This window comes from Protomyctophum bolini (genome assembly GCF_963924005.1).
Source record: "Protomyctophum bolini genome assembly, chromosome: 16".
NCBI classification, from domain to species: Eukaryota; Metazoa; Chordata; class Actinopteri; order Myctophiformes; family Myctophidae; genus Protomyctophum; species Protomyctophum bolini.
In genome coordinates, this window is record NC_137877.1 from 80,973 (window position 1) to 225,151 (window position 144,179).

Sequence of the window (144,179 nt, forward strand, 5' to 3'; positions counted from 1 at the left end):
ATATCGTACGGCATACTATGGCACGCCGTTTTTCATCATTTTTGAGGATTTGAAAAAAATGAAAAATGAAAAAAACGGTGGGTTATAGCCCATGTTTTTTGAAATTTTGAAAAAAAAAGTTAGCCTCGTTTCTCATCATTTTGGACCGTGGGCTATAGCCCATATCGTACGGCATACTATGGCACGCCGTTTTTCATCATTTTTGAGGATTTGAAAAAAATGAAAAATGAAAAAAACGGTGGGTTATAGCCCATGTTTTTTGAAATTTTGAAAAAAAAAGTTAGCCTCGTTTCTCATCATTTTGGACCGTGGGCTATAGCCCATATCGTACGGCATACTATGGCACGCCGTTTTTCATCATTTTTGAGGATTTGAAAAAAATGAAAAATGAAAAAAACGGTGGGTTATAGCCCATGTTTTTTGAAATTTTGAAAAAAAAAGTTAGCCTCGTTTCTCATCATTTTGGACCGTGGGCTATAGCCCATATCGTACGGCATACTATGGCACGCCGTTTTTCATCATTTTTGAGGATTTGAAAAAAATGAAAAATGAAAAAAACGGTGGGTTATAGCCCATGTTTTTTGAAATTTTGAAAAAAAAAGTTAGCCTCGTTTCTCATCATTTTGGACCGTGGGCTATAGCCCATATCGTACGGCATACTATGGCACGCCGTTTTTCATCATTTTTGAGGATTTGAAAAAAATTAAAAATGAAAAAAACGGTGGGTTATAGCCCATGTTTTTTGAAATTTTGGAAAAAAAAGTTAGCCTCGTTTCTCATCATTTTGGACCGTGGGCTATAGCCCATATCGTACGGCATACTATGGCACGCCGTTTTTCATCATTTTTGAGGATTTGAAAAAAATTAAAAATTAAAAAAACGGTGGGTTATAGCCCATGTTTTTTGAAATTTTGGAAAAAAAAGTTAGCCTCGTTTCTCATCATTTTGGACCGTGGGCTATAGCCCATATCGTACGGCATACTATGGCACGCCGTTTTTCATCATTTTTGAGGATTTGAAAAAAATGAAAAATGAAAAAAACGGTGGGTTATAGCCCATGTTTTTTTTAATTTTGAAAAAAAAAGTTAGCCTCGTTTCTCATCATTTTGGACCGTGGGCTATAGCCCATATCGTACGGCATACTATGGCACGCCGTTTTTCATCATTTTTGAGGATTTGAAAAAAATTAAAAATGAAAAAAACGGTGGGTTATAGCCCATGTTTTTTGAAATTTTGGAAAAAAAAGTTAGCCTCGTTTCTCATCATTTTGGACCGTGGGCTATAGCCCATATCGTACGGCATACTATGGCACGCCGTTTTTCATCATTTTTGAGGATTTGAAAAAAATGAAAAATGAAAAAAACGGTGGGTTATAGCCCATGTTTTTTGAAATTTTGAAAAAAAAAGTTAGCCTCGTTTCTCATCATTTTGGACCGTGGGCTATAGCCCATATCGTACGGCATACTATGGCACGCCGTTTTTCATCATTTTTGAGGATTTGAAAAAAATTAAAAATGAAAAAAACGGTGGGTTATAGCCCATGTCTTTTGAAATTTTGAAAAAAAAAGTTAGCCTCGTTTCTCATCATTTTGGACCGTGGGCTATAGCCCATATCGTACGGCATACTATGGCACGCCGTTTTTCATCATTTTTGAGGATTTGAAAAAAATGAAAAATGAAAAAAACGGTGGGTTATAGCCCATGTTTTTTGAAATTTTGGAAAAAAAAGTTAGCCTCGTTTCTCATCATTTTGGACCGTGGGCTATAGCCCATATCGTACGGCATACTATGGCACGCCGTTTTTCATCATTTTTGAGGATTTGAAAAAAATGAAAAATGAAAAAAACGGTGGGTTATAGCCCATGTTTTTTGAAATTTTGAAAAAAAAAGTTAGCCTCGTTTCTCATCATTTTGGACCGTGGGCTATAGCCCATATCGTACGGCATACTATGGCACGCCGTTTTTCATCATTTTTGAGGATTTGAAAAAAATTAAAAATTAAAAAAACGGTGGGTTATAGCCCATGTTTTTTGAAATTTTGAAAAAAAAAGTTAGCCTCGTTTCTCATCATTTTGGACCGTGGGCTATAGCCCATATCGTACGGCATACTATGGCACGCCGTTTTTCATCATTTTTGAGGATTTGAAAAAAATGAAAAATGAAAAAAACGGTGGGTTATAGCCCATGTTTTTTGAAATTTTGAAAAAAAAAGTTAGCCTCGTTTCTCATCATTTTGGACCGTGGTCTATAGCCCATATCGTACGGCATACTATGGCACGCCGTTTTTCATCATTTTTGAGGATTTGAAAAAAATGAAAAATGAAAAAAACGGTGGGTTATAGCCCATGTTTTTTGAAATTTTGGAAAAAAAAGTTAGCCTCGTTTCTCATCATTTTGGACCGTGGGCTATAGCCCATATCGTACGGCATACTATGGCACGCCGTTTTTCATCATTTTTGAGGATTTGAAAAAAATGAAAAATGAAAAAAACGGTGGGTTATAGCCCATGTTTTTTAAATTTTGAAAAAAAAAGTTAGCCTCGTTTCTCATCATTTTGGACCGTGGGCTATAGCCCATATCGTACGGCATAATATGGCACGCCGTTTTTCATCATTTTTGAGGATTTGAAAAAAATTAAAAATTAAAAAAACGGTGGGTTATAGCCCATGTTTTTTGAAATTTTGAAAAAAAAAGTTAGCCTCGTTTCTCATCATTTTGGACCGTGGGCTATAGCCCATATCGTACGGCATACTATGGCACGCCGTTTTTCATCATTTTTGAGGATTTGAAAAAAATGAAAAATGAAAAAAACGGTGGGTTATAGCCCATGTTTTTTGAAATTTTGGAAAAAAAAGTTAGCCTCGTTTCTCATCATTTTGGACCGTGGGCTATAGCCCATATCGTACGGCATACTATGGCACGCCGTTTTTCATCATTTTTGAGGATTTGAAAAAAATGAAAAATGAAAAAAAACGGTGGGTTATAGCCCATGTTTTTTGAAATTTTGAAAAAAAAAGTTAGCCTCGTTTCTCATCATTTTGGACCGTGGGCTATAGCCCATATCGTACGGCATACTATGGCACGCCGTTTTTCATCATTTTTGAGGATTTGAAAAAAATTAAAAATGAAAAAAACGGTGGGTTATAGCCCATGTTTTTTGAAATTTTGGAAAAAAAAGTTAGCCTCGTTTCTCATCATTTTGGACCGTGGGCTATAGCCCATATCGTACGGCATACTATGGCACGCCGTTTTTCATCATTTTTGAGGATTTGAAAAAAATTAAAAATTAAAAAAACGGTGGGTTATAGCCCATGTTTTTTGAAATTTTGAAAAAAAAAGTTAGCCTCGTTTCTCATCATTTTGGACCGTGGGCTATAGCCCATATCGTACGGCATACTATGGCACGCCGTTTTTCATCATTTTTGAGGATTTGAAAAAAATGAAAAATGAAAAAAACGGTGGGTTATAGCCCATGTTTTTTTAAATTTTGAAAAAAAAAGTTAGCCTCGTTTCTCATCATTTTGGACCGTGGGCTATAGCCCATATCGTACGGCATACTATGGCACGCCGTTTTTCATCATTTTTGAGGATTTGAAAAAAATGAAAAATGAAAAAAACGGTGGGTTATAGCCCATGTTTTTTGAAATTTTGAAAAAAAAAGTTAGCCTCGTTTCTCATCATTTTGGACCGTGGGCTATAGCCCATATCGTACGGCATACTATGGCACGCCGTTTTTCATCATTTTTGAGGATTTGAAAAAAATTAAAAATGAAAAAAACGGTGGGTTATAGCCCATGTTTTTTGAAATTTTGGAAAAAAAAGTTAGCCTCGTTTCTCATCATTTTGGACCGTGGGCTATAGCCCATATCGTACGGCATACTATGGCACGCCGTTTTTCATCATTTTTGAGGATTTGAAAAAAATGAAAAATGAAAAAAACGGTGGGTTATAGCCCATGTTTTTTTTTATTTTGAAAAAAAAAGGTTAGCCTCGTTTCTCATCATTTTGGACCGTGGGCTATAGCCCATATCGTACGGCATACTATGGCACGCCGTTTTTCATCATTTTTGAGGATTTGAAAAAAATTAAAAATGAAAAAAACGGTGGGTTATAGCCCATGTTTTTTGAAATTTTGGAAAAAATAAGTTAGCCTCGTTTCTCATCATTTTGGACCGTGGGCTATAGCCCATATCGTACGGCATACTATGGCACGCCGTTTTTCATCATTTTTGAGGATTTGAAAAAAATTAAAAATTAAAAAAACGGTGGGTTATAGCCCATGTTTTTTGAAATTTTGGAAAAAAAAGTTAGCCTCGTTTCTCATCATTTTGGACCGTGGGCTATAGCCCATATCGTACGGCATACTATGGCACGCCGTTTTTCATCATTTTTGAGGATTTGAAAAAAATGAAAAATGAAAAAAACGGTGGGTTATAGCCCATGTTTTTTGAAATTTTGAAAAAAAAAGTTAGCCTCGTTTCTCATCATTTTGGACCGTGGGCTATAGCCCATATCGTACGGCATACTATGGCACGCCGTTTTTCATCATTTTTGAGGATTTGAAAAAAATTAAAAATGAAAAAAACGGTGGGTTATAGCCCATGTTTTTTGAAATTTTGGAAAAAAAAGTTAGCCTCGTTTCTCATCATTTTGGACCGTGGGCTATAGCCCATATCGTACGGCATACTATGGCACGCCGTTTTTCATCATTTTTGAGGATTTGAAAAAAATGAAAAATGAAAAAAACGGTGGGTTATAGCCCATGTTTTTTTTTATTTTGAAAAAAAAAGTTAGCCTCGTTTCTCATCATTTTGGACCGTGGGCTATAGCCCATATCGTACGGCATACTATGGCACGCCGTTTTTCATCATTTTTGAGGATTTGAAAGAAATTAAAAATGAAAAAAACGGTGGGTTATAGCCCATGTTTTTTGAAATTTTGGAAAAAAACAGTTAGCCTCGTTTCTCATCATTTTGGACCGTGGGCTATAGCCCATATCGTACGGCATACTATGGCACGCCGTTTTTCATCATTTTTGAGGATTTGAAAAAAATGAAAAATGAAAAAAACGGTGGGTTATAGCCCATGTTTTTTGAAATTTTGAAAAAAAAAGTTAGCCTCGTTTCTCATCATTTTGGACCATGGGCTATAGCCCATATCGTACGGCATACTATGGCACGCCGTTTTTCATCATTTTTGAGGATTTGAAAAAAATTAAAAATGAAAAAAACGGTGGGTTATAGCCCATGTCTTTTGAAATTTTGAAAAAAAAAGTTAGCCTCGTTTCTCATCATTTTGGACCGTGGGCTATAGCCCATATCGTACGGCATACTATGGCACGCCGTTTTTCATCATTTTTGAGGATTTGAAAAAAATGAAAAATGAAAAAAACGGTGGGTTATAGCCCATGTTTTTTGAAATTTTGAAAAAAAAAGTTAGCCTCGTTTCTCATCATTTTGGACCGTGGGCTATAGCCCATATCGTACGGCATACTATGGCACGCCGTTTTTCATCATTTTTGAGGATTTGAAAAAAATGAAAAATGAACAAAACGGTGGGTTATAGCCCATGTTTTTTTAAATTTTGAAAAAAAAAGTTAGCCTCGTTTCTCATCATTTTGGACCGTGGGCTATAGCCCATATCGTACGGCATACTATGGCACGCCGTTTTTCATCATTTTTGAGGATTTGAAAAAAATGAAAAATGAAAAAAACGGTGGGTTATAGCCCATGTTTTTTGAAATTTTGAAAAAAAAAGTTAGCCTCGTTTCTCATCATTTTGGACCGTGGGCTATAGCCCATATCGTACGGCATACTATGGCACGCCGTTTTTCATCATTTTTGAGGATTTGAAAAAAATGAAAAATGAAAAAAACGGTGGGTTATAGCCCATGTTTTTTGAAATTTTGGAAAAAAAAGTTAGCCTCGTTTCTCATCATTTTGGACCGTGGGCTATAGCCCATATCGTACGGCATACTATGGCACGCCGTTTTTCATCATTTTTGAGGATTTGAAAAAAATTAAAAATTAAAAAAACGGTGGGTTATAGCCCATGTTTTTTGAAATTTTGGAAAAAAAAGTTAGCCTCGTTTCTCATCATTTTGGACCGTGGGCTATAGCCCATATCGTACGGCATACTATGGCACGCCGTTTTTCATCATTTTTGAGGATTTGAAAAAAATGAAAAATGAAAAAAACGGTGGGTTATAGCCCATGTTTTTTTTAATTTTGAAAAAAAAAGTTAGCCTCGTTTCTCATCATTTTGGACCGTGGGCTATAGCCCATATCGTACGGCATACTATGGCACGCCGTTTTTCATCATTTTTGAGGATTTGAAAAAAATTAAAAATGAAAAAAACGGTGGGTTATAGCCCATGTTTTTTGAAATTTTGGAAAAAAAAGTTAGCCTCGTTTCTCATCATTTTGGACCGTGGGCTATAGCCCATATCGTACGGCATACTATGGCACGCCGTTTTTCATCATTTTTGAGGATTTGAAAAAAATGAAAAATGAAAAAAACGGTGGGTTATAGCCCATGTTTTTTGAAATTTTGAAAAAAAAAGTTAGCCTCGTTTCTCATCATTTTGGACCGTGGGCTATAGCCCATATCGTACGGCATACTATGGCACGCCGTTTTTCATCATTTTTGAGGATTTGAAAAAAAATAAAAATGAAAAAAACGGTGGGTTATAGCCCATGTTTTTTGAAATTTTGAAAAAAAAAGTTAGCCTCGTTTCTCATCATTTTGGACCGTGGGCTATAGCCCATATCGTACGGCATACTATGGCACGCCGTTTTTCATCATTTTTGAGGATTTGAAAAAAATTAAAAATGAAAAAAACGGTGGGTTATAGCCCATGTTTTTTGAAATTTTGGAAAAAAAAGTTAGCCTCGTTTCTCATCATTTTGGACCGTGGGCTATAGCCCATATCGTACGGCATACTATGGCACGCCGTTTTTCATCATTTTTGAGGATTTGAAAAAAATGAAAAATGAAAAAAACGGTGGGTTATAGCCCATGTTTTTTGAAATTTTGAAAAAAAAAGTTAGCCTCGTTTCTCATCATTTTGGACCGTGGGCTATAGCCCATATCGTACGGCATACTATGGCACGCCGTTTTTCATCATTTTTGAGGATTTGAAAAAAATTAAAAATTAAAAAAACGGTGGGTTATAGCCCATGTTTTTTGAAATTTTGAAAAAAAAAGTTAGCCTCGTTTCTCATCATTTTGGACCGTGGGCTATAGCCCATATCGTACGGCATACTATGGCACGCCGTTTTTCATCATTTTTGAGGATTTGAAAAAAATGAAAAATGAAAAAAACGGTGGGTTATAGCCCATGTTTTTTGAAATTTTGAAAAAAAAAGTTAGCCTCGTTTCTCATCATTTTGGACCGTGGTCTATAGCCCATATCGTACGGCATACTATGGCACGCCGTTTTTCATCATTTTTGAGGATTTGAAAAAAATGAAAAATGAAAAAAACGGTGGGTTATAGCCCATGTTTTTTGAAATTTTGGAAAAAAAAGTTAGCCTCGTTTCTCATCATTTTGGACCGTGGGCTATAGCCCATATCGTACGGCATACTATGGCACGCCGTTTTTCATCATTTTTGAGGATTTGAAAAAAATGAAAAATGAAAAAAACGGTGGGTTATAGCCCATGTTTTTTGAAATTTTGAAAAAAAAAGTTAGCCTCGTTTCTCATCATTTTGGACCGTGGGCTATAGCCCATATCGTACGGCATAATATGGCACGCCGTTTTTCATCATTTTTGAGGATTTGAAAAAAATGAAAAATGAAAAAAACGGTGGGTTATAGCCCATGTTTTTTGAAATTTTGAAAAAAAAAGTTAGCCTCGTTTCTCATCATTTTGGACCGTGGGCTATAGCCCATATCGTACGGCATACTATGGCACGCCGTTTTTCATCATTTTTGAGGATTTGAAAAAAATGAAAAATGAAAAAAACGGTGGGTTATAGCCCATGTTTTTTGAAATTTTGAAAAAAAAAGTTAGCCTCGTTTCTCATCATTTTGGACCGTGGGCTATAGCCCATATCGTACGGCATACTATGGCACGCCGTTTTTCATCATTTTTGAGGATTTGAAAAAAATGAAAAATGAAAAAAACGGTGGGTTATAGCCCATGTTTTTTGAAATTTTGAAAAAAAAAGTTAGCCTCGTTTCTCATCATTTTGGACCGTGGGCTATAGCCCATATCGTACGGCATACTATGGCACGCCGTTTTTCATCATTTTTGAGGATTTGAAAAAAATTAAAAATGAAAAAAACGGTGGGTTATAGCCCATGTTTTTTGAAATTTTGGAAAAAAAAGTTAGCCTCGTTTCTCATCATTTTGGACCGTGGGCTATAGCCCATATCGTACGGCATACTATGGCACGCCGTTTTTCATCATTTTTGAGGATTTGAAAAAAATTAAAAATTAAAAAAACGGTGGGTTATAGCCCATGTTTTTTGAAATTTTGAAAAAAAAAGTTAGCCTCGTTTCTCATCATTTTGGACCGTGGGCTATAGCCCATATCGTACGGCATACTATGGCACGCCGTTTTTCATCATTTTTGAGGATTTGAAAAAAATGAAAAATGAAAAAAACGGTGGGTTATAGCCCATGTTTTTTGAAATTTTGAAAAAAAAAGTTAGCCTCGTTTCTCATCATTTTGGACCGTGGGCTATAGCCCATATCGTACGGCATACTATGGCACGCCGTTTTTCATCATTTTTGAGGATTTGAAAAAAATGAAAAATGAAAAAAACGGTGGGTTATAGCCCATGTTTTTTGAAATTTTGAAAAAAAAAGTTAGCCTCGTTTCTCATCATTTTGGACCGTGGGCTATAGCCCATATCGTACGGCATACTATGGCACGCCGTTTTTCATCATTTTTGAGGATTTGAAAAAAATGAAAAATGAAAAAAACGGTGGGTTATAGCCCATGTTTTTTGAAATTTTGGAAAAAAAAGTTAGCCTCGTTTCTCATCATTTTGGACCGTGGGCTATAGCCCATATCGTACAGCATACTATGGCACGCCGTTTTTCATCATTTTTGAGGATTTGAAAAAAATGAAAAATGAAAAAAACGGTGGGTTATAGCCCATGTGGGCTATAGCCCATATCGTACGGCATACTATGGCACGCCGTTTTTCATCATTTTTGAGGATTTGAAAAAAATTAAAAATGAAAAAAACGGTGGGTTATAGCCCATGTTTTTTGAAATTTTGGAAAAAAAAGTTAGCCTCGTTTCTCATCATTTTGGACCGTGGGCTATAGCCCATATCGTACGGCATACTATGGCACGCCGTTTTTCATCATTTTTGAGGATTTGAAAAAAATTAAAAATTAAAAAAACGGTGGGTTATAGCCCATGTTTTTTGAAATTTTGAAAAAAAAAGTTAGCCTCGTTTCTCATCATTTTGGACCGTGGGCTATAGCCCATATCGTACGGCATACTATGGCACGCCGTTTTTCATCATTTTTGAGGATTTGAAAAAAATGAAAAATGAAAAAAACGGTGGGTTATAGCCCATGTTTTTTGAAATTTTGAAAAAAAAAGTTAGCCTCGTTTCTCATCATTTTGGACCGTGGGCTATAGCCCATATCGTACGGCATACTATGGCACGCCGTTTTTCATCATTTTTGAGGATTTGAAAAAAATGAAAAATGAAAAAAACGGTGGGTTATAGCCCATGTTTTTTGAAATTTTGAAAAAAAAAGTTAGCCTCGTTTCTCATCATTTTGGACCGTGGGCTATAGCCCATATCGTACGGCATACTATGGCACGCCGTTTTTCATCATTTTTGAGGATTTGAAAAAAATGAAAAATGAAAAAAACGGTGGGTTATAGCCCATGTTTTTTGAAATTTTGGAAAAAAAAGTTAGCCTCGTTTCTCATCATTTTGGACCGTGGGCTATAGCCCATATCGTACGGCATACTATGGCACGCCGTTTTTCATCATTTTTGAGGATTTGAAAAAAATGAAAAATGAAAAAAACGGTGGGTTATAGCCCATGTTTTTTTTTATTTTGAAAAAAAAAGGTTAGCCTCGTTTCTCATCATTTTGGACCGTGGGCTATAGCCCATATCGTACGGCATACTATGGCACGCCGTTTTTCATCATTTTTGAGGATTTGAAAAAAATTAAAAATGAAAAAAACGGTGGGTTATAGCCCATGTTTTTTGAAATTTTGGAAAAAAAAGTTAGCCTCGTTTCTCATCATTTTGGACCGTGGGCTATAGCCCATATCGTACGGCATACTATGGCACGCCGTTTTTCATCATTTTTGAGGATTTGAAAAAAATTAAAAATGAAAAAAACGGTGGGTTATAGCCCATGTTTTTTGAAATTTTGGAAAAAAAAGTTAGCCTCGTTTCTCATCATTTTGGACCGTGGGCTATAGCCCATATCGTACGGCATACTATGGCACGCCGTTTTTCATCATTTTTGAGGATTTGAAAAAAATGAAAAATGAAAAAAACGGTGGGTTATAGCCCATGTTTTTTGAAATTTTGAAAAAAAAAGTTAGCCTCGTTTCTCATCATTTTGGACCGTGGGCTATAGCCCATATCGTACGGCATACTATGGCACGCCGTTTTTCATCATTTTTGAGGATTTGAAAAAAATGAAAAATGAAAAAAACGGTGGGTTATAGCCCATGTTTTTTTTAATTTTGAAAAAAAAAGTTAGCCTCGTTTCTCATCATTTTGGACCGTGGGCTATAGCCCATATCGTACGGCATACTATGGCACGCCGTTTTTCATCATTTTTGAGGATTTGAAAGAAATTAAAAATGAAAAAAACGGTGGGTTATAGCCCATGTTTTTTGAAATTTTGGAAAAAAACAGTTAGCCTCGTTTCTCATCATTTTGGACCGTGGGCTATAGCCCATATCGTACGGCATACTATGGCACGCCGTTTTTCATCATTTTTGAGGATTTGAAAAAAATGAAAAATGAAAAAAACGGTGGGTTATAGCCCATGTTTTTTGAAATTTTGAAAAAAAAAGTTAGCCTCGTTTCTCATAATTTTGGACCGTGGGCTATAGCCCATATCGTACGGCATACTATGGCACGCCGTTTTTCATCATTTTTGAGGATTTGAAAAAAATTAAAAATGAAAAAAACGGTGGGTTATAGCCCATGTCTTTTGAAATTTTGAAAAAAAAAGTTAGCCTCGTTTCTCATCATTTTGGACCGTGGGCTATAGCCCATATCGTACGGCATACTATGGCACGCCGTTTTTCATCATTTTTGAGGATTTGAAAAAAATGAAAAATGAAAAAAACGGTGGGTTATAGCCCATGTTTTTTGAAATTTTGAAAAAAAAAGTTAGCCTCGTTTCTCATCATTTTGGACCGTGGGCTATAGCCCATATCGTACGGCATACTATGGCACGCCGTTTTTCATCATTTTTGAGGATTTGAAAAAAATGAAAAATGAAAAAAACGGTGGGTTATAGCCCATGTTTTTTTAAATTTTGAAAAAAAAAGTTAGCCTCGTTTCTCATCATTTTGGACCGTGGGCTATAGCCCATATCGTACGGCATACTATGGCACGCCGTTTTTCATCATTTTTGAGGATTTGAAAAAAATGAAAAATGAAAAAAACGGTGGGTTATAGCCCATGTTTTTTGAAATTTTGAAAAAAAAAGTTAGCCTCGTTTCTCATCATTTTGGACCGTGGGCTATAGCCCATATCGTACGGCATACTATGGCACGCCGTTTTTCATCATTTTTGAGGATTTGAAAAAAATGAAAAATGAAAAAAACGGTGGGTTATAGCCCATGTTTTTTGAAATTTTGGAAAAAAAAGTTAGCCTCGTTTCTCATCATTTTGGACCGTGGGCTATAGCCCATATCGTACGGCATACTATGGCACGCCGTTTTTCATCATTTTTGAGGATTTGAAAAAAATTAAAAATTAAAAAAACGGTGGGTTATAGCCCATGTTTTTTGAAATTTTGGAAAAAAAAGTTAGCCTCGTTTCTCATCATTTTGGACCGTGGGCTATAGCCCATATCGTACGGCATACTATGGCACGCCGTTTTTCATCATTTTTGAGGATTTGAAAAAAATGAAAAATGAAAAAAACGGTGGGTTATAGCCCATGTTTTTTTTAATTTTGAAAAAAAAAGTTAGCCTCGTTTCTCATCATTTTGGACCGTGGGCTATAGCCCATATCGTACGGCATACTATGGCACGCCGTTTTTCATCATTTTTGAGGATTTGAAAAAAATTAAAAATGAAAAAAACGGTGGGTTATAGCCCATGTTTTTTGAAATTTTGGAAAAAAAAGTTAGCCTCGTTTCTCATCATTTTGGACCGTGGGCTATAGCCCATATCGTACGGCATACTATGGCACGCCGTTTTTCATCATTTTTGAGGATTTGAAAAAAATGAAAAATGAAAAAAACGGTGGGTTATAGCCCATGTTTTTTGAAATTTTGAAAAAAAAAGTTATCCTCGTTTCTCATCATTTTGGACCGTGGGCTATAGCCCATATCGTACAGCATACTATGGCACGCCGTTTTTCATCATTTTTGAGGATTTGAAAAAAAATAAAAATGAAAAAAACGGTGGGTTATAGCCCATGTCTTTTGAAATTTTGAAAAAAAAAGTTAGCCTCGTTTCTCATCATTTTGGACCGTGGGCTATAGCCCATATCGTACGGCATACTATGGCACGCCGTTTTTCATCATTTTTGAGGATTTGAAAAAAATTAAAAATGAAAAAAACGGTGGGTTATAGCCCATGTTTTTTGAAATTTTGGAAAAAAAAGTTAGCCTCGTTTCTCATCATTTTGGACCGTGGGCTATAGCCCATATCGTACGGCATACTATGGCACGCCGTTTTTCATCATTTTTGAGGATTTGAAAAAAATGAAAAATGAAAAAAACGGTGGGTTATAGCCCATGTTTTTTGAAATTTTGAAAAAAAAAGTTAGCCTCGTTTCTCATCATTTTGGACCGTGGGCTATAGCCCATATCGTACGGCATACTATGGCACGCCGTTTTTCATCATTTTTGAGGATTTGAAAAAAATTAAAATTAAAAAAACGGTGGGTTATAGCCCATGTTTTTTGAAATTTTGGAAAAAAAAGTTAGCCTCGTTTCTCATCATTTTGGACCGTGGGCTATAGCCCATATCGTACGGCATACTATGGCACGCCGTTTTTCATCATTTTTGAGGATTTGAAAAAAATGAAAAATGAAAAAAACGGTGGGTTATAGCCCATGTTTTTTGAAATTTTGAAAAAAAAAGTTAGCCTCGTTTCTCATCATTTTGGACCGTGGTCTATAGCCCATATCGTACGGCATACTATGGCACGCCGTTTTTCATCATTTTTGAGGATTTGAAAAAAATGAAAAATGAAAAAAACGGTGGGTTATAGCCCATGTTTTTTGAAATTTTGGAAAAAAAAGTTAGCCTCGTTTCTCATCATTTTGGACCGTGGGCTATAGCCCATATCGTACGGCATACTATGGCACGCCGTTTTTCATCATTTTTGAGGATTTGAAAAAAATGAAAAATGAAAAAAACGGTGGGTTATAGCCCATGTTTTTTGAAATTTTGAAAAAAAAAGTTAGCCTCGTTTCTCATCATTTTGGACCGTGGGCTATAGCCCATATCGTACGGCATAATATGGCACGCCGTTTTTCATCATTTTTGAGGATTTGAAAAAAATTAAAAAAACGGTGGGTTATAGCCCATGTTTTTTGAAATTTTGAAAAAAAAAGTTAGCCTCGTTTCTCATCATTTTGGACCGTGGGCTATAGCCCATATCGTACGGCATACTATGGCACGCCGTTTTTCATCATTTTTGAGGATTTGAAAAAAATGAAAAAAACGGTGGGTTATAGCCCATGTTTTTTGAAATTTTGAAAAAAAAAGTTAGCCTCGTTTCTCATCATTTTGGACCGTGGGCTATAGCCCATATCGTACGGCATACTATGGCACGCCGTTTTTCATCATTTTTGAGGATTTGAAAAAAATGAAAAATGAAAAAAACGGTGGGTTATAGCCCATGTTTTTTGAAATTTTGAAAAAAAAAGTTAGCCTCGTTTCTCATCATTTTGGACCGTCGGCTATAGCCCATATCGTACGGCATACTATGGCACGCCGTTTTTCATCATTTTTGAGGATTTGAAAAAAATTAAAAATGAAAAAAACGGTGGGTTATAGCCCATGTTTTTTGAAATTTTGGAAAAAAAAGTTAGCCTCGTTTCTCATCATTTTGGACCGTGGGCTATAGCCCATATCGTACGGCATACTATGGCACGCCGTTTTTCATCATTTTTGAGGATTTGAAAAAAATTAAAAATTAAAAAAACGGTGGGTTATAGCCCATGTTTTTTGAAATTTTGAAAAAAAAAGTTAGCCTCGTTTCTCATCATTTTGGACCGTGGGCTATAGCCCATATCGTACGGCATACTATGGCACGCCGTTTTTCATCATTTTTGAGGATTTGAAAAAAATGAAAAATGAAAAAAACGGTGGGTTATAGCCCATGTTTTTTGAAATTTTGAAAAAAAAAGTTAGCCTCGTTTCTCATCATTTTGGACCGTGGGCTATAGCCCATATCGTACGGCATACTATGGCACGCCGTTTTTCATCATTTTTGAGGATTTGAAAAAAATGAAAAATGAAAAAAACGGTGGGTTATAGCCCATGTTTTTTGAAATTTTGAAAAAAAAAGTTAGCCTCGTTTCTCATCATTTTGGACCGTGGGCTATAGCCCATATCGTACGGCATACTATGGCACGCCGTTTTTCATCATTTTTGAGGATTTGAAAAAAATTAAAAATGAAAAAAACGGTGGGTTATAGCCCATGTTTTTTGAAATTTTGGAAAAAAAAGTTAGCCTCGTTTCTCATCATTTTGGACCGTGGGCTATAGCCCATATCGTACGGCATACTATGGCACGCCGTTTTTCATCATTTTTGAGGATTTGAAAAAAATGAAAAATGAAAAAAACGGTGGGTTATAGCCCATGTTTTTTTTTATTTTGAAAAAAAAAGGTTAGCCTCGTTTCTCATCATTTTGGACCGTGGGCTATAGCCCATATCGTACGGCATACTATGGCACGCCGTTTTTCATCATTTTTGAGGATTTGAAAAAAATTAAAAATGAAAAAAACGGTGGGTTATAGCCCATGTTTTTTGAAATTTTGGAAAAAAAAGTTAGCCTCGTTTCTCATCATTTTGGACCGTGGGCTATAGCCCATATCGTACGGCATACTATGGCACGCCGTTTTTCATCATTTTTGAGGATTTGAAAAAAATGAAAAATGAAAAAAACGGTGGGTTATAGCCCATGTTTTTTGAAATTTTGAAAAAAAAAGTTAGCCTCGTTTCTCATCATTTTGGACCGTGGGCTATAGCCCATATCGTACGGCATACTATGGCACGCCGTTTTTCATCATTTTTGAGGATTTGAAAAAAATGAAAAATGAAAAAAACGGTGGGTTATAGCCCATGTTTTTTGAAATTTTGAAAAAAAAAGTTAGCCTCGTTTCTCATCATTTTGGACCGTGGTCTATAGCCCATATCGTACGGCATACTATGGCACGCCGTTTTTCATCATTTTTGAGGATTTGAAAAAAATGAAAAATGAAAAAAACGGTGGGTTATAGCCCATGTTTTTTGAAATTTTGGAAAAAAAAGTTAGCCTCGTTTCTCATCATTTTGGACCGTGGGCTATAGCCCATATCGTACGGCATACTATGGCACGCCGTTTTTCATCATTTTTGAGGATTTGAAAAAAATGAAAAATGAAAAAAACGGTGGGTTATAGCCCATGTTTTTTGAAATTTTGAAAAAAAAAGTTAGCCTCGTTTCTCATCATTTTGGACCGTGGGCTATAGCCCATATCGTACGGCATAATATGGCACGCCGTTTTTCATCATTTTTGAGGATTTGAAAAAAATTAAAAATTAAAAAAACGGTGGGTTATAGCCCATGTTTTTTGAAATTTTGAAAAAAAAAGTTAGCCTCGTTTCTCATCATTTTGGACCGTGGGCTATAGCCCATATCGTACGGCATACTATGGCACGCCGTTTTTCATCATTTTTGAAAAAAATGAAAAATGAAAAAAACGGTGGGTTATAGCCCATGTTTTTTGAAATTTTGAAAAAAAAAGTTAGCCTCGTTTCTCATCATTTTGGACCGTGGGCTATAGCCCATATCGTACGGCATACTATGGCACGCCGTTTTTCATCATTTTTGAGGATTTGAAAAAAATGAAAAATGAAAAAAACGGTGGGTTATAGCCCATGTTTTTTGAAATTTTGAAAAAAAAAGTTAGCCTCGTTTCTCATCATTTTGGACCGTGGGCTATAGCCCATATCGTACGGCATACTATGGCACGCCGTTTTTCATCATTTTTGAGGATTTGAAAAAAATTAAAAATTAAAAAAACGGTGGGTTATAGCCCATGTTTTTTGAAATTTTGAAAAAAAAAGTTAGCCTCGTTTCTCATCATTTTGGACCGTGGGCTATAGCCCATATCGTACGGCATACTATGGCACGCCGTTTTTCATCATTTTTGAGGATTTGAAAAAAATGAAAAATGAAAAAAACGGTGGGTTATAGCCCATGTTTTTTGAAATTTTGAAAAAAAAAGTTAGCCTCGTTTCTCATCATTTTGGACCGTGGTCTATAGCCCATATCGTACGGCATACTATGGCACGCCGTTTTTCATCATTTTTGAGGATTTGAAAAAAATGAAAAATTAAAAAAACGGTGGGTTATAGCCCATGTTTTTTGAAATTTTGGAAAAAAAAGTTAGCCTCGTTTCTCATCATTTTGGACCGTGGGCTATAGCCCATATCGTACGGCATACTATGGCACGCCGTTTTTCATCATTTTTGAGGATTTGAAAAAAATGAAAAATGAAAAAAACGGTGGGTTATAGCCCATGTTTTTTGAAATTTTGAAAAAAAAAGTTAGCCTCGTTTCTCATCATTTTGGACCGTGGGCTATAGCCCATATCGTACGGCATAATATGGCACGCCGTTTTTCATCATTTTTGAGGATTTGAAAAAAATTAAAAATTAAAAAAACGGTGGGTTATAGCCCATGTTTTTTGAAATTTTGAAAAAAAAAGTTAGCCTCGTTTCTCATCATTTTGGACCGTGGGCTATAGCCCATATCGTACGGCATACTATGGCACGCCGTTTTTCATCATTTTTGAGGATTTGAAAAAAATGAAAAATGAAAAAAACGGTGGGTTATAGCCCATGTTTTTTGAAATTTTGGAAAAAAAAGTTAGCCTCGTTTCTCATCATTTTGGACCGTGGGCTATAGCCCATATCGTACGGCATACTATGGCACGCCGTTTTTCATCATTTTTGAGGATTTGAAAAAAATGAAAAATGAAAAAAACGGTGGGTTATAGCCCATGTTTTTTGAAATTTTGAAAAAAAAAGTTAGCCTCGTTTCTCATCATTTTGGACCGTGGGCTATAGCCCATATCGTACGGCATACTATGGCACGCCGTTTTTCATCATTTTTGAGGATTTGAAAAAAATTAAAAATGAAAAGAACGGTGGGTTATAGCCCATGTTTTTTGAAATTTTGGAAAAAAAAGTTAGCCTCGTTTCTCATCATTTTGGACCGTGGGCTATAGCCCATATCGTACGGCATACTATGGCACGCCGTTTTTCATCATTTTTGAGGATTTGAAAAAAATTAAAAATTAAAAAAACGGTGGGTTATAGCCCATGTTTTTTGAAATTTTGAAAAAAAAGGTTAGCCTCGTTTCTCATCATTTTGGACCGTGGGCTATAGCCCATATCGTACGGCATACTATGGCACGCTGTTTTTCATCATTTTTGAGGATTTGAAAAAAATGAAAAATGAAAAAAACGGTGGGTTATAGCCCATGTTTTTTGAAATTTTGAAAAAAAAAGTTAGCCTCGTTTCTCATCATTTTGGACCGTGGGCTATAGCCCATATCGTACGGCATACTATGGCACGCCGTTTTTCATCATTTTTGAGGATTTGAAAAAAATGAAAAATGAAAAAAACGGTGGGTTATAGCCCATGTTTTTTGAAATTTTGAAAAAAAAAGTTAGCCTCGTTTCTCATCATTTTGGACCGTGGGCTATAGCCCATATCGTACGGCATACTATGGCACGCCGTTTTTCATCATTTTTGAGGATTTGAAAAAAATTAAAAATGAAAAAAACGGTGGGTTATAGCCCATGTTTTTTGAAATTTTGGAAAAAAAAGTTAGCCTCGTTTCTCATCATTTTGGACCGTGGGCTATAGCCCATATCGTACGGCATACTATGGCACGCCGTTTTTCATCATTTTTGAGGATTTGAAAAAAATGAAAAATGAAAAAAACGGTGGGTTATAGCCCATGTTTTTTTTTATTTTGAAAAAAAAAGGTTAGCCTCGTTTCTCATCATTTTGGACCGTGGGCTATAGCCCATATCGTACGGCATACTATGGCACGCCGTTTTTCATCATTTTTGAGGATTTGAAAAAAATTAAAAATGAAAAAAACCGTGGGTTATAGCCCATGTTTTTTGAAATTTTGGAAAAAAAAGTTAGCCTCGTTTCTCATCATTTTGGACCGTGGGCTATAGCCCATATCGTACGGCATACTATGGCATGCCGTTTTTCATCATTTTTGAGGATTTGAAAAAAATTAAAAATGAAAAAAACGGTGGGTTATAGCCCATGTTTTTTGAAATTTTGGAAAAAAAAGTTAGCCTCGTTTCTCATCATTTTGGACCGTGGGCTATAGCCCATATCGTACGGCATACTATGGCACGCCGTTTTTCATCATTTTTGAGGATTTGAAAAAAATGAAAAATGAAAAAAACGGTGGGTTATAGCCCATGTTTTTTGAAATTTTGAAAAAAAAAGTTAGCCTCGTTTCTCATCATTTTGGACCGTGGGCTATAGCCCATATCGTACGGCATACTATGGCACGCCGTTTTTCATCATTTTTGAGGATTTGAAAAAAATTAAAAATGAAAAAAACGGTGGGTTATAGCCCATGTTTTTTGAAATTTTGGAAAAAAAAGTTAGCCTCGTTTCTCATCATTTTGGACCGTGGGCTATAGCCCATATCGTACGGCATACTATGGCACGCCGTTTTTCATCATTTTTGAGGATTTGAAAAAAATGAAAAATGAAAAAAACGGTGGGTTATAGCCCATGTTTTTTTTAATTTTGAAAAAAAAAGTTAGCCTCGTTTCTCATCATTTTGGACCGTGGGCTATAGCCCATATCGTACGGCATACTATGGCACGCCGTTTTTCATCATTTTTGAGGATTTGAAAGAAATTAAAAATGAAAAAAACGGTGGGTTATAGCCCATGTTTTCTGAAATTTTGGAAAAAAACAGTTAGCCTCGTTTCTCATCATTTTGGACCGTGGGCTATAGCCCATATCGTACGGCATACTATGGCACGCCGTTTTTCATCATTTTTGAGGATTTGAAAAAAATTAAAAATGAAAAAAACGGTGGGTTATAGCCCATGTTTTTTGAAATTTTGAAAAAAAAAGTTAGCCTCGTTTCTCATCATTTTGGACCGTGGGCTATAGCCCATATCGTACGGCATACTATGGCACGCCGTTTTTCATCATTTTTGAGGATTTGAAAAAAATTAAAAATGAAAAAAACGGTGGGTTATAGCCCATGTCTTTTGAAATTTTAAAAAAAAAAGTTAGCCTCGTTTCTCATCATTTTGGACCGTGGGCTATAGCCCATATCGTACGGCATACTATGGCACGCCGTTTTTCATCATTTTTGAGGATTTGAAAAAAATTAAAAATGAAAAAAACGGTGGGTTATAGCCCATGTTTTTTGAAATTTTGAAAAAAAAAGTTAGCCTCGTTTCTCATCATTTTGGACCGTGGGCTATAGCCCATATCGTACGGCATACTATGGCACGCCGTTTTTCATCATTTTTGAGGATTTGAAAAAAATGAAAAATGAAAAAAACGGTGGGTTATAGCCCATGTTTTTTTAAATTTTGAAAAAAAAAGTTAGCCTCGTTTCTCATCATTTTGGACCGTGGGCTATAGCCCATATCGTACGGCATACTATGGCACGCCGTTTTTCATCATTTTTGAGGATTTGAAAAAAATTAAAAATGAAAAAAACGGTGGGTTATAGCCCATGTTTTTTGAAATTTTGAAAAAAAAAGTTAGCCTCGTTTCTCATCATTTTGGACCGTGGGCTATAGCCCATATCGTACGGCATACTATGGCACGCCGTTTTTCATCATTTTTGAGGATTTGAAAAAAATGAAAAATGAAAAAAACGGTGGGTTATAGCCCATGTTTTTTGAAATTTTGGAAAAAAAAGTTAGCCTCGTTTCTCATCATTTTGGACCGTGGGCTATAGCCCATATCGTACGGCATACTATGGCACGCCGTTTTTCATCATTTTTGAGGATTTGAAAAAAATTAAAAATTAAAAAAACGGTGGGTTATAGCCCATGTTTTTTGAAATTTTGGAAAAAAAAGTTAGCCTCGTTTCTCATCATTTTGGACCGTGGGCTATAGCCCATATCGTACGGCATACTATGGCACGCCGTTTTTCATCATTTTTGAGGATTTGAAAAAAATGAAAAATGAAAAAAACGGTGGGTTATAGCCCATGTTTTTTTTAATTTTGAAAAAAAAAGTTAGCCTCGTTTCTCATCATTTTGGACCGTGGGCTATAGCCCATATCGTACGGCATACTATGGCACGCCGTTTTTCATCATTTTTGAGGATTTGAAAAAAATTAAAAATGAAAAAAACGGTGGGTTATAGCCCATGTTTTTTGAAATGTTGGAAAAAAAAGTTAGCCTCGTTTCTCATCATTTTGGACCGTGGGCTATAGCCCATATCGTACGGCATACTATGGCACGCCGTTTTTCATCATTTTTGAGGATTTGAAAAAAAATAAAAATGAAAAAAACGGTGGGTTATAGCCCATGTCTTTTGAAATTTTGAAAAAAAAAGTTAGCCTCGTTTCTCATCATTTTGGACCGTGGGCTATAGCCCATATCGTACGGCATACTATGGCACGCCGTTTTTCATCATTTTTGAGGATTTGAAAAAAATGAAAAAATAAAAAAACGGTGGGTTATAGCCCATGTTTTTTGAAATTTTGGAAAAAAAAGTTAGCCTCGTTTCTCATCATTTTGGACCGTGGGCTATAGCCCATATCGTACGGCATACTATGGCACGCCGTTTTTCATCATTTTTGAGGATTTGAAAAAAATGAAAAATGAAAAAAACGGTGGGTTATAGCCCATGTTTTTTTAAATTTTGAAAAAAAAAGTTAGCCTCGTTTCTCATCATTTTGGACCGTGGGCTATAGCCCATATTGTACGGCATACTATGGCACGCCGTTTTTCATCATTTTTGAGGATTTGAAAAAAATTAAAAATTAAAAAAACGGTGGGTTATAGCCCATGTTTTTTGAAATTTTGAAAAAAAAAGTTAGCCTCGTTTCTCATCATTTTGGACCGTGGGCTATAGCCCATATCGTACGGCATACTATGGCACGCCGTTTTTCATCATTTTTGAGGATTTGAAAAAAATGAAAAATGAAAAAAACGGTGGGTTATAGCCCATGTTTTTTGAAATTTTGAAAAAAAAAGTTAGCCTCGTTTCTCATCATTTTGGACCGTGGTCTATAGCCCATATAGGGTTAGGGTTAGGGTTAGGGTTAGGTCAAAAATACTTTTTGTCAAATTATTTTGTCAAATTATTTTGTAATTTGACAAAATAATTTGACAAAATAATTTGACAAAAAGTATTTGACAAAAAGTATTTTGTAAAATATTTTGTATTTGTCAAATTATTTTGTCAAATTATTTTGTCAAATTATTTTGTCAAATTATTTTGTCAAATTATTTTGGGGGGCAAATTATTTTGCAGGCAAATTAGGGTTTTGGCAAATTAGGGTTTTGGCAAATTAGGGTTTTGGCAAATTATTTTGCAGGCAAATAATTTTGCAGGCAAATAATTTTGCAGGCAAATTAGGGTTTTGGCAAATTATTTTGCAGGCAAATTATTTTGCAGGCAAATTGTTTTGCAGGCAAATTGTTTTGCAGGCAAATTGTTTTGCAGGCAAATTATTTAGCAGGCAAATTATTTAGCAGGAAAATTATTTTGCAGGAAAATTATTTTGCAGGAAAATTAGGGTTTTGGCAAATTAGGGTTTTGGCAAATTAGGGTTTTGGCAAATTATTTAGCAGGCAAATCATTTTGCAGGCAAATTATTTAGCAGGCAAATTATTTTGCAGGCAAATTATTTAGCAGGCAAATTATTTTGCAGGCAAATTATTTTGCAGGCAAATTATTTTGCAGGCAAATTAGGGTTTTGGCAAATTATTTTGCAGGCAAATTATTTTGCAGGCAAATTATTTTGCAGGCAAATTGTTTTGCAGGCAAATTATTTAGCAGGCAAATTATTTTGCAGGCAAATTATTTTGCAGGAAAATTATTTTGCAGGAAAATTATTTTGCAGGAAAATTATTTTGCAGGCAAATTAGGGTTTTGGCAAATTAGGGTTTTGGCAAATTAGGGTTTTGGCAAATTATTTAGCAGGCAAATCATTTTGCAGGCAAATTATTTAGCAGGCAAATTATTTTGCAGGCAAATTATTTAGCAGGCAAATTATTTTGCAGGCAAATTATTTTGCAGGCAAATTATTTTGCAGGCAAATTATTTTGCAGGCAAATTAGGGTTTTGGCAAATTAGGGTTTTGGCAAATTATTTAGCAGGCAAATTATTTAGCAGGCAAATTATTTTGCAGGCAAATTAGGGTTTTGGCAAATTATTTAGCAGGCAAATTATTTAGCAGGCAAATTATTTTGCAGGCAAATTATTTTGCAGGCAAATTATTTTGTCAATTTTTTTGTCAAATTTGACAAAATACTTTTTACAAAATACTTTTTACAAAATACTTTTTACAAAATACTTTTTACAAAATACTTTTTGTCAAATACTTTTTGTCAAATACTTTTTGTCAAATTATTTTGTCAAATTATTTTGTCAAATTATTTTGTCAAATTATTTTGTCAAATTATTTTGTCAAATTATTTTGTCAAATTATTTTGCAGGCAAATTATTTTGCAGGCAAATTAGGGTTTTGGCAAATTAGGGTTTTGGCAAATTAGGGTTTTGGCAAATTAGGGTTTTGGCAAATTATTTAGCAGGCAAATCATTTTGCAGGCAAATTATTTAGCAGGCAAATTATTTTGCAGGCAAATTATTTTGCAGGCAAATTATTTTGCAGGCAAATTATTTTGCAGGCAAATTAGGGTTTTGTCAAATTAGGGTTTTGTCAAATTATTTTGTCAAATTATTTTGTAAAAAGTATTTTGTAAAAAGTATTTTGTAAAAAGTATTTTGTAAAAAGTATTTTGTAAAAAGTATTTTGTAAAAAGTATTTTGTAAAAAGTGGGAACAAAGTGGGAACAAATTATTTTGCAGGCAAATTATTTAGCAGGCAAATTATTTTGCAGGCAAATTATTTTGCAGGCAAATTAGGGTTTTGGCAAATTATTTTGCAGGCAAATTATTTTGCAGGCAAATTAGGGTTTTGGCAAATTATTTTGCAGGCAAATTATTTAGCAGGCAAATTATTTAGCAGGCAAATTATTTTGCAGGCAAATTATTTTGCAGGCAAATTAGGGTTTTGGCAAATTAGGGTTTTGGCAAATTAGGGTTTTGGCAAATTATTTTGCAGGCAAATTATTTTGCAGGCAAATTATTAGGGTTTTGTCAAATTGTTTTGTCAAATTATTTTGTCAAATTTTACAAAATACTTTTTACAAAATACTTTTTACAAAATACTTTTTACAAAATACTTTTTACAAAATACTTTTTACAAAATACTTTACAAAATACTTTTCGCAAAATACTTTTTGTCAAATTATTTTGTCAAATTATTTTGTCAAATTATTTTGTAAAAAGTATTTTGTAAAAAGTATTTTGTAAAAAGTATTTTGTAAAAAGTATTTTGTAAAAAGTATTTTGTAAAAAGTATTTTGTAAAAAGTATTTTGTAAAAAGTGGGAACAAAGTGGGAACAAATTATTTTGCAGGCAAATTATTTTGCAGGCAAATTATTTTGCAGGCAAATTATTTTGCAGGCAAATTATTTTGCAGGCAAATTATTTTGTCAAATTATTTTGTCAAATTTTACAAAATACTTTTTACAAAATACTTTTTACAAAATACTTTTTACAAAATACTTTTTACAAAATACTTTTTACAAAATACTTTTTACAAAATACTTTTTACAAAATACTTTTTACAAAATACTTTTTACAAAATACTTTTTACAAAATACTTTTTACAAAATACTTTTTGTCAAATTATTTTGTCAAATTATTTTGTCAAATTATTTTGTAAAAAGTATTTTGTAAAAAGTATTTTGTTAAAAGTATTTTGTAAAAAGTATTTTGTAAAAAGTGGGAACAAAGTGGGAACAAATTATTTAGCAGGCAAATCATTTTGCAGGCAAATTATTTAGCAGGCAAATTATTTTGCAGGCAAATTATTTAGCAGGCAAATTATTTTGCAGGCAAATTATTTTGCAGGCAAATTATTTAGCAGGCAAATTATTTTGCAGGCAAATTATTTTGCAGGCAAATTATTTTGCAGGCAAATTATTTTGCAGGCAAATTAGGGTTTTGGCAAATTAGGGTTTTGTCAAATTATTTTGTCAAATTATTTTGTAAAAAGTATTTTGTAAAAAGTATTTTGTAAAAAGTATTTTGTAAAAAGTATTTTGTAAAAAGTATTTTGTAAAAAGTATTTTGTAAAAAGTATTTTGTAAAAAGTGGGAACAAAGTGGGAACAAATTATTTTGCAGGCAAATTATTTAGCAGGCAAATTATTTAGCAGGCAAATTATTTTGCAGGCAAATTAGGGTTTTGGCAAATTATTTTGCAGGCAAATTATTTTGCAGGCAAATTAGGGTTTTGGCAAATTATTTTGCAGGCAAATTATTTAGCAGGCAAATTATTTAGCAGGCAAATTATTTTGCAGGCAAATTATTTTGCAGGCAAATTAGGGTTTTGGCAAATTAGGGTTTTGGCAAATTATTTTGCAGGCAAATTATTTTGCAGGCAAATTATTAGGGTTTTGTCAAATTGTTTTGTCAAATTATTTTGTCAAATTTTACAAAATACTTTTTACAAAATACTTTTTACAAAATACTTTTTACAAAATACTTTTTACAAAATACTTTTTACAAAATACTTTTTACAAAATACTTTTTACAAAATACTTTTTGTCAAATTATTTTGTCAAATTATTTTGTCAAATTATTTTGTAAAAAGTATTTTGTAAAAAGTATTTTGTAAAAAGTATTTTGTAAAAAGTATTTTGTAAAAAGTATTTTGTAAAAAGTATTTTGTAAAAAGTATTTTGTAAAAAGTATTTTGTAAAAAGTATTTTGTAAAAAGTGGGAACAAAGTGGGAACAAATTATTTTGCAGGCAAATTATTTAGCAGGCAAATTATTTAGCAGGCAAATTATTTTGCAGGCAAATTAGGGTTTTGGCAAATTATTTTGCAGGCAAATTATTTTGCAGGCAAATTAGGGTTTTGGCAAATTATTTTGCAGGCAAATTATTTAGCAGGCAAATTATTTAGCAGGCAAATTATTTAGCAGGCAAATTATTTTGCAGGCAAATTATTTTGCAGGCAAATTATTTAGCAGGCAAATTATTTTGCAGGCAAATTATTTTGCAGGCAAATTATTTAGCAGGCAAATTATTTTGCAGGCAAATTATTTTGCAGGCAAATTATTTTGCAGGCAAATTATTTTGCAGGCAAATTAGGGTTTTGGCAAATTAGGGTTTTGTCAAATTATTTTGTCAAATTATTTTGTAAAAAGTATTTTGTAAAAAGTATTTTGTAAAAAGTATTTTGTAAAAAGTATTTTGTAAAAAGTATTTTGTAAAAAGTATTTTGTAAAAAGTATTTTGTAAAAAGTATTTTGTAAAAAGTATTTTGTAAAAAGTGGGAACAAAGTGGGAACAAATTATTTTGCAGGCAAATTATTTAGCAGGCAAATTATTTAGCAGGCAAATTATTTTGCAGGCAAATTAGGGTTTTGGCAAATTATTTTGCAGGCAAATTATTTTGCAGGCAAATTAGGGTTTTGGCAAATTATTTTGCAGGCAAATTATTTAGCAGGCAAATTATTTAGCAGGCAAATTATTTTGCAGGCAAATTATTTTGCAGGCAAATTAGGGTTTTGGCAAATTAGGGTTTTGGCAAATTATTTTGCAGGCAAATTATTTTGCAGGCAAATTATTAGGGTTTTGTCAAATTGTTTTGTCAAATTATTTTGTCAAATTTTACAAAATACTTTTTACAAAATACTTTTTACAAAATACTTTTTACAAAATACTTTTTACAAAATACTTTTTACAAAATACTTTTTACAAAATACTTTTTGTCAAATTATTTTGTCAAATTATTTTGTCAAATTATTTTGTAAAAAGTATTTTGTAAAAAGTATTTTGTAAAAAGTATTTTGTAAAAAGTATTTTGTAAAAAGTGGGAACAAAGTGGGAACAAATTATTTTGCAGGCAAATTATTTTGCAGGCAAATTATTTTGCAGGCAAATTATTTTGCAGGCAAATTATTTTGCAGGCAAATTATTTTGTCAAATTATTTTGTCAAATTTTACAAAATACTTTTTACAAAATACTTTTTACAAAATACTTTTTACAAAATACTTTTTACAAAATACTTTTTACAAAATACTTTTTACAAAATACTTTTTACAAAATACTTTTTACAAAATACTTTTTACAAAATACTTTTTACAAAATACTTTTTACAAAATACTTTTTACAAAATACTTTTTGTCAAATTATTTTGTCAAATTATTTTGTAAAAAGTATTTTGTAAAAAGTATTTTGTTAAAAGTATTTTGTTAAAAGTATTTTGTAAAAAGTGGGAACAAAGTGGGAACAAATTATTTAGCAGGCAAATCATTTTGCAGGCAAATTATTTAGCAGGCAAATTATTTTGCAGGCAAATTATTTAGCAGGCAAATTATTTTGCAGGCAAATTATTTTGCAGGCAAATTAGGGTTTTGGCAAATTAGGGTTTTGGCAAATTATTTAGCAGGCAAATTATTTAGCAGGCAAATTATTTTGTCAATTTTTTTGTCAAATTTGACAAAATACTTTTTACAAAATACTTTTTACAAAATACTTTTTACAAAATACTTTTTACAAAATACTTTTTACAAAATACTTTTTACAAAATACTTTTTACAAAATACTTTTTACAAAATACTTTTTGTCAAATACTTTTTGTCAAATTATTTTGTCAAATTATTTTGTCAAATTATTTTGTCAAATTATTTTGGGGGGCAAATTATTTTGCAGGCAAATTATTTTGCAGGCAAATTATTTTGCAGGCAAATTAGGGTTTTGGCAAATTAGGGTTTTGGCAAATTAGGGTTTTGGCAAATTATTTAGCAGGCAAATCATTTTGCAGGCAAATTATTTAGCAGGCAAATTATTTTGCAGGCAAATTATTTAGCAGGCAAATTATTTTGCAGGCAAATTATTTAGCAGGCAAATTATTTTGCAGGCAAATTATTGTGCAGGCAAATTAGGGTTTTGGCAAATTAGGGTTTTGGCAAATTAGGGTTTTGGCAAATTATTTTGCAGGCAAATTATTTTGCAGGCAAATTATTAGGGTTTTGTCAAATTGTTTTGTCAAATTATTTTGTCAAATTTTACAAAATACTTTTTACAAAATACTTTTTACAAAATACTTTTTACAAAATACTTTTTACAAAATACTTTTTACAAAATACTTTTTACAAAATACTTTTTACAAAATACTTTTTACAAAATACTTTTTACAAAATACTTTTTACAAAATACTTTTTACAAAATACTTTTTGTCAAATTATTTTGTCAAATTATTTTGTAAAAAGTATTTTGTTAAAAGTATTTTGTTAAAAGTATTTTGTAAAAAGTATTTTGTAAAAAGTGGGAACAAAGTGGGAACAAATTATTTAGCAGGCAAATCATTTTGCAGGCAAATTATTTAGCAGGCAAATTATTTTGCAGGCAAATTATTTAGCAGGCAAATTATTTTGCAGGCAAATTATTTTGCAGGCAAATTATTTTGCAGGCAAATTATTTTGCAGGCAAATTAGGGTTTTGGCAAATTAGGGTTTTGGCAAATTAGGGTTTTGGCAAATTAGGGTTTTGGCAAATTATTTAGCAGGCAAATTATTTTGCAGGCAAATTATTTTGCAGGCAAATTAGGGTTTTGGCAAATTAGGGTTTTGGCAAATTATTTAGCAGGCAAATTATTTAGCAGGCAAATTATTTTGTCAATTTTTTTGTCAAATTTGACAAAATACTTTTTACAAAATACTTTTTACAAAATACTTTTTACAAAATACTTTTTACAAAATACTTTTTACAAAATACTTTTTACAAAATACTTTTTACAAAATATTTTACAAAATACTTTTTACAAAATACTTTTTGTCAAATACTTTTTGTCAAATTATTTTGTCAAATTATTTTGTCAAATTATTTTGTCAAATTATTTTGTCAAATTATTTTGTCAAATTATTTTGTCAAATTATTTTGTCAAATTATTTTGTCAAATTATTTTGTCAAATTATTTTGTCAAATTATTTTGTCAAATTATTTTGTCAAATTATTTTGGGGGGCAAATTATTTTGCAGGCAAATTATTTTGCAGGCAAATTATTTTGCAGGCAAATTAGGGTTTTGGCAAATTAGGGTTTTGGCAAATTAGGGTTTTGGCAAATTATTTAGCAGGCAAATCATTTTGCAGGCAAATTATTTAGCAGGCAAATTATTTTGCAGGCAAATTATTTAGCAGGCAAATTATTTTGCAGGCAAATTATTTAGCAGGCAAATTATTTTGCAGGCAAATTATTGTGCAGGCAAATTAGGGTTTTGGCAAATTAGGGTTTTGGCAAATTAGGGTTTTGGCAAATTATTTTGCAGGCAAATTATTTTGCAGGCAAATTATTAGGGTTTTGTCAAATTGTTTTGTCAAATTATTTTGTCAAATTTTACAAAATACTTTTTACAAAATACTTTTTACAAAATACTTTTTACAAAATACTTTTTACAAAATACTTTTTACAAAATACTTTTTACAAAATACTTTTTACAAAATACTTTACAAAATACTTTTCGCAAAATACTTTTCGTCAAATTATTTTGTCAAATTATTTTGTCAAATTATTTTGTAAAAAGTATTTTGTAAAAAGTATTTTGTAAAAAGTATTTTGTAAAAAGTATTTTGTAAAAAGTATTTTGTAAAAAGTATTTTGTAAAAAGTATTTTGTAAAAAGTATTTTGTAAAAAGTATTTTGTAAAAAGTATTTTGTAAAAAGTATTTTGTAAAAAGTGGGAACAAAGTGGGAACAAATTATTTTGCAGGCAAATTATTTTGCAGGCAAATTATTTAGCAGGCAAATTATTTAGCAGGCAAATTATTTTGCAGACAAATTATTTTGCAGGCAAATTATTTTGCAGGCAAATTATTTAGCAGGCAAATTATTTTGCAGGCAAATTATTTTGCAGACAAATTATTTAGCAGGCAAATTATTTTGCAGGCAAATTATTTTGCAGGCAAATTATTTTGCAGGCAAATTAGGGTTTTGGCAAATTAGGGTTTTGGCAAATTATTTTGCAGGCAAATTGTTTTGCAGGCAAATTATTTTGCAGGCAAATTATTATGCAGGCAAATTATTTTGAAGGCAAATTATTTAGCAGGCAAATTATTTAGCAGGCAAATTATTTTGCAGACAAATTATTTTGCAGGCAAATTATTTTGCAGGCAAATTATTTTGCAGGCAAATTAGGGTTTTGGCAAATTAGGGTTTTGGCAAATTATTTTGCAGGCAAATTGTTTTGCAGGCAAAATATTTTGCAGGCAAATTATTTTGCAGGCAAATTATTTTGCAGACAAATTATTTTGCAGGCAAATTATTTTGCAGGCAAATTATTTTGCAGGCAAATTGTTTTGCAGGCAAATTGTTTTGCAGGCAAATTATTTTGCAGGCAAATTATTTTGCAGGAAAATTATTTTGCAGGAAAATTATTTTGCAGGCAAATTAGGGTTTTGTCAAATTAGGGTTTTGTCAAATTAGGGTTTTGTCAAATTAGGGTTTTGTCAAATTAGGGTTTTGTCAAATTAGGGTTTTGTCAAATTAGGGTTTTGTCAAATTAGGGTTTTGTCAAATTAGGGTTTTGTCAAATTAGGGTTTTGTCAAATTAGGGTTTTGTCAAATTAGGGTTAGGGTTAGGGTTAGGGTTAGGGTTAGGGTTAGGGGTTAGGGTTAGGGTTAGGGGTTAGGGTTAGGGTTAGGGTTAGGGTTAGGGTTAGGGTTAGGGTTAGGGTTATTATTTTGTCAAATTATTTTGTCAAATTATTTTGTCAAATTATTTTGTCAAATTATTTTGTCAAATTATTTTGTCAAATTATTTTGTCAAATTATTTTGTCAAATTATTTTGTCAAATTATTTTGTCAAATTATTTTGTCAAATTATTTTGTCAAATTATTTTGTCAAATTATTTTGTCAAATTATTTTGTCAAATTATTTTGGGGGTAAATTATTTTGGGGGTAAATTATTTTGGGGGGCAAATTATTTTGGGGGGCAAATTATTTTGGGGGGCAAATTATTTTGTCAAATTATTTTGTCAAATTATTTTGTCAAATTATTTTGTCAAATTATTTTGTCAAATTATTTTGTCAAATTATTTTGTCAAATTATTTTGTCAAATTATTTTGTCAAATTATTTTGTCAAATTATTTTGTCAAATTATTTTGTCAAATTATTTTGTCAAATTATTTTGTCAAATTATTTTGTCAAATTATTTTGTCAAATTATTTTGTCAAATTATTTTGTCAAATTATTTTGTCAAATTATTTTGTCAAATTATTTTGTCAAATTATTTTGTCAAATTATTTTGTCAAATTATTTTGTCAAATTATTTTGTCAAATTATTTTGTCAAATTATTTTGTCAAATTATTTTGTCAAATTATTTTGTCAAATTATTTTGTCAAATTATTTTGTCAAATTATTTTGTCAAATTATTTTGTCAAATTATTTTGTCAAATTATTTTGTCAAATTATTTTGTCAAATTATTTTGTCAAATTATTTTGTCAAATTATTTTGTCAAATTATTTTGTCAAATTATTTTGTCAAATTATTTTGTCAAATTATTTTGTCAAATTATTTTGTCAAATTATTTTGTCAAATTATTTTGTCAAATTATTTTGTCAAATTATTTTGTCAAATTATTTTGTCAAATTATTTTGTCAAATTATTTTGTCAAATTATTTTGTCAAATTATTTTGTCAAATTATTTTGTCAAATTATTTTGTCAAATTATTTTGTCAAATTATTTTGTCAAATTATTTTGTCAAATTATTTTGTCAAATTATTTTGTCAAATTATTTTGTCAAATTATTTTGTCAAATTATTTTGTCAAATTATTTTGTCAAATTATTTTGTCAAATTATTTTGTCAAATTATTTTGTCAAATTATTTTGTCAAATTATTTTGTCAAATTATTTTGTCAAATTATTTTGTCAAATTATTTTGTCAAATTATTTTGTCAAATTATTTTGTCAAATTATTTTGTCAAATTATTTTGTCAAATTATTTTGTCAAATTATTTTGTCAAATTATTTTGTCAAATTATTTTGTCAAATTATTTTGTCAAATTATTTTGTCAAATTATTTTGTCAAATTATTTTGTCAAATTATTTTGTCAAATTATTTTGTCAAATTATTTTGTCAAATTATTTTGTCAAATTATTTTGTCAAATTATTTTGTCAAATTATTTTGTCAAATTATTTTGTCAAATTATTTTGTCAAATTATTTTGTCAAATTATTTTGTCAAATTATTTTGTCAAATTATTTTGTCAAATTATTTTGTCAAATTATTTTGTCAAATTATTTTGTCAAATTATTTTGTCAAATTATTTTGTCAAATTATTTTGTCAAATTATTTTGTCAAATTATTTTGTCAAATTATTTTGGGGGGCAAATTATTTTGGGGGGCAAATTATTTTGGGGGGCAAATTATTTTGGGGGGCAAATTATTTTGGGGGGCAAATTTTTTTTGTCAAATTATTTTGTCAAATTATTTTGTCAAATTATTTTGTCAAATTATTTTGTCAAATTATTTTGTCAAATTATTTTGTCAAATTATTTTGTCAAATTATTTTGTCAAATTATTTTGTCAAATTATTTTGTCAAATTATTTTGTCAAATTATTTTGTCAAATTATTTTGTCAAATTATTTTGTCAAATTATTTTGTCAAATTATTTTGTCAAATTATTTTGTCAAATTATTTTGTCAAATTATTTTGTCAAATTATTTTGTCAAATTATTTTGTCAAATTATTTTGTCAAATTATTTTGTCAAATTATTTTGTCAAATTATTTTGTCAAATTATTTTGTCAAATTATTTTGTCAAATTATTTTGTCAAATTATTTTGTCAAATTATTTTGTCAAATTATTTTGTCAAATTATTTTGTCAAATTATTTTGTCAAATTATTTTGTCAAATTATTTTGTCAAATTATTTTGTCAAATTATTTTGTCAAATTATTTTGTCAAATTATTTTGTCAAATTATTTTGTCAAATTATTTTGTCAAATTATTTTGTCAAATTATTTTGTCAAATTATTTTGTCAAATTATTTTGTCAAATTATTTTGTCAAATTATTTTGTCAAATTATTTTGTCAAATTATTTTGTCAAATTATTTTGTCAAATTATTTTGTCAAATTATTTTGTCAAATTATTTTGTCAAATTATTTTGTCAAATTATTTTGTCAAATTATTTTGTCAAATTATTTTGTCAAATTATTTTGTCAAATTATTTTGTCAAATTATTTTGTCAAATTATTTTGTCAAATTATTTTGTCAAATTATTTTGTCAAATTATTTATATTATAATATAATACTTTTTACAAAATACTTTTTACAAAATACTTTTTACAAAATACTTTTTACAAAATACTTTGTCAAATTATTTTGTCAAATTATTTTGTCAAATTATTTTGTCAAATTATTTTGCAGGCAAATTATTTTGCAGGCAAATTATTTTGCAGGCAAATTAGGGTTTTGGCAAATTAGGGTTTTGGCAAATTAGGGTTTTGGCAAATTATTTTGCAGGCAAATTATTTTGCAGGCAAATTATTTTGCAGGCAAATTATTTTGCAGGCAAATTATTTTGCAGGCAAATTATTTTGCAGGCAAATTATTTTGCAGGCAAATTTTTTTGTCAAATTTTTTGTCAAATTTGACAAAATACTTTTTACAAAATACTTTTTACAAAATACTTTTTACAAAATACTTTTTACAAAATACTTTTTACAAAATACTTTTTACAAAATACTTTTTGTCAAATACTTTTTGTCAAATACTTTTTGTCAAATACTTTTTGTCAAATTATTTTGTCAAATTATTTTGTCAAATTATTTTGTCAAATTATTTTGTCAAATTATTTTGTCAAATTATTTTGTCAAATTATTTTGTCAAATTATTTTGTCAAATTATTTTGTCAAATTATTTTGTCAAATTATTTTGTCAAATTATTTTGTCAAATTATTTTGTCAAATTATTTTGTCAAATTATTTTGTCAAATTATTTTGTCAAATTATTTTGTCAAATTATTTTGTCAACTTTTGACACTTTTGGTTGTTGAGAAACAGCTCCTAAAACATTATTTGACACTTTTGGTTGTTGAGAAACAGCTCCTAAAACATTATTTGACACTTTTGGTTGTTGAGAAACAGCTCATAAAACATTATTTGACACTTTTGGTTCAATTTCCCCGCCCATACGCATCAAGTCTACCGAAGTATCAGGTGAGAATGTGACCTAAATCTCCTAGAGAGAGAGAGAAGCTCACCGTCTAAGCAATACACCTGCAGCACCATGTTAGCCTTCTTCCTATTGGCCGTCCACTCCAGCAGGGACAGCGGGTAGGTCCGTGCGGTCTCGAGGGCGGGGCCTGCACTCAACTGGGACTTCTGATTGGCCTGGATGAGTCTGTGTTGCAGCAGCGCCTGGCAACCAACGGGGGCATGGTCAGACACAAACCTGTAGAGACACAGGTCAAGGGTCAAGGGAAGCATTAGATTTATTCAGTAGTTAAGTAAGGTCAAGTAGATCATTATGATGCCTTTGAATGTCCTCACTCATTGCATGCCATATTTGTTACTTACCGCATACAGTGTTACAAGACACACACACACTACAACAGACACACACACACACACACACACACACACACACACACACACACACACACACACACACACAATACAATAGAACACAACAAGTATAATATAATAACAAAACAAAGACACAACCTCAAGACCTAAGCCGAAAAAATAGCCCCCATAAGCCGAGTAAGGAAGCTGCCATTTCCATTCACGAAAATATATTAAAAAAAATATCCTTATAAGATGCTAAGCAACAAGCTATATTATGCTTAGATGATTAAAATAAATGTGCGCGACTGTAAAGACGAAACGGAAGTGGGGAGGAGGCTCCACTTCCGCTTTATCGCTTACTCATGAATAGCTCTTCCGTTGCTCCAGACTGTATGACGGAAGCATTTGGAAATTTGCGAGAGGCAACCGCCTGGTAACGTGAGACGAGTGTCATTAGTAGGAAGTAGAGATGGGACTCGATTAAAAAAAAAAATCTAATTAATCAGAGGCTTTGTAGTTAATTAATCTAGATTAATCGCATTTTAATCGCATATCAAAATTCAACCTGAGAACAGCGAGAAACCTTTTTTAATGTTTTTTGATATCCCAGTGAATCAATGAATTAGTGACTACAGGATACCACTCATTTTCAACATTTTACTGTCATTAATATACCTGTTGTGGAAATAATAATAAAAAGTCACCCCATTCTGTGTTGCCTAGAACTGGAGGTCTGAAAAAAAAATAGTAACAGTAACAAGTACATCTCAGTGACATCACAAAGCTGTACTTACTTCATATTGTTACTGTTTTTTGTCAGACCTCCAGTTCTAGGCAACACAAAATGGGGTGACTTTTTATTATTTCCAGTTTTCAGTACTATAGTAAAGCGCCCAGTGAGAAACGTTCCGCGGTGAAAAAAAAGGTGCGATTAATTTATCTGTAGTTAATCGCAATAATTTTTTCTGTAGTTAATTAATCTAAATTAATCGCAATTAGTCCCAGCCCTAATAGGAAGAGTTATTCAGTCTGTGTGCCCGCGGCGCGCATGCATGCGCGCCGTAACACTCACTTCAGCAGTTGTTTCTCCAGCTTGGGCGACGGTGCGAAGGCGCAGGCGCAGGCCAGCAGCAGCAGCCAGCCCCGGTCGGCGTTGTGGGGGTTGAAGTTCCGCCACACCTGATTGGCCACCTGGGACATGATCTCGTCCCTCAAGCCCGGCGAGGAGAGGCCGCGCTGGATGATGTAGTTCCCGAACAGGTTCTCGGGAGCGCCGTTCAGGTGGGGGTCGCCCATGAACCTCAACACCTACAGGGAAAGGAAAAGAAAGGTACTATGTTTACCCAGGGTAACTGGACTAAGGAAAGGAAAGGTACTATGTTTACCCAGGGTAACTGGACTAAGGAAAGGAAAGATACTATGTTTACCCAGGGTAACTGGACTAAGGAAAGGAAAGGTACTATGTTTACCCAGGGTAACTGGACTAAGGAAAGGAAAGGTACTATGTTTACCCAGGGTAACCGGACTAAGGAAAGGAAAGGTACTATGTTTACCCAGGGTAACTGGACTAAGGAAAGGAAAGGTACTATGTTTACCCAGGGTAACTGGACTAAGGAAAGGAAAGGTACTATGTTTACCCAGGGTAACTGGACTAAAGAAAGGAAAGGTACTATGTTTACCCAGGGTAACTGGACTAAGGAAAGGAAAGGTACTATGTTTACCCAGGGTAACTGGACTAAGGAAAGGAAAGGTACTATGTTTACCCAGGGTAACCAGACTAAGGAAAGGAAATGTACTATGTTTACCCAGGGTAACTGGACTAAGGAAAGGAAATGTACTATGTTTACCCAGGGTAACTGGACTAAGGAAAGGAAAGGTACTATCGTAGATAATGTTGTGGGGGAGTTTTGCCAGTCCTTGTTATTTCACCGTGCTTGGGTGAGATGAGGCTCGTTTAATTACTGTACTGTCTTTGGCGCCTGATTTTCAACAGCGGAAGCCATAAAGGTCTTATCTTGGTGTAAGACTGGCCAATATAGAGGGTATGCGTGTGACATCATCATCCTACATACATCCAAACAGAAAAGTCCTGTGTGGTTGCATTAAGTGGAAACCGAGCTACACTTCCTAACCATCTGTCCATTGTACCAAGACATCAGAGACACATACTTCCCACAGATTACAACCACACACGGAGATTTTGAAAACATGACCAATGACAAAATACTCCCATATCTGCTGGGCTGAAGTACAACAATGTGCAAACACAGCAGCAAGATTTGTGAGTTGCTGTGATAGGAGAAGGATATCAAATGGAACACAACCACCCTAAAGACTAATCATTGTGTATATTCCTGCACTATACCTGCATTGAGTGATCTTGGTACACAGAAGTTGATCTATTGATGATTCTGACCTTCAAAGTACATAATTTTTGTTTTGATTGTATTGCTGTATTGTTGTATTGTTCTTTCTGCTTTGGCAATGTAAACGTATGTTTTCTCATGCCAATAAAGCCCTTTGAATTGAATTGCATTAAACAAGGTTAAACTCACTTTGCAACTCACCCTGCCACTCGATTTGACACTCAAACTATGCATGATGAACTGAGTGGGGTGGGGGTAGGGAACTGTGACGGACATTGTGTATTTTGTTTGTTTAACTGTATGTAATGTGTTTTATTTTCGTTTTATTTTTCGTTTTGTCATTATTTATTTATTTTTGTTCTGTATTTATTGTCAAAACATTTTGTGATGAGATTTTGTTTGTATTTGTGCTGCCATGGGGATGTGGGGGGGGGTAAAAAATATATGTCAATTGTTTTGAATATACTTATTTGTACTGTAAAGAAATTGAATAAACATATGTTTAAAAAAATATATATGCATGATGTGCATACCCTCTATATAGCTTCATGATGAATGCCAGGCTTATTTCAAACGTTTGCACAGCTCATCCACAGCTGATGTTAGACTCTAACCTCAATGAATCTAAACAGAGTCAACAAATCAGGCTTTGTATCTGTAACTCTTTTAGAAGATGACAAACATAACGGGGTCAAGGGACAGGTTCACAGACGAAACAAAGGCCTTTTGGAACACTAGTTCACAAGAGGAGGAAGTGAGAGCACAGATGAGGTCCCACCATGATGAAAAGTCCCAGGGCTTCTTCTCGGAGGTCCTCGTCTATCCGGGTCAGTGGCGCCTCAATAGGAACCATCAGCATTCCAAACTTTGGTTCCTACATGGATAGGGAGAGGTACAAGAGGAGGTACATCTTATTAACCGTACACCCAAATAGAGCGTCAGCAAAATCAAGGTCATCTAACTGTGTCCAAGGTGTCCACTGGATGCCATTTGACCTGGCCCTTCTTTCCCACACTCACCACCAAATGCAAGAGAAAACCAACATAGAAGGCACTAGAAGGATATGTTAGTGTACTATAATATGGTGTAACGGACCCTGAAGTAGGCCTGTGCGTAGCGGTAGAAGGGTGTTCTATAATAAGGTGTAACGGACCCTGAAGTAGGCCTGTGCGTAGCGGTAGAAGGATATGTTAGTGCACTATAATAAGGTGTAACGGACCCTGAAGTAGGCCTGTGCGTAGCGGTAGAAGGGTGTTCTATAATAAGGTGTAACGGACCCTGAAGTAGGCCTGTGCGTAGCGGTAGAAGGGTGTTCTATAATAAGGTGTAACGGACCCTGAAGTAGGCCTGTGCATAGCGGTAGAAGGATATGTTAGTGTACTATAATAAGGTGTAACGGACCCTGAAGTAGGCCTGTGCGTAGCGGTAGAAGGGTGTTCTATAATAAGGTGTAACGGACCCTGAAGTAGGCCTGTGCGTAGCGGTAGAAGGGTGTTCTATAATAAGGTGTAACGGACCCTGAAGTAGGCCTGTGCGTAGCGGTAGAAGGATATGTTAGTGTACTATAATAAGGTGTAACGGACCCTGAAGTAGGCCTGTGCGTAGCGGTAGAAGGGTGTACTATAATAAGGTGTAACGGACCCTGAAGTAGGCCTGTGCGTAGCGGTAGAAGGGTGTTCTATAATAAGGTGTAACGGACCCTGAAGTAGGCCTGTGCGTAGCGGTAGAAGGGTGTTCTATAATAAGGTGTAACGGACCCTGAAGTAGGCCTGTGCGTAGCGGTAGAAGGGTGTTCTATAATAAGGTGTAACGGACCCTGAAAGTAGGCCTGTGCGTAGCGGTAGAAGGGGTAGTTGTTGATGTCCAGAGGCAGAGTGTGCTGAGCCTCCTCCCTGATGTGAGGAGCCTGGAGCATGGCCAGGCAGTCAGAATGCAACACCTTACCACCTGGAGAGAGAGAGGGAGGGGGGAGAGAGAGAGGGAGAGAGAGAGTGGGGGGGAGAGAGAGAGAGGGAGAGAGAGAGAGAGAGAGGGAGGGAGGGAGAGGGAGAGAGAGAGAGAGAGAGAGAGAGAGAGAGAGGGAGAGAGAGAGAGAGAGAGTGGGGGGGAGAGAGAGAGACATTACTTCCGAATTATTTTAATCTGAAGGTTTTATTCTGAATGAAAAGCCCTCATGATGTAACCGCGGCCACTGACTTAGTGCGGTCTGCAGTAAGGCTCCCAGCTCGGCAGGAATCACCAGGTGTGTGACATTCACCACCTCTCTCTTCATCAGCTCCTGGAAGAGAGAGAGAGAGAACATCAATGTGTGTGTGTGTGTGTGTGTGTGTGTGTGTGTGTGTGTGTGTGTGTGTGTGTGTGTGTGTGTGTGTGTGTGTGTGTGTGTGCGTGCCTGAAAGTGTGTGAGTCCCTGTTTTTGTAAGAAAAAGGGAGGTTATTTTCCATTTCCAGCAAAATCCTGAGAACACTGTGTCCATCATGACCTGCTTTGGCACACTGTCAGTCAGTATAGAACAATAAAAACATCATTACTGTACATAGAATACACAAATGCATTACAGAACAATTTCAAATGCATCCCCAGTAGCAGTGATGATGGGCTGTAGGGATTAGGTGGTACGGTAGAGCTATTTAAAGATGGAGTGCCGTGATTCCATACAGGGCAGGCTATAGGGTTAGGTACGGCAGTGACGACATGTATCTTGTCTTTTGGTTTAGTTTAGCTTCCATGTGTTGGTCTGTGTATGTATGCACAGATGACACAAGTATTAGGGTTTAGCTTCCATCTGTTGGTCTGTGTATGTATGTACAGTATTTACAGTATGCACAGATGACACAAAGGTTTGATCCTTACCCTGTCTCTTCGCCTGCGGTCATCCCAACGCACCTGTAAACAGCAAACAACAATTTAAAATAACTGTAACATCACTGTAGAAGAACTATCGTGAACCCCAAAAAATGGCCCTTGGATAAGCACAAGTAAGGAAAGCTAGGCTGTATGTTGCTTTGAAAACCGGCATTGAATCATCGTGTTTACTGTTGTTTCTTATGGTCAAAAGGGAGAATTGGTGGAAGAGGGTTGAGGTACTGTATATGCAACATTTTAAAATCTCCTTCAAAAGGGATCTTTTCCCTTTTTTGCTTATATATGATGAATTCCTGTTCTGTTCTTTAACTACATAGAAGTGTCTATTTGTATGTCTGTATATGTTTTGATGAATTGAACAATGTTGACCCTGTTGTAAACAAGTGTAATGCTTAATTGGGTCGTCCACTCACAGTTAACAGTCTCTGTATTGAGTTTGTGCTTGAAATGTACTGTAATTCTACAAACTGTTAATACATATTTCAATCAATCAATAAAAACCTCGTTGGTGTTGTGGACATTTTAAAGTCTATTTGGGCATTGTGAGCACCCAAGACAGTTTTTAAGTTGTTTCATTCAGTATTCATTTGATATTAAATTCCTCTATAAACCCATTGTAACTTCAAACTCCATTTTAACCATGTTAGATTCATTGAAAACAGGCCTTCTAATGAGTGTTTTTTTCAATTACTTTTTTCATGTATTTTTAATAAAGCTTTTCTTTAATAGGAAAGGGATAAAGTCTGATAAAAGGAATATCAAATATCTAATTGAAACAAGAAATGTATAAACGGTGTGGCCGTGCTCTCAAAAGCCTGAGTAGGCCTAATATGATCAAATGACCCCGAGCATGTTTGAAAGTGAAATATCCAGTTAATAAAAGGATCAAAATAGCGTACTGTACTGTACTGTACTGTACTGTACCTTGCAGTATCTTTTGCGGTTGACATACATGTTGACCGTTGAACGGAACTGGATCAGACTCTGTCTCATAATGGCATAGCGCCTCCTGGAGGAGGAACACAACATGACATGGATAATATTATATAATGGCATAGCGCCTCCTGGAGGAGGTCAAACACAACATGACATGGATAATATTATTAGCTGTAGCCTAAATTAAGCTATAAAATGCAAACCTTATGACAAAATAAATATTGATAAGTTGCTGGTTTGACAGGAGAGTATTTCCTGTGCATGAAAGATGTACATATTTTCATTAATTATAAAAAAAAAAAAATCACACCCGTGTGAACTGAGTGGTGCCATGGACGTGGTGTTGGGTGCCTGCACATATGCACACATGGCATCAACGCATGGTGTTGTGTGCAGGCACACTACACTTTGTCTTTCTTTTTGCGAACGCAGTGAGCACTAACTATGAGACCTAGCAGAACATGTCTGTCTGTCTGTGTGTCTGTCTGTCTGTCACGCTGTAACACCACCAAAAATATGAATTATGATCGAAAATCTTTGTTACAATGAAACTGAATGGATGTGTTTTTTTTAATGGCAACTGTTCCATTTTGGCAGAGTCAGACGATCCGCGATGTCAACACCAGTCACTCCTCCCAGTCTCCCCCAGTCATGAAGCCTTCTACCCGGGCATAATTTCCTCTTTACGTCCCCTGTCTGTCTGGGACCACCAGAGCTCCAATAGCTATAGCAATTTACACAATCTAAATAAATAAGCATATAGAAACTATTTCACATTAACAATGTTGGTAAAACTAAGATATTTGAGGGGAAATATATAATTTATATCCACAAATAAAATATTATCATTGATTAACTCCATTCCTCTAGTCTCCATCCCTTTAGTTTCCATGAACATTGTAATTGAATGAATGTCATATCTGCAGTATGCACTGTTAGTCATGCACTTTTCAGGGAGAGTAGGGCAGACCATGATACGATCATGGTCATGATGTACATTGTTTTGTTACTAAAAATAAAATGAGACATTTTTCATATTAAAACTAAATATATGTCTGTATTGCATGTTCAAACCTAAAATGTATTTGACTAAGACTAAGACTATATAGTGCTTCTTTGTTTTAGTTTTCCGCCAGCTGGTAAAAAACACTGTTCATGTCAATGAAAGTTACATTCCGAGGTGTTTAATATTAAAACAAACGTCTTGTAACAAACACTAGCAGCGTGCTTGTTTGGGCGTGTCAGTGACTGTGTGTGGTGGTGGTGTGCAAGAGGTGGCACGCACGACCTGATGACTTAAATACATGCACGTGCGTTATTATGGATCCCACCGCAGCTCAGCCTCAACAGAGCTGAATCCGTTTTTATTCTACGGTCTCTGTCGCCCTCAAGTGGACAAAATCAGTAACAGGCCTAGAACCACAGTATGTTTCCTCTGCTGCCTTAAATGAATTACCTTTTGTAGGGTTGAGTTGAGTAAAGTTATATTTGAAAATAGGGTTAAAAAAATATCTATAACATAAATATATAACAGACCACACAATGTACTTTGAAATAACTTAAAATGGATAATAATTAACCCATGAGTTATAGTTACAATATTTAATTACTGAAGGTTAGTTCATATTGAACCCATTGCAATTTAGGCTGCTTGTTTCTTGTGTTTGTTGACACCAACAGAGAAAGAAGCATGTTGTTATTATTTTCTTATGAACACCAGACTCTGCACAACAAGCTATGAAAAAAAGAGAATACAGAAGAAACATTTAATTCTTTAAAACTATGGATGGAGCTGAAAATATTCACCATTTCAGCAACGCCAAGGAGCGCTTTCACCAAACAATAGCTGTGGAAATAGTGTATTTGGACTTGTTTACAGGTGGAGAGGAACTTTAATATTTCACCACTACACCCATAGGTGTCCCTGACAGACTTATCACACATCACCACCAACCAGTTCATTCATTGAGCTGACTACAAGTTAAAAAAAACATTACACTAATCTACTGATGTGGTAGACAATTAGTGGACAATAAAACACTGGATAAAACATCAGCACTCGACTGCAGTAATAAACACAGATCAAATAATTTAAGGGCACTATGATCGCTTCACAGGATTCCCACACATTTTTACCAATGAATTTACAGAACCCAATTTCCAGGAATATAACAATTCAGTGCAATGATGAGTCTCTTACTCCTATGTGCAACAATGCCCAAAGACAGGCAGTGTAGCAACAATAAAGCATAGACTATAGAACGGTATGATCGGATCATTCTATTCCAAATGTTGCCTAATGTTTTTCTACACCACCTCTCCTAGGACATAGGATAAGGGCCGATTCATACTCCTATTTTAGAGCCGAATAAAAGTCGGTTCGGCTCTGTAGAGCCTACAATTTGACGTCATTTGAGGTTCGGGGGGGGTGGGGCGGGTACCGTCCTAAAGTCGGCTCTTCGGTGCTACTGAAAATTTCTGACGAGCCGAAATCATTTCGGCACTACAGCGCCGAAACAGCGGTAAAAATAGGAGTATGAATCGGCCCTTACTCTGCAGCACGCTGTGAGCTTGTAGATCGGTTCATTTTTGTCAGTGTCAAGCTGTGCTTCATTTGATGCTGATTGCCTTCATTTTACACTCTCAAGACTTGAAGATCTAATAAGGGTCCATTTGGTTACCAACTGATATCATTTAGCTGTATGGGGACCACCTGGAACCGGACCACTGGTGGCGAATCACTGCCTTACAATATTAAATATGAAGCAAATATAGATTGAAGTGCTTCGACACAAGACTGAATGGAAACCAAAATAAAATAACAAAGTGCTCGTCACTGAACGGTACTGTAGCCCAATTTATCTTGTGCTTAAAGCAAACTAAAATAACAAAGTGCTCGTCACTGAACGGTACTGTAGCCCAATTTATCTTGTGCTTAAAGCAAACTAAAATAACAAAGTGCTCGTCACTGAACGGTACTGTAGCCCAATTTATCTTGTGCTTAAAAATGCTCATTATTTATATAAATAATGTTCTATCATTTAGTTCAACAATAAAATGTTGAAATGTATTATAGTTGTATCAAATAATGTTATATTCTTTAATTCAAACAATAAAATATGTATTTAATTTAAATACATAAAACATTTATTATTTAAAATAACAAATGTTCATAGCTGAAATTAAATTGTATGTCCCGTGAGCTGTGCAACCCGGACCACGCATCACAGCCAATATTTAACCCATTTTGGGCGGGAACCCATTTTGGTGTTTTAAGCATTGTCATGCTTTAGCTGTTGAAAAATAGCAGATCTAAAGCTCATAGCGCAGCACCGAGTGCCACACTACAAGCTTGTAGGTCTGATATTTTTGAAAAATCGTGAAAATGTGGCACAAATCTTTGAATATATATTCTTTCAGAGGGAACATTTTTAACTCATATTTGCTTCCCCCATTTTTCCCCTCACTGTATACGTTTCTTTTCCATTTTTGCTTCCTTTATGATTAATTCCTGTTCTGTTCTTTAACTATATAGAAGTGTCTATTTGTACGTCTCTAAATGTTTTGATGAATTGAACATGGTGGACCCTGTTGTAAACAAGTGTAATGCAAACTGTTAATAAATATTTCAATCAATCAATCAATTCTGGATTTGATAAGCGAGAAACACCAACACACACTCACAAAGTCACCCAAGTGAAAAACCATTAAATATACTTCATATAAAAAATAAAAAAAGTGACCAAAGTGTTCCTGTGCCTCAATGTCAGAAATGTGAGAGTTCACCGGAGGTGGGAGGAGCATTAAATGCCAACCTGGCTGAAAACACAATCTCCTCCCCTCAGTGGTGTTGGTGATGGCTCACAGACGCAGACGGCGGCTGCAGGTCTTTGCTCTCTGTGTCCGAAGCAGAGTCGATGTCCTGCGTCTGCTGTTTCATCCACATGGCAGCTCCTCGTGTCTGAGATATAGAAACAGAAAGTTAGCTCCTCTAATGCAAGTAACTGACAATATATACACAAACTCTGATGAGGCAGCATCGCATTGTTTGAAAAAAATCACTCCTGTGTGAAGTGAGGGGCTTTTTACCAACCCTTATCATCTCACATCATGACGATATCATAACATAACATATATATGTCGATTTGCTCAGTGACAGACAAAACAGACACTGTTCATTGTTAAGTTAAACGCCCGGGGGTATTTATTACATTAACCCATTCAAGGACGGGAACCCCTTTTGGGATTATGTTATGCTTTAGCTATTGAAAAATAGCAGATTTACAAGCTCATAGTGCGGCACTAAGTGCCGCGCTACGAGCTTGTAGAAAAATTGTGAAAATGTGGCGTGAATCTTTGAATATATATTCTTTCCCTGTGGACGTTTTTAACTTCAATCTTTGCTTCTGGGGGGTCTCTGGAACAGATAGGGGTCCCGCGGCCAAATACAGATAATTCTGGAGGTCCTTGACATGAAGAAAGTTGAGCACCACTGACATACTATAGATCGACAACAACAGGAGGTATGATTAATTCTAACGCGACTAGCGGTGGGCCGTCTAACACATAATCTTTGCTTAGAATTGGACGGAATTATTTAGATTTAGATTCACGCCAGCCTGTGGAGCGATGCGATGGGTTTTGATATCAATACATCACCGTCCTTTTATTGATCTCAGTCCTGGGCGACGAGTGTTACTAATTGATAGGACGGAGAACTCCGTCCTTGCCGCTCGGGTGTTAATGGCATTAAATGTTTGTGTTAGTGACAAAACAAACATTAAACTCTGTCCATTGTCAATGGACAAGACAAACATTAAACTCTGTCCATTGTCAATGGCGTTTTGAATGTTTGTCTAGACAAGACAAACTTAATTAAATTAAACATAGGAGGGGCCAGCGCCCCTCAAAAATAGAATCTTTTGTATTAGCTTTAATATGTCATGTTACTTAAGGACTGGGATCTGAGATGATGATCATTACTGTGTCTACAGTACCTGCCCCTGAGATGTCTATCAGTGAAAGATTCAATATAAAGAGGCTTTTTACAAAAGTTGTGGGGCATCTTATAAACTGGGTGGGGGCGCGAGACGAGCAGTGACGCTGACGCACAATGAATTTGGCTTAAAATAAAACGGCGATATAGCTGCAGAAGATAGAGGAGCGCATATTGGATTGGTCTTTTATTTAACAATTAAACAGCGCCTGAACCAGGCATTACCTCTCCATCAAATAAAAATATATATAATCCAAACTCCTCTGTCAATTGTAAACGAACGGTAACATGAATGAACTCTTCAAGACACTTGTCAGAAATAAAATCAACCACGGTTGATTTGATTGATCATAAAGTTAACGTGACTGTGAGTGTGTGTATGGGAAAAATATATAAACTTCACAGATTATAGATCACTTGGAATTATAACAATCTGTTGAGTATTGCCTGAATAATGCCACTGGTGAAATCCCATTTTTTATCGACATGCGATGCCGATGGAGAAATCCCACATAGTTAAATTACAGATGAAGAATTATAATCCAAGGTTTGTCAATCATATTATGGTTTATGGTTGAAAGTAAACCATAATAAGTAAACATTAAGAAGAGATCTGCAGTCATTGTGCTGCATGAGAGCAGCTCCGCTTGCTAATTGAGTTGACATTTGCGCAACTTCACTGCATGGCATTACAGTAATTAGTTATTTGCCAGCACCTGCTCCAATAAAGGCCTAAATCGAACTTTATTTATATAGCACATTTAAAACAATAAAAGCTGACCAAATTGCTGTAGGCCTACAGGCTGAAACAAGTGGAGCACAAAAAAAAGCATAATTAAAAGAAAAAACACAGGCAAATAGTATAGGCTACATAATTACAATAATATGATCAGGTGCAATTAAATGCCAAAGAGAAAAGGTGTTTTGGTCTGGGTATGTAGGAGCTGCTCTGCTGCATGGGAGTTCACAGTGATGGAACAGGTCAGTCTTCAGACAAGAAAAAAAAAAGATATCGCTGGCAACGGCAAAATCAATTCTCTGCATCGCCAAAATAAAAATATAGGCCTAGTTTCATTTGTGCCATTATACTCTCAGCCAATATGCACAACGCAGCGCATGATATTGCAGATCTTCGAATTTCCGGTGCGCGCACAAGTATAATGTACACCGCCAGGCTCCACAAGGTTCTCAGCGCAATGGCGCATCGATAAAAGTTGGGATTTTATAGTGGCATTATTCAGGCAATACTCAACAGATTGTTATAATTCCAAGTGATCTATAATCTGTGAGTTTATATTTTCATTTGGGTGTAAGTAATGTTTTTATATGACTTATCAAACATGGTAGCCTATATTTAATGTCCACTGAGCTGTGGTGCGCTTGCCTACACTCTCAATTAGGGATTTTCCCAGCGGTCATTTTCACTCTCGTGTAGCCTACAACCTTTATTCAAATAGGGTATTTTAAAATGCAACCACACTTTCGATTTATTTTTCCTGGCTCCTGGGACTGCAGCTGCACTTGTTCAGTTGACTTCCTTGTTAACACGGGGAAAGAGGAGGCGTTGCGAGGTGCTGCGAGGCGCAAGCATGGGGCCGTCTCGGACCAAAAGCGGACGCTTTTTTAATGACTATTCGATTCAAAATGTTAAAATCGATTCCCGTGCGTATCAATTGAACGTCGATTAATCAATTTTTTTGGGTCAGCCCTAGTCCACACTACTACTGTACACTATCCCAGGTTAGGGTCGGACTCACCTCAGCGGTGGACTGCAGGCTGCAGGGCGAACATGATCTGGTTGACTCCGTGGTGAACGGGCTTTCCGTAGGTGGCTCCCTTCGGTACGGGGCGTTCACGACCATCACGCCGCACACGGATACGATAGATGACGTAGCCTGTTGAAACAAAAAAAGATATGATAATGACGTAAACATACGCTAATGACGTAGCCTGTTGGAATAGAACACAGTGCTGCTGTTTTTGCTTGTAAAATGTGTTATATTGATTTCGGCAACACAAAATCTTTCTCAAATGTCATAAATACATATACCTAACATCTTACATATACCTAACATCTAAAACAAGTACTGGTGCCTTAGTTTACTCATACGTTAATCTAGATCAGTGGTAACCAACCTTTTCAAGCCCAAGAGCCCATTTTATTCCCAATTGTAAGCCAAGATCTACCACTAAAACGTGTTAGAAAAAACACTTGTTTTTTTGCTATTTCTGACAGACTCAATGCATGTGCACACATCCACACAAAGACTAAAGCTTAAATTAGAATAAATACTTATAGTAAGTTTGTTATATTATCAATGTCAAATAATATTAAGACAAATTAGAAATAATTAGTATTAGAAATATTTTGTTTCTCATTTCAATGAATATTCACATTGGCAGATGTTCAAATGACATAGGCATAACATGACCATATATATTTGCACAGATATGGTGACATACTCTCAGGGTCAGCCCACCTTTAATGAGACTGCTGTGTTATCTGCAAGCGTTTTGAAATCTGGTTCATATTTAGTGATTGCCAGTCTGAGGGTGTCATTAAGATGTGAGTCAGTCATACGAGTTCTAAACTTGGATTTTATTATTTTCATTTGTGAAAAGGCCATTTCACATAAGTATCGGACAGCAGTTCAATGACAGTAGGCTCAGTAAATAGGATTTGATACAAAAGCAGCTACTTGACTCATGCGTTGTACTTCAACAAGTTTTCATATTTCATATTTATCATATCTTTTGCTCTATGTGTGCGTGTGTACAGATTTCAAACTGTAGCATTGATTATTGTCACGGACAGAAGTCATTCTTTATTTCTTTCCCTTTGCATATGCCCTGGAGTGCACTCGCCTATTAGTTTGCATTGCAGACTGGTATATGCAGTATATTTGTCTCATTTTTATATTTGTGTTTGAGGAGAACGAGACTATGCATTCCTTTAAGCAACACAACTTCTGCAGCTGCATCCATATGTTTAGAATTTGCATCAATGATCAAATCCCAATAATAAAAAATATAACAACGAACAACGAAAACTGAAGGAGCAGCGGCGCTATCGGCTAGTAGTCCCAACTCGAAGTGTCTGCAGCCTGTCACGAGGCCCCGTGAGCACGTTGTTCCGTATTTTAATGTCGGGTCGGAGAATAAATACAGTATGAATGACGGCGGGATTTATTTGACCACTCTGTCCTGCTTTCTTCACGAGAAGAGAAGAGCGCTCACAGCTGCTAATATGGTAGCAGCCGTGTGGCTGTCAGTTCTCTTTACGGCATGACGTAATGGGAACCTGGGTCTGGGAAGCTCAGAGCTGCAGCCATTGGCTCATGATACGAGCACACGACCAATGGGACAGATCATTCAGTGTTGCTAAGATACCACCCCCCCACCACACACACGCACACACACACACACCCTTGGACGATGGGGTCTATTCTCAAACTCAGAGCCACAGCGCTCTGCTCAAAATTAATTTGTATGTGACGAGCGGCACTGACATTATTCCAATGGGTCTGAGCACTTCGCGATCGACTCGAAAGGTTCCCGCGAGCTACTGGTAGATCGCGAACCCCAGGTTGGTTACCCCTGATCTAGATCATGAAATGTAGCACATTTGTAAAAAAAGAAAAACGCTTCAACTAACGTAAATGGCACCCAGCACACTGAAACATACACACAGTGCTGTGCCCTGAGATGGAGGGATCAGCTGACCACTGCATGTCTTGTAGTTGAAGCGGATGTCAGATGTTTATAGGGTGAGCAGGAAAGGTGACAGCACTGAGCCCTGGGGAGTGCCTGTGATGTACACCAGCACCTCCGAACAGACAACCCTGCAGTCTCACATACTGCAGTCTGCCCCAGAGGTTCTTGGATCTTAGATCCATGCCACCAAACCATGCCCCCCCCCCCCCCCCCCCCCCCCTTCAACACAAGCTTCTGCAAGCAGTTGTGACCGGATAGTTTTGAAGACACTGGAGAAGTTTAAAAACAGCATGATTCTAACTGTATTGCCCAGGGTGTCAAAGTGTGTGAATGCCTTGTTTAGCATGTAGAATAGATGACATCATCAAACCTGGTATGCAGACTGAAGGGGGCCAATGTACTGATTGCACGGAGATGATCACAGTTCCTCCCCGTCTTCAGGGAGAGGATATCGTTTGGATCAGCCCCTCATAACACGTAGAAAATGCATGTTTTGGCCAGAAAGGAATCTTTTTCCTACCGGAAATAAAAAATACTTTGTTACTCCACTGCGCCCCTGCAGATATAAAAAAATCCCTTTCTGGCCAAAATAAATGCATTTTATACAAGTGGTGGGGAGCTCAGAGTGGAAAGTAGGCTTTCTAGTAATAACACAAGCCGCCTGTAGCCCAGCCTACAGACCCTACAGACCCAGTAAACACTCACCCTGCTAGGCCTTGTAGCCCAGCCTACAGACCCAGTAAACACTCACCCTGCTAGGCCTGCGGTCCTTGTCGGGCCTGGTGGGTCGGGGGGCTCTGTAGAGGTTGGACAGCTGGCGGTACTGCAGCAGGAAACGCATCACGTCCGACTGCTTCTTGCGCCACAACTCCTGCATGTATTTGTACGCCGACTACGCTCCCATCTTGGTGTATCTGCAGGAGGAGAGACAGCAGGACAGTAAGACAATGTACTTGTACAATAATACTTTCCGTCAAGAAATTATGTGCAGGAGTTTGGAAGCGCACGTCAAAGTCACCCTGCGCACCACCTGTTTCGAATTTGCACATAATGCAGGAGGCAGCAGTGCGCCCCGTTAATAAAAACGAGTGCTTCCAAACTGCAACACTTAGAAAAAGAATCACCTGCACAGAATGTCTTGACAGAAAGTAGCTCATATTAACAATAACAACATGTCTACAGTGGATTTTTATGACACACAAGCTCGGCAGATTGAAAGAGGATAATTCAAGCTTGGCCTACAGCTGCAATGTTGGTGAGTTTAATGTCGTTTAAGACAAGCAGATCGCAAACGCAAATTGGATGAATGGGGAGTCAATGGAGGGTATTGCAACTCTAGATTCATCCCATTATAAAAAAATCTAGAGTTGCAAATTGCTGCTAGTCTATCAACTAGGCTTGATAGATAGCCTGGTATAATCTGGGCTTTAAATGAGCTGTACTGTACTTTGAATGTTTGAACGTGTATGAAAGGTGGTATATAAATAAAATTGCCTTGCCTACTTGCTCAGACTGATATAGACTGTAAAAGGGTAACACACACACACACACACACACACACACACAGTCTGTATAATCATTCATAGGCTACTACTCATTGTTGACAGAACATACTGTATTAATTTCACACTCAGAGATGATAGATAATTAATTCACTGTTCATTCAGTCACTGACTGAACATGTGACTCATTCAGAGATAAAGTGGGGTATTTTGACGTAAACCCACCTTTTCAGACTCCATCATGGCCCATAGCACTTACCCCACCCCCTTAGATAGCATTTGATACAGACTTATAGCATGTTATGAAGACAGCACTATAATTGCACTGTACGTAGTCATAGCACGTCATAGTACATATGTATAGCATAGTATAGTATAGTATATATGTATAGTTTATATGTATAGTTTCATTATATATATATTCCACTGTTACTTTCTTAGCTTACGCATGTTTCATGATAAATGCTTTTTATGTGATGTATTCCCATGCTTTTTTGTTCTTGCTTAATGTAAATCGCTCTGGATTAAGAGCGTCTGCTAAATGCCTAAATTGTAAACTGACTGACCTGAATGGAATGTTCTCTCTCTCTGTGTGAATATCTCTCTCTGTGTGTGTGTGTGTGTGTGTGTGTGTGTGTGTGTGTGTGAATGAGGTGTAAACTGACCTTAAGACTGTTAACACTTCCAGTCGTTCCATTCTCAGAACAGCGTTGGTTGGTAAAAATAACATGAAAAGTCCCTTTAGTTTCGCTGCTGGCTGTAGAGACACGTAACGTAATTTAACTTTGGCAATGGAACCAAATGGACCCGCTCGTTCAGACAAGACGACTCGGTTCAATATATGTAACATATTTCCTGCTACGGTATCATTTATTATTAACAATAACAAATTGTCTTTGTCAATGTCTTTGCTAAAGTTTTTCGGCAGCGTCTAGTGAACAGATCTAATGAACAGATTTAAGACTTCCGGTGGACGATCTCTTCAAAATAAGAGTACCCTCTAGAGTATGAAAAAAAGTTTCATTTGCACATTAAAACTACAAATTAAGCATTTAAATGATGCTATATGATGCTAGAAGACACACATTATGTTTCTGTGTAAAAATAAGTAATTCAATAATAATAATAGTAATAATAAAGTTATCTAAATGCATAAATGCTCATCACTGGAGTGCATGGACTTTATAAAGTGGACACTGGACAAAAGACGGCTCCGCGAGGCAACTATCTGGACATACCCACGCGTTCGGGGAGATGTCCTCTACCACACCCCAGTCTCCGCTAAGCGGGAGAGGTGTAAAATTCACAGCTGGAGCCCTTCTACTGGGGTCAATGCAAAAAAAAATACCGTTTCCGGACCCAGAATGGACACTGGACATAAGACGGCTCCGCGAGGCAACTATCTGGACATACCCACGCGTCCGGGGAGATGTCCTCTACCACCCCACAGTCTCCACTAAGCGGGAGAGGTGTAAAATTCAGAGCAGCAGACCTTCTATTGGGGTCAACACTCAAAAAATTACCGTTTCCGGACCCAGACTGGACACTGGACAAAAGACGGCTCCGCGAGGCAACTATCTGGACATACCCACGCGTCCGGGGAGATGTCCTCTACCACACTCCACTCTCCGCTAAGCGGGAGAGGTGTAAAATTCACAGCAGCAGAGCTTCTACTGGGGTCAATGCAAAGAAATGTACCGTTTCCGGACCCAGAATGGACACTGGACAAAAGACGGCTCCGCGAGGCAACTATCTGGACATACCCACGCGTCCGGGGAGATGTCCTCTACCACCCCACAGTCTCCGCTAAGCGGGAGAGGTGTAAAATTCAGAGCAGCAGACCTTCTATTGGGGTCAACACTCAAAAAATTACCGTTTCCGGACCCAGACTGGACACTGGACAAAAGACGGCTCCGCGAGGCAACTATCTGGACATACCCACGCGTCCGGGGAGATGTCCTCTACCACACCCCACTCTCCGCTAAGCGGGAGAGGTGTAAAATTCACAGCAGCAGAGCTTCTACTGGGGTCAATGCAAAGAAATGTACCGTTTCCGGACCCAGAATGGACACTGGACAAAAGACGGCTCCGCGAGGCAACTATCTGGACATACCCACGCGTTCGGGGGGATGTCCTCTACCACCCCACAGTCTCCGCTAAGCGGGAGAGGTGTAAAATTCACAGCTGGAGCCCTTCTACTGGGGTCAATGCAAAGAAATGTACCGTTTCCGGACCCAGAATGGACACTGGACAAAAGACGGCTCCGCGAGGCAACTATCTGGACATACCCACGCGTCCGGGGAGATGTCCTCTACCACACCCCACTCTCCGCTAAGCGGGAGAGGTGTAAAATTCACAGCAGCAGAGCTTCTACTGGGGTCAATGCAAAGAAATGTACCGTTTCCGGACCCAGAATGGACACTGGACAAAAGACGGCTCCGCGAGGCAACTATCTGGACATACCCACGCGTTCGGGGGGATGTCCTCTACCACCCCACAGTCTCCGCTAAGCGGGAGAGGTGTAAAATTCACAGCTGGAGCCCTTCTACTGGGGTCAATGCAAAGAAATGTACCGTTTCCGGACCCAGAATGGACACTGGACAAAAGACGGCTCCGCGAGGCAACTATCTGGACATACCCATGCGTTCGGGGAGATGTCCTCTACCACCCCACAGTCTCCGCTAAGCGGGAGAGGTGTAAAATTCACAGCTGGAGCCCTTCTACTGGGGTCAATGCAAAAAAGATGACCGTTTCCGGACCCAGAATGGACACTGGACAAAAGACGGCTCCGCGAGGCAACTATCTGGACATACCCACGTGTTCGGGGAGATGTCCTGTACCACACCCCAGTCTCCGCTAAGCGGGAGAGGTGTAAAATTCACAGCTGGAGCCCTTCTACTGGGGTCACTGCAAAAGAATGTACCGTTTCCGGACCCAGAATGGACACTGGACAAAAGACGGCTCCGCGAGGCAACTATCTGGACATACCCACGCGTCCGGGGAGATGTCCTCTACCACCCCACAGTCTCCGCTAAGCGGGAGAGGTGTAAAATTCACAGCAGCAGAGCTTCTACTGGTGTCAATGCAAAAAAATGTACCGTTTCCGGACCCAGACTGGACACTGGACAAAAGACGGCTCCGCGAGGCAACTATCTGGACATACCCACGCGTCCGGGGAGATGTCCTCTACCACACCCCACCCTCCGCTAAGCGGGAGAGGTGTAAAATTCACAGCAGCAGAGCTTCTACTGGGGTCAATGCAAAACACAATTTTACACCTCTCCCGCTTAGCGAAGAGTGGGGTGTGGTAGAGGACATCTCCCCGGACGCGTGGGTATGTCCAGATAGTTGCCTCGCGGAGCCGTCTTTTGTCTAGGACTTGGGACTAACTTTAATAACTTGAATGAATCCTTTTACAACAACACTGTCTGTGTCTTTATCCTCCCATTCTTTTTTAAGGTCCATCAAAGCTTTGATCTCACTGTTATCCTTCCATCCTTGTTTCCGCTGTTCATATTTGACCTGCCTGTACAAAGAAGTGTCTTTGCCAACTCCGCTACGATTTCCAGCTATTAAAGACCTTGGGTCTGCATTGTTTACTGCCTCAATGTAAGCATTATGTGCAAATCGGTTCATCATTGATCTACCCAAGTTTGCACGCTCTGTGCTTCTAATGTATCTACCTCTCAATTTGTCCTTTGTGTGATATATGTTGCCAGTGTAAGCTATATGAAATATGCCGTCTTCGAATGAATGGAGATGTATTTTAAAGGTCATCTCACATGAAGTATGCCGACAGGCGCCATTGATTGTCAGACATGGCTTGCTTGATTTTCTAACGACAGCGGTAGAAAAGTGGTGATTAACAAAACGGATTATACAGTATGGATTCCTTGACTTTGCTGGCAAACAGCTCTTGCCATTCATACATCTTAAAATGTTTATTTCCTTTGACTCTTAAGGAGTTTACAGTGTCCCATTCTGAAGACTTCAAAGTAAAGGTAGTAGGTTCAATGGCACTGTGTTTGAAGGGTCCTAATGTAGCACTAGATAGTCCCAAGACACTCTGAACAGTACCATCATCTAGACTCAGAGTCTGTACAGACTGATTATGTACAGTGCTATACGAGTGATCTATTTCTACAGCATCTAGACTCAGAGTCTGTACAGACTGATTATCTACAGTGCTCTCATGAAATGCGTGGTGCACAACAACTGGCTTTATAGGCTGAACATGAACACTGCTGGTTTGATTTAAATGTGATTCATCTACACTAGTGCTGTCTTCCTCAACTCCAACAACTGGCTTTATAGGCTGCACATGAACACGAACACTGCTGGTTTGATTTAAATGTGATTCATCTACACTAGTGCTGTCTTCCTCAACTCCAACAACTGGCTTTATAGGCTGCACATGAACACGAACACTGCTGGTTTGATTTAAATGTGATTAATCTACACTAGTGCTGTCTTCCTCAACTCCAACAACTGGCTTTATAGGCTGCACATGAACACGAACACTGCTGGTTTGATTTAAATGTGATTCATCTACACTAGTGCTGTCTTCCTCAACTCCAACAACTGGCTTTATAGGCTGCACATGAACACGAACACTGCTGGTTTGATTTAAATGTGACCCCAATAGAAGGTCTGCTGCTCTGAATTTTACACCTCTCCCGCTTAGCGGAGACTGTGGGGTGGTAGAGGACATCTCCCCGGACGCGTGGGTATGTCCAGATAGTTGCCTCGCGGAGGCCTCTTTGTCCAGTGTCCATTCTGGGTCCGGAAACGGTACATTTCTTTGCATTGACCCCAGTAGAAGGGCTCCAGCTGTGAATTTTACACCTCTCCCGCTTAGCGAAGACTGGGGTGTGGTACAGGACATCTCCCTGAACACTTGGGTATGTCCAGATAGTTGCCTCGCGGAGCCGTCTTTTGTCCAGTGTCCATTCTGGGTCCGGAAACGGTACATTTCTTTGCATTGACCCCAGTAGAAGGGCTCCAGCTGTGAATTTTACACCTCTCCCGCTTAGCGGAGACTGTGGGGTGGTAGAGGACATCTCCCCGGACGCGTGGGTATGTCCAGATAGTTGCCTCGCGGAGCCGTCTTTTGTCCAGTGTCCATTCTGGGTCCGGAAACGGTACATTCTTTTGCAGTGACCAAAGTAGAAGGGCTCCAGCTGTGAATTTTACACCTCTCCCGCTTAGCGGAGACTGGGGTGTGGTACAGGACATCTCCCCGAACACGTGGGTATGTCCAGATAGTTGCCTCGCGGAGCCGTCTTTTGTCCAGTGTCCATTCTGGGTCCGGAAACGGTCATCTTTTTTGCATTGACCCCAGTAGAAGGGCTCCAGCTGTGAATTTTACACCTCTCCCGCTTAGCGGAGACTGTGGGGTGGTAGAGGACATCTCCCCGAACGCGTGGGTATGTCCAGATAGTTGCCTCGCGGAGCCGTCTTTTGTCCAGTGTCCATTCTGGGTCCGGAAACGGTACATTTCTTTGCATTGACCCCAGTAGAAGGGCTCCAGCTGTGAATTTTACACCTCTCCCGCTTAGCGAAGACTGGGGTGTGGTACAGGACATCTCCCTGAACACTTGGGTATGTCCAGATAGTTGCCTCGCGGAGCCGTCTTTTGTCCAGTGTCCATTCTGGGTCCGGAAACGGTACATTTCTTTGCATTGACCCCAGTAGAAGGGCTCCAGCTGTGAATTTTACACCTCTCCCGCTTAGCGGAGACTGTGGGGTGGTAGAGGACATCCCCCCGAACGCGTGGGTATGTCCAGATAGTTGCCTCGCGGAGCCGTCTTTTGTCCAGTGTCCATTCTGGGTCCGGAAACGGTACATTTCTTTGCATTGACCCCAGTAGAAGCTCTGCTGCTGTGAATTTTACACCTCTCCCGCTTAGCGGAGAGTGGGGTGTGGTAGAGGACATCTCCCCGGACGCGTGGGTATGTCCAGATAGTTGCCTCGCGGAGCCGTCTTTTGTCCAGTGTCCATTCTGGGTCCGGAAACGGTACATTTCTTTGCATTGACCCCAGTAGAAGGGCTCCAGCTGTGAATTTTACACCTCTCCCGCTTAGCGGAGACTGTGGGGTGGTAGAGGACATCCCCCCGAACGCGTGGGTATGTCCAGATAGTTGCCTCGCGGAGCCGTCTTTTGTCCAGTGTCCATTCTGGGTCCGGAAACGGTACATTTCTTTGCATTGACCCCAGTAGAAGCTCTGCTGCTGTGAATTTTACACCTCTCCCGCTTAGCGGAGAGTGGGGTGTGGTAGAGGACATCTCCCCGGACGCGTGGGTATGTCCAGATAGTTGCCTCGCGGAGCCGTCTTTTGTCCAGTGTCCATTCTGGGTCCGGAAACGGTACATTTCTTTGCATTGACCCCAGTAGAAGGGCTCCAGCTGTGAATTTTACACCTCTCCCGCTTAGCGGAGACTGTGGGGTGGTAGAGGACATCCCCCCGAACGCGTGGGTATGTCCAGATAGTTGCCTCGCGGAGCCGTCTTTTGTCCAGTGTCCATTCTGGGTCCGGAAACGGTACATTTCTTTGCATTGACCCCAGTAGAAGCTCTGCTGCTGTGAATTTTACACCTCTCCCGCTTAGCGGAGAGTGGGGTGTGGTAGAGGACATCTCCCCGGACGCGTGGGTATGTCCAGATAGTTGCCTCGCGGAGCCGTCTTTTGTCCAGTGTCCAGTCTGGGTCCGGAAACGGTAATTTTTTGAGTGTTGACCCCAATAGAAGGTCTGCTGCTCTGAATTTTACACCTCTCCCGCTTAGCGGAGACTGTGGGGTGGTAGAGGACATCTCCCCGGACGCGTGGGTATGTCCAGATAGTTGCCTCGCGGAGGCCTCTTTGTCCAGTGTCCATTCTGGGTCCGGAAACGGTACATTTTTTTGCATTGACCCCAGTAGAAGCTCTGCTGCTGTGAATTTTACACCTCTCCCGCTTAGCGGAGACTGTGGGGTGGTAGAGGACATCTCCCCGGACGCGTGGGTATGTCCAGATAGTTGCCTCGCGGAGCCGTCTTTTGTCCAGTGTCCACTTTATAAAGTCCATGCACTCCAGTGAATAGCATTTATCCATTTAGATAACTTTTTTATGTTATTTAATTACTTATTTTTACACAGAAACATAATGTGTGTCTTTACAATAACTGTAATGTAATAATAATACTAATAATGTAATGTAAAAATTATTTAATTAACGAATTAAATAACCTTATTTTATTCTGAAAGCAACCGGATGTCTTAAATCTGCTAGCTCTCAGACCGGAAGTTCTAAATCTGCTCATAAGACGGAGCCAAGTTTTTCCACCACAAGCCGTCAGCATCCGGTGTGCAGCGTTTAAAAGAGGCCCGGACGGAAACACTTGAAACAGATCAGTTCCTACTCCAATGTCTGCTTCTGTCTGTCTGAGGAGGTTTACGGTACAACAGCGTTACTGCTTTTAATAACTTATAAAACATTTAAAATACCGATTATCGATGATGTTTAGGAACTTATAAAACTATAAACATTATAACGTTCATTTTCTCTCATTATAAAAGCTGTAGATTCATCGTTAAAGTTAATTATTGCTTTAAAACAAGCGTTGAGGTTAAATACACCATGTATTGTGTAATGTGTCGTTATCACCACAGAGTGGCAGCAAAGCCTATATTGTTGCCTATATATTGTAAACTGAGCTGTAAAATGAGGAGAAATGATTTGGCGTTTTAGTTGTTCATATTATTATTACTACTACTGCAAATAATAATAATAATAACAAAAAATAGTAATAGATAATAATAATATCCTTGTTGTGTGAATCTGTCTCAAACTAACAGCAGAAATATGTTCAGGATGATATGGAAATGTTTGACAACAAAACAGCAGTTTCTCAGTTATATAAGGATCCTCACAGCTTCATATCCTGCTACCCTAATAGACAGGGGGTACATGAGCACATGGCCGTTCATTCGTGCTCTATTTCCGACCAAACCACACTTCCACCACACATCTCTCTATGCAAAATAAAACCTGCACACTCCCACAAAACATATAGACTACATTGCATTCGCCAAAAATGTCTTATTTACTGTTTAAATATTACTTTTCTGACCTAATAGACAGGGGGTACATGAGCACATGGCCGTTCATTTCAAAATTCAAAAATGAAAAATGAAAAAAACTGTGGGTTATAGCCCATGTTTTTTGAAATTTTGAAAAAAAAAGTTAGCCTCATTTCTCATCATTTTGGACCGTGGGCTATAGCCCATATCGTACGGCATACTATGGCACGCCGTTTTTCATCATTTTTGAGGATTTGAAAAAAATGAAAAATGAAAAAAACGGTGGGTTATAGCCCATGTTTTTTTAAATTTTGAAAAAAAAAGTTAGCCTCGTTTCTCATCATTTTGGACCGTGGGCTATAGCCCATATCGTACGGCATACTATGGCACGCCGTTTTTCATCATTTTTGAGGATTTGAAAAAAATTAAAAATGAAAAAAACGGTGGGTTATAGCCCATGTTTTTTGAAATTTTGAAAAAAAAGTTAGCCTCGTTTCTCATCATTTTGGACCGTGGGCTATAGCCCATATCGTACGGCATACTATGGCACGCCGTTTTTCATCATTTTTGAGAATTTGAAAAAAATTAAAAATTAAAAAAACGATGGGTTATAGCCCATGTTTTTTGAAATTTTGAAAAAAAAAGTTAGCCTCGTTTCTCATCATTTTGGACCGTGGGCTATAGCCCATATCGTACGGCATACTATGGCACGCCGTTTTTCATCATTTTTGAGGATTTGAAAAAAATGAAAAATGAAAAAAACTGTGGGTTATAGCCCATGTTTTTTGAAATTTTGAAAAAAAAAGTTAGCCTCGTTTCTCATCATTTTGGACCGTGGGCTATAGCCCATATCGTACGGCATACTATGGCACGCCGTTTTTCATCATTTTTGAGGATTTGAAAAAAATGAAAAATGAAAAAAACGGTGGGTTATAGCCCATGTTTTTTTAAATTTTGAAAAAAAAAGTTAGCCTCGTTTCTCATCATTTTGGACCGTGGGCTATAGCCCATATCGTACGGCATACTATGGCACGCCGTTTTTCATCATTTTTGAGGATTTGAAAAAAATTAAAAATGAAAAAAACGGTGGGTTATAGCCCATGTTTTTTGAAATTTTGAAAAAAAAGTTAGCCTCGTTTCTCATCATTTTGGACCGTGGGCTATAGCCCATATCGTACGGCATACTATGGCACGCCGTTTTTCATCATTTTTGAGAATTTGAAAAAAATTAAAAATTAAAAAAACGATGGGTTATAGCCCATGTTTTTTGAAATTTTGAAAAAAAAAGTTAGCCTCGTTTCTCATCATTTTGGACCGTGGGCTATAGCCCATATCGTACGGCATACTATGGCACGCCGTTTTTCATCATTTTTGAGGATTTGAAAAAAATGAAAAATGAAAAAAACTGTGGGTTATAGCCCATGTTTTTTGAAATTTTGAAAAAAAAAGTTAGCCTCGTTTCTCATCATTTTGGACCGTGGGCTATAGCCCATATCGTACGGCATACTATGGCACGCCGTTTTTCATCATTTTTGAGGATTTGAAAAAAATGAAAAATGAAAAAAACGGTGGGTTATAGCCCATGTTTTTTTAAATTTTGAAAAAAAAAGTTAGCCTCGTTTCTCATCATTTTGGACCGTGGGCTATAGCCCATATCGTACGGCATACTATGGCACGCCGTTTTTCATCATTTTTGAGGATTTGAAAAAAATTAAAAATGAAAAAAACGGTGGGTTATAGCCCATGTTTTTTGAAATTTTGGAAAAAAAAGTTAGCCTCGTTTCTCATCATTTTGGACCGTGGGCTATAGCCCATATCGTACGGCATACTATGGCACGCCGTTTTTCATCATTTTTGAGGATTTGAAAAAAATTAAAAATGAAAAAAACGGTGGGTTATAGCCCATGTTTTTTGAAATTTTGAAAAAAAAGTTAGCCTCGTTTCTCATCATTTTGGACCGTGGGCTATAGCCCATATCGTACGGCATACTATGGCACGCCGTTTTTCATCATTTTTGAGAATTTGAAAAAAATTAAAAATTAAAAAAACGATGGGTTATAGCCCATGTTTTTTGAAATTTTGAAAAAAAAAGTTAGCCTCGTTTCTCATCATTTTGGACCGTGGGCTATAGCCCATATCGTACGGCATACTATGGCACGCCGTTTTTCATCATTTTTGAGGATTTGAAAAAAATGAAAAATGAAAAAAACTGTGGGTTATGGCCCATGTTTTTTGAAATTTTGAAAAAAAAAGTTAGCCTCGTTTCTCATCATTTTGGACCGTGGGCTATAGCCCATATCGTACGGCATACTATGGCACGCCGTTTTTCATCATTTTTGAGGATTTGAAAAAAATGAAAAATGAAAAAAACGGTGGGTTATAGCCCATGTTTTTTTAAATTTTGAAAAAAAAAGTTAGCCTCGTTTCTCATCATTTTGGACCGTGGGCTATAGCCCATATCGTACGGCATACTATGGCACGCCGTTTTTCATCATTTTTGAGGATTTGAAAAAAATTAAAAATTAAAAAAACGGTGGGTTATAGCCCATGTTTTTTGAAATTTTGGAAAAAAAAGTTAGCCTCGTTTCTCATCATTTTGGACCGTGGGCTATAGCCCATATCGTACGGCATACTATGGCACGCCGTTTTTCATCATTTTTGAGGATTTGAAAAAAATGAAAAATGAAAAAAACGGTGGGTTATAGCCCATGTTTTTTGAAATTTTGAAAAAAAAAGTTAGCCTCGTTTCTCATCATTTTGGACCGTGGGCTAAAGCCCATATCGTACGGCATACTATGGCACGCCGTTTTTCATCATTTTTGAGGATTTGAAAAAAATTAAAAATTAAAAAAACGGTGGGTTATAGCCCATGTTTTTTGAAATTTTGAAAAAAAAAGTTAGCCTCGTTTCTCATCATTTTGGACCGTGGGCTATAGCCCATATCGTACGGCATACTATGGCACGCCGTTTTTCATCATTTTTGAGGATTTGAAAAAAATGAAAAATGAAAAAAACGGTGGGTTATAGCCCATGTTTTTTGAAATTTTGAAAAAAAAAGTTAGCCTCGTTTCTCATCATTTTGGACCGTGGGCTATAGCCCATATCGTACGGCATACTATGGCACGCCGTTTTTCATCATTTTTGAGGATTTGAAAAAAATGAAAAATGAAAAAAACGGTGGGTTATAGCCCATGTTTTTTGAAATTTTGAAAAAAAAAGTTAGCCTCGTTTCTCATCATTTTGGACCGTGGGCTATAGCCCATATCGTACGGCATACTATGCCACGCCGTTTTTCATCATTTTTGAGGATTTGAAAAAAATTAAAAATGAAAAAAACGGTGGGTTATAGCCCATGTTTTTTGAAATTTTGGAAAAAAAAGTTAGCCTCGTTTCTCATCATTTTGGACCGTGGGCTATAGCCCATATCGTACGGCATACTATGGCACGCCGTTTTTCATCATTTTTGAGGATTTGAAAAAAATTAAAAATTAAAAAAACGGTGGGTTATAGCCCATGTTTTTTGAAATTTTGGAAAAAAAAGTTAGCCTCGTTTCTCATCATTTTGGACCGTGGGCTATAGCCCATATCGTACGGCATACTATGGCACGCCGTTTTTCATCATTTTTGAGGATTTGAAAAAAATGAAAAATGAAAAAAACGGTGGGTTATAGCCCATGTTTTTTTTAATTTTGAAAAAAAAGTTAGCCTCGTTTCTCATCATTTTGGACCGTGGGCTATAGCCCATATCGTACGGCATACTATGGCACGCCGTTTTTCATCATTTTTGAGGATTTGAAAAAAATTAAAAATGAAAAAAACGGTGGGTTATAGCCCATGTTTTTTGAAATTTTGGAAAAAAAAGTTAGCCTCGTTTCTCATCATTTTGGACCGTGGGCTATAGCCCATGTCGTACGGCATACTATGGCACGCCGTTTTTCATCATTTTTGAGGATTTGAAAAAAATGAAAAATGAAAAAAACGGTGGGTTATAGCCCATGTTTTTTGAAATTTTGAAAAAAAAAGTTAGCCTCGTTTCTCATCATTTTGGACCGTGGGCTATAGCCCATATCGTACGGCATACTATGGCACGCCGTTTTTCATCATTTTTGAGGATTTGAAAAAAATTAAAAATGAAAAAAACGGTGGGTTATAGCCCATGTCTTTTGAAATTTTGAAAAAAAAAGTTAGCCTCGTTTCTCATCATTTTGGACCGTGGGCTATAGCCCATATCGTACGGCATACTATGGCACGCCGTTTTTCATCATTTTTGAGGATTTGAAAAAAATTAAAAATGAAAAAAACGGTGGGTTATAGCCCATGTTTTTTGAAATTTTGGAAAAAAAAGTTAGCCTCGTTTCTCATCATTTTGGACCGTGGGCTATAGCCCATATCGTACGGCATACTATGGCACGCCGTTTTTCATCATTTTTGAGGATTTGAAAAAAATGAAAAATGAAAAAAACGGTGGGTTATAGCCCATGTTTTTTGAAATTTTGAAAAAAAAAGTTAGCCTCGTTTCTCATCATTTTGGACCGTGGGCTATAGCCCATATCGTACGGCATACTATGGCACGCCGTTTTTCATCATTTTTGAGGATTTGAAAAAAATTAAAAATTAAAAAAACGGTGGGTTATAGCCCATGTTTTTTGAAATTTTGAAAAAAAAAGTTAGCCTCGTTTCTCATCATTTTGGACCGTGGGCTATAGCCCATATCGTACGGCATACTATGGCACGCCGTTTTTCATCATTTTTGAGGATTTGAAAAAAATGAAAAATGAAAAAAACGGTGGGTTATAGCCCATGTTTTTTGAAATTTTGAAAAAAAAAGTTAGCCTCGTTTCTCATCATTTTGGACCGTGGTCTATAGCCCATATCGTACGGCATACTATGGCACGCCGTTTTTCATCATTTTTGAGGATTTGAAAAAAATGAAAAATGAAAAAAACGGTGGGTTATAGCCCATGTTTTTTGAAATTTTGGAAAAAAAAGTTAGCCTCGTTTCTCATCATTTTGGACCGTGGGCTATAGCCCATATCGTACGGCATACTATGGCACGCCGTTTTTCATCATTTTTGAGGATTTGAAAAAAATGAAAAATGAAAAAAACGGTGGGTTATAGCCCATGTTTTTTGAAATTTTGAAAAAAAAAGTTAGCCTCGTTTCTCATCATTTTGGACCGTGGGCTATAGCCCATATCGTACGGCATAATATGGCACGCCGTTTTTCATCATTTTTGAGGATTTGAAAAAAATTAAAAATTAAAAAAACGGTGGGTTATAGCCCATGTTTTTTGAAATTTTGAAAAAAAAAGTTAGCCTCGTTTCTCATCATTTTGGACCGTGGGCTATAGCCCATATCGTACGGCATACTATGGCACGCCGTTTTTCATCATTTTTGAGGATTTGAAAAAAATGAAAAATGAAAAAAACGGTGGGTTATAGCCCATGTTTTTTGAAATTTTGAAAAAAAAAGTTAGCCTCGTTTCTCATCATTTTGGACCGTGGGCTATAGCCCATATCGTACGGCATACTATGGCACGCCGTTTTTCATCATTTTTGAGGATTTGAAAAAAATGAAAAATGAAAAAAACGGTGGGTTATAGCCCATGTTTTTTGAAATTTTGAAAAAAAAAGTTAGCCTCGTTTCTCATCATTTTGGACCGTGGGCTATAGCCCATATCGTACGGCATACTATGGCACGCCGTTTTTCATCATTTTTGAGGATTTGAAAAAAATTAAAAATGAAAAAAACGGTGGGTTATAGCCCATGTTTTTTGAAATTCTGGAAAAAAAAGTTAGCCTCGTTTATCATCATTTTGGACCGTGGGCTATAGCCCATATCGTACGGCATACTATGGCACGCCGTTTTTCATCATTTTTGAGGATTTGAAAAAAATTAAAAATTAAAAAAACGGTGGGTTATAGCCCATGTTTTTTGAAATTTTGAAAAAAAAAGTTAGCCTCGTTTCTCATCATTTTGGACCGTGGGCTATAGCCCATATCGTACGGCATACTATGGCACGCCGTTTTTCATCATTTTTGAGGATTTGAAAAAAATGAAAAATGAAAAAAACGGTGGGTTATAGCCCATGTTTTTTGAAATTTTGAAAAAAAAAGTTAGCCTCGTTTCTCATCATTTTGGACCGTGGTCTATAGCCCATATCGTACGGCATACTATGGCACGCCGTTTTTCATCATTTTTGAGGATTTGAAAAAAATGAAAAATGAAAAAAACGGTGGGTTATAGCCCATGTTTTTTGAAATTTTGGAAAAAAAAGTTAGCCTCGTTTCTCATCATTTTGGACCGTGGGCTATAGCCCATATCGTACGGCATACTATGGCACGCCGTTTTTCATCATTTTTGAGGATTTGAAAAAAATGAAAAATGAAAAAAACGGTGGGTTATAGCCCATGTTTTTTGAAATTTTGAAAAAAAAAGTTAGCCTCGTTTCTCATCATTTTGGACCGTGGGCTATAGCCCATATCGTACGGCATAATATGGCACGCCGTTTTTCATCATTTTTGAGGATTTGAAAAAAATTAAAAATTAAAAAAACGGTGGGTTATAGCCCATGTTTTTTGAAATTTTGAAAAAAAAAGTTAGCCTCGTTTCTCATCATTTTGGACCGTGGGCTATAGCCCATATCGTACGGCATACTATGGCACGCCGTTTTTCATCATTTTTGAGGATTTGAAAAAAATGAAAAATGAAAAAAACGGTGGGTTATAGCCCATGTTTTTTGAAATTTTGAAAAAAAAAGTTAGCCTCGTTTCTCATCATTTTGGACCGTGGGCTATAGCCCATATCGTACGGCATACTATGGCACGCCGTTTTTCATCATTTTTGAGGATTTGAAAAAAATGAAAAATGAAAAAAACGGTGGGTTATAGCCCATGTTTTTTGAAATTTTGAAAAAAAAAGTTAGCCTCGTTTCTCATCATTTTGGACCGTGGGCTATAGCCCATATCGTACGGCATACTATGGCACGCCGTTTTTCATCATTTTTGAGGATTTGAAAAAAATTAAAAATTAAAAAAACGGTGGGTTATAGCCCATGTTTTTTGAAATTTTGAAAAAAAAAGTTAGCCTCGTTTATCATCATTTTGGACCGTGGGCTATAGCCCATATCGTACGGCATACTATGGCACGCCGTTTTTCATCATTTTTGAGGATTTGAAAAAAATGAAAAATGAAAAAAACGGTGGGTTATAGCCCATGTTTTTTGAAATTTTGAAAAAAAAAGTTAGCCTCGTTTCTCATCATTTTGGACCGTACGTCATACTATGGCACGCCGTTTTTCATCATTTTTGAGGATTTGAAAAAAATGAAAAATGAAAAAAACGGTGGGTTATAGCCCATGTTTTTTGAAATTTTGAAAAAAAAAGTTAGCCTCGTTTCTCATCATTTTGGACCGTGGGCTATAGCCCATATCGTACGGCATACTATGGCACGCCGTTTTTCATCATTTTTGAGGATTTGAAAAAAATTAAAAATGAAAAAAACGGTGGGTTATAGCCCATGTTTTTTGAAATTCTGGAAAAAAAAGTTAGCCTCGTTTATCATCATTTTGGACCGTGGGCTATAGCCCATATCGTACGGCATACTATGGCACGCCGTTTTTCATCATTTTTGAGGATTTGAAAAAAATTAAAAATTAAAAAAACGGTGGGTTATAGCCCATGTTTTTTGAAATTTTGAAAAAAAAAGTTAGCCTCGTTTCTCATCATTTTGGACCGTGGGCTATAGCCCATATCGTACGGCATACTATGGCACGCCGTTTTTCATCATTTTTGAGGATTTGAAAAAAATGAAAAATGAAAAAAACGGTGGGTTATAGCCCATGTTTTTTGAAATTTTGAAAAAAAAAGTTAGCCTCGTTTCTCATCATTTTGGACCGTACGTCATACTATGGCACGCCGTTTTTCATCATTTTTGAGGATTTGAAAAAAATGAAAAATGAAAAAAACGGTGGGTTATAGCCCATGTTTTTTGAAATTTTGAAAAAAAAAGTTAGCCTCGTTTCTCATCATTTTGGACCGTGGGCTATAGCCCATATCGTACGGCATACTATGGCACGCCGTTTTTCATCATTTTTGAGGATTTGAAAAAAATTAAAAATGAAAAAAACGGTGGGTTATAGCCCATGTTTTTTGAAATTTTGGAAAAAAAAGTTAGCCTCGTTTCTCATCATTTTGGACCGTGGGCTATAGCCCATATCGTACGGCATACTATGGCACGCCGTTTTTCATCATTTTTGAGGATTTGAAAAAAATGAAAAATGAAAAAAACGGTGGGTTATAGCCCATGTTTTTTTTTATTTTGAAAAAAAAAGGTTAGCCTCGTTTCTCATCATTTTGGACCGTGGGCTATAGCCCATATCGTACGGCATACTATGGCACGCCGTTTTTCATCATTTTTGAGGATTTGAAAAAAATGAAAAATGAAAAAAACGGTGGGTTATAGCCCATGTTTTTTGAAATTTTGAAAAAAAAAGTTAGCCTCGTTTCTCATCATTTTGGACCGTGGGCTATAGCCCATATCGTACGGCATACTATGGCACGCCGTTTTTCATCATTTTTGAGGATTTGAAAAAAATGAAAAATGAAAAAAACGGTGGGTTATAGCCCATGTTTTTTGAAATTTTGAAAAAAAAAGTTAGCCTCGTTTCTCATCATTTTGGACCGTGGGCTATAGCCCATATCGTACGGCATACTATGGCACGCCGTTTTTCATCATTTTTGAGGATTTGAAAAAAATTAAAAATGAAAAAAACGGTGGGTTATAGCCCATGTTTTTTGAAATTTTGGAAAAAAAAGTTAGCCTCGTTTATCATCATTTTGGACCGTGGGCTATAGCCCATATCGTACGGCATACTATGGCACGCCGTTTTTCATCATTTTTGAGGATTTGAAAAAAATTAAAAATTAAAAAAACGGTGGGTTATAGCCCATGTTTTTTGAAATTTTGAAAAAAAAAGTTAGCCTCGTTTCTCATCATTTTGGACCGTGGGCTATAGCCCATATCGTACGGCATACTATGGCACGCCGTTTTTCATCATTTTTGAGGATTTGAAAAAAATGAAAAATGAAAAAAACGGTGGGTTATAGCCCATGTTTTTTGAAATTTTGAAAAAAAAAGTTAGCCTCGTTTCTCATCATTTTGGACCGTGGGCTATAGCCCATATCGTACGGCATACTATGGCACGCCGTTTTTCATCATTTTTGAGGATTTGAAAAAAATGAAAAATGAAAAAAACGGTGGGTTATAGCCCATGTTTTTTGAAATTTTGAAAAAAAAAGTTAGCCTCGTTTCTCATCATTTTGGACCGTGGGCTATAGCCCATATCGTACGGCATACTATGGCACGCCGTTTTTCATCATTTTTGAGGATTTGAAAAAAATTAAAAATGAAAAAAACGGTGGGTTATAGCCCATGTTTTTTGAAATTTTGGAAAAAAAAGTTAGCCTCGTTTCTCATCATTTTGGACCGTGGGCTATAGCCCATATCGTACGGCATACTATGGCACGCCGTTTTTCATCATTTTTGAGGATTTGAAAAAAATGAAAAATGAAAAAAACGGTGGGTTATAGCCCATGTTTTTTTTTATTTTGAAAAAAAAAGGTTAGCCTCGTTTCTCATCATTTTGGACCGTGGGCTATAGCCCATATCGTACGGCATACTATGGCACGCCGTTTTTCATCATTTTTGAGGATTTGAAAAAAATTAAAAATGAAAAAAACGGTGGGTTATAGCCCATGTTTTTTGAAATTTTGGAAAAAAAAGTTAGCCTCGTTTCTCATCATTTTGGACCGTGGGCTATAGCCCATATCGTACGGCATACTATGGCATGCCGTTTTTCATCATTTTTGAGGATTTGAAAAAAATTAAAAATTAAAAAAACGGTGGGTTATAGCCCATGTTTTTTGAAATTTTGGAAAAAAAAGTTAGCCTCGTTTCTCATCATTTTGGACCGTGGGCTATAGCCCATATCGTACGGCATACTATGGCACGCCGTTTTTCATCATTTTTGAGGATTTGAAAAAAATGAAAAATGAAAAAAACGGTGGGTTATAGCCCATGTTTTTTGAAATTTTGAAAAAAAAAGTTAGCCTCGTTTCTCATCATTTTGGACCGTGGGCTATAGCCCATATCGTACGGCATACTATGGCACGCCGTTTTTCATCATTTTTGAGGATTTGAAAAAAATTAAAAATGAAAAAAACGGTGGGTTATAGCCCATGTTTTTTGAAATTTTGGAAAAAAAAGTTAGCCTCGTTTCTCATCATTTTGGACCGTGGGCTATAGCCCATATCGTACGGCATACTATGGCACGCCGTTTTTCATCATTTTTGAGGATTTGAAAAAAATGAAAAATGAAAAAAACGGTGGGTTATAGCCCATGTTTTTTTTAATTTTGAAAAAAAAAGTTAGCCTCGTTTCTCATCATTTTGGACCGTGGGCTATAGCCCATATCGTACGGCATACTATGGCACGCCGTTTTTCATCATTTTTGAGGATTTGAAAGAAATTAAAAATGAAAAAAACGGTGGGTTATAGCCCATGTTTTCTGAAATTTTGGAAAAAAACAGTTAGCCTCGTTTCTCATCATTTTGGACCGTGGGCTATAGCCCATATCGTACGGCATACTATGGCACGCCGTTTTTCATCATTTTTGAGGATTTGAAAAAAATGAAAAATGAAAAAAACGGTGGGTTATAGCCCATGTTTTTTGAAATTTTGAAAAAAAAAGTTAGCCTCGTTTCTCATCATTTTGGACCGTGGGCTATGGCCCATATCGTACGGCATACTATGGCACGCCGTTTTTCATCATTTTTGAGGATTTGAAAAAAATGAAAAATGAAAAAAACGGTGGGTTATAGCCCATGTTTTTTGAAATTTTGGAAAAAAAAGTTAGCCTCGTTTCTCATCATTTTGGACCGTGGGCTATAGCCCATATCGTACGGCATACTATGGCACGCCGTTTTTCATCATTTAATAATTATTTTGCAGGCAAATTATTTTGCAGGCAAATTAGGGTTTTGGCAAATTAGGGTTTTGGCAAATTATTTAGCAGGCAAATTATTTAGCAGGCAAATTATTTAGCAGGCAAATTATTTTGCAGGCAAATTAGGGTTTTGGCAAATTAGGGTTTTGGCAAATTATTTAGCAGGCAAATTATTTAGCAGGCAAATTATTTTGCAGGCAAATTATTTTGCAGGCAAATTAGGCAAATTAGGGTTTTGTCAAATTATTTTGTCAAATTATTTTGTAAAAAGTATTTTGTAAAAAGTATTTTGTAAAAAGTATTTTGTAAAGAGTATTTTGTAAAAAGTGGGAACAAAGTGGGAACAAATTATTTTGCAGGCAAATTATTTAGCAGGCAAATTATTTAGCAGGCAAATTATTTTGCAGGCAAATTATTTTGCAGGCAAATTATTTTGCAGGCAAATTATTTTGCAGGCAAATTATTTTGCAGGCAAATTAGGGTTTTGGCAAATTAGGGTTTTGGCAAATTAGGGTTTTGGCAAATTATTTAGCAGGCAAATTATTTTGCAGGCAAATTATTTTGCAGGCAAATTATTTTGCAGGCAAATTATTTTGCAGGGTTAGGGTTAGGGTTAGGGTTAGGCAAATTATTAGGGTTTTGTCAAATTGTTTTGTCAAATTATTTTGTCAAATTTTACAAAATACTTTTTACAAAATACTTTTTACAAAATACTTTTTACAAAATACTTTTTACAAAATACTTTTTACAAAATACTTTTCACAAAATACTTTTCACAAAATACTTTTTACAAAATACTTTTTGTCAAATTATTTTGTCAAATTATTTTGTCAAATTATTTTGTAAAAAGTATTTTGTAAAAAGTATTTTGTAAAAAGTATTTTGTAAAAAGTGGGAACAAAGTGGGAACAAATTATTTTGCAGGCAAATTAGGGTTTTGGCAAATTAGGGTTTTGGCAAATTATTTAGCAGGCAAATTATTTAGCAGGCAAATTATTTAGCAGGCAAATTATTTTGCAGGCAAATTATTTTGCAGGCAAATTAGGGTTTTGGCAAATTAGGGTTTTGGCAAATTAGGGTTTTGGCAAAATAAGTGTTTTTACAAAATACTTTTTACAAAATACTTTTTACAAAATACTTTTTACAAAATACTTTTCACAAAATACTTTTTACAAAATACTTTTTGTCAAATTATTTTGTCAAATTATTTTGTCAAATTATTTTGTAAAAAGTATTTTGTAAAAAGTATTTTGTAAAAAGTGGGAACAAAGTGGGAACAAATTATTTTGCAGGCAAATTAGGGTTTTGGCAAATTAGGGTTTTGGCAAATTATTTTGCAGGCAAATTATTTAGCAGGCAAATTATTTAGCAGGCAAATTATTTAGCAGGCAAATTATTTTGCAGGCAAATTAGGGTTTTGGCAAATTAGGGTTTTGGCAATTTAGGGTTTTGGCAAATTATTTAGCAGGCAAATTATTTAGCAGGCAAATTATTTTGCAGGCAAATTATTTTGCAGGCAAATTATTTTGCAGGCAAATTATTTTGTCAATTTTTTTGTCAAATTTGACAAAATACTTTTTACAAAATACTTTTTACAAAATACTTTTTACAAAATACTTTTTACAAAATACTTTTTACAAAATACTTTTTACAAAATATTTTACAAAATACTTTTTACAAAATACTTTTTGTCAAATACTTTTTGTCAAATACTTTTTGTCAAATTATTTTGTCAAATTATTTTGTCAAATTATTTTGTCAAATTATTTTGTCAAATTATTTTGTCAAATTATTTTGTCAAATTATTTTGGGGGGCAAATTATTTTGCAGGCAAATTATTTAGCAGGCAAATTATTTTGCAGGCAAATTAGGGTTTTGGCAAATTAGGGTTTTGGCAAATTAGGGTTTTGGCAAATTATTTAGCAGGCAAATCATTTTGCAGGCAAATTATTTAGCAGGCAAATTATTTTGCAGGCAAATTATTTAGCAGGCAAATTATTTTGCAGGCAAATTATTTTGCAGGCAAATTATTTAGCAGGCAAATTATTTTGCAGGCAAATTAGGGTTTTGGCAAATTATTTTGCAGGCAAATTATTTTGCAGGCAAATTATTTAGCAGGCAAATTATTTAGCAGGCAAATTATTTTGCAGGCAAATTATTTTGCAGGCAAATTAGGGTTTTGGCAAATTAGGGTTTTGTCAAATTATTTTGTCAAATTATTTTGTAAAAAGTATTTTGTAAAAAGTATTTTGTAAAAAGTATTTTGTAAAAAGTATTTTGTAAAAAGTATTTTGTAAAAAGTATTTTGTAAAAAGTATTTTGTAAAAAGTGGGAACAAAGTGGGAACAAATTATTTTGCAGGCAAATTATTTAGCAGGCAAATTATTTAGCAGGCAAATTATTTTGCAGGCAAATTAGGGTTTTGGCAAATTATTTTGCAGGCAAATTATTTTGCAGGCAAATTATTTAGCAGGCAAATTATTTAGCAGGCAAATTATTTTGCAGGCAAATTATTTTGCAGGCAAATTATTTTGCAGGCAAATTAGGGTTTTGGCAAATTAGGGTTTTGGCAAATTAGGGTTTTGGCAAATTATTTAGCAGGCAAATTATTTTGCAGGCAAATTATTTTGCAGGCAAATTATTTTGCAGGCAAATTATTTTGCAGGGTTAGGGTTAGGGTTAGGGTTAGGCAAATTATTAGGGTTTTGTCAAATTGTTTTGTCAAATTATTTTGTCAAATTTTACAAAATACTTTTTACAAAATACTTTTTACAAAATACTTTTTACAAAATACTTTTTACAAAATACTTTTCACAAAATACTTTTCACAAAATACTTTTTACAAAATACTTTTTGTCAAATTATTTTGTCAAATTATTTTGTCAAATTATTTTGTAAAAAGTATTTTGTAAAAAGTATTTTGTAAAAAGTATTTTGTAAAAAGTATTTTGTAAAAAGTGGGAACAAAGTGGGAACAAATTATTTTGCAGGCAAATTAGGGTTTTGGCAAATTAGGGTTTTGGCAAATTATTTAGCAGGCAAATTATTTAGCAGGCAAATTATTTAGCAGGCAAATTATTTTGCAGGCAAATTATTTTGCAGGCAAATTAGGGTTTTGGCAAATTAGGGTTTTGGCAAATTAGGGTTTTGGCAAAATAAGTGTTTTTACAAAATACTTTTTACAAAATACTTTTTACAAAATACTTTTTACAAAATACTTTTCACAAAATACTTTTTACAAAATACTTTTTGTCAAATTATTTTGTCAAATTATTTTGTCAAATTATTTTGTAAAAAGTATTTTGTAAAAAGTATTTTGTAAAAAGTGGGAACAAAGTGGGAACAAATTATTTTGCAGGCAAATTAGGGTTTTGGCAAATTAGGGTTTTGGCAAATTATTTTGCAGGCAAATTATTTAGCAGGCAAATTATTTAGCAGGCAAATTATTTAGCAGGCAAATTATTTTGCAGGCAAATTAGGGTTTTGGCAAATTAGGGTTTTGGCAATTTAGGGTTTTGGCAAATTATTTAGCAGGCAAATTATTTAGCAGGCAAATTATTTTGCAGGCAAATTATTTTGCAGGCAAATTATTTTGCAGGCAAATTATTTTGTCAATTTTTTTGTCAAATTTGACAAAATACTTTTTACAAAATACTTTTTACAAAATACTTTTTACAAAATACTTTTTACAAAATACTTTTTACAAAATACTTTTTACAAAATACTTTTTACAAAATACTTTTTACAAAATATTTTACAAAATACTTTTTACAAAATACTTTTTGTCAAATACTTTTTGTCAAATACTTTTTGTCAAATTATTTTGTCAAATTATTTTGTCAAATTATTTTGTCAAATTATTTTGGGGGGCAAATTATTTTGCAGGCAAATTATTTTGCAGGCAAATTATTTTGCAGGCAAATTAGGGTTTTGGCAAATTAGGGTTTTGGCAAATTAGGGTTTTGGCAAATTATTTAGCAGGCAAATCATTTTGCAGGCAAATCATTTAGCAGGCAAATTATTTTGCAGGCAAATTATTTTGCAGGCAAATTATTTTGCAGGCAAATTTTTTTGCAGGCAAATTAGGGTTTTGGCAAATTAGGGTTTTGTCAAATTATTTTGTCAAATTATTTTGTAAAAAGTATTTTGTAAAAAGTATTTTGTAAAAAGTATTTTGTAAAAAGTATTTTGTAAAAAGTATTTTGTAAAAAGTATTTTGTAAAAAGTATTTTGTAAAAAGTATTTTGTAAAAAGTATTTTGTAAAAAGTATTTTGTAAAAAGTATTTTGTAAAAAGTATTTTGTAAAAAGTGGGAACAAAGTGGGAACAAATTATTTTGCAGGCAAATTATTTAGCAGGCAAATTATTTAGCAGGCAAATTATTTTGCAGGCAAATTAGGGTTTTGGCAAATTATTTTGCAGGCAAATTATTTTGCAGGCAAATTAGGGTTTTGGCAAATTATTTTGCAGGCAAATTATTTAGCAGGCAAATTATTTAGCAGGCAAATTATTTAGCAGGCAAATTATTTTGCAGGCAAATTATTTTGCAGGCAAATTAGGGTTTTGGCAAATTAGGGTTTTGTCAAATTTTACAAAATACTTTTTACATAATACTTTTTACAAAATACTTTTTACAAAATACTTTTTACAAAATACTTTTTACAAAATACTTTTTACAAAATACTTTTCACAAAATACTTTTTACAAAATACTTTTTGTCAAATTATTTTGTCAAATTATTTTGTCAAATTATTTTGTAAAAAGTATTTTGTAAAAAGTATTTTGTAAAAAGTATTTTGTAAAAAGTGGGAACAAAGTGGGAACAAATTATTTTGCAGGCAAATTAGGGTTTTGGCAAATTAGGGTTTTGGCAAATTATTTAGCAGGCAAATTATTTAGCAGGCAAATTATTTAGCAGGCAAATTATTTTGCAGGCAAATTAGGGTTTTGGCAAATTAGGGTTTTGGCAAAATAAGTGTTTTTACAAAATACTTTTTACAAAATACTTTTTACAAAATACTTTTTACAAAATACTTTTCACAAAATACTTTTTACAAAATACTTTTTGTCAAATTATTTTGTCAAATTATTTTGATTTTGTAAAAAGTATTTTGTAAAAAGTATTTTGTAAAAAGTATTTTGTAAAAAGTATTTTGTAAAAAGTATTTTGTAAAAAGTATTTTGTAAAAAGTGGGAACAAAGTGGGAACAAATTATTTTGCAGGCAAATTAGGGTTTTGGCAAATTAGGGTTTTGGCAAATTATTTTGCAGGCAAATTATTTAGCAGGCAAATTATTTAGCAGGCAAATTATTTAGCAGGCAAATTATTTTGCAGGCAAATTAGGGTTTTGGCAAATTAGGGTTTTGGCAATTTAGGGTTTTGGCAAATTATTTAGCAGGCAAATTATTTAGCAGGCAAATTATTTTGCAGGCAAATTATTTTGCAGGCAAATTATTTTGCAGGCAAATTATTTTGCAGGCAAATTATTTTGCAGGCAAATTATTTAGCAGGCAAATCATTTTGCAGGCAAATCATTTAGCAGGCAAATTATTTTGCAGGCAAATTATTTTGCAGGCAAATTATTTTGCAGGCAAATTTTTTTGCAGGCAAATTAGGGTTTTGGCAAATTAGGGTTTTGTCAAATTATTTTGTCAAATTATTTTGTAAAAAGTATTTTGTAAAAAGTATTTTGTAAAAAGTATTTTGTAAAAAGTATTTTGTAAAAAGTATTTTGTAAAAAGTATTTTGTAAAAAGTATTTTGTAAAAAGTATTTTGTAAAAAGTATTTTGTAAAAAGTATTTTGTAAAAAGTATTTTGTAAAAAGTGGGAACAAAGTGGGAACAAATTATTTTGCAGGCAAATTATTTAGCAGGCAAATTATTTAGCAGGCAAATTATTTTGCAGGCAAATTAGGGTTTTGGCAAATTAGGGTTTTGTCAAATTATTTTGTCAAATTATTTTGTAAAAAGTATTTTGTAAAAAGTATTTTGTAAAAAGTATTTTGTAAAAAGTATTTTGTAAAAAGTATTTTGTAAAAAGTGGGAACAAAGTGGGAACAAATTATTTTGCAGGCAAATTATTTAGCAGGCAAATTATTTAGCAGGCAAATTATTTTGCAGGCAAATTATTTTGCAGGCAAATTAGGGTTTTGGCAAATTAGGGTTTTGTCAAATTATTTTGTCAAATTATTTTGTAAAAAGTATTTTGTAAAAAGTATTTTGTAAAAAGTATTTTGTAAAAAGTATTTTGTAAAAAGTGGGAACAAAGTGGGAACAAATTATTTTGCAGGCAAATTATTTAGCAGGCAAATTATTTAGCAGGCAAATTATTTTGCAGGCAAATTAGGGTTTTGGCAAATTATTTTGCAGGCAAATTATTTTGCAGGCAAATTATTTAGCAGGCAAATTATTTAGCAGGCAAATTATTTTGCAGGCAAATTATTTTGCAGGCAAATTATTTTGCAGGCAAATTAGGGTTTTGGCAAATTAGGGTTTTGGCAAATTAGGGTTTTGGCAAATTATTTAGCAGGCAAATTATTTTGCAGGCAAATTATTTTGCAGGCAAATTATTTTGCAGGCAAATTATTTTGCAGGGTTAGGGTTAGGGTTAGGGTTAGGCAAATTATTAGGGTTTTGTCAAATTGTTTTGTCAAATTATTTTGTCAAATTTTACAAAATACTTTTTACAAAATACTTTTTACAAAATACTTTTTACAAAATACTTTTTACAAAATACTTTTTACAAAATACTTTTCACAAAATACTTTTCACAAAATACTTTTTACAAAATACTTTTTGTCAAATTATTTTGTCAAATTATTTTGTCAAATTATTTTGTAAAAAGTATTTTGTAAAAAGTATTTTGTAAAAAGTATTTTGTAAAAAGTATTTTGTAAAAAGTGGGAACAAAGTGGGAACAAATTATTTTGCAGGCAAATTAGGGTTTTGGCAAATTAGGGTTTTGGCAAATTATTTAGCAGGCAAATTATTTAGCAGGCAAATTATTTTGCAGGCAAATTATTTTGCAGGCAAATTAGGGTTTTGGCAAATTAGGGTTTTGGCAAATTAGGGTTTTGGCAAAATAAGTGTTTTTACAAAATACTTTTTACAAAATACTTTTTACAAAATACTTTTTACAAAATACTTTTCACAAAATACTTTTTACAAAATACTTTTTGTCAAATTATTTTGTCAAATTATTTTGTCAAATTATTTTGTAAAAAGTATTTTGTAAAAAGTATTTTGTAAAAAGTGGGAACAAAGTGGGAACAAATTATTTTGCAGGCAAATTAGGGTTTTGGCAAATTAGGGTTTTGGCAAATTATTTTGCAGGCAAATTATTTAGCAGGCAAATTATTTAGCAGGCAAATTATTTAGCAGGCAAATTATTTTGCAGGCAAATTAGGGTTTTGGCAAATTAGGGTTTTGGCAATTTAGGGTTTTGGCAAATTATTTAGCAGGCAAATTATTTAGCAGGCAAATTATTTTGCAGGCAAATTATTTTGCAGGCAAATTATTTTGCAGGCAAATTATTTTGTCAATTTTTTTGTCAAATTTGACAAAATACTTTTTACAAAATACTTTTTACAAAATACTTTTTACAAAATACTTTTTACAAAATACTTTTTACAAAATACTTTTTACAAAATACTTTTTACAAAATACTTTTTACAAAATATTTTACAAAATACTTTTTACAAAATACTTTTTGTCAAATACTTTTTGTCAAATACTTTTTGTCAAATTATTTTGTCAAATTATTTTGTCAAATTATTTTGTCAAATTATTTTGGGGGGCAAATTATTTTGCAGGCAAATTATTTTGCAGGCAAATTATTTTGCAGGCAAATTAGGGTTTTGGCAAATTAGGGTTTTGGCAAATTAGGGTTTTGGCAAATTATTTAGCAGGCAAATCATTTTGCAGGCAAATCATTTAGCAGGCAAATTATTTTGCAGGCAAATTATTTTGCAGGCAAATTATTTTGCAGGCAAATTTTTTTGCAGGCAAATTAGGGTTTTGGCAAATTAGGGTTTTGTCAAATTATTTTGTCAAATTATTTTGTAAAAAGTATTTTGTAAAAAGTATTTTGTAAAAAGTATTTTGTAAAAAGTATTTTGTAAAAAGTATTTTGTAAAAAGTATTTTGTAAAAAGTATTTTGTAAAAAGTATTTTGTAAAAAGTATTTTGTAAAAAGTGGGAACAAAGTGGGAACAAATTATTTTGCAGGCAAATTATTTAGCAGGCAAATTATTTAGCAGGCAAATTATTTTGCAGGCAAATTAGGGTTTTGGCAAATTATTTTGCAGGCAAATTATTTTGCAGGCAAATTAGGGTTTTGGCAAATTATTTTGCAGGCAAATTATTTAGCAGGCAAATTATTTAGCAGGCAAATTATTTAGCAGGCAAATTATTTTGCAGGCAAATTATTTTGCAGGCAAATTAGGGTTTTGGCAAATTAGGGTTTTGTCAAATTTTACAAAATACTTTTTACATAATACTTTTTACAAAATACTTTTTACAAAATACTTTTTACAAAATACTTTTTACAAAATACTTTTTACAAAATACTTTTCACAAAATACTTTTTACAAAATACTTTTTGTCAAATTATTTTGTCAAATTATTTTGTCAAATTATTTTGTAAAAAGTATTTTGTAAAAAGTATTTTGTAAAAAGTATTTTGTAAAAAGTGGGAACAAAGTGGGAACAAATTATTTTGCAGGCAAATTAGGGTTTTGGCAAATTAGGGTTTTGGCAAATTATTTAGCAGGCAAATTATTTAGCAGGCAAATTATTTAGCAGGCAAATTATTTTGCAGGCAAATTAGGGTTTTGGCAAATTAGGGTTTTGGCAAAATAAGTGTTTTTACAAAATACTTTTTACAAAATACTTTTTACAAAATACTTTTTACAAAATACTTTTCACAAAATACTTTTTACAAAATACTTTTTGTCAAATTATTTTGTCAAATTATTTTGATTTTGTAAAAAGTATTTTGTAAAAAGTATTTTGTAAAAAGTATTTTGTAAAAAGTATTTTGTAAAAAGTATTTTGTAAAAAGTATTTTGTAAAAAGTGGGAACAAAGTGGGAACAAATTATTTTGCAGGCAAATTAGGGTTTTGGCAAATTAGGGTTTTGGCAAATTATTTTGCAGGCAAATTATTTAGCAGGCAAATTATTTAGCAGGCAAATTATTTAGCAGGCAAATTATTTTGCAGGCAAATTAGGGTTTTGGCAAATTAGGGTTTTGGCAATTTAGGGTTTTGGCAAATTATTTAGCAGGCAAATTATTTAGCAGGCAAATTATTTTGCAGGCAAATTATTTTGCAGGCAAATTATTTTGCAGGCAAATTATTTTGTCAATTTTTTTGTCAAATTTGACAAAATACTTTTTACAAAATACTTTTTACAAAATACTTTTTACAAAATACTTTTTACAAAATACTTTTTACAAAATATTTTACAAAATACTTTTTACAAAATACTTTTTGTCAAATACTTTTTGTCAAATACTTTTTGTCAAATACTTTTTGTCAAATTATTTTGTCAAATTATTTTGTCAAATTATTTTGTCAAATTATTTTGTCAAATTATTTTGGGGGGCAAATTATTTTGCAGGCAAATTATTTTGCAGGCAAATTATTTTGCAGGCAAATTAGGGTTTTGGCAAATTAGGGTTTTGGCAAATTAGGGTTTTGGCAAATTATTTAGCAGGCAAATCATTTTGCAGGCAAATCATTTAGCAGGCAAATTATTTTGCAGGCAAATTATTTTGCAGGCAAATTATTTTGCAGGCAAATTATTTTGCAGGCAAATTAGGGTTTTGGCAAATTAGGGTTTTGTCAAATTATTTTGTCAAATTATTTTGTAAAAAGTATTTTGTAAAAAGTATTTTGTAAAAAGTATTTTGTAAAAAGTATTTTGTAAAAAGTATTTTGTAAAAAGTATTTTGTAAAAAGTATTTTGTAAAAAGTATTTTGTAAAAAGTATTTTGTAAAAAGTATTTTGTAAAAAGTATTTTGTAAAAAGTATTTTGTAAAAAGTGGGAACAAAGTGGGAACAAATTATTTTGCAGGCAAATTATTTAGCAGGCAAATTATTTAGCAGGCAAATTATTTTGCAGGCAAATTAGGGTTTTGGCAAATTATTTTGCAGGCAAATTATTTAGCAGGCAAATTATTTAGCAGGCAAATTATTTTGCAGGCAAATTATTTTGCAGGCAAATTATTTTGCAGGCAAATTAGGGTTTTGGCAAATTAGGGTTTTGGCAAATTAGGGTTTTGGCAAATTATTTAGCAGGCAAATTATTTTGCAGGCAAATTATTTTGCAGGCAAATTATTTTGCAGGCAAATTAGGGTTTTGGCAAATTATTTAGCAGGCAAATTATTTAGCAGGCAAATTATTTTGCAGGCAAATTATTTTGCAGGCAAATTATTTTGCAGGCAAATTATTTTGTCAATTTTTTTGTCAAATTTGACAAAATACTTTTTACAAAATACTTTTTACAAAATACTTTTTACAAAATACTTTTTACAAAATACTTTTTACAAAATATTTTACAAAATACTTTTTACAAAATACTTTTTGTCAAATACTTTTTGTCAAATTATTTTGTCAAATTATTTTGTAATTTGACAAAATAATTTGACAAAATAATTTGACAAAAAGTATTTGACAAAAAGTATTTTGTAAAAAGTATTTTGTAAAATATTTTGTATTTGTCAAATTATTTTGTCAAATTATTTTGTCAAATTATTTTGTCAAATTATTTTGGGGGGCAAATTATTTTGCAGGCAAATTATTTTGCAGGCAAATTATTTTGCAGGCAAATTATTTTGCAGGCAAATTAGGGTTTTGGCAAATTAGGGTTTTGGCAAATTAGGGTTTTGGCAAATTATTTTGCAGGCAAATTATTTTGCAGGCAAATAATTTTGCAGGCAAATTAGGGTTTTGGCAAATTATTTTGCAGGCAAAATATTTTGCAGGCAAATTATTTTGCAGGCAAATTATTTTGCAGGCAAATTATTTTGCAGGCAAATTGTTTTGCAGGCAAATTGTTTTGCAGGCAAATTATTTAGCAGGCAAATTATTTTGCAGGAAAATTATTTTGCAGGAAAATTATTTTGCAGGAAAATTATTTTGCAGGAAAATTATTTTGCAGGCAAATTAGGGTTTTGGCAAATTAGGGTTTTGGCAAATTATTTAGCAGGCAAATCATTTTGCAGGCAAATTATTTAGCAGGCAAATTATTTTGCAGGCAAATTATTTAGCAGGCAAATTATTTTGCAGGCAAATTATTTTGCAGGCAAATTAGGGTTTTGGCAAATTATTTTGCAGGCAAATTATTTTGCAGGCAAATTATTTTGCAGGCAAATTATTTTGCAGGCAAATTATTTTGCAGGCAAATTATTTTGCAGGCAAATTGTTTTGCAGGCAAATTGTTTTGCAGGCAAATTATTTAGCAGGCAAATTATTTTGCAGGAAAATTATTTTGCAGGAAAATTATTTTGCAGGAAAATTATTTTGCAGGCAAATTAGGGTTTTGGCAAATTAGGGTTTTGGCAAATTAGGGTTTTGGCAAATTATTTAGCAGGCAAATCATTTAGCAGGCAAATTATTTAGCAGGCAAATTATTTAGCAGGCAAATTATTTAGCAGGCAAATTATTTAGCAGGCAAATTATTTTGCAGGCAAATTATTTTGCAGGCAAATTATTTTGCAGGCAAATTAGGGTTTTGGCAAATTAGGGTTTTGGCAAATTATTTAGCAGGCAAATTATTTTGCAGGCAAATTAGGGTTTTGGCAAATTAGGGTTTTGGCAAATTATTTAGCAGGCAAATTATTTTGCAGGCAAATTATTTTGCAGGCAAATTATTTTGTCAATTTTTTTGTCAAATTTGACAAAATACTTTTTACAAAATACTTTTTACAAAATACTTTTTACAAAATACTTTTTACAAAATATTTTACAAAATACTTTTTACAAAATACTTTTTGTCAAATACTTTTTGTCAAATTATTTTGTCAAATTATTTTGTCAAATTATTTTGTCAAATTATTTTGTCAAATTATTTTGGGGGGCAAATTATTTTGCAGGCAAATTATTTTGCAGGCAAATTAGGGTTTTGGCAAATTAGGGTTTTGGCAAATTAGGGTTTTGGCAAATTAGGGTTTTGGCAAATTATTTAGCAGGCAAATCATTTTGCAGGCAAATTATTTAGCAGGCAAATTATTTTGCAGGCAAATTATTTAGCAGGCAAATTATTTTGCAGGCAAATTATTTTGCAGGCAAATTAGGGTTTTGGCAAATTAGGGTTTTGTCAAATTATTTTGTCAAATTATTTTGTAAAAAGTATTTTGTAAAAAGTATTTTGTAAAAAGTATTTTGTAAAAAGTATTTTGAAAAAAGTATTTTGTAAAAAGTGGGAACAAAGTGGGAACAAATTATTTTGCAGGCAAATTATTTTGCAGGCAAATTATTTTGCAGGCAAATTAGGGTTTTGGCAAATTATTTTGCAGGCAAATTATTTTGCAGGCAAATTATTTTGCAGGCAAATTATTTTGCAGGCAAATTATTTTGTCAATTTTTTTGTCAAATTTGACAAAATACTTTTTACAAAATACTTTTTACAAAATACTTTTTACAAAATACTTTCTACAAAATACTTTTTACAAAATACTTTTTACAAAATATTTTACAAAATACTTTTTACAAAATACTTTTTGTCAAATACTTTTTGTCAAATTATTTTGTCAAATTATTTTGTAAAAAGTATTTTGTAAAAAGTATTTTGTAAAAAGTATTTTGTAAAAAGTATTTTGTAAAAAGTATTTTGTAAAAAGTATTTTGTAAAAAGTATTTTGTAAAAAGTATTTTGTAAAAAGTATTTTGTAAAAAGTATTTTGTAAAAAGTATTTTGTAAAAAGTGGGAACAAAGTGGGAACAAATTATTTTGCAGGCAAATTATTTAGCAGGCAAATTATTTAGCAGGCAAATTATTTTGCAGGCAAATTATTTTGCAGGCAAATTAGGGTTTTGGCAAATTAGGGTTTTGTCAAATTATTTTGTCAAATTATTTTGTAAAAAGTATTTTGTAAAAAGTATTTTGTAAAAAGTATTTTGTAAAAAGTATTTTGTAAAAAGTATTTTGTAAAAAGTGGGAACAAAGTGGGAACAAATTATTTTGCAGGCAAATTATTTAGCAGGCAAATTATTTAGCAGGCAAATTATTTTGCAGGCAAATTAGGGTTTTGGCAAATTATTTTGCAGGCAAATTATTTTGCAGGCAAATTATTTAGCAGGCAAATTATTTAGCAGGCAAATTATTTTGCAGGCAAATTATTTTGCAGGCAAATTATTTTGCAGGCAAATTAGGGTTTTGGCAAATTAGGGTTTTGGCAAATTAGGGTTTTGGCAAATTATTTAGCAGGCAAATTATTTTGCAGGCAAATTATTTTGCAGGCAAATTATTTTGCAGGCAAATTATTTTGCAGGGTTAGGGTTAGGGTTAGGGTTAGGCAAATTATTAGGGTTTTGTCAAATTGTTTTGTCAAATTATTTTGTCAAATTTTACAAAATACTTTTTACAAAATACTTTTTACAAAATACTTTTTACAAAATACTTTTTACAAAATACTTTTTACAAAATACTTTTTACAAAATACTTTTCACAAAATACTTTTCACAAAATACTTTTTACAAAATACTTTTTGTCAAATTATTTTGTCAAATTATTTTGTCAAATTATTTTGTAAAAAGTATTTTGTAAAAAGTATTTTGTAAAAAGTATTTTGTAAAAAGTATTTTGTAAAAAGTGGGAACAAAGTGGGAACAAATTATTTTGCAGGCAAATTAGGGTTTTGGCAAATTAGGGTTTTGGCAAATTATTTAGCAGGCAAATTATTTAGCAGGCAAATTATTTAGCAGGCAAATTATTTTGCAGGCAAATTATTTTGCAGGCAAATTAGGGTTTTGGCAAATTAGGGTTTTGGCAAATTAGGGTTTTGGCAAAATAAGTGTTTTTACAAAATACTTTTTACAAAATACTTTTTACAAAATACTTTTTACAAAATACTTTTCACAAAATACTTTTTACAAAATACTTTTTGTCAAATTATTTTGTCAAATTATTTTGTCAAATTATTTTGTAAAAAGTATTTTGTAAAAAGTATTTTGTAAAAAGTGGGAACAAAGTGGGAACAAATTATTTTGCAGGCAAATTAGGGTTTTGGCAAATTAGGGTTTTGGCAAATTATTTTGCAGGCAAATTATTTAGCAGGCAAATTATTTAGCAGGCAAATTATTTAGCAGGCAAATTATTTTGCAGGCAAATTAGGGTTTTGGCAAATTAGGGTTTTGGCAATTTAGGGTTTTGGCAAATTATTTAGCAGGCAAATTATTTAGCAGGCAAATTATTTTGCAGGCAAATTATTTTGCAGGCAAATTATTTTGCAGGCAAATTATTTTGCAGGCAAATTATTTTGTCAATTTTTTTGTCAAATTTGACAAAATACTTTTTACAAAATACTTTTTACAAAATACTTTTTACAAAATACTTTTTACAAAATACTTTTTACAAAATACTTTTTACAAAATATTTTACAAAATACTTTTTACAAAATACTTTTTGTCAAATACTTTTTGTCAAATACTTTTTGTCAAATTATTTTGTCAAATTATTTTGTCAAATTATTTTGTCAAATTATTTTGGGGGGCAAATTATTTTGCAGGCAAATTATTTTGCAGGCAAATTATTTTGCAGGCAAATTAGGGTTTTGGCAAATTAGGGTTTTGGCAAATTAGGGTTTTGGCAAATTATTTAGCAGGCAAATCATTTTGCAGGCAAATCATTTAGCAGGCAAATTATTTTGCAGGCAAATTATTTTGCAGGCAAATTATTTTGCAGGCAAATTTTTTTGCAGGCAAATTAGGGTTTTGGCAAATTAGGGTTTTGTCAAATTATTTTGTCAAATTATTTTGTAAAAAGTATTTTGTAAAAAGTATTTTGTAAAAAGTATTTTGTAAAAAGTATTTTGTAAAAAGTATTTTGTAAAAAGTATTTTGTAAAAAGTATTTTGTAAAAAGTATTTTGTAAAAAGTGGGAACAAAGTGGGAACAAATTATTTTGCAGGCAAATTATTTAGCAGGCAAATTATTTAGCAGGCAAATTATTTTGCAGGCAAATTAGGGTTTTGGCAAATTATTTTGCAGGCAAATTATTTTGCAGGCAAATTAGGGTTTTGGCAAATTATTTTGCAGGCAAATTATTTAGCAGGCAAATTATTTAGCAGGCAAATTATTTAGCAGGCAAATTATTTTGCAGGCAAATTATTTTGCAGGCAAATTAGGGTTTTGGCAAATTAGGGTTTTGTCAAATTTTACAAAATACTTTTTACATAATACTTTTTACAAAATACTTTTTACAAAATACTTTTTACAAAATACTTTTTACAAAATACTTTTTACAAAATACTTTTCACAAAATACTTTTTACAAAATACTTTTTGTCAAATTATTTTGTCAAATTATTTTGTCAAATTATTTTGTAAAAAGTATTTTGTAAAAAGTATTTTGTAAAAAGTATTTTGTAAAAAGTGGGAACAAAGTGGGAACAAATTATTTTGCAGGCAAATTAGGGTTTTGGCAAATTAGGGTTTTGGCAAATTATTTAGCAGGCAAATTATTTAGCAGGCAAATTATTTAGCAGGCAAATTATTTTGCAGGCAAATTAGGGTTTTGGCAAATTAGGGTTTTGGCAAAATAAGTGTTTTTACAAAATACTTTTTACAAAATACTTTTTACAAAATACTTTTTACAAAATACTTTTCACAAAATACTTTTTACAAAATACTTTTTGTCAAATTATTTTGTCAAATTATTTTGATTTTGTAAAAAGTATTTTGTAAAAAGTATTTTGTAAAAAGTATTTTGTAAAAAGTATTTTGTAAAAAGTATTTTGTAAAAAGTGGGAACAAAGTGGGAACAAATTATTTTGCAGGCAAATTAGGGTTTTGGCAAATTAGGGTTTTGGCAAATTATTTTGCAGGCAAATTATTTAGCAGGCAAATTATTTAGCAGGCAAATTATTTAGCAGGCAAATTATTTTGCAGGCAAATTAGGGTTTTGGCAAATTAGGGTTTTGGCAATTTAGGGTTTTGGCAAATTATTTAGCAGGCAAATTATTTTGCAGGCAAATTATTTTGCAGGCAAATTATTTTGCAGGCAAATTATTTTGTCAATTTTTTTGTCAAATTTGACAAAATACTTTTTACAAAATACTTTTTACAAAATACTTTTTACAAAATACTTTTTACAAAATATTTTACAAAATACTTTTTACAAAATACTTTTTGTCAAATACTTTTTGTCAAATACTTTTTGTCAAATACTTTTTGTCAAATTATTTTGTCAAATTATTTTGTCAAATTATTTTGTCAAATTATTTTGTCAAATTATTTTGGGGGGCAAATTATTTTGCAGGCAAATTATTTTGCAGGCAAATTATTTTGCAGGCAAATTAGGGTTTTGGCAAATTAGGGTTTTGGCAAATTAGGGTTTTGGCAAATTATTTAGCAGGCAAATCATTTTGCAGGCAAATCATTTAGCAGGCAAATTATTTTGCAGGCAAATTATTTTGCAGGCAAATTATTTTGCAGGCAAATTATTTTGCAGGCAAATTAGGGTTTTGGCAAATTAGGGTTTTGTCAAATTATTTTGTCAAATTATTTTGTAAAAAGTATTTTGTAAAAAGTATTTTGTAAAAAGTATTTTGTAAAAAGTATTTTGTAAAAAGTATTTTGTAAAAAGTATTTTGTAAAAAGTATTTTGTAAAAAGTATTTTGTAAAAAGTATTTTGTAAAAAGTGGGAACAAAGTGGGAACAAATTATTTTGCAGGCAAATTATTTAGCAGGCAAATTATTTAGCAGGCAAATTATTTTGCAGGCAAATTAGGGTTTTGGCAAATTATTTTGCAGGCAAATTATTTTGCAGGCAAATTAGGGTTTTGGCAAATTATTTTGCAGGCAAATTATTTAGCAGGCAAATTATTTAGCAGGCAAATTATTTTGCAGGCAAATTATTTTGCAGGCAAATTATTTTGCAGGCAAATTAGGGTTTTGGCAAATTAGGGTTTTGGCAAATTAGGGTTTTGGCAAATTATTTAGCAGGCAAATTATTTTGCAGGCAAATTATTTTGCAGGCAAATTATTTTGCAGGCAAATTAGGGTTTTGGCAAATTATTTAGCAGGCAAATTATTTAGCAGGCAAATTATTTTGCAGGCAAATTATTTTGCAGGCAAATTATTTTGCAGGCAAATTATTTTGTCAATTTTTTTGTCAAATTTGACAAAATACTTTTTACAAAATACTTTTTACAAAATACTTTTTACAAAATACTTTTTACAAAATACTTTTTACAAAATATTTTACAAAATACTTTTTACAAAATACTTTTTACAAAATACTTTTTGTCAAATACTTTTTGTCAAATTATTTTGTCAAATTATTTTGTAATTTGACAAAATAATTTGACAAAATAATTTGACAAAAAGTATTTGACAAAAAGTATTTTGTAAAAAGTATTTTGTAAAATATTTTGTATTTGTCAAATTATTTTGTCAAATTATTTTGTCAAATTATTTTGTCAAATTATTTTGTCAAATTACAAAATAATTTGACAAAATAATTTGACAAAAAGTATTTGACAAAAAGTATTTTGTAAAAAGTATTTTGTAAAATATTTTGTAAAAAGTATTTTGTAAAAAGTATTTTGTAAAAAGTATTTTGTAAAAAGTATTTTGTAAAAAGTATTTTGTCAAATTTGACAAAAAAATTGACAAAATAATTTGCCTGCAAAATAATTTGCCTGCAAAATAATTTGCCTGCAAAATAATTTGCCTGCTAAATAATTTGCCTGCTAAATAATTTGCCAAAACCCTAATTTGCCTGCAAAATAATTTGCCTGCAAAATAATTTGCCTGCAAAATAATTTGCCTGCTAAATAATTTGCCAAAACCCTAATTTGCCAAAACCCTAATTTGCCAAAACCCTAATTTGCCTGCAAAATAATTTGCCTGCAAAATAATTTGCCTGCTAAATAATTTGCCTGCTAAATAATTTGCCTGCAAAATAATTTGCCAAAACCCTAATTTGCCTGCAAAATAATTTGCCTGCAAAATAATTTGCCAAAACCCTAATTTGCCTGCAAAATAATTTGCCTGCTAAATAATTTGCCTGCTAAATAATTTGCCTGCAAAATAATTTGTTCCCACTTTGTTCCCACTTTTTACAAAATACTTTTTACAAAATACTTTTTACAAAATACTTTTTACAAAATACTTTTTACAAAATACTTTTTACAAAATACTTTTTACAAAATACTTTTTACAAAATACTTTTCACAAAATACTTTTCACAAAATACTTTTTACAAAATACTTTTTGTCAAATTATTTTGCAGACAAATTATTTTAAAGGCAAATTAGGGTTTTGGCAAATTATTTTGCAGGCAAATTATTTAGCAGGCAAATTATTTAGCAGGCAAATTATTTAGCAGGCAAATTATTTTGCAGGCAAATTATTTTGCAGGCAAATTATTTTGCAGGCAAATTAGGGTTTTGGCAAATTAGGGTTTTGGCAAATTATTTAGCAGGCAAATTAGGGTTTTGGCAAATTATTTTGCAGGCAAATTATTTTGCAGGCAAATTATTTTGCAGGCAAATTAGGGTTTTGGCAAATTAGGGTTTTGGCAAATTAGGGTTTTGGCAAATTATTTAGCAGGCAAATTATTTTGCAGGCAAATTATTTTGCAGGCAAATTAGGGTTTTGGCAAATTAGGGTTTTGGCAAATTATTTAGCAGGCAAATTATTTAGCAGGCAAATTATTTTGCAGGCAAATTATTTTGCAGGCAAATTATTTAGCAGGCAAATTATTTTGCAGGCAAATTATTTTGCAGGCAAATTATTTAGCAGGCAAATTATTTTGCAGGCAAATTATTTTGCAGGCAAATTATTTTGCAGGCAAATTAGGGTTTTGGCAAATTAGGGTTTTGGCAAATTATTTAGCAGGCAAATTATTTAGCAGGCAAATTATTTTGCAGGCAAATTATTTTGCAGGCAAATTATTTTGCAGGCAAATTAGGGTTTTGGCAAATTAGGGTTTTGGCAAATTATTTAGCAGGCAAATTATTTAGCAGGCAAATTATTTTGCAGGCAAATTATTTTGCAGGCAAATTATTTAGCAGGCAAATTATTTTGCAGGCAAATTATTTTGCAGGCAAATTATTTAGCAGGCAAATTATTTTGCAGGCAAATTATTTTGCAGGCAAATTAGGGTTTTGGCAAATTAGGGTTTTGGCAAATTAGAGTTTTGGCAAATTATTTTGCAGGCAAATTATTTTGCAGGCAAATTATTAGGGTTTTGTCAAATTGTTTTGTCAAATTATTTTGTCAAATTATTTTGTCAAATTTTACAAAATACTTTTTACAAAATACTTTTTACAAAATACTTTTTACAAAATACTTTTTACAAAATACTTTTTACAAAATACTTTTTACAAAATACTTTTCACAAAATACTTTTCACAAAATACTTTTTACAAAATACTTTTTGTCAAATTATTTTGCAGGCAAATTATTTTGCAGGCAAATTAGGGTTTTGGCAAATTATTTTGCAGGCAAATTATTTAGCAGGCAAATTATTTAGCAGGCAAATTATTTAGCAGGCAAATTTTTTAGCAGGCAAATTATTTTGCAGGCAAATTATTTTGCAGGCAAATTATTTTGCAGGCAAATTAGGGTTTTGGCAAATTAGGGTTTTGGCAAATTATTTAGCAGGCAAATTAGGGTTTTGGCAAATTATTTTGCAGGCAAATTATTTTGCAGGCAAATTATTTTGCAGGCAAATTAGGGTTTTGGCAAATTAGGGTTTTGGCAAATTAGGGTTTTGGCAAATTATTTAGCAGGCAAATTATTTTGCAGGCAAATTATTTTGCAGGCAAATTAGGGTTTTGGCAAATTAGGGTTTTGGCAAATTATTTAGCAGGCAAATTATTTAGCAGGCAAATTATTTTGCAGGCAAATTATTTTGCAGGCAAATTATTTAGCAGGCAAATTATTTTGCAGGCAAATTATTTTGCAGGCAAATTATTTAGCAGGCAAATTATTTAGCAGGCAAATTATTTTGCAGGCAAATTATTTTGCAGGCAAATTAGGGTTTTGGCAAATTAGGGTTTTGGCAAATTAGAGTTTTGGCAAATTATTTTGCAGGCAAATTATTTTACAGGCAAATTATTAGGGTTTTGTCAAATTGTTTTGTCAAATTATTTTGTCAAATTTTACAAAATACTTTTTACAAAATACTTTTTACAAAATACTTTTTACAAAATACTTTTTACAAAATACTTTTTACAAAATACTTTTTACAAAATACTTTTCACAAAATACTTTTTGTCAAATTATTTTGCAGGCAAATTAGGGTTTTGGCAAATTAGGGTTTTGGCAAATTAGGGTTTTGGCAAATTATTTAGCAGGCAAATTATTTTGCAGGCAAATTATTTTGCAGGCAAATTAGGGTTTTGGCAAATTAGGGTTTTGGCAAATTATTTAGCAGGCAAATTATTTAGCAGGCAAATTATTTTGCAGGCAAATTATTTTGCAGGCAAATTATTTAGCAGGCAAATTATTTTGCAGGCAAATTATTTTGCAGGCAAATTATTTTGCAGGCAAATTAGGGTTTTGGCAAATTAGGGTTTTGGCAAATTAGAGTTTTGGCAAATTATTTTGCAGGCAAATTATTTTGCAGGCAAATTATTAGGGTTTTGTCAAATTGTTTTGTCAAATTATTTTGTCAAATTTTACAAAATACTTTTTACAAAATACTTTTTACAAAATACTTTTTACAAAATACTTTTTACAAAATACTTTTTACAAAATACTTTTTGTCAAATTATTTTGCAGGCAAATTATTTTGCAGGCAAATTATTTTGCAGGCAAATTATTTAGCAGGCAAATTATTTTGCAGGCAAATTATTTTGCAGGCAAATTAGGGTTTTGGCAAATTAGGGTTTTGGCAAATTATTTAGCAGGCAAATTATTTAGCAGGCAAATTATTTTGCAGGCAAATTATTTTGCAGGCAAATTATTTAGCAGGCAAATTATTTTGCAGGCAAATTATTTTGCAGGCAAATTATTTAGCAGGCAAATTATTTTGCAGGCAAATTATTTTGCAGGCAAATTATTTTGCAGGCAAATTAGGGTTTTGGCAAATTAGGGTTTTGGCAAATTAGAGTTTTGGCAAATTATTTTGCAGGCAAATTATTTTGCAGGCAAATTATTAGGGTTTTGTCAAATTGTTTTGTCAAATTATTTTGTCAAATTATTTTGTCAAATTTTACAAAATACTTTTTACAAAATACTTTTTACAAAATACTTTTTACAAAATACTTTTTACAAAATACTTTTTACAAAATACTTTTTACAAAATACTTTTTACAAAATACTTTTCACAAAATACTTTTTACAAAATACTTTTTACAAAATACTTTTTGTCAAATTATTTTGCAGGCAAATTATTTAGCAGGCAAATTATTTAGCAGGCAAATTATTTAGCAGGCAAATTTTTTAGCAGGCAAATTATTTTGCAGGCAAATTATTTTGCAGGCAAATTATTTTGCAGGCAAATTAGGGTTTTGGCAAATTAGGGTTTTGGCAAATTAGGGTTTTGGCAAATTATTTAGCAGGCAAATTAGGGTTTTGGCAAATTATTTTGCAGGCAAATTATTTTGCAGGCAAATTATTTTGCAGGCAAATTATTTTGCAGGCAAATTAGGGTTTTGGCAAATTAGGGTTTTGGCAAATTAGGGTTTTGGCAAATTATTTAGCAGGCAAATTATTTTGCAGGCAAATTATTTTGCAGGCAAATTAGGGTTTTGGCAAATTATTTAGCAGGCAAATTATTTTGCAGGCAAATTATTTAGCAGGCAAATTATTTTGCAGGCAAATTATTTTGCAGGCAAATTATTTAGCAGGCAAATTATTTTGCAGGCAAATTATTTTGCAGGCAAATTATTTAGCAGGCAAATTATTTTGCAGGCAAATTATTTTGCAGGCAAATTATTTTGCAGGCAAATTAGGGTTTTGGCAAATTAGGGTTTTGGCAAATTAGAGTTTTGGCAAATTATTTTGCAGGCAAATTATTTTGCAGGCAAATTATTAGGGTTTTGTCAAATTGTTTTGTCAAATTATTTTGTCAAATTTTACAAAATACTTTTTACAAAATACTTTTTACAAAATACTTTTTACAAAATACTTTTTACAAAATACTTTTCACAAAATACTTTTTGTCAAATTATTTTGCAGGCAAATTAGGGTTTTGGCAAATTAGGGTTTTGGCAAATTAGGGTTTTGGCAAATTATTTAGCAGGCAAATTATTTTGCAGGCAAATTATTTTGCAGGCAAATTAGGGTTTTGGCAAATTAGGGTTTTGGCAAATTATTTAGCAGGCAAATTATTTAGCAGGCAAATTATTTTGCAGGCAAATTATTTAGCAGGCAAATTATTTAGCAGGCAAATTATTTTGCAGGCAAATTATTTAGCAGGCAAATTATTTAGCAGGCAAATTATTTTGCAGGCAAATTATTTTGCAGGCAAATTATTTTGCAGGCAAATTAGGGTTTTGGCAAATTAGGGTTTTGGCAAATTATTTTGCAGGCAAATTATTTTGCAGGCAAATTATTTTGCAGGCAAATTAGGGTTTTGGCAAATTATTTAGCAGGCAAATTATTTAGCAGGCAAATTATTTTGCAGGCAAATTATTTTGCAGGCAAATTATTTTGCAGGCAAATTATTTTGTCAATTTTTTTGTCAAATTTGACAAAATACTTTTTACAAAATACTTTTTACAAAATACTTTTTACAAAATACTTTTTACAAAATACTTTTTACAAAATACTTTTTGTCAAATTATTTTGCAGGCAAATTATTTTGCAGGCAAATTAGGGTTTTGGCAAATTATTTTGCAGGCAAATTATTTTGCAGGCAAATTATTTAGCAGGCAAATTATTTTGCAGGCAAATTATTTTGCAGGCAAATTAGGGTTTTGGCAAATTAGGGTTTTGGCAAATTATTTAGCAGGCAAATTATTTAGCAGGCAAATTATTTTGCAGGCAAATTATTTTGCAGGCAAATTATTTAGCAGGCAAATTATTTTGCAGGCAAATTATTTTGCAGGCAAATTATTTTGCAGGCAAATTATTTTGCAGGCAAATTATTTTGCAGGCAAATTAGGGTTTTGGCAAATTAGGGTTTTGGCAAATTAGAGTTTTGGCAAATTATTTTGCAGGCAAATTATTTTGCAGGCAAATTATTAGGGTTTTGTCAAATTGTTTTGTCAAATTATTTTGTCAAATTTTACAAAATACTTTTTACAAAATACTTTTTACAAAATACTTTTTACAAAATACTTTTTACAAAATACTTTTTACAAAATACTTTTTACAAAATACTTTTTACAAAATACTTTTCACAAAATACTTTTTACAAAATACTTTTTACAAAATACTTTTTGTCAAATTATTTTGCAGGCAAATTATTTTGCAGTCAAATTAGGGTTTTGGCAAATTATTTAGCAGGCAAATTATTTTGCAGGCAAATTATTTAGCAGGCAAATTATTTAGCAGGCAAATTATTTAGCAGGCAAATTATTTTGCAGGCAAATTATTTTGCAGGCAAATTATTTTGCAGGCAAATTAGGGTTTTGGCAAATTAGGGTTTTGGCAAATTAGGGTTTTGGCAAATTATTTTGCAGGCAAATTAGGGTTTTGGCAAATTAGGGTTTTGGCAAATTAGGGTTTTGGCAAATTATTTAGCAGGCAAATTATTTTGCAGGCAAATTATTTTGCAGGCAAATTATTTTGCAGGCAAATTAGGGTTTTGGCAAATTAGGGTTTTGGCAAATTATTTAGCAGGCAAATTATTTAGCAGGCAAATTATTTAGCAGGCAAATTATTTAGCAGGCAAATTATTTTGCAGGCAAATTATTTTGTCAATTTTTTTGTCAAATTTGACAAAATACTTTTTACAAAATACTTTTTACAAAATACTTTTTACAAAATACTTTTTACAAAATACTTTTTGTCAAATACTTTTTGTCAAATTATTTTGTCAAATTATTTTGTCAAATTATTTTGTCAAATTATTTTGTAAAAAGTATTTTGTAAAAAGTATTTTGTAAAAAGTATTTTGTAAAAAGTATTTTGTAAAAAGTATTTTGTAAAAAGTATTTTGTAAAAAGTGGGAACAAAGTGGGAACAAATTATTTTGCAGGCAAATTATTTAGCAGGCAAATTATTTTGCAGGCAAATTATTTTGCAGGCAAATTATTTAGCAGGCAAATTATTTTGCAGGCAAATTATTTTGCAGGCAAATTAGGGTTTTGGCAAATTAGGGTTTTGGCAAATTAGGGTTTTGGCAAATTATTTAGCAGGCAAATTATTTTGCAGGCAAACTATTTTGCAGGCAAATTAGGGTTTTGGCAAATTATTTTGTCAAATTATTTTGTCAAATTATTTTGGGGGGCAAATTATTTTGCAGGCAAATTATTTAGCAGGCAAATTAGGGTTTTGGCAAATTAGGGTTTTGGCAAATTAGGGTTTTGTCAAATTATTTTGTCAAATTATTTTGTCAAATTATTTTGGGGGGCAAATTATTTTGCAGGCAAATTATTTTGCAGGCAAATTAGGGTTTTGGCAAATTATTTTGCAGGCAAATTATTTTGCAGGCAAATTATTTTGCAGGCAAATTAGGGTTTTGGCAAATTAGGGTTTTGGCAAATTAGGGTTTTGGCAAATTAGGGTTTTGGCAAATTATTTAGCAGGCAAATTATTTTGCAGGCAAATTATTTTGCAGGCAAATTATTTTGCAGGCAAATTAGGGTTTTGGCAAATTAGGGTTTTGGCAAATTATTTAGCAGGCAAATTATTTAGCAGGCAAATTATTTAGCAGGCAAATTATTTTGCAGGCAAATTATTTAGCAGGCAAATTATTTTGCAGGCAAATTATTTTGCAGGCAAATTATTTTGCAGGCAAATTATTTTGCAGGCAAATTATTTTGCAGGCAAATTAGGGTTTTGGCAAATTAGGGTTTTGGCAAATTAGGGTTTTGGCAAATTAGGGTTTTGGCAAATTATTTTGCAGGCAAATTATTTTGCAGGCAAATTATTAGGGTTTTGTCAAATTGTTTTGTCAAATTATTTTGTCAAATTTTACAAAATACTTTTTACAAAATACTTTTTACAAAATACTTTTTACAAAATACTTTTTACAAAATACTTTTTACAAAATACTTTTCACAAAATACTTTTTACAAAATACTTTTTACAAAATACTTTTTGTCAAATTATTTTGCAGGCAAATTATTTTGCAGGCAAATTAGGGTTTTGGCAAATTATTTTGCAGGCAAATTATTTTGCAGGCAAATTATTTAGCAGGCAAATTATTTAGCAGGCAAATTATTTTGCAGGCAAATTATTTTGCAGGCAAATTATTTTGCAGGCAAATTAGGGTTTTGGCAAATTAGGGTTTTGGCAAATTAGGGTATTGGCAAATTATTTTGCAGGCAAATTAGGGTTTTGGCAAATTATTTAGCAGGCAAATTATTTTGCAGGCAAATTATTTTGCAGGCAAATTATTTTGCAGGCAAATTAGGGTTTTGGCAAATTAGGGTTTTGGCAAATTATTTAGCAGGCAAATTATTTAGCAGGCAAATTATTTAGCAGGCAAATTATTTAGCAGGCAAATTATTTTGCAGGCAAATTATTTTGTCAATTTTTTTGTCAAATTTGACAAAATACTTTTTACAAAATACTTTTTACAAAATACTTTTTACAAAATACTTTTTACAAAATACTTTTAAAAAAATACTTTTTACAAAATACTTTTTACAAAATACTTTTTACAAAATACTTTTTGTCAAATACTTTTTGTCAAATTATTTTGTCAAATTATTTTGTCAAATTATTTTGTAAAAAGTATTTTGTAAAAAGTATTTTGTAAAAAGTATTTTGTAAAAAGTATTTTGTAAAAAGTATTTTGTAAAAAGTATTTTGTAAAAAGTATTTTGTAAAAAGTGGGAACAAAGTGGGAACAAATTATTTTGCAGGCAAATTATTTAGCAGGCAAATTATTTTGCAGGCAAATTATTTAGCAGGCAAATTATTTAGCAGGCAAATTATTTTGCAGGCAAATTATTTTGCAGGCAAATTAGGGTTTTGGCAAATTAGGGTTTTGGCAAATTAGGGTTTTGGCAAATTAGGGTTTTGGCAAATTATTTAGCAGGCAAATCATTTTGCAGGCAAATTATTTAGCAGGCAAATTATTTAGCAGGCAAATTATTTTGCAGGCAAATTATTTTGCAGGCAAATTAGGGTTTTGGCAAATTAGGGTTTTGGCAAATTAGGGTTTTGGCAAATTAGGGTTTTGGCAAATTATTTAGCAGGCAAATTATTTTGCAGGCAAATTATTTAGCAGGCAAATTATTTAGCAGGCAAATTATTTAGCAGGCAAATTATTTTGCAGGCAAATTATTTTGCAGGCAAATTAGGGTTTTGGCAAATTAGGGTTTTGTCAAATTATTTTGTCAAATTATTTTGTAAAAAGTATTTTGTAAAAAGTATTTTGTAAAAAGTATTTTGTAAAAAGTATTTTGTAAAAAGTATTTTGTAAAAAGTATTTTGTAAAAAGTATTTTGAAAAAAGTATTTTGTAAAAAGTGGGAACAAAGTGGGAACAAATTATTTTGCAGGCAAATTATTTAGCAGGCAAATTATTTTGCAGGCAAATTAGGGTTTTGGCAAATTATTTTGCAGGCAAATTATTTTGCAGGCAAATTATTTTGCAGGCAAATTAGGGTTTTGGCAAATTATTTTGCAGGCAAATTATTTTGCAGGCAAATTATTTTGCAGGCAAATTAGGGTTTTGGCAAATTAGGGTTTTGGCAAATTAGGGTTTTGGCAAATTATTTTGCAGGCAAATTATTTTGCAGGCAAATTATTTTGCAGGCAAATTAGGGTTTTGGCAAATTAGGGTTTTGGCAAATTATTTAGCAGGCAAATTATTTAGCAGGCAAATTATTTTGCAGGCAAATTATTTTGCAGGCAAATTATTTAGCAGGCAAATTATTTTGCAGGCAAATTATTTAGCAGGCAAATTATTTTGCAGGCAAATTATTTTGCAGGCAAATTATTTTGCAGGCAAATTAGGGTTTTGGCAAATTAGGGTTTTGGCAAATTAGGGTTTTGGCAAATTATTTTGCAGGCAAATTATTTTGCAGGCAAATTATTAGGGTTTTGTCAAATTGTTTTGTCAAATTATTTTGTCAAATTTTACAAAATACTTTTTACAAAATACTTTTTACAAAATACTTTTTACAAAATACTTTTTACAAAATACTTTTTACAAAATACTTTTTACAAAATACTTTTCACAAAATACTTTTTACAAAATACTTTTTACAAAATACTTTTTGTCAAATTATTTTGCAGGCAAATTATTTTGCAGGCAAATTAGGGTTTTGGCAAATTATTTTGCAGGCAAATTATTTTGCAGGCAAATTATTTAGCAGGCAAATTATTTAGCAGGCAAATTATTTAGCAGGCAAATTATTTAGCAGGCAAATTATTTAGCAGGCAAATTAGGGTTTTGGCAAATTAGGGTTTTGGCAAATTAGGGTTTTGGCAAATTATTTAGCAGGCAAATTATTTTGCAGGCAAATTATTTTGCAGGCAAATTATTTTGCAGGCAAATTAGGGTTTTGGCAAATTAGGGTTTTGGCAAATTATTTAGCAGGCAAATTATTTAGCAGGCAAATTATTTAGCAGGCAAATTATTTTGCAGGCAAATTATTTTGTCAATTTTTTTGTCAAATTTGACAAAATACTTTTTACAAAATACTTTTTACAAAATACTTTTTACAAAATACTTTTTACAAAATACTTTTTGTCAAATACTTTTTGTCAAATTATTTTGTCAAATTATTTTGTCAAATTATTTTGTCAAATTATTTTGTCAAATTATTTTGTCAAAAGTATTTTGTAAAAAGTATTTTGTAAAAAGTATTTTGTAAAAAGTATTTTGTAAAAAGTATTTTGTAAAAAGTTTTTTGTAAAAAGTTTTTTGTAAAAAGTTTTTTTTTTTTTAAAGTATTTAAAAAAAGTATTTTTACAAAATACTTTTTACAAAATACTTTTTACTAAATAATTTGACAAAAAATTTGACAAAATAATTTGACAAAAAGTATTTTGTAAAAAGTATTTTGTAAAAAGTATTTTGTCAAATTATTTTGTCAAATTATTTTGTCAAATTATTTTGCAGGCAAATTATTTTGCAGGCAAATTATTTTGCAGGCAAATTATTTTGCAGGCAAATTAGGGTTTTGGCAAATTAGGGTTTTGGCAAATTAGGGTTTTGGCAAATTATTTAGCAGGCAAATTATTTTGCAGGCAAAGTATTTTGCAGGCAAATTATTTTGCAGGCAAATTAGGGTTTTGTCAAATTATTTTGTCAAATTATTTTGTCAAATTATTTTGGGGGGCAAATTATTTTGCAGGCAAATTATTTAGCAGGCAAATTAGGGTTTTGGCAAATTAGGGTTTTGGCAAATTAGGGTTTTGGCAAATTAGGGTTTTGGCAAATTATTTAGCAGGCAAATCATTTTGCAGGCAAATTATTTAGCAGGCAAATTATTTTGCAGGCAAATTATTTAGCAGGCAAATTATTTTGCAGGCAAATTAGGGTTTTGGCAAATTAGGGTTTTGGCAAATTATTTTGTCAAATTATTTTGTAAAAAGTATTTTGTAAAAAGTATTTTGTAAAAAGTATTTTGTAAAAAGTATTTTTTAAAAAGTATTTTGTAAAAAGTATTTTGTAAAAAGTATTTTGAAAAAAGTATTTTGTAAAAAGTGGGAACAAAGTGGGAACAAATTATTTTGCAGGCAAATTATTTAGCAGGCAAATTATTTTGCAGGCAAATTAGGGTTTTGGCAAATTATTTTGCAGGCAAATTATTTAGCAGGCAAATTATTTTGCAGGCAAATTAGGGTTTTGGCAAATTATTTTGCAGGCAAATTATTTTGCAGGCAAATTATTTTGCAGGCAAATTATTTTGCAGGCAAATTAGGGTTTTGGCAAATTAGGGTTTTGGCAAATTAGGGTTTTGGCAAATTATTTAGCAGGCAAATTATTTTGCAGGCAAATTATTTTGCAGGCAAATTATTTTGCAGGCAAATTAGGGTTTTGGCAAATTAGAATTTTGGCAAATTATTTAGCAGGCAAATTATTTAGCAGGCAAATTATTTTGCAGGCAAATTGTTTTGCAGGCAAATTATTAAGCAGGCAAATTATTTTGCAGGCAAATTATTTTGCAGGCAAATTATTTAGCAGGCAAATTAGGGTTTTGTCAAATTATTTTGTCAAATTATTTTGTAAAAAGTATTTTGTAAAAAGTATTTTGTAAAAAGTATTTTGTAAAAAGTATTTTGTAAAAAGTATTTTGTAAAAAGTATTTTGAAAAAAGTATTTTGTAAAAAGTGGGAACAAAGTGGGAACAAATTATTTTGCAGGCAAATTATTTAGCAGGCAAATTATTTTGCAGGCAAATTAGGGTTTTGGCAAATTATTTTGCAGGCAAATTATTTTGCAGGCAAATTATTTTGCAGGCAAATTAGGGTTTTGGCAAATTATTTTGCAGGCAAATTATTTTGCAGGCAAATTATTTTGCAGGCAAATTAGGGTTTTGGCAAATTAGGGTTTTGGCAAATTAGGGTTTTGGCAAATTATTTTGCAGGCAAATTATTTTGCAGGCAAATTATTTTGCAGGCAAATTAGGGTTTTGGCAAATTAGGGTTTTGGCAAATTATTTAGCAGGCAAATTATTTAGCAGGCAAATTATTTTGCAGGCAAATTATTTTGCAGGCAAATTATTTAGCAGGCAAATTATTTTGCAGGCAAATTATTTAGCAGGCAAATTATTTTGCAGGCAAATTATTTTGCAGGCAAATTATTTTGCAGGCAAATTAGGGTTTTGGCAAATTAGGGTTTTGGCAAATTAGGGTTTTGGCAAATTATTTTGCAGGCAAATTATTTTGCAGGCAAATTATTAGGGTTTTGTCAAATTGTTTTGTCAAATTATTTTGTCAAATTTTACAAAAGACTTTTTACAAAAGACTTTTTACAAAATACTTTTTACAAAATACTTTTTACAAAATACTTTTTACAAAATACTTTTCACAAAATACTTTTTACAAAATACTTTTTACAAAATACTTTTTGTCAAATTATTTTGCAGGCAAATTATTTTGCAGGCAAATTAGGGTTTTGGCAAATTATTTTGCAGGCAAATTATTTTGCAGGCAAATTATTTAGCAGGCAAATTATTTAGCAGGCAAATTATTTAGCAGGCAAATTATTTAGCAGGCAAATTAGGGTTTTGGCAAATTAGGGTTTTGGCAAATTAGGGTTTTGGCAAATTATTTAGCAGGCAAATTATTTTGCAGGCAAATTATTTTGCAGGCAAATTATTTTGCAGGCAAATTAGGGTTTTGGCAAATTAGGGTTTTGGCAAATTATTTAGCAGGCAAATTATTTAGCAGGCAAATTATTTAGCAGGCAAATTATTTTGCAGGCAAATTATTTTGTCAATTTTTTTGTCAAATTTGACAAAATACTTTTTACAAAATACTTTTTACAAAATACTTTTTACAAAATACTTTTTACAAAATACTTTTTGTCAAATACTTTTTGTCAAATACTTTTTGTCAAATTATTTTGTCAAATTATTTTGTCAAATTATTTTGTCAAATTATTTTGTCAAATTATTTTGTAAAAAGTATTTTGTAAAAAGTATTTTGTAAAAAGTATTTTGTAAAAAGTATTTTGTAAAAAGTATTTTGTAAAAAGTATTTTGTAAAAAGTATTTTGTAAAAAGTTTTTTGTAAAAAGTTTTTTGTAAAAAGTTTTTTTTTTTTTAAAGTATTTAAAAAAAGTATTTTTACAAAATACTTTTTACAAAATACTTTTTACTAAATAATTTGACAAAAAATTTGACAAAATAATTTGACAAAAAGTATTTTGTAAAAAGTATTTTGTAAAAAGTATTTTGTCAAATTATTTTGTCAAATTATTTTGTCAAATTATTTTGCAGGCAAATTATTTTGCAGGCAAATTATTTTGCAGGCAAATTATTTTGCAGGCAAATTAGGGTTTTGGCAAATTAGGGTTTTGGCAAATTAGGGTTTTGGCAAATTATTTAGCAGGCAAATTATTTTGCAGGCAAACTATTTTGCAGGCAAATTATTTTGCAGGCAAATTAGGGTTTTGTCAAATTATTTTGTCAAATTATTTTGTCAAATTATTTTGGGGGGCAAATTATTTTGCAGGCAAATTATTTAGCAGGCAAATTAGGGTTTTGGCAAATTAGGGTTTTGGCAAATTAGGGTTTTGGCAAATTAGGGTTTTGGCAAATTATTTAGCAGGCAAATCATTTTGCAGGCAAATTATTTAGCAGGCAAATTATTTTGCAGGCAAATTATTTAGCAGGCAAATTATTTTGCAGGCAAATTAGGGTTTTGGCAAATTAGGGTTTTGGCAAATTATTTTGTCAAATTATTTTGTAAAAAGTATTTTGTAAAAAGTATTTTGTAAAAAGTATTTTGTAAAAAGTATTTTGTAAAAAGTATTTTGTAAAAAGTATTTTGTAAAAAGTATTTTGTAAAAAGTATTTTGAAAAAAGTATTTTGTAAAAAGTGGGAACAAAGTGGGAACAAATTATTTTGCAGGCAAATTATTTAGCAGGCAAATTATTTTGCAGGCAAATTAGGGTTTTGGCAAATTATTTTGCAGGCAAATTATTTAGCAGGCAAATTATTTTGCAGGCAAATTAGGGTTTTGGCAAATTATTTTGCAGGCAAATTATTTTGCAGGCAAATTATTTTGCAGGCAAATTATTTTGCAGGCAAATTAGGGTTTTGGCAAATTAGGGTTTTGGCAAATTAGGGTTTTGGCAAATTATTTAGCAGGCAAATTATTTTGCAGGCAAATTATTTTGCAGGCAAATTATTTTGCAGGCAAATTAGGGTTTTGGCAAATTAGAATTTTGGCAAATTATTTAGCAGGCAAATTATTTAGCAGGCAAATTATTTTGCAGGCAAATTGTTTTGCAGGCAAATTATTAAGCAGGCAAATTATTTTGCAGGCAAATTATTTTGCAGGCAAATTATTTAGCAGGCAAATTATTTTGCAGGCAAATTATTTTGCAGGCAAATTATTTTGCAGGCAAATTAGGGTTTTGGCAAATTAGGGTTTTGGCAAATTAGGGTTTTGGCAAATTATTTTGCAGGCAAATTATTTTGCAGGCAAATTATTAGGGTTTTGTCAAATTGTTTTGTCAAATTATTTTGTCAAATTTTACAAAATACTTTTTACAAAATACTTTTTACAAAATACTTTTTACAAAATACTTTTTACAAAATATTTTACAAAATACTTTTTACAAAATACTTTTTGTCAAATACTTTTTGTCAAATTATTTTGTAATTTGACAAAATAATTTGACAAAATAATTTGACAAAAAGTATTTGACAAAAAGTATTTGACAAAAAGTATTTTGTAAAATATTTTGTATTTGTCAAATTATTTTGTCAAATTATTTTGTCAAATTATTTTGTCAAATTATTTTGTCAAATTATTTTGTCAAATTATTTTGGGGGGCAAATTATTTTGCAGGCAAATTATTTTGCAGGCAAATTATTTTGCAGGCAAATTAGGGTTTTGGCAAATTAGGGTTTTGGCAAATTAGGGTTTTGGCAAATTATTTTGCAGGCAAATTATTTTGCAGGCAAATAATTTTGCAGGCAAATTAGGGTTTTGGCAAATTATTTTGCAGGCAAATTATTTTGCAGGCAAATTATTTTGCAGGCAAATTATTTTGCAGGCAAATTGTTTTGCAGGCAAATTGTTTTGCAGGCAAATTATTTAGCAGGCAAATTATTTAGCAGGAAAATTATTTTGCAGGAAAATTATTTTGCAGGAAAATTATTTTGCAGGCAAATTAGGGTTTTGGCAAATTAGGGTTTTGGCAAATTATTTAGCAGGCAAATCATTTTGCAGGCAAATTATTTAGCAGGCAAATTATTTTGCAGGCAAATTATTTAGCAGGCAAATTATTTTGCAGGCAAATTATTTTGCAGGCAAATTATTTTGCAGGCAAATTAGGGTTTTGGCAAATTATTTTGCAGGCAAATTATTTTGCAGGCAAATTATTTTGCAGGCAAATTATTTTGCAGGCAAATTATTTTGCAGGCAAATTATTTTGCAGGCAAATTGTTTTGCAGGCAAATTGTTTTGCAGGCAAATTATTTAGCAGGCAAATTATTTTGCAGGAAAATTATTTTGCAGGAAAATTATTTTGCAGGAAAATTATTTTGCAGGCAAATTAGGGTTTTGGCAAATTAGGGTTTTGGCAAATTAGGGTTTTGGCAAATTATTTAGCAGGCAAATCATTTTGCAGGCAAATTATTTAGCAGGCAAATTATTTTGCAGGCAAATTATTTAGCAGGCAAATTATTTAGCAGGCAAATTATTTTGCAGGCAAATTATTTTGCAGGCAAATTAGGGTTTTGGCAAATTAGGGTTTTGGCAAATTAGGGTTTTGGCAAATTATTTAGCAGGCAAATTATTTTGCAGGCAAATTATTTTGCAGGCAAATTAGGGTTTTGGCAAATTAGGGTTTTGGCAAATTATTTAGCAGGCAAATTATTTTGCAGGCAAATTATTTTGCAGGCAAATTATTTTGTCAATTTTTTTGTCAAATTTGACAAAATACTTTTTACAAAATACTTTTTACAAAATACTTTTTACAAAATACTTTTTACAAAATACTTTTTACAAAATACTTTTTACAAAATACTTTTTACAAAATATTTTACAAAATACTTTTTACAAAATACTTTTTGTCAAATACTTTTTGTCAAATTATTTTGTCAAATTATTTTGTCAAATTATTTTGTCAAATTATTTTGGGGGGCAAATTATTTTGCAGGCAAATTATTTTGCAGGCAAATTAGGGTTTTGGCAAATTAGGGTTTTGGCAAATTAGGGTTTTGGCAAATTATTTAGCAGGCAAATTATTTTGCAGGCAAATTATTTAGCAGGCAAATTATTTTGCAGGCAAATTATTTTGCAGGCAAATTAGGGTTTTGTCAAATTATTTTGTCAAATTATTTTGTAAAAAGTATTTTGTAAAAAGTATTTTGTAAAAAGTATTTTGTAAAAAATATTTTGTAAAAAGTATTTTGTAAAAAGTATTTTGTAAAAAGTATTTTGAAAAAAGTATTTTGTAAAAAGTGGGAACAAAGTGGGAACAAATTATTTTGCAGGCAAATTATTTAGCAGGCAAATTATTTTGCAGGCAAATTAGGGTTTTGGCAAATTAGGGTTTTGGCAAATTATTTAGCAGGCAAATTATTTTGCAGGCAAATTATTTAGCAGGCAAATTATTTTGCAGGCAAATTATTTAGCAGGCAAATTATTTAGCAGGCAAATTATTTTGCAGGCAAATTATTTTGCAGGCAAATTATTTTGCAGGCAAATTATTTTGCAGGCAAATTAGGGTTTTGTCAAATTATTTTGTCAAATTATTTTGTAAAAAGTATTTTGTAAAAAGTATTTTGTAAAAAGTATTTTGTAAAAAGTATTTTGTAAAAAGTATTTTGAAAAAAGTATTTTGTAAAAAGTGGGAACAAAGTGGGAACAAATTATTTTGCAGGCAAATTATTTTGCAGGCAAATTATTTTGCAGGCAAATTATTTTGCAGGCAAATTAGGGTTTTGGCAAATTAGGGTTTTGGCAAATTAGGGTTTTGGCAAATTATTTAGCAGGCAAATTATTTTGCAGGCAAATTATTTTGCAGGCAAATTATTTTGCAGGCAAATTAGGGTTTTGGCAAATTAGGGTTTTGGCAAATTATTTAGCAGGCAAATTATTTAGCAGGCAAATTATTTTGCAGGCAAATTATTTTGCAGGCAAATTATTTTGCAGGCAAATTAGGGTTTTGGCAAATTAGGGTTTTGGCAAATTAGGGTTTTGGCAAATTATTTTGCAGGCAAATTATTAGGGTTTTGTCAAATTGTTTTGTCAAATTATTTTGTCAAATTTTACAAAATACTTTTTACAAAATACTTTTTACAAAATACTTTTTACAAAATACTTTTTACAAAATACTTTTTACAAAATACATTTTACAAAATACTTTTTACAAAATACTTTTTACAAAATACTTTTTACAAAATACTTTTTACAAAATACTTTTTGTCAAATACTTTTTGTCAAATTATTTTGTCAAATTATTTTGTAATTTGACAAAATAATTTGACAAAATAATTTGACAAAAAGTATTTGACAAAAAGTATTTTGTAAAAAGTATTTTGTAAAATATTTTGTATTTGTCAAATTATTTTGTCAAATTATTTTGTCAAATTATTTTGTCAAATTATTTTGTCAAATTATTTTGCAGGCAAATTATTTTGCAGGCAAATTATTTTGCAGGCAAATTAGGGTTTTGGCAAATTAGGGTTTTGGCAAATTAGGGTTTTGGCAAATTATTTTGCAGGCAAATTATTTTGCAGGCAAATAATTTTGCAGGCAAATTAGGGTTTTGGCAAATTATTTTGCAGGCAAATTATTTTGCAGGCAAATTATTTTGCAGGCAAATTGTTTTGCAGGCAAATTGTTTTGCAGGCAAATTATTTAGCAGGCAAATTATTTAGCAGGAAAATTATTTTGCAGGAAAATTATTTTGCAGGAAAATTATTTTGCAGGCAAATTAGGGTTTTGGCAAATTAGGGTTTTGGCAAATCATTTTGCAGGCAAATTATTTAGCAGGCAAATTATTTAGCAGGCAAATTATTTTGCAGGCAAATTATTTTGCAGGCAAATTATTTTGCAGGCAAATTATTTTGCAGGCAAATTAGGGTTTTGGCAAATTATTTTGCAGGCAAATTATTTTGCAGGCAAATTATTTTGCAGGCAAATTATTTTGCAGGCAAATTATTTTGCAGGCAAATTGTTTTGCAGGCAAATTGTTTTGCAGGCAAATTATTTAGCAGGCAAATTATTTTGCAGGAAAACTATTTTGCAGGAAAATTATTTTGCAGGAAAATTATTTTGCAGGCAAATTAGGGTTTTGGCAAATTAGGGTTTTGGCAAATTAGGGTTTTGGCAAATTATTTAGCAGGCAAATCATTTTGCAGGCAAATTATTTAGCAGGCAAATTATTTTGCAGGCAAATTATTTAGCAGGCAAATTATTTAGCAGGCAAATTATTTTGCAGGCAAATTATTTAGCAGGCAAATTATTTTGCAGGCAAATTATTTTGCAGGCAAATTATTTAGCAGGCAAATTATTTTGCAGGCAAATTATTTTGCAGGCAAATTATTTAGCAGGCAAATTATTTTGCAGGCAAATTATTTTGCAGGCAAATTATTTTGCAGGCAAATTAGGGTTTTGGCAAATTAGGGTTTTGGCAAATTAGGGTTTTGGCAAATTATTTTGCAGGCAAATTATTAGGGTTTTGTCAAATTGTTTTGTCAAATTATTTTGTCAAATTATTTTGTCAAATTTTACAAAATACTTTTTACAAAATACTTTTTACAAAATACTTTTTACAAAATACTTTTTACAAAATACTTTTTACAAAATACATTTTACAAAATACTTTTTACAAAATACTTTTTACAAAATACTTTTTACAAAATACTTTTTACAAAATACTTTTTGTCAAATACTTTTTGTCAAATTATTTTGTCAAATTATTTTGTAATTTGACAAAATAATTTGACAAAATAATTTGACAAAAAGTATTTGACAAAAAGTATTTTGTAAAAAGTATTTTGTAAAATATTTTGTATTTGTCAAATTATTTTGTCAAATTATTTTGTCAAATTATTTTGTCAAATTATTTTGTCAAATTATTTTGGGGGGCAAATTATTTTGCAGGCAAATTATTTTGCAGGCAAATTATTTTGCAGGCAAATTAGGGTTTTGGCAAATTAGGGTTTTGGCAAATTAGGGTTTTGGCAAATTATTTTGCAGGCAAATTATTTTGCAGGCAAATAATTTTGCAGGCAAATTAGGGTTTTGGCAAATTATTTTGCAGGCAAATTATTTTGCAGGCAAATTATTTTGCAGGCAAATTATTTTGCAGGCAAATTGTTTTGCAGGCAAATTGTTTTGCAGGCAAATTATTTAGCAGGCAAATTATTTAGCAGGAAAATTATTTTGCAGGAAAATTATTTTGCAGGAAAATTATTTTGCAGGCAAATTAGGGTTTTGGCAAATTAGGGTTTTGGCAAATTATTTAGCAGGCAAATCATTTTGCAGGCAAATTATTTAGCAGGCAAATTATTTTGCAGGCAAATTATTTAGCAGGCAAATTATTTTGCAGGCAAATTATTTTGCAGGCAAATTATTTTGCAGGCAAATTAGGGTTTTGGCAAATTATTTTGCAGGCAAATTATTTTGCAGGCAAATTATTTTGCAGGCAAATTATTTTGCAGGCAAATTATTTTGCAGGCAAATTATTTTGCAGGCAAATTGTTTTGCAGGCAAATTGTTTTGCAGGCAAATTATTTAGCAGGCAAATTATTTTGCAGGCAAATTATTTTGCAGGAAAATTATTTTGCAGGAAAATTATTTTGCAGGAAAATTATTTTGCAGGCAAATTAGGGTTTTGGCAAATTAGGGTTTTGGCAAATTAGGGTTTTGGCAAATTATTTAGCAGGCAAATCATTTTGCAGGCAAATTATTTAGCAGGCAAATTATTTTGCAGGCAAATTATTTAGCAGGCAAATTATTTAGCAGGCAAATTATTTAGCAGGCAAATTATTTTGCAGGCAAATTATTTTGCAGGCAAATTAGGGTTTTGGCAAATTAGGGTTTTGGCAAATTAGGGTTTTGGCAAATTATTTAGCAGGCAAATTATTTTGCAGGCAAATTATTTTGCAGGCAAATTAGGGTTTTGGCAAATTAGGGTTTTGGCAAATTATTTAGCAGGCAAATTATTTTGCAGGCAAATTATTTTGCAGGCAAATTATTTTGCAGGCAAATTATTTTGTCAATTTTTTTGTCAAATTTGACAAAATACTTTTTACAAAATACTTTTTACAAAATACTTTTTACAAAATACTTTTTACAAAATACTTTTTACAAAATACTTTTTACAAAATACTTTTTACAAAATACTTTTTACAAAATACTTTTTACAAAATATTTTACAAAATACTTTTTACAAAATACTTTTTGTCAAATACTTTTTGTCAAATTATTTTGTCAAATTATTTTGTCAAATTATTTTGGGGGGCAAATTATTTTGCAGGCAAATTATTTTGCAGGCAAATTAGGGTTTTGGCAAATTAGGGTTTTGGCAAATTAGGGTTTTGGCAAATTATTTAGCAGGCAAATTATTTTGCAGGCAAATTATTTAGCAGGCAAATTATTTTGCAGGCAAATTATTTTGCAGGCAAATTATTTTGCAGGCAAATTATTTTTTTAGGCAAATTATTAGGGTTTTGGCAAATTATTTTGCAGGCAAATTATTTTGCAGGAAAATTATTTTGCAGGCAAATTATTTTGCAGGCAAATTATTTTGCAGGCAAATTATTTTGCAGGCAAATTATTTTGCAGGCAAATTATTTTGCAGGCAAATTATTTTGGGGGGCAAATCATTTTGTCAAATTTTTTTGTCAAATTTGACAAAATACTTTTTTCAAAATACTTTTTACAAAATACTTTTTACAAAATACTTTTTACAAAATACTTTTTACAAAATATTTTTTACAAAATACTTTTTGGCAAATTATTTTGGCAAATTATTTTGGCAAATTATTTTGGCAAATTATTTTGGCAAATTATTTTGGGGGGCAAATTATTTTGGGGGCACATTATTTTGGGGGGCAAATTATTTTGGGGGCACATTATTTTGCAGGCAAATTATTTTGCAGGCAAATTATTTTGCAGGCAAATTATTTTGCAGGCAAATTATTTTGGGGGGCAAATCATTTTGTCAATTTTTTTTGTCAAATTTTACAAAATACTTTTTACAAAATACTTTTTACAAAATACTTTTTACAAAATACTTTTTACAAAATACTTTTTACAAAATACTTTTTACAAAATACTTTTTACAAAATACTTTTTACAAAATACTTTTTACAAAATACTTTTTACAAAATACTTTTTGGCAAATTATTTTGGCAAATTATTTTGGCAAATTATTTTACAAAATACTTTTTACAAAATACTTTACAAAATACTTTTTACAAAATACTTTTTACAAAATACTTTTTACAAAATACTTTTTACAAAATACTTTTTACAAAATACTTTTTGGCAAATTATTTTGGCAAATTATTTTGGCAAATTATTTTGGCAAATTATTTTGGCAAATTATTTTGGCAAATTATTTTGGGGGGCAAATTATTTTGGGGGCACATTATTTTGCAGGCAAATTATTTTGCAGGCAAATTATTTTGGCAAATTATTTTGCAGGCAAATTATTTTGCAGGCAAATTATTTTGCAGGCAAATTATTTAGCAGGCAAATTTTTATAAAAAGTATTTTGTAAAAAGTATTTTGTAAAAAGTATTTTGTAAAAAGTATTTTGTAAAAAGTATTTCAAAAAAATTTGACAAAATACTTTTTACAAAATACTTTTTACAAAATACTTTTTACAAAATACTTTTTGTCAAATTATTTTGTCAAATTATTTTGTCAAATTATTTTGTCAAATTATTTTGTCAAATTATTTTGTCAAATTATTTTGTCAAATTATTTTGTCAACTTTTGACACTTTTGGTTGTTGAGAAACAGCTCCTAAAACATTATTTGACACTTTTGGTTATTGAGAAACAGCTCATAAAACATTATTTGACACTTTTGGTTCAATTTCCCCACCCATACGCATCAAGTCTACCGAAGTATCAGGTGAGAATGTGACCTAAATCTCCTAGAGAGAGAGAGAAGCTCACCGTCTAAGCAATACACCTGCAGCACCATGTTAGCCTTCTTCCTATTGGCCGTCCACTCCAGCAGGGACAGCGGGTAGGTCCGTGCGGTCTCGAGGGCGGGGCCTGCACTCAACTGGGACTTCTGATTGGCCTGGATGAGTCTGTGTTGCAACAGCGCCTGGCAACCAACGGGGGCATGGTCAGACACAAACCTGTAGAGACACAGGTCAAGGGAAGCATTAGATTTATTCAGTAGTTAAGTAAGGTCAAGTAGATCATTATGATGCCTTTGAATGTCCTCACTCATTGCATGCCATATTTGTTACTTACCGCATACAGTGTTACAAGACACACACACACTACAACAGAGACACACACACACACACACACACACACACACACACCACAACAGACGACAACACACACACACACACACACACACACACACACACACACACACACACACACACACACAATACAATAGAACACAACAAGTATAATATAATAACAAAACAAAGACACAGGGCCATTTGCACCAAGAAAGATTAAGCCTTAATCTGGTTTAAATCAAGGTTTATCTATTAATCCAGTTGCACCAAACTTTAAACCTAGTTTTCACTAATCCGGTTTAGTTTTAAACCATCCTTTTAATCTTGGTTTTGTTTTTTTAATCTTGGTTTTAATTTTCACAGTAAACCTGGATTAATGTCAATCCTGTTGCACCACTACTTTAAACTTTGATTTAAGGCGAGACACCCCAGGTGAATAGGGAAAAAAAGTTAAATAATAGCTATCACAATGAAACTTCTCCAGTTGATTACTTATATTAAAACTAAGATTTTTTGTATTACAAGTTTTCTGAAATTATATGTTTAAATATGCAAATTAGGCATTATATGCGCTAATTTGCATACATTTCGGGACGATAAATCTGAAGATCGGATAAAGCCAGGTTCAAAATGATCATTTCATTTTGTTGACACATTAGAGACAAAGAAAATTACACATGGGATTTTTGATATCTCTAATTATCACTCCACAAATCAGAAAATAGTGTCAACAGGCATAAAAAACCCAATTTTCGGCATTTTTTTGGTATAAAATGTGATGTAAATCAGGCTGTGAATGATATATCAACAAATCCATGTGTAAATGTCTGCGGAATATAGTTATGAATAAGACTGGAAAGTTTGGTGTATGTGAGTTCAACTGAAGTGGAAATTCTTTGTCCCAAGTATGAGGAAAACTCATTTTGAGAAAACGGCCTTTAAAGATTTGTATTGTAAAATTCCAAAACGTTTTATTTGAAGCCACTATTTTGAGACAAAATATCTCATCCAAACCTTGGCAACAACATATAATGGCATATATCATTGGAAAGGTCTGGACCTCAAGCTGACTGTGGTCTGATCCAAATATGGTCACTTCCTTTGTACCAACAACCAATCATGAAAATAGAGATGGTGGCTTTTCACCCCGAAAAACGAGCTGTCATTGGCTAAAATAAACTATCCAACTAAACATCTAAATCTGTATTTTTAATGTGTATTTTGCTTTAGTTTGAAAGAAAACATGTTTAGGAAGCAAAATAGCAAAAAAAAAAAAAAATGAAAAATCATGATTTCACCTGGGGTGTCTCACCTTAAGTATCAATAAGGGATTAATTCTAAACCAGCAGGAGAGGAGGTTTAATTGAAAACAACATGGCAGCATATATACCTCTACGTGTTTGTTGTTGTTTGGGAAACTATCGGAGGAAGTGGTGGTGTGTGTGATCGACGGAACAGATCTATAAACCTACCACGCACCACGGAGTGACCATACGTCTGTTGTTTTTTTTAGCGAGCGAGACGACTTTTATTATTATATATATTTTTGCTGCAGGCACTATAATTTAAACATTCTCAAATATGAATGAAATAGTAATGCTAATGATGCTCACGACTGCTGCTGTTTATTTACAGCGCAAAACCAAGATGGCGGACACACAACAAAGTTTAATCCATGAATTAATCACAGTTTAAAGTTTTAATCACAGGTTAAGGATTTAATCACAGATCTGTTGAGAAATGCTTAAAATTAAGTGGTGCAACACAACTCGAATTAAAATTAATCCTTGATCAACAAATCCCTGATTAACACTAAACTAAACTTTATTTAATCTTTCTTGGTGCAAACGGCCCTAAGACTATATAGTGCTTATTTGTTTTAGTTTTCCGCCAGCTGGTAAAAAACACTGTTCATGTCAATGAAAGTTACATTCCGAGGTGTTTAAAGGTGATATAGGCAAGTTTTCAGCCAAAAATCAAAATATTTATCTATCTATATTTGTGGCCTTATTCCCTCTATCTTCCCCTATATTTTGATGCTGAGCTGCTGCCCTGTAGACATACACTCTCCCTTTGTCTCCCTCTATGTGTTTGTATCTGTTTATATCCACTGTTGTTTATGTGCCGGGACGGAAGCGTCGTGTTGGGAGGAGGGTCTGTGTGGGGGGTGACGCGGAGTCTTAGCCAATTGCAGCGCGAGGCTGTGACTGTGTGTTCGACCCAGCAGTATTATAATGAAAACGCAATGCGATTTCATTATCACAACAAACCACACTCTATAGTAGGAGCATTATCACAACAAACCACACTCTATAGTAGGAGCATTATCACAACAAACCACACTCTATAGTAGGAGCATTATCAAGATAAACCACACTCTAAAGTAGGAGCATTATCACAACAAACCACACTCTATAGTAGGAGCATTATCACAACAAACCACACTCTATAGTAGGAGCATTATCACAACCAACCACACTCTATAGTTTGAGCATTATCACAACAAACCACTCTATAGTAGGGAGCATTATCACAACAAACCACACTCTATAGTATGAGCATTATCACAACAAACCACTCTATAGTAGGGAGCATTATCACAACAAACCACACTCTATAGTTTGAGCATTATCACAACAAACCACTCTATAGTAGGGAGCATTATCACAACAAACCACTCTATAGTAGGAGCATTATCACAACAAACCACTCTATAGTAGGGAGCATTATCACAACAAACCACACTCTATAGTAGGAGCATTATCACAACAAACCACACTCTATAGTAGGAGCATTATCACAACCAACCACTCTATAGTAGGAGCATTATCACAACAAAACCACACTCTATAGTAGGGAGCATTATCACAACAAACCACACTCTATAGTAGGAGCATTATCACAACAAACCACACTCTATAGTAGGAGCATTATCACAACAAAACCACACTCTATAGTAGGGAGCATTATCACAACAAACCACACTCTATAGTAGGGAGCATTATCACAACAAAACCACACTCTATAGTAGGAGCATTATCACAACAAACCACTCTATAGTAGGAGCATTATCACAACAAACCACACTCTAAAGTAGGAGCATTATCACAACAAACCACACTCTATAGTAGGAGCATTATCACAACAAACTACACTATAGTAGGAGCATTATCACAACAAACCACACTCTATAGTTTGAGCATTATCACAACAAACCACTCTATAGTAGGGAGCATTATCACAACAAACCACACTCTATAGTCGGAGCATTATCACAGCAAACCACACTCTATAGTAGGGAGCATTATCACAACAGACCACACTCTATAGTAGGATCATTATCACAACAAACCACACTCTATAGTAGGAGCATTATCACAACAAACCACACTCTATAGTAGGAGCATTATCACAACAAACCACACTCTATAGTAGGAGCATTATCACAACAAACCACACTCTATAGTACGGAGCATTATCACAACAAACCACTCTATAGTAGGGAGCATTATCACAACAAACCACACTCTATAGTAGGAGCATTATCACAACAAACCACACTCTATATTACGGAGCATTATCACAACAAACCACACTCTATAGTAGGAGCATTATCACAACAAACCACACTCTATAGTAGGAGCATTATCACAGCAAACCACACTCTATAGTAGGGAGCATTATCACAACAAACCACACTCTATAGTAGGGAGCATTATCACAACAAACCACTCTATAGTAGGGAGCATTATCACAACAAACCACACTCTATAGTAGGGAGCATTATCACAACAAACCACACTCTATAGTAGGATCATTATCACAACAAACCACTCTATAGTAGGGAGCATTATCACAACAAACCACTCTATAGTAGGAGCATTATCACAACAAACCACACTCTATAGTAGGAGCATTATCACAACAAACCACACTCTATAGTAGGAGCATTATCACAACAAACCACACTCTATAGTAGGAGCATTATCACAACAAACCACACTCTATAGTTTGAGCATTATCACAACAAACCACTCTATAGTAGGGAGCATTATCACAACAAACCACACTCTATAGTAGGAGCATTATCACAACAAACCACACTCTATATTACGGAGCATTATCACAACAAACCACACTCTATAGTAGGAGCATTATCACAACAAACCACACTCTATAGTAGGAGCATTATCACAGCAAACCACACTCTATAGTAGGGAGCATTATCACAACAAACCACACTCTATAGTAGGGAGCATTATCACAACAAACCACTCTATAGTAGGGAGCATTATCACAACAAACCACACTCTATAGTAGGGAGCATTATCACAACAAACCACACTCTATAGTAGGGAGCATTATCACAACAAAACCACACTCTATAGTAGGGAGCATTATCACAACAAACCACACTCTATAGTAGGAGCATTATCACAACAAACCACACTCTATAGTAGGAGCATTATCACAACAAAACCAAACTATAGTAGGAGCATTATCACAACAAACCACACTCTATAGTAGGAGCATTATCACAACAAACCACACTCTATAGTAGGAGCATTATCACAACAAAACCACACTCTATAGTAGGGAGCATTATCACAACAAAACCACACTCTATAGTAGGAGCATTATCACAACAAACCAATCTATAGTAGGGAGCATTATCACAACAAACAACACTCCATAGTAGGAGCATTATCACAACAAACCACACTCTATAGTAGGAGCATTATCACAACAAACCACACTCTATAGTAGGAGCATTATCACAATAAACCACACTCTATATTATGAGCATTATCACAACAAACCACACTCTATAGTAGGAGCATTATCACAACAAACCACACTCTAAAGTAGGAGCATTATCACAACAAACCACACTCTATAGTAGGAGCATTATCACAACAAACCACACTCTATAGTAGGAGCATTATCACAACAAACCACACTCTATAGTTTGAGCATTATCACAACAAACCACTCTATAGTAGGGAGCATTATCACAACAAACCACACTCTATAGTCGGAGCATTATCACAGCAAACCACACTCTATAGTAGGGAGCATTATCACAACAAACCACACTCTATAGTAGGATCATTATCACAACAAACCACTCTATAGTAGGGAGCATTATCACAACAAACCACACTCTATAGTAGGAGCATTATCACAACAAACCACTCTATAGTAGGAGCATTATCACAACAAACCACACTCTATAGTAGGAGCATTATCACAACAAACCACACTCTATAGTAGGAGCATTATCACAACAAACCACACTCTATAGTAGGAGCATTATCAAGATAAACCACACTCTAAAGTAGGAGCATTATCACAACAAACCACACTCTATAGTAGGAGCATTATCACAACAAACCACACTCTATAGTAGGAGCATTATCACAACAAACCACACTCTATAGTTTGAGCATTATCACAACAAACCACTCTATAGTAGGGAGCATTATCACAACAAACCACACTCTATAGTAGGAGCATTATCACAACAAACCACTCTATAGTAGGGAGCATTATCACAACAAACCACACTATAGTTTGAGCATTATCACAACAAACCACTCTATAGTAGGGAGCATTATCACAACAAACCACACTCTATAGTAGGAGCATTATCACAACAAACCACTCTATAGTAGGGAGCATTATCACAACAAACCACACTCTATAGTAGGAGCATTATCACAACAAAACCACACTCTATAGTAGGGAGCATTATCACAACAAACCACACTCTATAGTAGGAGCATTATCACAACAAACCACACTCTATAGTAGGAGCATTATCACAACAAAACCACACTCTATAGTAGGGGGCATTATCACAACAAACCACACTCTATAGTAGGGAGCATTATCACAACAAAACCACACTCTATAGTAGGAGCATTATCACAACAAACCACTCTATAGTAGGGAGCATTATCACAACAAACAACACTCCATAGTAGGAGCATTATCACAACAAACCACACTCTATAGTAGGAGCATTATCACAACAAACCACACTCTATAGTAGGAGCATTATCACAATAAACCACACTCTATATTAGGAGCATTATCACAACAAACCACACTCTATAGTAGGAGCATTATCACAACAAACCACACTCTAAAGTAGGAGCATTATCACAACAAACCACACTCTATAGTAGGAGCATTATCACAACAAACCACACTCTATAGTAGGAGCATTATCACAACAAACCACTCTATAGTAGGGAGCATTATCACAACAAACCACACTCTATAGTACGGAGCATTATCACAACAAACCACACTCTATAGTAGGAGCATTATCACAGCAAACCACACTCTATAGTAGGGAGCATTATCACAACAAACCACACTCTATAGTAGGGAGCATTATCACAACAAACCACTCTATAGTAGGGAGCATTATCACAACAAACCACACTCTATAGTAGGGAGCATTATCACAACAAACCACACTCTATAGTAGGATCATTATCACAACAAACCACTCTATAGTAGGGAGCATTATCACAACAAACCACTCTATAGTAGGAGCATTATCACAACAAACCACACTCTATAGTAGGAGCATTATCACAACAAACCACACTCTATAGTAGGAGCATTATCACAACAAACCACACTCTATAGTAGGAGCATTATCACAACAAACCACACTCTATAGTTTGAGCATTATCACAACAAACCACTCTATAGTAGGGAGCATTATCACAACAAACCACACTCTATAGTAGGAGCATTATCACAACAAACCACACTCTATATTACGGAGCATTATCACAACAAACCACACTCTATAGTAGGAGCATTATCACAACAAACCACACTCTATAGTAGGAGCATTATCACAGCAAACCACACTCTATAGTAGGGAGCATTATCACAACAAACCACACTCTATAGTAGGGAGCATTATCACAACAAACCACTCTATAGTAGGGAGCATTATCACAACAAACCACACTCTATAGTAGGGAGCATTATCACAACAAACCACACTCTATAGTAGGGAGCATTATCACAACAAAACCACACTCTATAGTAGGGAGCATTATCACAACAAACCACACTCTATAGTAGGAGCATTATCACAACAAACCACACTCTATAGTAGGAGCATTATCACAACAAAACCAAACTATAGTAGGAGCATTATCACAACAAACCACACTCTATAGTAGGAGCATTATCACAACAAACCACACTCTATAGTAGGAGCATTATCACAACAAAACCACACTCTATAGTAGGGAGCATTATCACAACAAAACCACACTCTATAGTAGGAGCATTATCACAACAAACCACTCTATAGTAGGGAGCATTATCACAACAAACAACACTCCATAGTAGGAGCATTATCACAACAAACCACACTCTATAGTAGGAGCATTATCACAACAAACCACACTCTATAGTAGGAGCATTATCACAATAAACCACACTCTATATTATGAGCATTATCACAACAAACCACACTCTATAGTAGGAGCATTATCACAACAAACCACACTCTAAAGTAGGAGCATTATCACAACAAACCACACTCTATAGTAGGAGCATTATCACAACAAACCACACTCTATAGTAGGAGCATTATCACAACAAACCACACTCTATAGTTTGAGCATTATCACAACAAACCACTCTATAGTAGGGAGCATTATCACAACAAACCACACTCTATAGTCGGAGCATTATCACAGCAAACCACACTCTATAGTAGGGAGCATTATCACAACAAACCACACTCTATAGTAGGATCATTATCACAACAAACCACTCTATAGTAGGGAGCATTATCACAACAAACCACACTCTATAGTAGGAGCATTATCACAACAAACCACACTCTAAAGTAGGAGCATTATCACAACAAACCACACTCTATAGTAGGAGCATTATCACAACAAACCACTCTATAGTAGGAGCATTATCACAACAAACCACACTCTATAGTAGGAGCATTATCACAACAAACCACACTCTATAGTAGGAGCATTATCACAACAAACCACACTCTATAGTAGGAGCATTATCAAGATAAACCACACTCTAAAGTAGGAGCATTATCACAACAAACCACACTCTATAGTAGGAGCATTATCACAACAAACCACACTCTATAGTAGGAGCATTATCACAACAAACCACACTCTATAGTAGGAGCATTATCACAACAAACCACACTCTATAGTTTGAGCATTATCACAACAAACCACTCTATAGTAGGGAGCATTATCACAACAAACCACACTCTATAGTAGGAGCATTATCACAACAAACCACACTCTATATTACGGAGCATTATCACAACAAACCACACTCTATAGTAGGAGCATTATCACAACAAACCACACTCTATAGTAGGAGCATTATCACAGCAAACCACACTCTATAGTAGGGAGCATTATCACAACAAACCACACTCTATAGTAGGGAGCATTATCACAACAAACCACTCTATAGTAGGGAGCATTATCACAACAAACCACACTCTATAGTAGGGAGCATTATCACAACAAACCACACTCTATAGTAGGGAGCATTATCACAACAAAACCACACTCTATAGTAGGGAGCATTATCACAACAAACCACACTCTATAGTAGGAGCATTATCACAACAAACCACACTCTATAGTAGGAGCATTATCACAACAAAACCAAACTATAGTAGGAGCATTATCACAACAAACCACACTCTATAGTAGGAGCATTATCACAACAAACCACACTCTATAGTAGGAGCATTATCACAACAAAACCACACTCTATAGTAGGGAGCATTATCACAACAAAACCACACTCTATAGTAGGAGCATTATCACAACAAACCACTCTATAGTAGGGAGCATTATCACAACAAACAACACTCCATAGTAGGAGCATTATCACAACAAACCACACTCTATAGTAGGAGCATTATCACAACAAACCACACTCTATAGTAGGAGCATTATCACAATAAACCACACTCTATATTATGAGCATTATCACAACAAACCACACTCTATAGTAGGAGCATTATCACAACAAACCACACTCTAAAGTAGGAGCATTATCACAACAAACCACACTCTATAGTAGGAGCATTATCACAACAAACCACACTCTATAGTAGGAGCATTATCACAACAAACCACACTCTATAGTTTGAGCATTATCACAACAAACCACTCTATAGTAGGGAGCATTATCACAACAAACCACACTCTATAGTCGGAGCATTATCACAGCAAACCACACTCTATAGTAGGGAGCATTATCACAACAAACCACACTCTATAGTAGGATCATTATCACAACAAACCACTCTATAGTAGGGAGCATTATCACAACAAACCACACTCATTATCACAACAAACCACACTCTAAAGTAGGAGCATTATCACAACAAACCACACTCTATAGTAGGAGCATTATCACAACAAACCACACTCTATAGTAGGAGCATTATCACAACAAACCACACTCTATAGTAGGAGCATTATCACAACAAACCACACTCTATAGTAGGAGCATTATCACAACAAACCACACTCTATAGTAGGAGCATTATCAAGATAAACCACACTCTAAAGTAGGAGCATTATCACAACAAACCACACTCTATAGTAGGAGCATTATCACAACAAACCACACTCTATAGTAGGAGCATTATCACAAGAAACCACACTCTATAGTTTGAGCATTATCACAACAAACCACTCTATAGTAGGGAGCATTATCACAACAAACCACACTCTATAGTAGGAGCATTATCACAACAAACCACTCTATAGTAGGGAGCATTATCACAACAAACCACACTATAGTTTGAGCATTATCACAACAAACCACTATAGTAGGGAGCATTATCACAACAAACCACACTCTATAGTAGGAGCATTATCACAACAAACCACTCTATAGTAGGGAGCATTATCACAACAAACCACACTCTATAGTAGGGAGCATTATCACAACAAACCACACTCTATAGTAGGAGCATTATCACAACAAACCACACTCTATAGTAGGAGCATTATCACAACAAACCACACTCTATAGTAGGAGCATTATCACAACAAAACCACACTCTATAGTAGGGAGCATTATCACAACAAACCACACTCTATAGTAGGAGCATTATCACAACAAACCACACTCTATAGTAGGAGCATTATCACAACAAAACCACACTCTATAGTAGGGGGCATTATCACAACAAACCACACTCTATAGTAGGGAGCATTATCACAACAAAACCACACTCTATAGTAGGAGCATTATCACAACAAACCACTCTATAGTAGGGAGCATTATCACAACAAACAACACTCCATAGTAGGAGCATTATCACAACAAACCACACTCTATAGTAGGAGCATTATCACAACAAACCACACTCTATAGTAGGAGCATTATCACAATAAACCACACTCTATATTAGGAGCATTATCACAACAAACCACACTCTATAGTAGGAGCATTATCACAACAAACCACACTCTAAAGTAGGAGCATTATCACAACAAACCACACTCTATAGTGGAGCATTATCACAACAAACCACACTCTATAGTAGGAGCATTATCACAACAAACCACTCTATAGTAGGGAGCATTATCACAACAAACCACACTCTATAGTAGGAGCATTATCACAACAAACCACACTCTATAGTACGGAGCATTATCACAACAAACCACACTCTATAGTAGGAGCATTATCACAGCAAACCACACTCTATAGTAGGGAGCATTATCACAACAAACCACACTCTATAGTAGGGAGCATTATCACAACAAACCACTCTATAGTAGGGAGCATTATCACAACAAACCACACTCTATAGTAGGGAGCATTATCACAACAAACCACACTCTATAGTAGGATCATTATCACAACAAACCACTCTATAGTAGGGAGCATTATCACAACAAACCACTCTATAGTAGGAGCATTATCACAACAAACCACACTCTATAGTAGGAGCATTATCACAACAAACCACACTCTATAGTAGGAGCATTATCACAACAAACCACACTCTATAGTAGGAGCATTATCACAACAAACCACACTCTATAGTTTGAGCATTATCACAACAAACCACTCTATAGTAGGGAGCATTATCACAACAAACCACACTCTATAGTAGGAGCATTATCACAACAAACCACACTCTATATTACGGAGCATTATCACAACAAACCACACTCTATAGTAGGAGCATTATCACAACAAACCACACTCTATAGTAGGAGCATTATCACAGCAAACCACACTCTATAGTAGGGAGCATTATCACAACAAACCACACTCTATAGTAGGGAGCATTATCACAACAAACCACTCTATAGTAGGGAGCATTATCACAACAAACCACACTCTATAGTAGGGAGCATTATCACAACAAACCACACTCTATAGTAGGGAGCATTATCACAACAAAACCACACTCTATAGTAGGGAGCATTATCACAACAAACCACACTCTATAGTAGGAGCATTATCACAACAAACCACACTCTATAGTAGGAGCATTATCACAACAAAACCAAACTATAGTAGGAGCATTATCACAACAAACCACACTCTATAGTAGGAGCATTATCACAACAAACCACACTCTATAGTAGGAGCATTATCACAACAAAACCACACTCTATAGTAGGGAGCATTATCACAACAAAACCACACTCTATAGTAGGATCATTATCACAACAAACCACTCTATAGTAGGGAGCATTATCACAACAAACAACACTCCATAGTAGGAGCATTATCACAACAAACCACACTCTATAGTAGGAGCATTATCACAACAAACCACACTCTATAGTAGGAGCATTATCACAATAAACCACACTCTATATTATGAGCATTATCACAACAAACCACACTCTATAGTAGGAGCATTATCACAACAAACCACACTCTAAAGTAGGAGCATTATCACAACAAACCACACTCTATAGTAGGAGCATTATCACAACAAACCACACTCTATAGTAGGAGCATTATCACAACAAACCACACTCTATAGTTTGAGCATTATCACAACAAACCACTCTATAGTAGGGAGCATTATCACAACAAACCACACTCTATAGTCGGAGCATTATCACAGCAAACCACACTCTATAGTAGGGAGCATTATCACAACAAACCACACTCTATAGTAGGATCATTATCACAACAAACCACTCTATAGTAGGGAGCATTATCACAACAAACCACACTCTATAGTAGGAGCATTATCACAACAAACCACACTCTAAAGTAGGAGCATTATCACAACAAACCACACTCTATAGTAGGAGCATTATCACAACAAACCACTCTATAGTAGGAGCATTATCACAACAAACCACACTCTATAGTAGGAGCATTATCACAACAAACCACACTCTATAGTAGGAGCATTATCACAACAAACCACACTCTATAGTAGGAGCATTATCAAGATAAACCACACTCTAAAGTAGGAGCATTATCACAACAAACCACACTCTATAGTAGGAGCATTATCACAACAAACCACACTCTATAGTAGGAGCATTATCACAACAAACCACACTCTATAGTTTGAGCATTATCACAACAAACCACTCTATAGTAGGGAGCATTATCACAACAAACCACACTCTATAGTAGGAGCATTATCACAACAAACCACTCTATAGTAGGGAGCATTATCACAACAAACCACACTATAGTTTGAGCATTATCACAACAAACCACTCTATAGTAGGGAGCATTATCACAACAAACCACACTCTATAGTAGGAGCATTATCACAACAAACCACTCTATAGTAGGGAGCATTATCACAACAAACCACACTCTATAGTAGGGAGCATTATCACAACAAACCACACTCTATAGTAGGAGCATTATCACAACAAACCACACTCTATAGTAGGAGCATTATCACAACAAACCACACTCTATAGTAGGAGCATTATCACAACAAAACCACACTCTATAGTAGGGAGCATTATCACAACAAACCACACTCTATAGTAGGAGCATTATCACAACAAACCACACTCTATAGTAGGAGCATTATCACAACAAAACCACACTCTATAGTAGGGGGCATTATCACAACAAACCACACTCTATAGTAGGGAGCATTATCACAACAAAACCACACTCTATAGTAGGAGCATTATCACAACAAACCACTCTATAGTAGGGAGCATTATCACAACAAACAACACTCCATAGTAGGAGCATTATCACAACAAACCACACTCTATAGTAGGAGCATTATCACAACAAACCACACTCTATAGTAGGAGCATTATCACAATAAACCACACTCTATATTAGGAGCATTATCACAACAAACCACACTCTATAGTAGGAGCATTATCACAACAAACCACACTCTAAAGTAGGAGCATTATCACAACAAACCACACTCTATAGTAGGAGCATTATCACAACAAACCACACTCTATAGTAGGAGCATTATCACAACAAACCACTCTATAGTAGGGAGCATTATCACAACAAACCACACTCTATAGTAGGAGCATTATCACAACAAACCACACTCTATAGTACGGAGCATTATCACAACAAACCACACTCTATAGTAGGAGCATTATCACAACAAACCACACTCTATAGTAGGAGCATTATCACAGCAAACCACACTCTATAGTAGGGAGCATTATCACAACAAACCACACTCTATAGTAGGGAGCATTATCACAACAAACCACACTCTATAGTAGGATCATTATCACAACAAACCACTCTATAGTAGGGAGCATTATCACAACAAACCACACTCTATAGTAGGAGCATTATCACAACAAACCACTCTATAGTAGGAGCATTATCACAACAAACCACACTCTATAGTTTGAGCATTATCACAACAAACCACTCTATAGTAGGGAGCATTATCACAACAAACCACACTCTATAGTAGGAGCATTATCACAACAAACCACTCTATAGTAGGGAGCATTATCACAACAAACCACACTCTATAGTAGGGAGCATTATCACAACAAACCACACTATAATAGGGAGCATTATCACAACAAACCACTCTATATTAGGGAGCATTATCACAACAAACCACACTCTATAGTACGGAGCATTATCACAACAAACCACACTCTATAGTAGGAGCATTATCACAACAAATCGTGACACTCTATAGTAGGAGCATTATCACAGCAAACCACACTCTATAGTAGGAGCATTATCACAACAAACCACACTCTATAGTAGGAGCATTATCACAACAAAACCACACTCTATAGTAGGGGGCATTATCACAACAAACCACACTCTATAGTAGGGAGCATTATCACAACAAAACCACACTCTATAGTAGGAGCATTATCACAACAAACCACTCTATAGTAGGGAGCATTATCACAACAAACAACACTCCATAGTAGGAGCATTATCACAACAAACCACACTCTATAGTAGGAGCATTATCACAACAAACCACACTCTATAGTAGGAGCATTATCACAATAAACCACACTCTATATTAGGAGCATTATCACAACAAACCACACTCTATAGTAGGAGCATTATCACAACAAACCACACTCTATAGTAGGAGCATTATCACAACAAACCACACTCTATAGTAGGGGCATTATCACAACAAACCACACTCTATAGTAGGAGCATTATCACAACAAAACCACACTCTATAGTAGGGGGCATTATCACAACAAACCACACTCTATAGTAGGGAGCATTATCACAACAAAACCACACTCTATAGTAGGAGCATTATCACAACAAACCACTCTATAGTAGGGAGCATTATCACAACAAACAACACTCCATAGTAGGAGCATTATCACAACAAACCACACTCTATAGTAGGAGTATTATCACAACAAACCACACTCTATAGTAGGAGCATTATCACAATAAACCACACTCTATATTAGGAGCATTATCACAACAAACCACACTCTATAGTAGGAGCATTATCACAACAAACCACACTCTATAGTAGGAGCATTATCACAACAAACCACACTCCATAGTAGGAGCATTATCACAACAAACCACACTCCATAGTAAGAGCATTATCACAACAAACCACACTCTATAGTAGGAGCATTATCACAACAAACCACACTCTATAGTAGTAGCATTATCACAACAAACCACACTCCATAGTAGGAGCATTATCACAACAAACCACACTCTATAGTAGGAGCATTATCACAACAAACCACACTCTATAGTAGGAGCATTATCACAACAAACCACACTCTATAGTAGGATCATTATCACAACAAACCACTCTATAGTAGGGAGCATTATCACAACAAACCACACTCTATCGTAGGAGCATTATCACAACAAACCACTCTATAGTAGGAGCATTATCACAACAAACGACACTCTATAGTTTGAGCATTATCACAACAAACCACTCTATAGTAGGGAGCATTATCACAACAAACCACACTCTATAGTAGGAGCATTATCACAACAAACCACTCTATAGTAGGGAGCATTATCACAACAAACCACACTCTATAGTAGGGAGCATTATCACAACAAACCACACTATAGTAGGGAGCATTATCACAACAAACCACTCTATATTAGGGAGCATTATCACAACAAACCACACTCTATAGTACGGAGCATTATCACAACAAACCACACTCTATAGTAGGAGCATTATCACAACAAATCGTGACACTCTATAGTAGGAGCATTATCACAGCAAACCACACTCTATAGTAGGGAGCATTATCACAACAAACCACACTCTATAGTAGGGAGCATTATCACAACAAACCACACTCTATAGTAGGATCATTATCACAACAAACCACTCTATAGTAGGGAGCATTATCACAACAAACCACACTCTATAGTAGGAGCATTATCACAACAAACCACACTCTAAAGTAGGAGCATTATCACAACAAACCACTCTATAGTAGGGAGCATTATCACAACAAACCACACTCTATAGTAGGAGCATTATCACAACAAACCACTCTATAGTAGGAGCATTATCACAACAAACCACACTCTATAGTAGGAGCATTATCACAACAAACCACACTCTATAGTAGGAGCATTATCACAACAAACCACACTCTATAGTAGGAGCATTATCAAGATAAACCACACTCTAAAGTAGGAGCATTATCACAACAAACCACACTCTATAGTAGGAGCATTATCACAACAAACCACACTCTATAGTAGGAGCATTATCACAACAAACCACACTCTATAGTTTGAGCATTATCACAACAAACCACTCTATAGTAGGGAGCATTATCACAACAACCGACAGGGGGTGTGATCGGACAAGATGGCGCCGCACTATGGCGACATGGTTCTACTCTTGTTTGTTTTTTTGTTTGTTTGTTTGTTTGTGGAACCCAGCGTTGGTCTCGTTCAGTACGACAGGACTGAACTCCTTCACGTTCGGGCATACATGCCCGTTTTTCTGCCCGACCTGCCACCGGACTACCAGCTACTACTACACAGAGAACGGATGAAACACCGCGGGCGGCCACGGAGGAGAGGGGCGAGAGGAGGTGTACTAGTCCGACTAAGACGCCGCATCCACCGCCCAGCCTTACCCAGCCTGATCCTCTCCAACGTCCGCTCTCTGGCAAACAAGAGAGATGAGCTGTCCATGCTCATCGGATCACAGAGAGACTTTAGAGACGCTGCCGCCATCTGTCTAACCGAGACCTGGCTAAATGAGGATATCCCGGACTCTACGTTACAGCAAGCGGGCTTTTCTCTTCACCGTGCGGACCGCACCACCGACTCACTAAAACAACGCGGAGGCGGTGTTTGCTGTTATATCAACAGGAGCTGGTGCACAGACACCAGAATATTGTCACAATCATGCTCTCCTGAGTTAGAGAGTCTCACGGTGGAGTGTAAACCTTTCTATCTACCGAGAGAGTTTTCTTCTGTCACACTATATGTGGTATACATCCCTCCGAGCGCCGCTGCCCAGTCTGCCATGCAGCAGCTGTCCGTGAACATCACGGAGGTGGAAAATAACAATCCCGACACAGTTGTGCTCGCGCTGGGGGACTTCAATCACGTATCCCTGAAGAAGGCTCTTCCTAGATACAAACCTCAGATCAACATCGCCACCAGGTTGGAGAGAACACTGGACCAGTGCTACTCGACCATCCCAGAGGCATACCATGCAGTGGCTAGAGCTCCTCTCGGTGAGTCCGACCACAACACCATTCTACTAGTCCCTAAGTATCGACAGAAACTAAAGGTGGCAAAACCAACTGTCAAACTATGTAGGAAATGGTCTACACAAGCCATAGATACATTACAGGATTGTTTGGAGTCCACAGAATGGACTAACCTCTGGGCTGACGGTCAGGATATTGACACGTACACTGACACTGTTACATCCTATATTCAATTCTGTGAAAGTGTTTGTATTCCCACAAGGACCATTACAGTTTTTAACAACAGCAAGCCCTGGTTCAACAATGAAGTGAGATCGCTTTGTAGGGAGAAACATGCTGCTTATAAACGTGGAGATATGGGGAATTATAAGAGACTGAAATATGAATTTCAGCGTGCCGTGTCTAAGGCTAAGGCCTCCTACAAAGTGAAGCTTGAAAACAAACTGCAAGCAAATGACATCAAAGGTGTATGGCAGGGTTTGCAGGACATCACTGACTATAAAACCAAGCACCATGTTCCAGATCTGGACCCCTCCCTTCCTGGGAGGCTTAATGATTTTTATTGTCGGTTCGACAGTGAAGACCATCAGTCCCCCTCTTTTCCAAGAGAGCAGGGCGACTCTCCACCCAACATACATGAACATGATGTCAGACTGTTGCTCCGTCAGCAAAACCCCAGAAAGGCGGCAGGGCCTGATGGCGTGTCATCTGCCACACTAAAGCACTGTGCCGACCAACTTGCACCTGTCCTCACTTCCATTTTCAACTGGTCACTTGAACTCTGTACTGTGCCTGCTTGCTTTAAATCTGCGGTTATCATTCCTGTCCCAAAGAAAAATAATATCACCTGTCTTAATGACTATAGGCCTGTTGCCCTAACATCTGTCATTATGAAAGTCTTTGAGCGACTGGTATGTAAACACCTGTCCAGCATAGCACTAGATCCCCACCAATTTGCCTACAGAGCAAATAGGAGTGTAGATGATGCAGTGTCCCTCTGTCTGCACAATATTACTCAACATCTAGAATCCAGATCCACCTATGCTCGTGTACTTTTTGTTGATTTTAGCTCCGCATTTAACACAATAGTGCCTGGGAAGCTGATTTCAACCCTACAGGAGCTAGGCGTCAGTACACCTCTATGTAAATGGATCTTTAATTTTCTATGTGACAGGAAACAGGTGGTCAAAATAGGTGATCTCGTCTCGCTGTCGAGGCTCCTAAACACTGGGGCCCCCCAGGGGTGCGTCCTCTCTCCACTTCTGTACTCTTTATACACTCATTTCTGTCAATCTCACTTTAGTACAGTTATGATGTATAAGTTTGCTGATGACACATCCTTAGTAGGTCTTATTACCAACGAGGTGGAAACCGACTACCGCAGAGCAGTAGAGGAGCTGGTGAGATGGTGTGAAAGTTACAACTTAATCCTGAACATCTCTAAAACCAAAGAGATGTTCATAGATTTCAGGAAAAAGAAATCGTGTCCCCTCCCCCCCCTCTTCATCAATGGGGAAGAGGTAGACAGAGTTTCCTCCTTCCGGTTCCTAGGGACCACCATCCATGAAACCTTATCATGGGATCTTAACACCAGTCTCATAATAAGCAAATCACACCAGCGTCTCTATTTCCTGCGGCAGCTTAAGAAGTTCAAAGTCAGCCAAGCAGCCATGACTCACTTCTATAGGGCCACTATTGAAAGTGTTCTCACCTTCTCCATGCTTGTCTGGTTTGGTCACACAACCTCTCAAGACAAATCAAAGCTGGAAAGAGTAGTACGTCGCGCATCAAAAAACATAGGATGCAGCCTCCCTACACTTTCCTCACTCTATTCCACCAGAATAATTAGAAAGGCAAACAAAATCATTGCAGACAACTCCCATCCTGCACATCACCTCTTCAATCTCCTCCCATCAGGCAGGAGATATAGAAGTATCCAGAGCTCTACATGTCGCTTCAGGGATAGCACTTACCCAGTAGCCATTAGACATCTGAACCAATAGTACAGTATATGCATATAGCACTTTAAAAAAAACTGAATGTAATTTCATATGCTGCTGTTATTGTATTGTACTGTCCTTCTTGTTTGTGTATATGTTGAGTATGAACCAAGACAAATTCCTATCAACTTGTTGACATGGCAAATAAATTATTGAATCTTGAACAAACCACACTCTATAGTAGGAGCATTATCACAACAAACCACTCTATAGTAGGGAGCATTATCACAACAAACCACACTCTATAGTAGGGAGCATTATCACAACAAACCACACTCTATAGTAGGGAGCATTATCACAACAAACCACTCTATATTAGGGAGCATTATCACAACAAACCACACTCTATAGTAGGGAGCATTATCACAACAAACCACACTCTATAGTAGGAGCATTATCACAACAAACCACACTCTATAGTAGGAGCATTATCACAACAAAACCACACTCTATAGTAGGGAGCATTATCACAACAAACCACACTCTATAGTAGGAGCATTATCACAACAAAACCACACTCTATAGTAGGGAGCATTATCACAACAAACCACACTCTATAGTAGGAGCATTATCACAACAAACCACACTCTATAGTAGGAGCATTATCACAACAAAACCACACTCTATAGTAGGGAGCATTATCACAACAAACCACACTCTATAGTAGGGAGCATTATCACAACAAAACCACACTCTATAGTAGGAGCATTATCACAACAAACCACTCTATAGTAGGGAGCATTATCACAACAAACCACACTCCATAGTAGGAGCATTATCACAACAAACCACACTCTATAGTAGGAGCATTATCACAACAAACCACACTCTATAGTAGGAGCATTATCACAATAAACCACACTCTATATTAGGAGCATTATCACAACAAACCACACTCTATAGTAGGAGTATTATCACAACAAACCACACTCTATAGTAGGAGCATTATCACAATAAACCACACTCTATATTAGGAGCATTATCACAACAAACCACACTCTATAGTAGGATCATTATCACAACAAACCACACTCTATAGTAGGAGCATTATCACAACAAACCACACTCCATAGTAGGAGCATTATCACAATAAACCACACTCCATAGTAAGAGCATTATCACAACAAACCACACTCTATAGTAGGAGCATTATCACAACAAACCACACTCTATAGTAGTAGCATTATCACAACAAACCACACTCCATAGTAGGAGCATTATCACAACAAACCACACTCTATAGTAGGAGCATTATCACAACAAACCACACTCTATAGTAGGAGCATTATCACAACAAACCACACTCTATAGTAGGATCATTATCACAACAAACCACTCTATAGTAGGGAGCATTATCACAACAAACCACACTCTATCGTAGGAGCATTATCACAACAAACCACTCTATAGTAGGAGCATTATCACAACAAACGACACTCTATAGTTTGAGCATTATCACAACAAACCACTCTATAGTAGGGAGCATTATCACAACAAACCACACTCTATAGTAGGAGCATTATCACAACAAACCACTCTATAGTAGGGAGCATTATCACAACAAACCACACTCTATAGTAGGGAGCATTATCACAACAAACCACACTATAGTAGGGAGCATTATTACAACAAACCACTCTATATTAGGGAGCATTATCACAACAAACCACACTCTATAGTACGGAGCATTATCACAACAAACCACACTCTATAGTAGGAGCATTATCACAACAAATCGTGACACTCTATAGTAGGAGCATTATCACAGCAAACCACACTCTATAGTAGGGAGCATTATCACAACAAACCACACTCTATAGTAGGGAGCATTATCACAACAAACCACACTCTATAGTAGGATCATTATCACAACAAACCACTCTATAGTAGGGAGCATTATCACAACAAACCACACTCTATAGTAGGAGCATTATCACAACAAACCACACTCTAAAGTAGGAGCATTATCACAACAAACCACTCTATAGTAGGGAGCATTATCACAACAAACCACACTCTATAGTAGGAGCATTATCACAACAAACCACTCTATAGTAGGAGCATTATCACAACAAACCACACTCTATAGTAGGAGCATTATCACAACAAACCACACTCTATAGTAGGAGCATTATCACAACAAACCACACTCTATAGTAGGAGCATTATCAAGATAAACCACACTCTAAAGTAGGAGCATTATCACAACAAACCACACTCTATAGTAGGAGCATTATCACAACAAACCACACTCTATAGTAGGAGCATTATCACAACAAACCACACTCTATAGTTTGAGCATTATCACAACAAACCACTCTATAGTAGGGAGCATTATCACAACAACCGACAGGGGGTGTGATCGGACAAGATGGCGCCGCACTATGGCGACATGGTTCTACTCTTGTTTGTTTTTTTGTTTGTTTGTTTGTTTGTGGAACCCAGCGTTGGTCTCGTTCAGTACGACAGGACTGAACTCCTTCACGTTCGGGCATACATGCCCGTTTTTCTGCCCGACCTGCCACCGGACTACCAGCTACTACTACACAGAGAACGGATGAAACACCGCGGGCGGCCACGGAGGAGAGGGGCGAGAGGAGGTGTACTAGTCCGACTAAGACGCCGCATCCACCGCCCAGCCTTACCCAGCCTGATCCTCTCCAACGTCCGCTCTCTGGCAAACAAGAGAGATGAGCTGTCCATGCTCATCGGATCACAGAGAGACTTTAGAGACGCTGCCGCCATCTGTCTAACCGAGACCTGGCTAAATGAGGATATCCCGGACTCTACGTTACAGCAAGCGGGCTTTTCTCTTCACCGTGCGGACCGCACCACCGACTCACTAAAACAACGCGGAGGCGGTGTTTGCTGTTATATCAACAGGAGCTGGTGCACAGACACCAGAATATTGTCACAATCATGCTCTCCTGAGTTAGAGAGTCTCACGGTGGAGTGTAAACCTTTCTATCTACCGAGAGAGTTTTCTTCTGTCACACTATATGTGGTATACATCCCTCCGAGCGCCGCTGCCCAGTCTGCCATGCAGCAGCTGTCCGTGAACATCACGGAGGTGGAAAATAACAATCCCGACACAGTTGTGCTCGCGCTGGGGGACTTCAATCACGTATCCCTGAAGAAGGCTCTTCCTAGATACAAACCTCAGATCAACATCGCCACCAGGTTGGAGAGAACACTGGACCAGTGCTACTCGACCATCCCAGAGGCATACCATGCAGTGGCTAGAGCTCCTCTCGGTGAGTCCGACCACAACACCATTCTACTAGTCCCTAAGTATCGACAGAAACTAAAGGTGGCAAAACCAACTGTCAAACTATGTAGGAAATGGTCTACACAAGCCATAGATACATTACAGGATTGTTTGGAGTCCACAGAATGGACTAACCTCTGGGCTGACGGTCAGGATATTGACACGTACACTGACACTGTTACATCCTATATTCAATTCTGTGAAAGTGTTTGTATTCCCACAAGGACCATTACAGTTTTTAACAACAGCAAGCCCTGGTTCAACAATGAAGTGAGATCGCTTTGTAGGGAGAAACATGCTGCTTATAAACGTGGAGATATGGGGAATTATAAGAGACTGAAATATGAATTTCAGCGTGCCGTGTCTAAGGCTAAGGCCTCCTACAAAGTGAAGCTTGAAAACAAACTGCAAGCAAATGACATCAAAGGTGTATGGCAGGGTTTGCAGGACATCACTGACTATAAAACCAAGCACCATGTTCCAGATCTGGACCCCTCCCTTCCTGGGAGGCTTAATGATTTTTATTGTCGGTTCGACAGTGAAGACCATCAGTCCCCCTCTTTTCCAAGAGAGCAGGGCGACTCTCCACCCAACATACATGAACATGATGTCAGACTGTTGCTCCGTCAGCAAAACCCCAGAAAGGCGGCAGGGCCTGATGGCGTGTCATCTGCCACACTAAAGCACTGTGCCGACCAACTTGCACCTGTCCTCACTTCCATTTTCAACTGGTCACTTGAACTCTGTACTGTGCCTGCTTGCTTTAAATCTGCGGTTATCATTCCTGTCCCAAAGAAAAATAATATCACCTGTCTTAATGACTATAGGCCTGTTGCCCTAACATCTGTCATTATGAAAGTCTTTGAGCGACTGGTATGTAAACACCTGTCCAGCATAGCACTAGATCCCCACCAATTTGCCTACAGAGCAAATAGGAGTGTAGATGATGCAGTGTCCCTCTGTCTGCACAATATTACTCAACATCTAGAATCCAGATCCACCTATGCTCGTGTACTTTTTGTTGATTTTAGCTCCGCATTTAACACAATAGTGCCTGGGAAGCTGATTTCAACCCTACAGGAGCTAGGCGTCAGTACACCTCTATGTAAATGGATCTTTAATTTTCTATGTGACAGGAAACAGGTGGTCAAAATAGGTGATCTCGTCTCGCTGTCGAGGCTCCTAAACACTGGGGCCCCCCAGGGGTGCGTCCTCTCTCCACTTCTGTACTCTTTATACACTCATTTCTGTCAATCTCACTTTAGTACAGTTATGATGTATAAGTTTGCTGATGACACATCCTTAGTAGGTCTTATTACCAACGAGGTGGAAACCGACTACCGCAGAGCAGTAGAGGAGCTGGTGAGATGGTGTGAAAGTTACAACTTAATCCTGAACATCTCTAAAACCAAAGAGATGTTCATAGATTTCAGGAAAAAGAAATCGTGTCCCCTCCCCCCCCTCTTCATCAATGGGGAAGAGGTAGACAGAGTTTCCTCCTTCCGGTTCCTAGGGACCACCATCCATGAAACCTTATCATGGGATCTTAACACCAGTCTCATAATAAGCAAATCACACCAGCGTCTCTATTTCCTGCGGCAGCTTAAGAAGTTCAAAGTCAGCCAAGCAGCCATGACTCACTTCTATAGGGCCACTATTGAAAGTGTTCTCACCTTCTCCATGCTTGTCTGGTTTGGTCACACAACCTCTCAAGACAAATCAAAGCTGGAAAGAGTAGTACGTCGCGCATCAAAAAACATAGGATGCAGCCTCCCTACACTTTCCTCACTCTATTCCACCAGAATAATTAGAAAGGCAAACAAAATCATTGCAGACAACTCCCATCCTGCACATCACCTCTTCAATCTCCTCCCATCAGGCAGGAGATATAGAAGTATCCAGAGCTCTACATGTCGCTTCAGGGATAGCACTTACCCAGTAGCCATTAGACATCTGAACCAATAGTACAGTATATGCATATAGCACTTTAAAAAAAACTGAATGTAATTTCATATGCTGCTGTTATTGTATTGTACTGTCCTTCTTGTTTGTGTATATGTTGAGTATGAACCAAGACAAATTCCTATCAACTTGTTGACATGGCAAATAAATTATTGAATCTTGAACAAACCACACTCTATAGTAGGAGCATTATCACAACAAACCACTCTATAGTAGGGAGCATTATCACAACAAACCACACTCTATAGTAGGGAGCATTATCACAACAAACCACACTCTATAGTAGGGAGCATTATCACAACAAACCACTCTATATTAGGGAGCATTATCACAACAAACCACACTCTATAGTAGGGAGCATTATCACAACAAACCACACTCTATAGTAGGAGCATTATCACAACAAACCACACTCTATAGTAGGAGCATTATCACAACAAAACCACACTCTATAGTAGGGAGCATTATCACAACAAACCACACTCTATAGTAGGAGCATTATCACAACAAAACCACACTCTATAGTAGGGAGCATTATCACAACAAACCACACTCTATAGTAGGAGCATTATCACAACAAACCACACTCTATAGTAGGAGCATTATCACAACAAAACCACACTCTATAGTAGGGAGCATTATCACAACAAACCACACTCTATAGTAGGGAGCATTATCACAACAAAACCACACTCTATAGTAGGAGCATTATCACAACAAACCACTCTATAGTAGGGAGCATTATCACAACAAACCACACTCCATAGTAGGAGCATTATCACAACAAACCACACTCTATAGTAGGAGCATTATCACAACAAACCACACTCTATAGTAGGAGCATTATCACAATAAACCACACTCTATATTAGGAGCATTATCACAACAAACCACACTCTATAGTAGGAGCATTATCACAACAAACCACACTCTAAAGTAGGAGCATTATCACAACAAACCACACTCTATAGTAGGAGCATTATCACAACAAACCACACTATAGTAGGAGCATTATCACAACAAACCACACTCTATAGTAGGAGCATTATCACAACAAACCACACTCTATAGTTTGAGCATTATCACAACAAACCACTCTATAGTAGGGAGCATTATCACAACAAACCACACTCTATAGTAGGAGCATTATCACAACAAACCACACTATATAGTACGGAGCATTATCACAACAAACCACACTCTATAGTAGGAGCATTATCACAACAAACCACACTCTATAGTAGGAGCATTATCACAGCAAACCACACTCTATAGTAGGGAGCATTATCACAACAAACCACACTCTATAATAGGGAGCATTATCACAACAAACCACACTCTATAGTAGGATCATTATCACAACAAACCACTCTATAGTAGGGAGCATTATCACAACAAACCACACTCTATAGTAGGAGCATTATCACAACAAACCACACTCTAAAGTAGGAGCATTATCACAACAAACCACACTCTATAGTAGGAGCATTATCACAACAAACCACACTCTATAGTAGGAGCATTATCACAACAAACCACACTCTATAGTAGGAGCATTATCACAACAAACCACACTCTATAGTTTGAGCATTATCACAACAAACCACTCTATAGTAGGGAGCATTATCACAACAAACCACACTCTATAGTAGGAGCATTATCACAACAAACCACTCTATAGTAGGGAGCATTATCACAACAAACCACACTCTATAGTAGGAGCATTATCACAACAAACCACACTCTATAGTAGGGAGCATTATCACAACAAACCACTCTATATTAGGGAGCATTATCACAACAAACCACACTCTATAGTAGGGAGCATTATCACAACAAACCACACTCTATAGTAGGGAGCATTATCACAACAAACCACTCTATAGTAGGAGCATTATCAAAACAAACCACACTCTATAGTAGGAGCATTATCACAACAAACCACACTCTATAGTAGGAGCATTATCACAACAAACCACACTCTATAGTAGGAGCATTATCACAACAAACCACACTCTATAGTAGGATCATTATCACAACAAACCACACTCTATAGTAGGGAGCATTATCACAACAAAACCACACTCTATAGTAGGAGCATTATCACAACAAAACCACACTCTATGGTAGGAGCATTATCACAACAAAACCACACTCTATAGTAGGGAGCAGTATCACAACAAAACCACACTATAGTAGGAGCATTATCACAACAAACCACACTCTATAGTATGGAGCATTATCACAACAAATTATCACAACAAAACCACACTATAGTAGGGAGCATTACCACAACAAAACCACACTCTATAGTAGGGAGCATTATCACAACAAAACCACACTCTATAGTAGGGAGCATTATCACAACAAAACATTATCACAACAAAACCACACTATAGTAGGGAGCATTACCACAACAAAACCACACTCTATAGTAGGGAGCATTATCACAACAAAACCACACTCTATAGTAGGGAGCATTAGCACAACAAAACCACACTCTATAGTAGGAGCATTATCACAACAAACCACACTCTATAGTAGGATCATTATCACAACAAACCACACTCTATAGTAGGAGCATTATCACAACAAACCACACTCTATAGTAGGAGCATTATCACAACAAACCACACTCTATAGTAGGGAGCATTATCACAACAAACCACACTCTATAGTAGGGAGCATTATCACAACAAACCACACTCTATAGTAGGGAGCATTATCACAACAAACCACACTCTATAGTAGGAGCATTATCACAACAAACCACTCTATAGTAGGGAGCATTATCACAACAAACCACACTCTATAGTAGGAGCATTATCACAACAAACCACAATCTATAGTAGGAGCATTATCACAACAAACCACTCTATAGTAGGAGCATTATCACAACAAAACCACACTCTATAGTAGGGAGCATTATGACAACAAACCACTCTATAGTAGGAGCATTATCACAACAAACCCCACTCTATAGTAGGAGCATTATCACAACAAACCACACTCTATAGTAGGAGCATTATCACAACAAACCACAGTCTATAGTAGGAGCATTATCACAACAAACCACACTCTATAGTAGGGAGCATTATCACAACAAACCACACTCTATAGTAGGAGCATTATCACAACAAACCACTCTATAGTAGGAGCATTATCACAACAAAACCACACTCTATAGTAGGAGCATTATCACAACAAACCACTCTATAGTAGGGAGCATTATCACAACAAACCACACTCTATAGTAGGGAGCATTATCACAACAAACCACACTCTATAGTAGGGAGCATTATCACAACAAACCACTCTATATTAGGGAGCATTATCACAACAAACCACACTCTATAGTACGGAGCATTATCACAACAAACCACACTCTATAGTAGGATCATTATCACAACAAACCACACTCTATAGTAGGAGCATTATCACAGCAAACCACACTCTATAGTAGGGAGCATTATCACAACAAACCAACTCTATAGTAGGGAGCATTATCACAACAAACCACACTCTATAGTAGGATCATTATCACAACAAACCACTCTATAGTAGGGAGCATTATCACAACAAACCACTCTATATTAGGGAGCATTATCACAACAAACCACACTCTATAGTAGGGAGCATTATCACAACAAACCACACTCTATAGTAGGGAGCATTATCACAACAAACCACTCTATAGTAGGAGCATTATCAAAACAAACCACACTCTATAGTAGGAGCATTATCACAACAAACCACACTCTATAGTAGGAGCATTATCACAACAAACCACACTCTATAGTAGGAGCATTATCACAACAAACCACACTCTATAGTAGGATCATTATCACAACAAACCACACTCTATAGTAGGAGCATTATCACAACAAACCACACTCTATAGTAGGAGCATTATCACAACAAACCACACTCTATAGTAGGGAGCATTATCACAACAAACCACACTCTATAGTAGGGAGCATTATCACAACAAACCACACTCTATAGTAGGGAGCATTATCACAACAAACCACACTCTATAGTAGGAGCATTATCACAACAAACCACTCTATAGTAGGGAGCATTATCACAACAAACCACACTCTATAGTAGGAGCATTATCACAACAAACCACAATCTATAGTAGGAGCATTATCACAACAAACCACTCTATAGTAGGAGCATTATCACAACAAAACCACACTCTATAGTAGGGAGCATTATGACAACAAACCACTCTATAGTAGGAGCATTATCACAACAAACCCCACTCTATAGTAGGAGCATTATCACAACAAACCACACTCTATAGTAGGAGCATTATCACAACAAACCACAGTCTATAGTAGGAGCATTATCACAACAAACCACACTCTATAGTAGGGAGCATTATCACAACAAACCACACTCTATAGTAGGAGCATTATCACAACAAACCACTCTATAGTAGGAGCATTATCACAACAAAACCACACTCTATAGTAGGAGCATTATCACAACAAACCACTCTATAGTAGGGAGCATTATCACAACAAACCACACTCTATAGTAGGGAGCATTATCACAACAAACCACACTCTATAGTAGGGAGCATTATCACAACAAACCACTCTATATTAGGGAGCATTATCACAACAAACCACACTCTATAGTACGGAGCATTATCACAACAAACCACACTCTATAGTAGGATCATTATCACAACAAACCACACTCTATAGTAGGAGCATTATCACAGCAAACCACACTCTATAGTAGGGAGCATTATCACAACAAACCAACTCTATAGTAGGGAGCATTATCACAACAAACCACACTCTATAGTAGGATCATTATCACAACAAACCACTCTATAGTAGGGAGCATTATCACAACAAACCACTCTATATTAGGGAGCATTATCACAACAAACCACACTCTATAGTAGGGAGCATTATCACAACAAACCACACTCTATAGTAGGGAGCATTATCACAACAAACCACTCTATAGTAGGAGCATTATCAAAACAAACCACACTCTATAGTAGGAGCATTATCACAACAAACCACACTCTATAGTAGGAGCATTATCACAACAAACCACACTCTATAGTAGGAGCATTATCACAACAAACCACACTCTATAGTAGGATCATTATCACAACAAACCACACTCTATAGTAGGGAGCATTATCACAACAAAACCACACTCTATAGTAGGAGCATTATCACAACAAAACCACACTCTATGGTAGGAGCATTATCACAACAAAACCACACTCTATAGTAGGGAGCAGTATCACAACAAAACCACACTATAGTAGGAGCATTATCACAACAAACCACACTCTATAGTATGGAGCATTATCACAACAAATTATCACAACAAAACCACACTATAGTAGGGAGCATTACCACAACAAAACCACACTCTATAGTAGGGAGCATTATCACAACAAAACCACACTCTATAGTAGGGAGCATTATCACAACAAAACATTATCACAACAAAAGCACACTATAGTAGGGAGCATTACCACAACAAAACCACACTCTATAGTAGGGAGCATTATCACAACAAAACCACACTCTATAGTAGGGAGCATTAGCACAACAAAACCACACTCTATAGTAGGAGCATTATCACAACAAACCACACTCTATAGTAGGATCATTATCACAACAAACCACACTCTATAGTAGGAGCATTATCACAACAAACCACACTCTATAGTAGGAGCATTATCACAACAAACCACACTCTATAGTAGGGAGCATTATCACAACAAACCACACTCTATAGTAGGGAGCATTATCACAACAAACCACACTCTATAGTAGGGAGCATTATCACAACAAACCACACTCTATAGTAGGAGCATTATCACAACAAACCACTCTATAGTAGGGAGCATTATCACAACAAACCACACTCTATAGTAGGAGCATTATCACAACAAACCACACTCTATAGTAGGAGCATTATCACAACAAACCACTCTATAGTAGGAGCATTATCACAACAAAACCACACTCTATAGTAGGGAGCATTATGACAACAAACCACTCTATAGTAGGAGCATTATCACAACAAACCCCACTCTATAGTAGGAGCATTATCACAACAAACCACACTCTATAGTAGGAGCATTATCACAACAAACCACACTCTATAGTAGGAGCATTATCACAACAAACCACACTCTATAGTAGGGAGCATTATCACAACAAACCACACTCTATAGTAGGAGCATTATCACAACAAACCACTCTATAGTAGGAGCATTATCACAACAAAACCACACTCTATAGTAGGAGCATTATCACAACAAACCACTCTATAGTAGGGAGCATTATCACAACAAACCACACTCTATAGTAGGGAGCATTATCACAACAAACCACACTCTATAGTAGGGAGCATTATCACAACAAACCACTCTATATTAGGGAGCATTATCACAACAAACCACACTCTATAGTACGGAGCATTATCACAACAAACCACACTCTATAGTAGGATCATTATCACAACAAACCACACTCTATAGTAGGAGCATTATCACAGCAAACCACACTCTATAGTAGGGAGCATTATCACAACAAACCAACTCTATAGTAGGGAGCATTATCACAACAAACCACACTCTATAGTAGGATCATTATCACAACAAACCACTCTATAGTAGGGAGCATTATCACAACAAACCACACTCTATAGTAGGAGCATTATCACAACAAACCACACTCTAAAGTAGGAGCATTATCACAACAAATTAGGGATGCGCCGATCAATCGGTTGCCGATCGATCGGTGGCCGATCACCGATCGATCGGATCGGATCGGCCGTGCAAAATCCACCGATCCGCGAAACCGATCTCCAAAGCAAAAATCTGCGCCGTTTACATCCAAAAATAATGTGTCACTTTCTCGGTTCTGCACCGCTTAATGGAGAAGTATAGCACTGGCAGCGCAACGAATACCCCCCCCCCCCCACACACACACACACACACACCCCAGGGAGGGAGGGGGAGAGAGAGAGAAAAGAGAGAGAGCGAGAAAGAGCACGCACGTCTTCACCCCAGCGAGGGAGGGAGACGGAGAGAAAGGGAGAGAGCTCATCATCTCCAGTCCAGTAGTTAGCAAAGGGAGCTAAGTGCTAACTATAATCCAAATTGTTAGACAAGTAGTGTGCCCTGGCCTGACACAACTTTCTTAGAAATGTGCATGTTGCAGCCAGCCAGTAAGATGAGCCTATGCATTTCACGGTTTTCGGGAGGGTGGGGGGGCAGTCGGTTTGGGGGGGTTCCCGACGGCTGCGCGTCGCTTCCTCCTCTGACAGAGGGGAGGCGAGTAAGCGACACAGTCAGAAGCCCCCTTTGTTCAATCGAAGGCCCCCTCACTCAGACACACAACGTGTGTTGTTACGACAACATAAAACCTAGGTACAAGGAATATAAACACAAGACCGTGGCGCAAAACTTCATATTTACCCTGCTCTAATGCAACAAAAGTGTGTTCTTACATCCTCCATTTCACGATTTCAGCACTCGTGAGTAAATTAATTTAATTGCTATTATGAAAGTTTTCAGTGACGTTGCACCCACAGGAAGGTATGATATGCGTGGTCCATCAAACAGCTGTTTAATACAGTAGGGCGTAGGCTATAAGAAAATACATGAAACAGCATCGTTTCCTCCCCATCTCATCATTGCCATGCATGTTTCTTGTTAATGACTGTATTAATAACCATAAAGTAATCTCCTAGTCCTTACATAATAGTTTAGCAGAGACTGAAGTTGAAAAGGCTGTGCCCAGTACGGCAGCAGCGCAGGCAGTAGTGGATATGCGCTAAACAAACGCATGCATATTAATTAATTAATGAATTGGCTGAATCTGTAGGGCCTTTTGATTTGGTGAAGCGCCATGGCCTTGAGAGGGGTTAATCCGTCACTGCAGCTGTGTAGGGGTGAGGATCGCGTGATGATTCTAATGTAGGCTACAGAATTCTATAAGTCACCACTTTTGGTGTGACACACAGCTTCTGTTTCTGTTTACAATGCGTTGTCAACACGTGTTGAGTTGACAAAGATTGACAGATTTCGGATAAGACTGATAGTTTATCCGTTAGTAATTAGGCTGAGGCACACAGAATCACACTACTTTTGGATTTATTGGGATTGGCTTTTTGGGGAAAAGAGGGGGAGGAGGTGATCAAGCAGCTCCACAAGACCACAACATATTTGGTAGGCTCAAGGCTGCATTTATTTTCCTTTTTTTTTCTCTCGTGCATGGGATGATGGGAGCCCCTCCAGCAGGCTAGGGAGCTCCGCTCAGGCTAGCGGAAAATGACCGCGGGCGCGGGTTGCCAGGTTTTTTTATAAGTAAAAAATAATAATAATAAATTAAAATTAAATTAAAAAAAATATTAAAAAAGATCGGGATCGGGATCGGAATCGGCCGATCTTTTTAAAAAAGATCGGTGATCGGGATCGGCCCCCAAAAACGTGATCGGAGCATCCCTACAACAAACCACTCTATAGTAATAATAATAATAATAATAAAACTTTATTTGTATAGCACCTTTCATGACATGAAATGCAGCTCAAAGTGCTTTACAGAGAAATGGAGGATAAAAGAAAAGCAAGGCAACAGCATTAAAAACAAGCAGTAATGCAATACAGTGAGGACATGAATAACAAAAATAAAAAAATAAAAGATCAATTAAAAGCAATGTTGTAGAAGTGGGTCTTGAGCTGAGCTTTAAAAATGTCTACAGAGGCTGCCTGACGAAGGTACAGTGGGAGCTTGTTCCATGCCGATGGCCCGTAGAAGCAAAAAGCTGCTTCCCCGTGTTTTTTAGTTGCCATTTTTTTTGGCAAAGCGAGCAGGCCGGCAGTGGAAGACCTTAGGGGGCGGTTTGGGACATATTTAGGCAGGCAGTCATGTAGGTAGGAAGGTGCGAGACCATTGAGAGCTTTATAGACAAGTAAAAGAATTTTAAAATCAATCCTAAAAACAACCGGAAGCCAGTGCAGTGATGCCAAAACTGGAGTAATATGTTCTCTCATCTTAGTTCTAGTTAAAACTCTGGCTGCTGCATTTTGGACAAGTTGTAGTCTGTCAGTTGTTTTCTTAGGCAGTCCTGAAAAAAGTGCATTGCAGTAGTCAAGCCGAGAAAAAACAAAGGCGTGGATTAGCGTTTTTGCATCGTCCAAGGACAAATAGGCTCTGATTCGTGCAATATTTCTAAGGTGAAAAAAGGCAATCTTGGTAACATGATTAATGTGTGAATTGAAATTCAATTCAGAATCAATAATAACCCCCAGGTTCTTTACTTTACTGTTACTTTCTACAGTCAGGTTACCAAGTCTGCTTATTATTGATTCTTTCTGCTCACTAGAACCGATATTCCTAGAAGACAATAATTCTGCTGCTCTGACTAAACTCAGTCTAATCACTAATCAGCACAACTGATGACATTTATAATGCGATTAATCCGTCCTCAAATATTCAATTAACAGCTAGGTGTGACTCCTCTGTGTACCACCAGAAGGTGCTCAAGTACCACCAGTGGTGCCTCTGGCCTACAGGGGAGAGCAGAGGAGAGGAGAGGAGAGGAGAGGGTGTCAGCCCCAGAGACTCCTCCTGTGACAGCTTGCTTGACATGACTCA

The 144,179-nt window shown here is 34.7% G+C and overlaps 1 protein-coding gene across 2 annotated transcripts; it reads right to left on the reverse strand.

Moving 5' to 3' along the window:
- Window positions 1-41,757: 41,757 nt before the first annotated feature.
- Window positions 41,758-109,885, reverse strand: LOC308330782 (uncharacterized protein). Of its 2 annotated transcripts, XM_080785796.1 has the most exons (5): window positions 51,872-51,946; window positions 51,299-51,390; window positions 49,883-50,045; window positions 47,175-47,312; window positions 41,759-44,382 (listed from the first exon to the last, which is right to left on the reverse strand). In XM_080785796.1, exons 3-5 carry the CDS (start codon window positions 50,006-50,008, stop codon window positions 44,263-44,265), a joined length of 384 nt encoding a protein of 127 aa, XP_080641922.1. In that variant the 5' UTR covers window positions 50,009-50,045; window positions 51,299-51,390; window positions 51,872-51,946; the 3' UTR covers window positions 41,759-44,262. The 2 variants fall into 2 exon arrangements, with proteins under 2 accessions (XP_080641923.1, XP_080641922.1); XM_080785797.1 differs by lacking the exons at window positions 51,299-51,390; window positions 51,872-51,946 and adding an exon at window positions 109,770-109,885 and having other exon boundaries at window positions 41,758-44,382.
- Window positions 109,886-144,179: the final 34,294 nt, after the last annotated feature.

Bases quoted from the DNA above. Each gene is read 5' to 3' on its own strand.
- LOC308330782 (XM_080785797.1), bottom strand. From the start codon at position 50,008: ATGCAGGAGTTGTGGCGCAAGAAGCAGTCGGACGTGATGCGTTTCCTG. The intron at 47,313-49,882 runs GTGAGTGTTTAC...TTGTTTCAACAG, and splicing joins AGGACCGCAGGCCTAGCAGG to GCTACGTCATCTATCGTATC. The intron at 44,383-47,174 runs GTGAGTCCGACC...TCTATATCTCAG, and splicing joins GCCTGCAGTCCACCGCTGAG to ACACGAGGAGCTGCCATGTG.